Source organism: Chelon labrosus, assembly GCF_963514085.1.
Source record: "Chelon labrosus genome assembly, chromosome: 2".
NCBI classification, from domain to species: domain Eukaryota; kingdom Metazoa; phylum Chordata; class Actinopteri; order Mugiliformes; family Mugilidae; genus Chelon; species Chelon labrosus.
Window position 1 is genome coordinate 9,125,802 of NC_140338.1, and position 123,575 is coordinate 9,249,376.

Genomic DNA, 123,575 nt, shown 5'->3' on the forward strand with positions numbered 1-123,575 from the left:
CTGAAAGAGTCAACGGCAATGGGTTTACACGGCCTTAAAAGAGGAACTACCCCTTGGATGAGTGGACTAGAGCTGACTTCAGGGGAAGAGTCACAAAACAGACTGAAATAGCTCCCCTCAGCATTATAAATATTCCAAAGTACTCTGTTCGTGTTGTTTTAATCTGCTCTTTACGGTTTCTATGGGCTCTTTTAGTCTTTTTGTGTGGCTGCTGCCTGAATTCAGCTTGGGGTGGATAGATGGGTCAAGTATGTGACTTTCATGAAGTCCATCTCACTTCTCTGTTTGTATTTTGGAGGGTTTATCTTGTGGTCGTACCGAAAGGTCAGATCAAAATTCAGAGTTTGGATTCTTTACAGTTTCTGCCTTAAATCCTGTACTTCTCGCCAATGACGGCACTAAAACACCAAAGACCCGGCTTTCCATCTTGCTTCTCTTTCCTCTAACAACCATTGTCTGCACCTCTGTGTTCCATCTCACCCGTCATTCCTCTTCATTATTTTTCTACATAACAGATTGACACTACTCACGGCGGCCGGCGAAACGTATTAATAGCATTTTTCTTGTAGATATGATTCAATCCATCATCACTCCCCTCCCTCTCCATCTCCTCATCCTATCTCCGTTTCTCGTTCAATCTGTCGCTCCCTCTCCTCCCACTCTCTCTTATAAGAGAGAGAGAGAGAGAGAGAGAGAGAGAGAGGTGTCAGTTTCAGTGAAACAACTTAATTCTGATGTCAATGAATTAATTAGATGTGTTAATGAGCTAGCGACAGCTAACCCAAATTAAATTAATACCGTAATGGCCTCAGACAGCGAGAATTAGCTCCCATTTCAGTAAACGCTTTCTGGAGTGTACACAGCCGCCAAGGATAGGCACACACTCATACACACTGACGCACACACACACACACACAGCTCAAACAACATCCATCCCCCCGAGCAGATCACCATCCAGATGTAATTAACTGACTAATTACAGGAGCTCTCACTCGCTCCCTCCCCTCCCTTCACCGTATCTCTCTTCTCTTTCTAACATTTTGACTGCCTGCCTCTCTCCGTCGACTTTCTGTGATTTGACCCTTCCGAGACAGTTTACGTTATTTCCTCGCACTTCGGTTACGTCCTCCCGTGTTTGTTTTTGTCTGCGCGTTCATTACTATTAACGTATAGATCCGAAGAAGCGGGTAAGTGGGTGTTTAACGCCTAGCTGTCCGCGTAGCTGCATTCTTCCTTCCGCTTGCTCCTCTCGTCATCACACTTAAAGACTCATTACACACAACAGGCCCGACTTAGAGGCTGTTTAGTCTGCCATTAGCTCTAATAGTGACTCCTCCACAGTTGCCACGCTCCAGCGGACCTGCTGATGGGAAGTACCGCCACCGGACTGCTAATCTGATCTCGGAGGCACAAAATGGCCGCTGCTGCCTGTGTGCGGTCGGACGGCCAGGGTGGAAAATGGTGTCACAAGTTAGAGGATTTCGGGTTTTGACATCAGCGTATGTTTCTTAATTTCCATCACTGTCACTGACTCGTGACACTCAGATAAATGGTAATTTATTTCAAACAATAAAGGGGTTTCGCTAATGAATTAATCAAAAAAAAGATGCATTTACTGGAGAAGAATACATCCATGAGCCAAATGTATTCTTCAAGCTCCAAAGCAGGTGTTGCTTTTGTGTTCAAGAGTCACCAGCGTCTACTGTTAATACTCCACTCAGGCTGACAAGCTTACATTGTTCATATGCTGATGTGTAGCAGAAAAAAAAGCTAACTGTGGTGTGCGCCTTGGCCAGAATCAATAAAGGTATCGCAATTTATCATCAGGGTGACACGAATGTCAATTCACCCAATAGTTACTGACACATTTTACAAACAAGGAACAGGTCGCCAAAACAGGAGGATGATTTATCCTCTGGGGCCAGGAATGTCTGCAAGTGTTCAGTAATGGAGGTGCAGATATTACTGTGGGGTTGGATGTGTAAACACAATCAGTTGATTCAGTGGAACGGGACGTTTAAGAGATGTTACCCTGAACACTCCTTAGTATAGAGTCTGTGTGAGGGCCATGTATATAGAGGGCTATGTGTGAATAGAGTAGGTCTGTGGAGTGGCTGTGTTTGTGACATGTCAATCATTTTAATCATGTGACTAGAACTAATAGAAACATCCAAGGATGAGGAAGAAGGCTCATTTACACAAAGATGTCCCAGAAAATGCATGACGAGAGAAACGGCAAGATTCTGGAACATCTGTCTGTAAGGACCAAGATCAAAATCATCAGATGATTACAAGGAACTTCAAGACTACAAAATGCCAAATGATTGGGAACAAAATACTGGGATTTGTTTAAGGGGAACTATTGTTTTTTACAACCTGGACCTTATTTCTGACATAAAATACGATCATTTACTCACCCATATAACTTTGGTGTCATTTGGAGTCGTTCGGACGATATTTAGATCTGCGTATTTCCATATAGTGGGAGTGACTGGGGCACCGAGACGCAGCCTCTAAATAATGCATTATCTGCCGCGAAACTCGTTCATTTCACCAATATTTTATTATCGTATGCTATTGCTAGTTTTTTGCAACATGGCTGAATATTTTTCAGATTCTGAGATTGTGGACGGCGCTCAGAGATGACATCATCCAGGTCAGAAGACATCATCCGGGGTCTGTCGGTCAATCTACAGACCCCGGAAGATGATAACAGGTAACTCCGGACTCAACGGGGAATAGCACTAGCGTATCATAACAAAATATTGGTGAAATGAATGAGGTTCGCGGCAGATAATGCGTTATTTAGAGTCTGCGTTTCGGTGCCCCAGTCACTCCCACTATATAGATATACGCAGATCTAAATATCTCCCGAAGGACTACAAATTACACAAAAGTTATATGGGTGAGTAAACAATTGTTTTTTTTATGCCAGAAATAAGGTCCACGTTGTAAAAAAAAAAAAAACAGTAGTTTGTCATTAACAAAGGCAACTGGACTTTATAGAGTTGTTTTGACATTTCACCACTTCTTCAGTTCTAGGGGACTGATGGCAAGTTTGAGGTTTAAATAGGACACTCTGTGGGTAACCCATCTTTTTGGATATACCATGACCTAGAAGACTGAGATCCTTCACAGACATAAAATTATTTAAAATAACAAGACTATAAGTTGCAACGTTTCCTCCACATATAAGACATTAAAGGAGAGTAACCGGATTATTTTATCGCTCCCAAACAGGAACATGTGTCTTCTCCTCTCCTACTTATTTGTGTATTTCCTGTCCTTTGTGGTCGGTCTCACCTGGTGGTGCTGTGAACTGGCTGTGAACAACACAAATTGAACAGGTTATAATCCACCCTGAGACCTCTTGACGGTGTGTTACCGCTCTATGTACAGTATGCGCAGCTACAGTACGCATGTGTGTGTGTGTTTGTGTTCATACGGTGTCTGCGTTAGCATGAGCGTTTTCCTGGGGTGAGACTCTGCAGGGAGCGAGCTTCTCTCACAAACACCATCTGTCAACAACAGGCTCACCTGCTAGCAAACATTTAGCTCAGGAACCATCGCGCCTGCTCGCTTTCTCTCACACACACACTCACACACACACACACACACACACCACAGTAGAATTCGGCAATGTCAAAGCAGAAATAACGTCATTTCCCACCTCATCCACTTGACAGTCTCACCTGCTTTGCAGCCTTCCTGATCTCTGAAGAATACAACGTGGACGTGTGTTTGTGTGTGTTTCATGGAGCGATAGACAGAACGACGGAGACACAACGAAGAACAGAACAGATCATTTGACACCTTATGTGAACATGAAAATTGGTGGGACGCAGAGTTAAAAAAAAAAAAAGCAATATGCAGAGTGGGGAACATCTGAGGGAGAGGGAAGGTGAGAAGGAGGGGGGAGATGAAGACATGACGGGGGAGACTATTACCTGAGGTGTCTGACTAAATTAACTTCTCATCATCACTAATTAGCCCCTTGTTCCCTTGTTCCCTCCAGGTGAGTGCTACCCATATCATTGTGTTTGTGCCCGTGTGATGTGTGTCTGTGTGCGTTTCTCATGCTCGCTGTTTGACTTGGGAATAACGGTCCCTTTTAGGAAAATGCAAACTGTTCAGTCTTTGTCTCTGTACTGACAGAAATGACACAAAATCAGCTTCGGAGCCGGAATTTACGTTTTAACATACAAGTTATTAACTTAAACGTTTATTAATAGATAACAACTCACAGTGCTATCGTCCATACAGCATTTGAATCAGGGTAGAGGTGGTATTAGATGTTGTAAAATATAAAAACACAGCAATCAGGCATAACATTATGACCACCGAAAGTAAATAACGTTGACCATCTTGTGACAATTTAGTGTTCTGCTGGGAAACGTTTGGCATTAATTCATGTGGATGTTACTTAGACATGTAGCACCCACCTAGGGTTGCCAGCTCCCTGAAAAATAAATAGGGGACACCTCATTGACAGGGCCTGCCAACCTGATTGCCTTCACCCTTCCCGAAGTGGTGAATTTCTTTTAACCCTTTTTTTTTTTGTGTGTGTGAATCGATTTTATTTTAACTATTTGACTCAAACCTGAATTGAATTAGATGCATAATTTTGAGTGATATGAACTCATGGAAAACAAATTATTATTCAACAATTTATTTTTAATACAAAATAACAAAAATAACAGAATAAAATAAATATCTTTCTTAAACAGAAGCCTCTCTTGCTTGACTTAAAACTGTATAAATTAATATACAACAACAGAAAGCAGAACATAACTCTTGTAATAGTGCAATTAGAAAAGTGCAAACAGAAAGTGTGAGGAAAAGTTGTTGCTTTGTTGTCTTCCGGTATCTTCTTCGCAAGCGACAGTACCTCGACCAATGAGATGAGCGGGATTCCCTCTGTCAGCTCATTGGTCACGGAACAGGAGACGGCCTGGGTTTAAATGTTCATATAAAGCGCCCTGTTATCCATTAATTCCAGTGATATTTTGATTCTCATGTTAATACGGGACACATACGGCACAAATACGGGACGATTCTGTTTTTCAAGGGAGAGTAGGCAACCCTACACCCACCTAGACCAGACCAGGCACCCCCACCCCATAGTACTGACACTCCTTGATGGCAGCAGCCATCCCCAGCAGGATGCAGCCTGGCCTTCAAATTCACTAGATCTCAAACTGATCAAGTCTGTGGGACGCACTGGCACAAGCCTGATCCAGAGACACTTGTGACCACACTAATAGCTAAGAGCATCTCTCTGCTGTAGCCTTTGTTGTGTCTCTCGCTTCATATTTACACTGCATGCTTTGATTAAGGTGACTGTTTATACTAATTATCTGTTTAACATCCTTTAACAAAGACCATTTCACATTTTTCCCCAAAATTTCTTAACTCAGTCAAGTTATAATTAAAAGAATATGTCTCAATAAAACAGAAAACAAGAGCAATAAAGCCGTTTAATTAGCTTGCTGCATCTCTCTGTTCAAATCAGAGTTTAAACCAGGTTAAATATTTCTCGTATTACCTTTAGTATTTCAGTGAGTGATGATGACAGAATATGTTCCAGCTATATATGCCTGCCTCCTCGCCAGCACGTTTTAAGAACGATCAGATTATTCAAATAGATGTTAATTAGAGCTGTCCCATCAGACGATGGCTTTATTCTGAGGGATGAAAGTGAGTCATCTCTGAAGATTCCTCTAATGCCATAAAAGAAGCTGCGTGGACATAAAAAGAACAGCATTTGTCTTTTTTATTTTTGTTCTTTTTGTTGCATTTTCTCCTTATTTGCAACAATTTTCTTTTGTTTCTCTCTTCAGCGTTCTTGTGCTGGGACATAATTTGAAGAGAGACAATGGCGGCGGATGAATAACCCCCGATATAATGCATATTCATGGCGTTTTGAGAGGCAGTTTAGCTGATCCCACTTGTTTGAGACGCAACAAAGGTAGCTTCCGCTTCCTCTGTTATCCTCTCTGCTCCCAATCCTTCCTCCGTGCCTCCTTCAATAGTCGGCCTGTTCGTTCCTGCTTAATTATCTCTTGAAATCCCCGCTCTGTTTAAACCATTGTCCTTTTCCCCGTGTGGATCCTATAAACAGACAGCAGCAGCTTTTTGAGAGGAAATAAGAGGAAGAAGAAGAAGACAATTCTCAGGTTAATCTTCCTCCTCCTAAATAAGAGAACACAATCTGTAGCTGTGCACCAACACTAGTGATGGTTTTTGTGACGTTCACCTGTGTCATACATCACATTTATAACTAAAGAAAGTGTCCAGTGACTTTTAAAACATGATGCTATGATTACTAGAGCAAACACTCAACCATCAACCACTATATTTGGCGTGCAGTGCGAAATAACAACTGACAAGAATAGCTGTAACAGTCTCATTGCTAGAACAATTGTAATTACAATAACATTGTCTCATAATCCTTCTAAATAGGAGCCAGGAACTAAATCGGTTTGATGACGGTGGTGCCCAGCTTAGTTGCTTTTCACCGGTTTGCACGGTAATCCTCATTAACAAAACACTAATCCCTCCGCCCCTCTCCCTTCATGTTGCCATGTTCTCTCACATCCCCTTCCCTGCCACGTGAAACTTCACCAAACTTCTCGCTGCCACTTCAGCAGCAGCAGCGGCGCTCTAATCAACCCGGAGGAGTCACATCAGCCTCTTCACGGGGGCGTATCCAGCCTCTGTTTTTCGTTTCTTCTCAAGAGGCTCACAGATGTCGGAGTCCTATCAGTTTCTCTCGCAAACTGTTCTCCAAATGTTTGCGCTTTCATGGTAAATTATGAATTATGCCTGTTGTGTTCCTGCTTGCAGTCTATGAAACACGAAAATCGGTGTAGAACAAAGGATTGAGAGAGCTCTGTGCTTGTCACTTGGCGCTGGTGCAGTTTAGAAAGTTGAATTTCAGTGTACTGTACAGTAGCGCTGGGAGGTTTGGAGAATATATTCACAGGTGTATGAAATGTGGATGTTGTAAACCAAATTATCATAGAACTACTCTTGAAATATGGTATTCAAACATCAGACAGTGGAAAGTTTTGTAATATATGAACTGTAGCAACTGCCACAGATCGACAAGCTGAAATACTGCTAAAATATCTTGAAATTCATTTCATTTTTATCATATATTTGCAACTTCTGCGAGGAAAATTGATTTTAAACGCAAATATGAGATGTTATATAGGATCTGAAATAGCTCTAAATTGGAAAAACTCGCTTTTGTCATGGTTTCTATTGAGGTCGGACCCAAACGCAAGACACTAAGGGGATGCAGGAGCAGACAACAAAATTACTTAGATAAAAACTTACAAACCAGAACTTAAGGCCCTCCTTCAAGGATAGCAGGGTTAATCCAAACACACAAATCCAAAGGAAACTGGTGAAGACCAAAAACCAAGGCAAGAACACAGGGGCACAAGGAACTGACCATCGAGACAAACAGAGTAACATCACAGACAAGTTGACAGTGAACAAAGGGGAAAGGCAGCGCTATCGACAGAGGGGTTAACGGGACACAGGTGAAACTAATGATGATGGAGCACGCAAGGAGAAACCAATCAAACAATCAAACATAGGAAGTAAAACAAGACAAGTAACACAAGCAAACAGGGGGTGCATCTGAATACCCATACTAACGTACTGTTCAGTAGGCGAGACGCAGTACGTCACAGTAGTAGTACGTCCGAATTCTTAGTAGACATCGACTAGTAGGCGAAAAATACCCGGATGGCCTACTACCTCCACAGTATACAACGGTAGCTCACTACGCTATCCCACAATTCAGCGGGAGCCCGCTTAGCGTAGAAGAAGACGAGCCGCCGGGAAAATCAAATCAGACAAAATGGCTGAGACCGTTGTGACAACTACAGCTACGACAACCGAAGTTTATAAATGTAAGTATATTAGGATAAATGTTGAGTTTAAAATGTTGGTTGTTTCGAAAATACTTCTCCGAGGTGGCTTTAAAATTTCGCAGCATCCTTCGGTGTGCGTCATATGTGTCGGCGTCACATGTAAACATCCGGGGTCAAAGGACAGGCAAGATGGCTGCCCAGTACATCCGAATTGTATGCCTACTACTCGCTCGCATACATAAATAACGTACTAAATTGACGGTTGAGTAGTACGTTCTAACCGACGTTAGTATGAACTGACTATTCGGATGCACCCAGTGTCACAGAAAACAGTCAAAATTTAAAACCACATGACAGCTTTAGTCAAACGAGACAGATAACAATACAGCCCCGTTTTTAGGATGAATCCAGGCCAACTGGGGGCCTTTCTGTGTGGAGTTTTCATGTTCTCCCTGTGTCTGCGTGGGTTCTCTCCAGGTTCTCCAGCTTCTTCCGACTAAAATATGTTAACGGACATTCTTACGCAAAGACAGAGTAACGCTGTACCAGTTAGCAGAAAACGGGCTAAATCTGTTAGCCTACTGCGTCACGCTAGCACACACGGCTAACAGGAAACTTACTAAAATATAAATGACAACACCACAACAGCTAAACCTAAAGTCTATTTATTTACCTACTAACATATAGCCACGTTAGCCAATTAACAAACGGATATTGAGCATGTTTAGCATGCTAATTTAGCCCTGCAATTAGCTGCGCTCCATATTAACCACCACATCAGTCCCGCTAGTCTCGTTTTATTCTGTCCTCTGTTTAATAAACTGTTGATAACAGCTATTTAATTTCATACAGCATACACAAATAATGTTAGGAAACGACACTGTGGACTGTTAATCTCACAATGTCTTATGTAAAATCATGTTAGCACACAGTGACACTGACTGTAAGCTATTAACTTCATGTATGAATATTATCGCTCGCCGAATGACACATTTTCACTCTCAGACCACTCATAACAAACTGGATTTTTATCAGCTTTTCTGAGCTGGCAGACATGACACAAACCATACTAAATGTAGAAAAAGCTCCAAAAGTAAGATTTTGATCCATTGTCCCCTTTAAGGGAGCTAGATGTGATGCTGCCAATCTGTGCTGCATTCTTCATCTAAGTGAGCTGATACCACCTTTTAGTCAGGTATCCATTTCTCCTTAATCCATCATTCACCACTGTTTAATATAAGAGAATAAAAAAAGCAGTATTCTGGAAACCAAAATCTATCAGTGACTCATAAAGTAGAATAATACAAATATTTTTGACTCTTGAGTACTTGAGTCCCAAAATTGTAGTTCTGTATCTGCACAGTGCCTTGTCTTTAGTCTTTCACATCCAACAAAAACGCCTCCATTTTAGGCAATAATAGTCTCCTCTAATAAATTTCTCCCTCTGACCAATAACCTACCGCTGGAGGCTCCTCACCCACAATCCTTTGCTCTCTAATTATTCAAATAACAGACAGGACCGAGAGCTGTGATTCGCCGGGCCTCTTTCATTAGTGTTGTGTTAATTAAAGAGCATCATCAGGTTCTCGTTAGTGATTAAACACCCGAGTGTGATTACTTAACTCAGCAGGACTCATGAGAATCATCTGCCCCCTGATCCCTCTGACGAGTGCACGTCTGTGTGAGTGTATGTGTTTGCGTATATGAATTTAAAATTCAGCAATGCCAAGGCACAAGCACAGATTCTTCCTCTCACGCTGCATGTCAATGCTGCAATGAACGCTGCATATGCTAAGCTGCTAGGACATGTGTGTGTGTGTTTGTGTGTGTCCGATTAAAGGGGGATTTTTGTTCACTTTCTGATGAGGTGTCTGAAGTAAGTTAATTGCCTATCAAGAGAGCAAGCCAGCTCTGCCTCTTGTGAGTGTGCGTGTGTGTGTGTGTGCATTAGTATTTGTGTATTTGTCGGGGCCTCTGTGTGCATGTCTGTGTCACTTTGCGAGCTAATTGCCTATCAGAGGACTGCTCAGGTCCCTGTCCTTTGCTTGGATCAAGTCTGTGTTTACGTTCATGTATGGGTCCATGTACATACATTTGAATGCATTCTGTCTTTGTATAGTTACAACTTGTGTTCTTTTCTCTTTTTATTTGAAATAAATAAATAAATAAATAAATAAATACCTCAAAATACCAGAAACCAGTGGTGGATTTATCTTGCTACGCCTTTAGAAGACATTGTCTCCTTTTTTATATCCGACATCTGAGGGAACAAACCTCAGCTGTTGTATTGATCACAGTTAAGCAGTATCCTGGAGACTGCCATTGGTCTGCACTTTACTATAAGTAACGTATCTTAAAATTGAACTATCCTTTTGTTCATCTAAATGTCTTCATTGCAGAATATTGAACTTTTTTAACTTCAAGAACTACTTATTTTCATCTGTACTGTCCAGTAATCTTTCCTTCATCCAGCACTAGTGACTCAGTGCCGTTGGAGGGGCTGCCCTAAATGCCTACACTGATGTTTTAGAGATTATAATCTCGTCTCTTGGCTACAAGACGATCTGAGTTTTGTCTGTTCAAAGAATTCTGCTCAGGCTTTTCTAAATATTTTTGTGAATGGTTTGCACCATGTGGTGAATCCTCTATATTTGTTCATGTGAAGTCTTCTCTTAATCTTTTTTTTCCTCCTGTGAACATCCACCACTGTTGTCTTCTGTGGATGTCCAGACCTTCTTTATGTTGCAGAGCTCACCAAGCGTGCTCTCTTTTCTCAGTATGTACCAAACCGATGATGTGTTCATTTCTGCTATTCTTGCTATTTTTTATATGGCTTTATTTTGGTTTTTGCAGCGGTTCTGGCTTCTTCGTCAATTTGATGCCGTAGCGTGACGTGCACCCCCCCAGAAATGCAACTACGTGTCCTGGCAACGCACATCGCAAGAGCTGTGATTGCTTGGTAGTAGTGTGTTTCCACTTTAGTATTTCCATCTGCTTTTCCAAAGATGGAACACATCGAGCAAAGGTTAACTGAGGAGGTTCAGAGACACAAACATTTGTACGACTCGTCTTTGGCAGGAAGTAGAAACAAAAAAAGACACAGCGCCGACTAACGTTTGGGTGGCGTTTTTAGAGCAAGCCAGTCTGATGAGAGCACAAGTATAAATGGCTCACATTGGAGTAGACTACGTGCGTAGGTTATGGCGTCTAGTCCCACAGTACTTTACATGAGCCTTAAGAATGGCATTTTCACTGTCAAATGAGTGCTCATTTGGAGACATGTTGTGGGTTCAGAGCAACAAATTCTAAATGCAATTTGGAAACAACATCTTGAGTCCCTTTTGAACACCCTCGACATAAGAATGTCATAATTCCTACACCTTTCCACCAATTTAGATGTGAATACCCTCAAGTTATAGCTGAGACTTTGTACTTAAGTCCCATATTCATGTTTGGTGAGACATGTATGGACCTAACTGTACATATGTGGCGCTTGGTTGACAATGAGCTGCTGCATAATAGAAGCATCACACTCTCTCTGGCTGTGACAGTTTAGCAGAAGTTGTGTTTGGTTTTCGTTATCTTCCCACCGCCATTATTGTTGTTGATGTTGTTCCCTGCAGAATAGTTTACCTCCAGAGGCAGGAGATGCTAATTAAGATGAATCCACCTCCAGTCTCTCCCATCCACCTACCCCTCTCCCGTGTGCGGCGCACTGTTATGCAAATGAGCGTGTGCAAATTCTCAGGAGGACTCAACAGATCATAGCCGACCCTGTCCGGTCTGAATTGTCGTAACGTATAGCATTTAATAACACCGTGTACACACACACACGCGCGCAGAAAATCAATATCCATGATTTAATAATGCAATGTACTGATCCAACTGGTTTCACAGGCCTTATTCCAGGCCACCGGAGCATCACCACGACAACAGGCACCAGAATAATAGATCTGCTGCAAGTGTGCTAATTGAATGCATGTATGGGTGTGTGTGTGTGTGTGAAAGTGTGTGTGGTGGGGGGCTGGCTTACAATGAGGAAATGGGTTGGACATTTTTCATCTCTGGAATGATGAAGTAGGATTTAATAAACTAGCTAAACACACACATATACACACACACACACACACACAGGCACATACTGTACGCAGATACCCTCAGCAGGTGAGCGAAGCTGAGTTGACACTTTGTCAGCACAGTGTAATTTGACATAATGAATGCAAGCATCGTTACTGCTGTTAATTGGCCAGACTAATTATACTCCGAGGACGTCATTAGAGAGAACCTGCCGCTCCGCTCTGTGTGTGCATTAGCGGGTGAGCGCATGTGTGTGTGCGCACTTGCGTCGACGAGTGTGTTTACGAGTCAGATCGGGGCAGACGGTGGGAAAAGTGCGGGAGACTGGAAGACACTGGAGGTGGCACGGGCTCAGGAAGGGAGCGGGATGAGGAGGAGCGGTGCAGGTGGTCAGGACTGATGAAAGTGTGGGGGAGGGGAGGGGGAGAGCGGGTGGCGGGGTGAGGAAGGGTACAGCGCCATGAGGGGGAGGCGAGTTTAGATCTCAAGCCAGAACAGAGGGCGATGAAGAGAAGCAGGAGGTTCGCCGACTGAGAGCTTGAAGGGTTCAGGCCGTCGGGTCAAAATAGTCGCGTAAAGTTTGTTGGGGCATCAGATGCGCAGGTTTCTTCCTTTTCGCAGCCGATGAGTAAAGGTCGTGTGAGCAGAAGTGCATTTAGTGGTGACTCATTTGTTTTACCAATGATCGTTTCAGTTAATTCTCACCAATAAAAAGGCATTAATTCCACCACTTCATAGTTGTTTATCCTTTATACTGTAATGGCAATGTTTGGTACAAATGCATACTTCTTAATTGCCTCATTAGTGCGTATTTATCACTAAAAACTGTCTGTAGTGTTTTAGAAATGAAGAGGATGTTACATTTATCCACTGATAACTGGTTTGTGATTATCACTATTGAGCCTGCCATTTCTGCTTCGTAATACTGCGCGGCATATTGTGCACGTGAAGTTTTTCCCAGTAACAGAGGGTGTATCAAAAATGTCTTTATGATACTACCACTAAGGGAGGCTAGAGTTTTAATATACCGAATCTTTATCAAGTACACATTTACCACTTGAGTGCTTTTTGCTAATACAGCCGTAATGGGAAGTGCAAAATGGGAGTTAAGGTGAATTTATGGTCCACGTCAGCTGCATGTCAAGGGGTCAGACAGTCAGTACACTTATGTGATGGGAGTCTGTGTTGCCAAGCGTCTGTATAGCTTCACAAAACCAACAAAACGACATAGATGCTGTAATTTCCAGGTTGTGAAGAGGTGAGAGAGGAACTGATTAGTTTCACTCTCCATTTACGAAAACCCCACGCAACACGATCGGTATCTCTGTGTAAGGATTAGTCTACTTCACACAGACATTGTGCTGTATGCTGGCTGACACTGGACCACATAAAGCTGTGTGCATTTGTGCATCTGAATCTGTTTGCTCACAAAAATTAGCCAGCCATCAAGCAAATGATTTATCTTGAAACCTGCATCCGGTCACACTTTACCATTGTTTTTCAGTGGGATGTACGTAAGCATGATACAAAGTGATTACACTTTACAATGAGACTTATTTTAAATAAAGATTAAACTAAAGTTCAGGTATTTAGCAGCGATCATGAACACGTTTTATTTGCAGTGTGTTTGGACCAAATGTGTTTAGAGCTAAGTCTAAGTCCTTACAAAAAATTAAGTAGGTATGTTGTTCAGGATGGTGTCTGTCTCCCATCATCATCTCAATTTACGCTAGTGTCCCCTCCGCAGGATCTTTTTAATATTGCGCTCTATAGTCCACTGAATGTAAACCTGCGTTCTGCACACTACATATTACTCTTGCACTGCTGAATTTGTTCACTGGTTGTATGCTATACCGTACTCTGAACACACCTAAAATAACTGAACAAGGGTTTGTAATCACCATACCCACTTTTATTCTACTGCGGTATATTTTAATACTTTGCTGAGCCAATGCAACGGAAATCCTCTCGACAGCAGTCAATTAACAACTTCACCAAACGTCCTGAGGTAACAGAGAGAAGGAGGCTGCACATCAACCATCTGATGGTGAATTTCATTGTCTAAAGTTATTAGACCTTTAGCTGCAGTACACGGAAAAGACTTTGGAGAAATACCGCTACATTATCCTATCCTACAGCGTGCTGTGAAGTACTATTAAATTCTATTGACAGTGCCGATTTATATAGGCTATGCATATCTGCAGCGCACAGTATTGATAAGCTCATGTGTTTACAGTCAGTTCTGTTGTGTTCTATTATGTGTTGCTATGGTTGTAGAGCGTGTTTTTTGTCCTTGATGTCAGTGAACGCACCATGCGAGAGACGGAAGTTATGGTAGAGTTGAGTTTACAGAGCGAGAGCTGCATATTAGAAGTGTCCGATGGACAGTGTTTATGGTATTAACGTCGGCTACAGCCGACAGTAGTTTGTGTTCAAGCTTCAGTTACCTTGCAGAAAAGCCTCCGTAGCTTCTTTTGTGTGAAACTCTACAATATGTGTTCAGGCCAAGAATATTTCATTTTTGCAAAGCATTACTTCCTACTGTGTTTTTATGGACTTGTGGCATACCTGAATGATAATAAAGTCTTTCTACCTAACCCTTACCCTAAAGCCCTGTCACTCTTCTGGTAAAGTAGGACCCGAATGTGGGACACAAAGTGGGGGGCAGGAGTAGGAGTTTTAATAAAAACTCAAAATCCTCAAAAGAACTTAAGGCGCTGCAGAGATGGCAGGGTTAATCCAAACACACAAATCCAAACGCAGGTAAGGACCAAAACCAAGATGAGAACACAGAAACACCACAAACACGAGGGCAAAAAGAGGTAACATCTCAGACAACTTGACAGAGAACAAAGGCAAAGGCGGCGCTATATATATATATACACACATGTGGGGGGAGGGGTTGACGATGCACAGGTGAAACTAATGAGGGCGGAGCATGCAAGGAGAAACCAATCAAACAATCAAAAGGGAAAACAGGAAGTAAAACAAGACAAGAAATACCAAGGAAGAACTTTACTAAATCAGAACAGGAAACAGGGCCACAGAAAAGATTCAAAAGTGAAAAAAAATAAAAAATAGCAGGAGATAAGGGACGCTAAGAAAACTTGGAAAGTGCAGATCCTGCAACACTGGCAATAGCTCATAAACTGGCATTGGTATTGGCAGGGTACCATCATTACCTTTGAGTCGTTTAGAATATAACACGTGCATGTGAGTATTAGCATATCATGGTAGAGTTTTATATCTGATACTGTGACATTGGTAGAGTATTGCATTGTGCAGTGACTCTGAGGAAAATAAAGTCTTCGCAAACATGAGGAAATAATTAGATATTAGTCTGAGATGGATTTTCTTAACGGTGACCCATTACAGTTCAACTGATCCGAGCGCTATGAACATCATAGCATCCACGCAGATTAAACTGTAGCTGGCAAAAAAAAAAGGTACTATTTATGAATGAAAAAGCCACAGTGACCAAACAAGTCTCTGACAGTGAACCTGCTGATGCCTCTTGGCGGAAACAGCATCAGTGTGGAGTATTTACTTAGCCAGCCATTAGAGCCGGGAAATTTGAGCAAATTCTGAGAAACAATATCGGCTCGCGGTCCGCCAACAGAGAGTGGGGGAGGGGGAGGGGGAGTGCGAGACTGCTACGGGTAAAAACGTGTAATTTCCTAATTCTGATCTTGCGAGACAATCTGTCCTTATCAGTCTCCGGTTCCCACATTGGAGGAAAAGTAGACGGAGAAGCTGGAGGCCATTTCTCTCTCGCTCTCTCACTCACACACACTAAACAGAAGACAGAGGCATGAAATTACATAAAGAAAAGGGATACAGATAGAAAGGCTGAGAGACTAGTGAGAGTACAAACAGGCCTATCAAACGACCACAGACCCAGATAACAAGATAAGGCCTAATCAATCAATCCTTGCACATGGAGAGAGATTGCGCTAAGTGGCTCATGAGTCCTGCTGCAAATTAAATCTGCACACTCCTTCAAGTAAGAGCGAATGGAGGGAGTGAGAGTTGGACAGAAAAGGAGAAAGAGAGAGGGGGGATAATAGAGGCTAATTTCATCAGCGTGGCCCATGATGAAGCTTTTACACGGTGGTTTGAGAGGCCAAACTAAAAGGCTGGAGGTTTGGTGATATTGAATATGAGTGGTGTGTCATGATTAGATTTGTAAGACGATAGCCAGGAATTAGATTACAGGGTCTAATGCGGATATCTGAAAGGGTGTCAGATCTTAAGGATTTGGCGTGTGTGTGTGTGTGTGTGTGTGTTTGAGTGTGTGTGTGTCTTGAAATTCTCTTCCTCCTGCAGGGGAGAAGCCAACAGACAACAGTCTAACGCACTTTAATTCACTCACTCAAGCTTCATCCATCCTCATCACCGCCGTGTGTGTGTGTGTGTGTGCAGACTAACCGTCACCAGGCAGCTAAAACAAAAAAATATTTTTTTTAAAGCAAAGCAATGAAAAGTAAAAAAAAAAAAAGAGAGAGAGAAAGAGAGAGAAAAGACATGAATCCATGGCTGCGTTTAGTCAAACAGAAGAGCCAGTGTTCCCCGGCACGATAAATCATTTCGCTCGCTTTCCCCTCTTAAAGCCACGCTGCCAAAGTGTGTGTTTCATTTGGCGCGCGTTTCATTCTTCAGCCACTGGAAAAAATGGCTTCACGAGGCAATAATTAAGACTTCTCAAATGTTTACTCTAACGTCTGCCGTTTTTGTGCGCGCGCGCGCGCATCAAGCCATCTCCAGCGTCGAGTATTTATCCAGGGAAAACGGCGAGTCAGAGCAGCGTACCACCAAACATTAGTGCAGACTAATCGTCCCGACGATTGATGCATCAAGGCCGTGTGTATCTTAGCCGCCTCCCGCTGTCTCCGGGGCGCTAACGGAGCCAGCGATGGAGCGAATCCGAGAGCGAGAGTGTGTAACTTTTGAAAGGAGAAGTTTTACAAATTAAAAGTGGAACTTAAAAGCAATAAATATTCAAGAACAAAGCTGAAATGAAGGCAGCTGGACTTGAGGGGTTCATCCAAGAAGTTTCTTTAGTCCTAAAAGACTTTTATTTGGAATATCTGTGTGTGGTCTGTAACAACCAGATACTCACCTGCAATTGGAGGAACTTGTTTTGATCCTGTCTTACCCCCTCCAATAAATGGTACTCCAACAACCCATTAATGGCCACCGAGTCCAGACTCAACCTGTGAAACAGTTTGAAGACAGATTAACGACAGATTATGTCTCAGAGACGAGTTTTCCAACTTGACAAAGATGGCCTCCTTTACTCCTCTTTCAAACCATCTGCCTTCTTTGACTAAAATGCTGTTGTCCTCTAACGAGTTTCCCTTGTCCTTTAGGTGTAGGTGGACAGCTAAATCTTGACCTGAAGAGCTGGCTTTGCATTTGTGTGGTTGTTTCCTTGGAGTTTTGTCCTCAGGGTGGACAGGTTTCTTGCGTCACCTGGCTTGAAGTTCACTGGGATGCTTATTAAAGGTATCTTCGATTATCCAGCCACGGGATGCAATCCATCGGCCGACTGGGGCCTTTCTGTGTGGGGTTTGCATGTTCTCCCTGTGTCTGCGTGGGTTCTCTCCTGGTACTCCAGCTTCCTCCCACCGTCCAAAGACATGCTGGTTAGGTTAATTGGTGAATCTAAATTGGCCGTAGGTGTGAGTGGTTGTCTGTCTCTCTGTGTTAGCCCTGCGATAGACAGGCGACCTGTCCAGGGTGTACAGCGCCTCTCACCCAATGACAGCTGGGATAGGCTCCAGCTTCCCCGCGACCCTCCAGAGGACAAGCGGTTGCAGAAGATGAATGAATGAATGACTGAAAGAGAACATTCACAAACAATAAAGATCCTACCACATCTCAGGATCTTCAACTGCGCAACCAGTACAGTATCGCACATGTATATTTTCATGTTACTTGATATAAACTAAGAAGTTAATTTCTCTATTTGTGGTGTTACAACGTAATGAAATTATTTAACAGCTGCCCCTAGCCAAGATATGTAGCCTCACTGTACGGGTTTACTTTGGAAAGGGTTCACTACATAAGCTACATTAAAAACTTAATGTATATTTTGGCCATAGCCACACAGACAGTTTCACATGTACGCTTTAGTCAGATATGTGTATCTATGACAGATGTATGTTTATCTTGCTGTTCTCTCTTTCTTCTGTCTGTACCCGGCTGGCCTTAGGCAGATGGGTCCCTCCATATGAGCTGGGTTCTGCTCAAGGTTTCTTCCTGTTAAAAGGGAGTTTTTCCTTGCCACCGGCGCCTTCAGGCGTGCTCTGGGGGTTTCAGGCCGGGTTTTTGTAAAGCGTCTTGAGACGATTTGTATTGTTATTGACGCTATATAAATAAAATTAAAATTGAAAATTGAAGTTTGAGTGGCCAGGTCATGAAAAATCATTTTGTCTTCAATAATTATGCTAGCTGTTAGCGGTCTTAGCAAACTGCCGTGCTCCACTGCAAGCTGTTCAGGAGGATTTTTCAAAACCATTGGTCGTTGAACCAACGCTAAAACAAGTCTGTCTCATTTTAAATTCAAAATATTGATGCACGCACAACCAGTATCTGCAGCCGTTAGAGAAATATAGGGGAGCGACGTGCACAGTAGTGCTGTGTAGCCGTAGTAGAAAATTTCCCGCAACGACACAATTCCACGAGTGCACGGAAATGAAGGTTAATTCAGTTTCTCACTACATCGATCACAGAGGCTAACGTGACCTCACACACACCCACACAACAAACACAGACGCGACACGAACGCATCCGGCCTGCTGCAAATAAACAGCCAGCAAATCAAGAAGGGAGGATGAGTGAAGCAAAAACCTCATAACCAACAATAAAGGGACACACACACACACACACATGCACCAAAGAAGTTGTTTGAGCGTTGTTTTGGCAGGGAGGGTGGGCGGGAGATTCATGATTTTTAATATGCAGAGCAAGTCCAAAGTGGAAAACCAGATCTGCACACACACATACACACATATATGAAGTATGAAGATGTTTTTCCATTCGTGTGGTGACAGACAGCAGCTAACACACAACAGATCGCTCCCAGCAGAGAACACAGAGCCCTCACATCATTAACACCTCCTGCTGCGTATCGCAGGGCTTCAACTGTCTGGGGACACAAAGCCAAGGGAGGGAAGGAACAAGAGACGAACACTTAGGACACGAATGAAGAGGTGCTATAAATGTGCGTATTTATGTCTGTGTGTGTGCGTGCAGCGTGTGTGTGTGTGTTCTCTACATCCCAAATGCCTCGACTCATCTGCTAATTAGTCAGGAACAATTAAGTGCGCTTAAACTAACCGCACACAGAGGCAGGCCGAACACACATCCAGGTAAACAAATAATCGCAAACAGAGCCGGTGACTCGGTGAGAGCAAAAAGACGTCCTCGCATAGAAACAGAAGAAAGGAATGAAATGAGCGTGCATGGAGATATAGAGACAGAAAGGCAGACAGAGGTGGAAGAGTAATAAGGAGTGAAGGGGAAAAAAAAAAATCAGGAGAAAGAGATAATCATAAGTCCCAATGGGCCGATTGGAGCAGGGCGGATTCTATCACGTGCTATCTCTCATTTATATGCTAATTTACACTATTAACAGAGAGTGGGAGAGAGGACGAGGAGGAAGAGGGTCTAATAAATACCTACTGATTGCTGTTTGTTCATTAGTGGCTTTGTGATTTTAAAGAAATTTGTAGTGAGCAACCGGCCAGCTGTTACCATCCTAACCCAAGACAAACTGTGTCTCATGAGCACAGGTAGCGACAAAAGTGTCTAAAGTGGAGGTTTGAAATGAAAAAGGAAAAAAAATAAAATAAAATAAAAAGCCAGAAAGAGAGATGTTATCAATGTAATTCAATTTGGATTAACGCCGCAAATCATCTCCTTTCATCCTCTCCTCCCTCCCCTCCTTCACTTTTGTTCCTTTATGAAACCGATAGCCACTCGAGCCCTCCTCTCATTTTCTGCTTTAAGCTTTCCGTTGCCGATCTCAAGTCGGCTCAATTAACAACAAATAGGTGCTCGCGCATGCACACGCACAGCGGCTGAGTGCTTCACCGGCCGTCGCACAAGCGGGAGGTGAAGCACTGTGTTACAGAGCCACGACTAGCAGACAAAGTGATGATTTTCCAGACTAATTTGGACACTTAAAAATGTTCCTGTTGAGCTGTATGTCACCTTTGGACCAAACGTGGCCTTATTTCTTTTTGTTTGCGGAGCTGCAAGCCAAAAGTACATTTTACGTCTTTATCATAAACACTGACAGATGAAAAAATACACAAATACACACGTGAATACTGGACATTACACAAGAGGTACAGTTACACAATATACACAGATGTGATTTACAGATATTTCATACGTGAAATGAGACTTTTGTCGATCAAAGCTTCTTCATTACATAAAACCACACATTTATATTTATTGTTTTCATATATATATTTTATAATGTTCATCTGTTTCTCTCAGAATTTCACATGTGGCCTCTCATGAGTTCTTGATGAGCTGTTCCGGTTGTGTTCGCCCAGTCGTTTTGGCTTTAAGGCGTCCACTTTCACCGTTCACTCTCACCTCTCTCATAAAGGCCGTTCGCACAAAGGCAGAACCGAATCGGTGCTGGTTCACCGCGCCTCATTTATTACCGCTCTGAGGATTTCCAGCTAAAATAAAACCAATGGTTCTCGCCGCGAACAAGAATAACACCAGGGAAAAAGGGGAAAAACAATGGAAAAGACCTGCAAATAGTTGATGTCCTTTATGTAAATAATGCCCTGCTGAAAAGAAATCGAGAGAGCTGCAGTTATGGCATTACAGCTGAACTTGTTCCTCTATTTTCTACAGTCGTGGCATTGCAGGTACTTACTTACACCTTACTCTGTTTTATATAAATACCATTAAACTCAAACTTCTTCAAAATTAATTGTTTAACACTCGTCATAATCTCAGCCGTCCTCTCTGTCCTGCTGTTACTACAGACATGTCTAGGCCAACCGTGACCCCTCACTCGATCGTGGACTCATTAATTTTACATTATTTATTTTGATAAGCCTTATGTCCCGTTCCACGTCGCATGGAAGGAAGGCGATAATGCGAGAAATTGTTTATGATTTGCTCAGCTCCAGATGACAGCTCCTGTCCAGTCTGCTGCTTCTCACTCTTTAAAATTCAAGGTGTATTCAGTAACAACAATAAAATAGAGACTCTGAACTTTATCTGCACTTCTTTAAAGAACACCGCCTAGCAAGCAACTCTTCACCTTTAATAATGGACTTTATCTATACTGTATAGTGCCATTCAGTAATATTTACAAGATGGATGTTAGTGCAAAAACTATTTAAAAGAGGAAAACCAACATCCAACATGTTGTAAATGTTTGCAATAGCCGACAAATATTAGAGACTTAGGAGAAATGATGGTCATTAAACACGGCTAAAAACATAAATAATGGCCCTCGTGTACATTTATGAAATGAGCCAAACTCTAGCCAACTGTGAGTGGTTATGTTACAAAATGGATTTATATATAGGCTATTATATATTTTATTTAATGGGATCATTTAAATTACGTTTACTAACTTCAGCTTCTGGTTTTCAGCAACAAATGGCAGCAAACCTGCTCAGTTAGCAGCTAGCTTGAGAACACAGTGTAGCATTAGCAGCTAATCAGCCACAGCCACATATTTGTTGGAGCTGGTAAATATTCAATTTAAATCCAGCAGGCGGACACAAACATGACCGACTTGATGTAATTCAACACCTGCTCAATTTGTAAATAAACCACTGTTAGCTAACAGGTCTCCTTTTTGCATTATTTCGCTAACATTATCACTAACATTTAGCTAGCAGCTCGAGGCTAAAATGTCATACAGTCTACCACATGCATTAAATGCTAAATATGAGACATGTGATTGTGGGCGCTTTTAAAGAATATACCTTTGATAGAGTGAGGAAATCCATGGTAATATAGAATGTAAATTATTATATTTTCCTTTGAGCAATTAAATCAGCACTACTGGAAAGCATCAAATGTATTACACAGGTCCTCAGATTCATTCATGCAGCTATCATTTTAATGATGTCGGTGTGGAGTTAATGGTACAGATTAATACTGTTTGGCAATTTTATCTGTAACATATAACAAATTCATATTTAATTAAGTAGTAATTATAACTGTCGGATAAACGCAGTGGAGTAAAAACTACAGTGATTTAAACTGAAACGTAGAGGAGTAGGAAAAGTACTTCTGATTTGTTCTAAATTGTTCTACTGTACTTGGTACTAGTAAAATTAGATATAGTAAAAGTAAATGCACTGAGTTACCTTTCAGCATTAACTGATTTCAAGATTAGAGATGTTTATTGTCACAGTAAAAGTGGCAGATTAGACCATAGACTTACAACAGTAAATAAAGAAAAGAGAAATCTGTTAAATTAAAAGATTAAAAGAATAATAATAATTTAACCTTTAATTGTCCCGCAATGGGGAAATTGCAGTTCCTGCTGTTTGACCCATCCATTTGTTCACACAGTAAGTTGGAGCAGTGGGCTGCAGCCTCTAAGGACGGCGCCCAGGGAGCAATTTGGGAGTTAGAGGCTTGCTCAGGTCACCTCAGCCATGGACACGGCGGGAGATGAACCTGGGTCCCAAGCTGCACCTCACAGCCCCCCCTGAGCTGAGTTCAGTAAGAGAAATGTCTTTTTAGACTGGCTTTTAAAAATGTAAAAACACGTCGCATGTGACACACACTTAACATTAACTCATGTTTTTAATGTTACATCTTCTACTATTGCCTTTATCTGAAAGTAAACGAATGACTGTGGTCAAGTTTTCACCATTGGACTTGACCATTTGCAGCTTTTCAGGGATTATTCTCTTTTGTATTTTCAGGCCACAAAAAAACATAATGCAACAGACCAATATTTGAGCTTTCACTCAGCTCGAAAATGTGAGTGGAAATATTTACCCTGATAGATGGTGTTTGTGATTCATTGAGCACATATCCTCTCTGTCTTTCACATTACTCACAGAAACATAAGCATCCATCCATGGTGGGGCTTACTGAACACACACACACACACACACACACACACAACCACACACACTCATTACCCTGCTGGCTTGTCACAGACACTTGGAGAAACACAAAGAAGAAGACCTCAACCAAAATTCTCAAATGATTTTCCCGCCTGTCACCACCACCACCACCACCAACAACAAGGTGAGTGTGCGTTTTTACTCTGTGTGTGTGCGTACGGTAGTAGAGACCACATACAAAGGGTTTCCATGGGCGACATCCAGAGGTTCTGAAGAGGGTCCACGTGCTGTGATCGCTTTTCCAGCGGCCTCTGTCACAAAGGCACGCTTACACTACAGCAGCGCTCCTCGTCAAAGCAGGGAAGATGGAAAATATCCCAAAACAAATCAGAAGGCAGCAGTTCAGTTGCATCTATTTTGTTCCGCTGCGTGTTGTTACACTAAAAATCACTTTGCTATGGATTCCATACATCAACCCAACACTCCCCCCTTCATGCAAAAATCTGTCTTCACTCATAAATCTGTCATCACTTTATTCTCAGTATGCTGCAGCCACACAATATGGTGTGCTGCTGTGTGTGTGCGAAAACAAAGAATTGCATCCAAACATGGACTAAATATACGCTGGTGGAAATTCTTTTTTTTTTTTCAATAAAGCCGCCTACATGTTGAGATTACAGCGCTCTCGACGTCTGCTTTAGGACGTCTGACTGGTTTATAAGAACACTCATACATTCATCAAGATACACAGAGGAAGTGATAAGAAGCAAAAGAAACACAGCAAAATGATTTCACATCAGCTCAAAGAAAGAAACAGATCCATAACTGGAGCGCTAAGAGTTCCTGTAAAATATTACCGTACTACCGCGTGTTACCGTATTAAAACAAGACTTTAGGAGCATAATTTACTATATTTGGTGCTATGGTTGATGCCTTTCAAGACTACCATGCTTAATTCCTTTCAGAATATGGGGTGTGTTTCAAACGATGCAACTCAAACAACGGAAAAGTTCTCCAACCAATCAGAAATAAAGATGTGTCGGCTGATTGACAGATGCCTTAACTGCTAATAACTGTTCATCCTTTAAACTTAATCCGCTGTCAAATAAAAGATCCTTTTATTGAAATGAACGTGTTTGCGGCACGCACTTCATATCAGGCAAATTTAAATTAAGTATTGTCTTTCATTTCATCAGCCTCTTAACCTATATGATAGCCGCCATGGGCAATCTCCAAAAAAAGCTAAAGAAAGGCAACTGTACTTATAGAGTTTCTTGAGGACATTTCATCAAGTAGCTTCTTCAATTCCAAATGACTGGTGAGGACTTGGGATTTCAATAGGAACATCTGTGGTTGCTGCCATTAGAAACTCACATGACTAGTGTTTGTTATAGGCATGGGCTCATATCCATTAGCCTGTATAACAATCACATAGATAGCATGTATGTAGTTAACTACGAGGCTACTTATCCAGCCATGCTAGTGCAGTTAGCTGTCGAGACGTAGCCGTTGGTTCGGTTCTCAATAACCCAAGCCTGCTGTATGTTTGTTTTCCGTCCCTGTCGCTAGCTAGCTAACACAAAACTCTTCTGTTAAATCTTTGTAAGCTGAATCTCTGTACAATACCACAGGACACAGTTATAGGCATCTAAATATTTATATGCCCTCAGTTTCTCTTTAGTGTGCACACTTGGTTTCTCCATCAAGTACGTGTAAATGTCTGGCCTTTCCACAACAAGTAATCCTGTCAGATAGTCCGTCCGTTGTGTTATTGCGTACGCTCAGTTCTTGTTAACTTTTCCAAGTAACGCTCGCGGTCCTGGACAATGAGTGACCGTACATATTAAAAAAAAGAAACATTGTCTAAAACAAGCCTACACAAACTGCTAGTTATAGTTAGCTAATGTATTCCTGTGGCTAGCTTGGAGTCCAGGTAAGCCCCGCCCACTAAAAAACATCATGTTTCCTAACAGATTCAGACAGACTCCTGCTACCTCAGCTCTGATAAACTATCATAAAAAAAAGACATCACTACAGGTGCACCAATGTAGGAATGTCACAAAAAGCACCAGATTTAACCTTCTGGTTGTCACATGGAAGTGGCTGAGGAGGACCCAAATGCAGGACACTAAGCGGAGGCAGAGACGGTAACAAAATTACTTCAATAAAAACTTCATAAATTAGGGAACAAAAGGCGCTGCAGGAATGGCAGGTATCCGAATACACAAAAGAACAGGTAAGGACCCAGATGACAACTCTGGAACAAGAGAAACACAAGTATAGAACAAACATCAACATCACAGAAGATTTGACAGAGAAGAAAGTCAAAGGCTGGGCTATATACACACATGGGCTGAGAGGTTAAGGAGACACAGGTGAAACTAATGAGGGCGGAGCACACAAGGAGAAACCAATCCAACAATTAAAGGCGGGAAAACACAGGAAGTAAAACAAGACAAGAAACACCAAGGAAGAACTTTACTAAACCAATCAGAAAATACTCAGATGTCAAAACCATGACACTGGTGACCTATGAAATACATTTGCCTCACACTAATTAGCTTAATCAGCATCCTGTGGCCTCGCATGGCTTTAATATAACGGACATTTGTTTACTGTATTTATTGATGGAGACAACTTGAGTTGACTTGAAGGCAGCATCCGACCCGTGCTGCGCGTCCAAGTTAAGTTTCTGAACAAAAAGAATATGAAAGATTTAGTGTGTCAAATTATGAACACAGCTTTAAAAAGAAAAGTGAAGAAAAGACCATAAAGGCGTGTGAAACAACAATACCAACAGGTCGGATGTTTGCCAACGCTGCATTTACATAACTTTAACGTGGATTAAACAGATATTTGCCGTGAATGGTTCAGTCGCATGTCAGAACAGAGCTGAGCCCTCGCCAAATTTCACTAAACTGTTTAAAACTCTGTGTGAATAATGTCTGGAGGGCTCGCCGCGTTATGTAAATGAACCACCTCAAAGGTATATTTACAGTCAGCGCCGAGTCCCCCAGCCTCACACATTATAACTGCACGTCACTAACTGTACGACGACTCAAAGGCACATTTTTCCCCCCTCCCCTCCCACCATCACCTCCCCCACCTCCCCAAAGATAAACGCTGTTCCAAAGTTAAGCAGAGACGTGATCGATTCAGACACACAGAGCTGCACTGATGGAACGTTTTATCACGGGCTGAGGGAGGACTCGACAAACATTTTCACACATAACAACAGGAACAGATGTTGCCTTTAGAGAGAGACAAAGATTACACCGTTTGGAGATTTTCACACTAAGAGACATAAAAAAACAACAACCAGAAGCTAAAAGTCAATTTCCCTGCTCTTTTCTTCTTCTCTTCTTTGATTGTATTATTTTTCTTTTTGCCTCTTTGCTCCTGTAAATGGATATTTTAACTGTAGCACAGAGATTGTTCCACCGTTTGAAAAGCTTTTGTTTTTTTCTGTAAACATAGCAGTTCCTTCTACTGACGGCTCACTTTTTTTAAAATAAGTTTTTGCAAGTAATATGATTTAATTTTGACCCACTGCTCAGTTTTCAGTCACAAGATTGTATTGTTATAATTACACAAACTTTTTAGATGCTCAGATGCACTGCACATTAAGATTTCGGTCCACTCCTCCAATACTACACTTTTGGGGTCTTGAAAACCTCAAAATGGAAAATATATAAGTTCTCCCATATGCTGCACATGTAATTGCCAATTCTTGCATTAGTACAGTGAAAGCTCTTGATGACTGCAGGCGCTCATAGCTGAAGGGGAGACAGTAGAATAATTGTAATTTAAAAGAGGGGCCTTTAACTTGCAGCTAATGAAATATTCCCCCTAAAACTATTTCTTTATGGGAAAAATAGCCGTTTATTGTTCATTCCAATGCCCATATGTTCTCTCTCTCAACTCAAATTACTGCTTTTAACATCTTGGGACGTTTTTGCACACTTTATCTAATTATAATAATTTTGTTTTACTTTTTTTCCGGACTAATCACAAAGATAAATTAAAGACAATCTGCATATTTTGTATTGTTTTCAGTGGAAAATAGAACACTCATCTGCTGGGGTGTAAAATCATTATTTTTTTGTAACTTTTCTTTTAGTACATAAGTTGAAATACTAGATGAACAAATCTATATCTGTAACTATGTGTTTGGGATGTGCATACAGTCTGTTATTTACACAGACAGATGATTCCAACGTGCCCGGAGCGTCAGTGACATGGAAAGTCACATACTGCCTCCTGGTGGTCGCCCAGAGACACTGCATCTTAGCTGCAGCCACGGCAACAAATCCTTGATTGGTTGAAAATGAGCAAAACAAATTAAGTCAGTTAGTATAAAAAATGTAAGTAATCTGATGCAATTAAAACTAATCTGAGGCTAAATGCAAACACCACAACTGCCCCTGCAAGAGCTACTACCAGCTGCATTACTGTATAAGGTTTAGACAACTGACATTTTATGTACATATTCTTATATGATTAAATAAAGCCATAGAGAAAATATGGACAACTACTGTTGCCCTCTTTTTATTAAAATTTATGCAGCAATTCATTTAAAATCCAGGCTCGTTTCTCCATTTAATAGCCAGACAGTTGCAACCAAGCGCTTGACAACATTAGCATACAGTATATACAATGTCTAATTATGTGCATTACCAACTAGTTCTGTTAAAATTGAACAGTTTGGCTACGAAAAAAAAAAGTTGCTTTAGTGCTTTAGGAACTAATTTACACACAAAATGTCTAATTTGGACACGCGGGACAGTTAATTCAGGTGACAAATATTAAAGAACATGTACAAATCCAGGTCCAATGTGGACCACTTCTTCCATTCGAGACCCAAACAGCCAACCAACCGAATAATTATGTAGATCGTGAGTCGCGTGAAAACAAATTAGATTCACTCTTTTCATGTAGTCAGCCATAAAAACAACCCAAATTCCTCTTCACGTGCATCAGCAGACAGAAAACTAAAACATCGAGGAGACAGAGAGACCAGGACATGACTCTCTTCTGAATATTTACTGATAGGGTAAGATGTAGAGCTCAGAAAAACGTACACGTCATTTATCTGCTTGTCCTCTGGTTGTGAACCAGTAGAAACCCCTATTAATAAAAGCATTCAATTTGAAAATCTCATTAAAAGGACAGTGCTCTGAGGTTTATAGGTATTATAAAGACTGCATGTTTGCCCTGTAAAGAAAAGTACACAAGAACTTGTTAAAAGAGAACTGTACAAATACAACAACAAGGTCAGACAGAGACCCTGGAGTTACTGTCGTCTTTCCCACCTCTTTGATGAGCCTTGTTCTTTAACTCTTATTAGCAACTGTGTTAATGTATACAACCAACATTTCAATAAGTTGGAGCAGCAATGTATGTGTGCAAGCATTAAGTAGACAGATTAAGACTAGAAGGGGATTAAAACTAACAACTGGAGCGCTGAACCCAATCACATCACGGCTAGTGAGTCATTAACCCCTTTAAAATGATCTGAGTTCGTGTGCTACGCCGGCAGGCAGGAGAAACGTCGGATCTTGAGTCACGCACCCGACAGAGGGAAGGGTATTTTTCAAGGAGCCCTGGATGACGGCTGATCACAAACGCTCACAATATTCCCAATGTTATCCCATGAATCACAGGCTGAGCACACAGACGCTAAGCAGCAAAAACGGCAGAGGAAGAAGAAACAGCGGCGTGTTTTGCAGATCGTCATTCTTCCTTCTTGTTTCCCCAGCCGAACAGTTTGGCCATCGGAGACTTTTTCTTTTTCTCCTTCTTAACGCCTGGAATAGAAAGAGAGAAACATACATTTCTTCATGTAGGCCTATGCAGATGTGATCAAGACAAAAAAATAGCTAATGAAAAATAAAAATAGCTTTTTGCCTCCTAAAGCAGTAATTACTGGAAGATTGTAACAACACTTCCTGTATACACAGCCAATATCTCTTGATAATGCAGAAGTTTTCTGAAAACCAGTTTACTCTGTCCTTAACTTTTAACTGGCTAAGAAACTTCTTAAATTTGTTTTAAAAAATGGAAACTAATATAAAAATGAAAGAAAATTTGAAAATAAATTAAGCCTAGCTAAGCGAAATTAAGACAACTTACACTATGCATGCACTACTGTAAAGCTTAGTTAGCCTACAGTATGCTACCAAACTAAGTTAAGATAAGCTAAGAAATATAACTACGCTACTAAAATAAGATAAGCAAAGATAACTCATGCTAAAGCCTACTCTACTAAATTAAGGTAATGTAAGAATCTGAAAAATATCAGATAACCTGTGCTACACTGCTAAACAAAGCTAAAGACAGCTATCACTATGCTACTAAAGAAAGCTAAGATAAAGATAATGTTGTTAAAATAAGCTAAGCTAACTCGTACTATGCAACTAAGCTAAGCTATCACACACTATTCTACTAAATAAACATAAGAAGCTAAAAAATATAACTTATGCTACGCTAGTATGCTAAGCAAAGAAAACTAAACAAAGCTAAGACTGAGATAATGTATGCTACTAAACTAAGCTAACTTACACTATACTACACTAAGCTAAGGTAAGCTAAGTAAAGATAACTTGCACTGCACTATGAAGCTAAGCTAAGCTAAAATATGAGGCTAAACTAAGCAATGATAAGCTAATCTTTACTGATCCAGTATCTGTAGCTCCTGCATTTGAAGCAACATGTGTGTAAACTAACATAAATGGTGAAAATAAATGGTGAAACTTTGGCATTAACTTTATGAATCCATTAAAATTCAAATGACTAGCGTTTAGCCCACGGACGGCATTCACTCGCTGTGACATAATGACCTTTCACTGAAGTTCAGTAAATCTCCTCAATTTCAGCCCTGCTTTCCTGGTCATGAATTGCAAATGAAGCCAGATTTAACTGCGTTTTATCGGAGGGTCAAACTAACAGTCTACATCATCCATTTGTCTAATAGGAACGCTGCCGACAAAAAGAGAGGGGGCATTTTGTTTGATGCTTTTTTTCCATTAGCAGTCATTAGATCAAATGAGAGGAAAACATTGCCCGGCGGCGTCCTCAAAAACGCACCGCAGCTTCACACGTCCACAAACCACACAGAGAGAACTCTATCTGCTTCAATTGGATAATTTATAATCCAACTTAGCTTTAGCGACACTGCGGATGTGGTAACTAACGAACAGAGCGTAGGCAGGTGGCGGTGGTGGAGGTGGTGGACACACTTACTTAAACTCCTCATCATCTTGTTCAGCTCCTCGTCCTCCTCGTCCTCCCTGAGGAAATGAAGGCACAAAAACCCTGCGTGAGTGACCATATTCTGTATATAAATAATATAATAAACTGATTCATTTATTTAACTAACTGGTTTCAATTTAGTTTATAAAATGTTGGAAAAATAATCATTTAAATTACAACATGCAAACAGGTTCGAACCCAGAACCTTCTTGCTGCAAGGCATCACTGCTAACGTCCAAATCACTTGAGAAGTGTAGGAACTACAGTGATATTTGGAAATCTTTGTCTCGCAAATTGTTTATTTGGAGGGGATTTTTACTTTAATTCTGGTCTTCAGCAAGTGAACTCATGTTACTAACTTTGTGAAAACTCGGACCACATATAAAAGCAGCTCTAAAGTTCATACTCTTCACCCAGTATGTATCCAACCACCTAAATATTAAATGAACTCCCCGATCCGTCTAAAAACACACCTGAGTCTGTCCTCGTCCAGACCATCTATAATAGCGTTCCTGTCGTTGACGATCTCCACCAGTTTCTCCATCAGCTCCTTTTCTCTCTTATTGTCCCAGGCTGTTTTCAGATGTTCTGCGGATCCCAAAAAAAAAACATATTTCAGTGTCACGCCACAGCTCTGACTCTGTTGTGAACTGCGTAGTATCTGCTTTCAACTAAAGCCCTCACCAGGTTTTTCCATCAGTCTCCTGAGCTCTTGTTCAACACTCGGTTGCTGTTCCTCCAGGTCCTGGTTTTTTCCTCTAAACACACACAGACGCACACAAAAAAAAATACATGGTTATTGTTTGTCTATTAAGAGTCTTATCACACATGACCTGTCATTTAGAGGTAGCACTACTATATTATAACAGTCAGAGTGACATTTGATGAGCTTGTGTTGTGTTTATGTTCTGTTCTGTTGTTGTGCCACTGGTTGACATTATTGCTAAGTACATTTGGAGAGTGTGTATCCATGTTCCTGATGGCAGTGAATGCACCATGCCAGAGAAGGAGGCATGACGGGAGAGTTTTCCATGGGAGAGTTGCATGTTGTGAGCATAGACTCTATAAAAATATGGATAATGCATCCCCACTTCCTTGCATTGGCCAAACTGATGCTATTTTCCAGGGATACGGGTGCTGCCATCTTGCGAGTTTGGATACAGAGTCTGAGCAATACGGTCTGAGAGTGGAGAAATGTGGAGCCGCATTATCGATGCCCCATCCACACTTACGCCAGCCTCACTCGCGTTTTCATTTATCAATACTGAGCTCACCTCTACCTCCACCAGTTACAAGGAAACTTTGGATTACACACTATAATTCTTTATTTAGTTTTTCCAACTCTCACGGTCCTACGGGACAGCTTCTTGGAGCAGTTGACATGGCAACTTGTAGTCAAAATGATGTCACATCCTGTTTTTATAGCATCAACTAACTAAAACAAAACTTATCAGAAAACTTGACACCTGAGTATGCATCAATATTATACTAACTACCTATTTTTTTTTCATTTGACGTGTATTTTAGTGTTTTAGTTTGGCCCAAGTCCCATCCACTAACATGGAGGAGGTGGAGCTTATGACCTATACTGCAGCCAGACACCAGGGGGAGCTGTACTTGCTTTGGCTTCACCTTTAAGGAGCTGCCCCATCGTCCATCTTTATTTACAGTCTATGGTTGTGAGGGAGAGATTGTGGCTGTTGATTGTGTTGCCGTTGCCTACGGCCGACAGCAGACTGTGCTCAGGTTTGAATAAACTTGCAGCTGCCGTATATATAATAGCCTTATCTTCGTTTGTTTTGTTAACGTAGTTCACAACGTAGGCCTCTACAGTTGTATCTATCGATAACAGTATTTATTTATTGCATATGCAGCTGTACTACATGCATCTGTGGCAATTTAAACTCTTTAGCACCCATTCTAGCAAAAATAATGCTCATTCTGAATATATGTCAATTATCATGTGCACTCTAGTTAAATTCTTGTACCTATAATTAGCTTGTACGGCTGTATTTATCGGTCTTCATTCACTGCATAGGCAGCAGCTATCCTGTGTAGTTTGAACTATACAGTGAATGCACACCGTTATTGATATCTGTAAAGTTCGACTTGTATATTGTGTTTACTTTCTGTTTAGAAAATCTTTTTGTAATTCTGTGATAGATTAGTGCAGCAGTAGTTGCAGTTATAGTAATTATTGTGTGTGTCTTCTGTAGAACAGTGGGACAAGGAGAAAAACTATTTAATAACTCTGTATGTTTTTAAGTTTTTATATTGTGAATCTTGATTCTTGAGTCACAGGCTCAGTTTCCATTGTGATAGAGCCTATGGCCACTAACTCACTGTAATTTTGGGAGATAGTGACATGTATTTCATATTCTTTAAGTCAATATTCAAAAGCAGATGATGGCGTCTAATACCTCTAAGAGTCTTTAGCATTTATTTAGGAGAGAGAAGAGGGAATAATTTAGCAGAACCCTGCTTCACACTTCTGTTCACCGCAGCCAGTGGGAGGGGGAGCGAGCTGCCTCGTTCCAGGACGGCCTGCAGTGGGACGGAGGAGGGCGGACACTGGGAATTCAAACTGTCAGCCTTCTGGCCACAAGTCTGTTTCACTAATCGCTAAATTGTGGCGTGCCCCTTTCCTAAGAGTGTGTGTGTGTGTGTGTGTGTGTGTGTGTGTGTGTGTGTGTGTGTGTGTGTGTGTATACACTCACATGTAGACCAGCTCAGACTCCCGGCGCATGGCCAACTGCTTGTTCCTGATCAAGTTGAACCACTCATCCATGAGTGAGTCGTCCTCACCCTCTGACACACGAACACACACACGCGGTTAATCCCGGATGCACCCCTTCTCCCAAATCTGCCTTTTTTTCTTTTTTCTTTTAACACCGCCATCCCGACTGAAGACTCACCTTCGTCGTTCTTGCGCAGCCTCTTCTCCAGCTCCACTCCTCTCTTCTCCAGCTCGTTGAGCTGATTGTCGATCTCCTGAAGCTCCCTAAAGATCTCATCTCGGGGAATGTAATCGGGCTTCGTCTAAAGATGTGAGGCACAAACACAAATTAAGTGGATGATGGGAAGCAAGGTGCGGAAATGACGACGAAATAACTCAGCTATTAAATGACATTTAGTGTGCAGCCCAAAATAAGACATTAAAGGATTATTGACACAATCTAAGTGCAATTACTTAGCTAGCAACTGGTATAATAAATTACATCTTTTTAAACTTTCATTATCATTTATTTTACAACTTCATTAACTATATCTGTGTTTCAAAGACTGATTATATTCATTAACTTCTTAGTTTTCCCATTTCTTTGCTCTTAATATGCATTTCTGTCATCTGTAAATACCGTTAGCATGCTAACTTAGCAATAGCTTGCTGGCTAAATTGATTTAGCTCCTGCTACAGTGTTGCCATCACAGTACATCTTCAACACGGCCTTCTGAATCCTTGTTATCGTGAACGTCCTAATGTTAGTGGGGAGTTGAAGCAAATGTATTTTCTGACCGAGGTTGAATACCTTGGAGATCTTTGATTCTGACTTTGTACCGTTAGTGATTTGATCTTTTGGGCCATTTGAAATTCCTGAAAAAGGAAACAGAGAAGAAATAAATTTACGAAAAACAGAGGAACTAGGAGGAGACAGCAAAGTGGGTGTCCCTCTGTTAATGCTCCAAATTGTCCATTTAATATTTAAACACGACGCAGGTGACCACGTTCTTACCTTTAGATGCTGGTGGAGTGACAGAAATGCTCGGGCTGGAGGGATGAGTGGACGACGAGGAAGGCCCGACGGAGAGCCCTGAAGTCTTTCCAGCTCCATTAATCAGTGGTTTAGTGGAAGGCTGTGAAGAACCAGCGGGTCTGTGGATGGATGAAGGACGAGCAGATGAACAGAAAGAGAGAAGAATTAATTAATGGCAGTTTATCTACGAGTAGTCCGTTGTCTGTGTTGCTACAGTCCTTCATTTTGATTCATGACAGCGAGAGGAAAGGTCATCTGGGGAGAGGAACTCTGAGCGATGAGCATATGTTGCACCACGGAGGACTCTGCTCAGTCCTGACACCACTTGGAGCTACATGTGGCGGAAGAGGAGAAACCGAAAGCCCCGACTACAAATGATGGCCGGGCCATTTGGAGGAGCAGCAGGTACAGGCTTCCTGTGGGAGGAATGTTTGGAGAGACGGATGGAAGACTGGACCGCAGGATGGATGGACAGGACGCGAGGAGGGAAACTCAGACAGTTAATGCTCCATGATGTCGATATGCTGACAGCCCCCCTCCCCCCCGTACAGATACGTCCTGGTGTTATCGGGAACAGGAGGAATTATTCTGAAACATGAATATGGTGACAGCACCGAACAAATAGAGGAAAATAAAACAAGTCTTACTTTGTTTCTTTGGAGACAGTCTTGAGCATCGACCTCCAGTCAGCAGGAGACTCATTTTCTGACACTGTTGAGAAAGAAAAAAGAAAAAAAAAAAAAAAAAAACTTTTTCACTTCCTGGTTCAGTTCCTTCATTACACTCATGTGCCGTCCGCTATTAACCTCCTATTACAATTATATTGTATATATGAATAGATGGCTTTTTACACCAACAACAAACAGACAAATGGTGAAAACAATATTAAAAAAATAATAAAGACAATGGCCAGTGATATTTAAAAATAGATAAAACTCATAAATCAAAGGAATCCTGGTATAAGGAAAGTGTAAAAGTACCCAAGAGTGTAGGGAAAAGAAATGGGCCGCCTTTAGATCGACATGTACGCGTCAATAATGAATCAGTGAAGCCTCTAAATCGTGAGCACATTACAGCTGGATATATTGCAGTGAATAGTATGAACCAGAATGACCACCCTGTGATTGTACTGTATGCCTTCACCAACCAGTCAGGGAGCAGTCCAGACATGAGACGTGATTTAAACAGTGACTTAAACCCGAGTTTAAAGTTGAATTCAAAGAAATTCCCTCAATGTGTTCCTGAGACGTCACGTTGGCATGAATGGCATAAACATGAGCCTTAACCTTTTGACACCTAATAGATGGTTTAGGCTTCTGCGTCAATTTGATGCCATACACAGACCCTAATGACGTAGCCTGAAACGTGCACCTCCCCAGAAATGCAACTAAGAGTTGCAGCGTCGCAGACTGCAAGAGCTGTGATTGGTCCACTTGGTAGTAGCGTGTTTCTGCTTTAGTATTTCCAGCTGCTTCGCCATCTCCGCAGTTATCGAATGGATTGTTTTGGATCAATAAAGAACACATCGAGGTATGGTTAACTGAGGAGGTTCGGAGTTACAAACGTTTGTACGACTCTTCTTTGGTGAAATTTCAGCAACAGTTTCAGTCGACATTGTTGAAAGTGAAGCAGGAAGAAGAAACAAAAAAAGACACAGCGACGACGAGTGGCATTTTTACAGAGGGAGCCGGATTGACAAGGCACAAGTATAAATGGCTCACCCTGGCGTAGGCTATGTACGTAGGTTACGTACGCTAAAAGAGCTTTAAATAAGCCTCAAAATGTCAGCCTGAGCTGTTTATTTTGACTATAAAATCAGAAAATGTCCTGCGAGTAAAGCTTTTGTCATTTTTTTTTTCTCCTTCAATATCTGGCAGTTATTTACGATTTACTGCATGTTAAAAAGAGTGTAATAACCTTCAGATGCAGGATACTTCCAGTTTCATTAAAGGAAAATCTGTAATTTTTTATGTTTTTATGTTTATCTTTTTTTCTTATTTCTTCGTATTTTACTTATAATCATGTTTATTACGTCTTCTCTTTTTTGTTTTTCGTCGACTATGGAATAAAAGAAATGTTTCAGTTTTTTTATTATTTTTTGAATTTCGAAATGAAATCAAACAACAGCTGTTTTTGCTTCTGGTTTTAAAATCAAATTTGAACAAAACAAAAAAATGCACGGCCCAAAAACAAACCATCTTTGTCTCAGCCCTGGGCAACTTAGCCTGGAATGAATGGGCGCCATGTTAAAGTTTTTTTTTTTCCCCACTGAAGCTTTTATTACCTTAATGTATAATTTTATACATTAAACAGTGCTTTGGGGCCTAGTTATGTTATGCAACTTATAAAAGCGGAGACACTTTAATAAAAGTGTGTGAGTCAAACCTGAGGTGTTGGGTAATGTGCTGCCAGGCTTTGAGGCTCCTCTGTCCGGAGTCTTGGCTGTGAGTCCGCTCTTGCTGGCCGGGCTGGTGGTAGAGCTCGTTGGCTCTGGAGGATGCAGGTCAGCGAGGAGTGCCGGGTTTGCTTTCAGCTTCACCTTCCCCTTGACAACCTCTGTCTCCCTCTTAGGTGTCTCAACCTGAGACTGAGGTCTGGAAAGAGGATATGAACTCATTAAATACCCTTCTACACCAGTAGAGGTCAGACTGAAGCAGGACGTGAACGTGTCTGAGGTTAGATTTCTTACTTGTCTGTTTTCTTCAGAACTACCTTGGACCACGATGGTTTGCTGTTGTTATTGTTGTTCTCCTCGGCAATTTTCTTGGAGAGGAAAGCTGCTGCTTTTGTCTTATTGCTCGTAGTGTCCTCTTGTTTTGAACTCGCCTTCCCACCTGCAGCAGCTGCTTTACCCCCGATATTTACAACTAGGGACACAGTCTGACCAGCTGTGGCCTCTTGTGCCTTACCACCCACACTCTGGCCTTTATTTACGTCCACGCTGATGCTTGTGGTCATTTTCTCTTCATTGTTAGCCTGTAAAAACTTGTACTTGGAGTCTTGCGTCTTGGCGGCGGTGGCTGACACACGAGGAGCGGCAGTGGGATTTGAGGTGGCGGTAGAGGTGGTCGTAGTGAAGGTAGAGCCATGTGAAGAGGCGGGTTTGGAGACAAAAGCTGCTGGACTTTCTTTAGAAGCAGAACTGGGAGCTGATGAGGAGACGCTGGGAGGGGTGCTGGTTTTGTTTGACAGCCATGAAGGTCCCAGTTTGGATGGTGTATGTGTGGAAGTAGCTGTGCTGGTTTTACTGGAGCTGGGCAGGGGACTGAATCTGGAGACACTGGTGTTTGTGGGTAAATCTCGAAGAGGTGCGGATGGTAGCGTCCTGAAAGACAAAAAGGCATAAACACACATAATGGTAAGGAAATTCTTCCAGCGCTCACAATGCTGTTTTACCTCGAATACACATACTTCTTAATTGTGCTAAAATTCTTTAAGCTATTTCAAAATTAACCTGAATATGAGTTAAGTTTTTACCTTACTAGATGAAGATTATGCCACAGAAATGTGTAATTAACAGAATTAAGGGTAGGAATAAAAATAAAAACTACATTTAGCATTAACTGTGTTCTGGATAGCAAAAGCTAGCTGGTTTGTTAGCTGTAGCTAAAGCTAACTCAAACAATTTCTTGAATTTGAAAAACAATGTCACGATATCTTAGTAAATGAGTTTGTTCATTGAAAACAATAAGTTAAAATTACATTTTTTTGTTGTTTCACGTAAAACACCGGATAAACAAATTTAGCTAAAAGCTAACTAGCCTAGCTTAGCATTAACCGCGGCCTCTGTAGCAGTTGACCGGTTTTATTTGATTATGCCGATTTTAAATCATATATTTAAATGTTTAAACATCATAGATTAGACTAGATTATTTCAAATGAGCATACGTGATAGTTTATGCTAACTCATAAAACAGATTTAGGAAATTAATAAAAAGAAATGAAAGGAAATAAAAACTAAACATGAAAGCCGGAAGCAAATTAACTTATACTATGTGAATATGATACAGTGGATGTTGTATTTTGTTACGACAAAAAGTAAAATTTAAGCCTTCTTTAAAATTAGATTAATGAATCCACTTTAAACTTTAATAATCCATTCATCATTTAAAGGGGAACTACTGTTTTTACAACCTGGACCTTATTTCTGGCATAAAATACGATTGTTTACTCACCCATATAACTTTGGTGTCATTTTTAGTCCTTCAGAAGATATTTAGCTCCATATCATAACAAAATATTGGTGAAATGAACGAGTTTTGTGGCAGATAATGTGTTATTTAGAGGCTGCGTTTCGGTGCCCCAGTCACTTCCACTATATGGATATACGCGGCGCTACGCTGGAGCTAAATATCTTCCGAAGGGCTAAAAATGACACCAAAGTTATATGGGTGAGTAAACGGTCGTATTTTATGCCAGAAATAAGGTCCAGGTTGTAAAAAACGGTAGTTCCCCTTTAAAGACACAACTAGAAAATACGACAGGTAACTTCACTTTGAGTTACTTTATAAATAATTCAAATGCAACCTGATATAATTAAGGAAAGGTCTTTAACTGGTCCGGTGGTGATTCACTGAGACTAAACTAAGGTACACAAAGATTATTATGTCTCTTCTCACTGGGTCCTTACTTTGCACAGTTCCTGTGATAGAGCTTCCCGTCCACTAGATGACGCTGCACCAGATGAACATGCCCGTTGCAGACCGCGCATTTATTACTCAGAGTGCCTGTCTGACGGGGTTTCTCAACCGAAACATCCTGGAAGAGACAGAGAGACACAGAGAGAGAGGGGACAAAGGGGACAAGTGACTGATGGGAGCCAGTGTGGGCTTTTGTCTATTACATAACAGAACTTTGTTCATCTGTTGGCACAGACAAAGGCTATTTAGGTCATCTTTGACATGGCTAGAGTGATGAACTTCCACAATATCATTCAGGAAAGTATTTCCAAAATCAAGACTTTTTGAAAAGCTTCTTCCAGCCGTCGAAGTTTACCTGTGGTGAGATTCTGGGTTGTTTCGGAGAATGAGTGGGCCTTGTGATGTTGGAGGACGGGGGAGGGCTGTTCTCTCTGGCGGGCTTTGAAGGGGAAAACACCTTAGCCGACACCGGCTGGTTCTTCTTCCCGGATGGCTCATCCGCGGGGCACTCAGCCGGACGCTTTATACCTGCCATACCACCAACTGTGTGCAAACGGCACATAAAAACGTAGATGAGAAGGGGAGGAGGGTGGACAAATATGAGAGGAGGACGCAGCGAAGGCACCATTGATACTCACTCGGGGAGCGTCCATGGAAGCAGTTGTAGTACTGAGAGACGTACGTCAGGATACTGAGGCGGTCGGGAACCCTGAGAGCCACCATGTCCTCCGCATCCAACAGCGCTGGAATTCCCAGCTGCTCCTCTGCAACCTGGAACGCCTGCAAATAAAATCAACGTTATCCAACGAAATGGAGGAAGCGCTGAGGCCACAGCAACAGTGAATTAATAAAAGCAGAATGTCTGACTTTGTGAGACACTCCTCCAAGAAAGACATCTTTAAAGACTTAAGGCATTCAACTTTAAATATGAAGACAATAACGGCTTTATTTTCTTTTAACACGTAGCCAGTTTTTTGACCTTCTTGAGCAAAATCCTGCAGAGAAATGTTGTTGTAGATACTGTGAATTGTAATCAAGGTTTTTTTTATCTTTGGATAAAAATCTTTGTCCAAAAGTCTATGAAACACTTGACGTAAGGAAGTCAGTGGTAGGCAGGAATTTTCCAAAACTTGAATCACCAATTCCATGGAACCATAATAGAGACAGTAAAAACAAGCAAAGGCATGCCAGCTAGCTCCAGAGGCACAACCTAATCAGTAATCCGAGTATGGAGGCAGCCATAAAATCCATGTTTACTTTCCTGTGCCCTATGGCCCTTGTTTTACTGTCATTTGATCAACCAGATCAAACAACCTGCTTGTTTCAGTTGACAGACAAAGTGGTTTAATGTACCTCAATGTAAATCTTAGCTTTTGCTTCATGTCACCGTTTGTTTTCAGTGATAGAGTTTAAGGGGAGAAAGTGAAAGTAAAGAATCCAACAAGGCAGCCAGAGTGAAAATACCCACATTGAAACACTCTGAAACCTTTGGCAATCACCTGACGATTTTGAAATCCCCCCAACGTTAAACGGTGCTGACGCAACATCCACAGTCAACAGACGTGTGGAGGCAAAACATGCCCGAAAGGTTTTACCGTCGTTACTGGCAGATAAATCATTTATGGATTTAATTATTCAACGTTTACATTATTAACTATTTCTTGTAAGTTGATGTCTTCAGCTTGCCTGTTGTTACTCGAGTGCCACGCGAGACTGTAACTCACCAATACTACGGCTAAGCGCAACAATGCAACAGTGTTTTTGTACCACTTCATATTGTTGTACAGCTGCGCAACGACAACAAAGACATTTGATTTGATTTGATTTCTGACAAACAGCTGACAACCGTAAGTTTTCCAATTTCTTGAACATCTCACATCATTATCCTTTGACATACACCGATCAGGCATAACATTATGACCTTCCTAATATTGTGTAGGTCTACCCTTGTGCCTCCAAAACAGTTGTGACTCATCAGAGAATGGACATGGGTCTTCTGAGGGTGTCCTGTGGTGTCTGGCAACAGAATGTTGTTAGTGAGGACCTTTGGTTCCTATGGGTTGAGGGGTGGGGCCTCTGTGGATCATCCCACAGATACTTGATCAATTTTGGATCTAGTGAATTTGGAGGCCAGGTCACCTTAGGCTGTTTTTCTTTTTTAGTTGTTCCTAAACATTTTGTGTGTCTGCCTGTGTCAGGCTGCATCCTGCTGGGGATACTAAAAAGGTCAGAGCCGTCTCCATTTCCTCAGGAGGCTAAGGTCGTTTAATATCTGCGGGAAGCTGCTGGACATGTTCTACCAGACTATCGCTGACAGTGCCCTCTTCTACGCTGTGGTGTGCTTTGGGGGTGGTGGGGGGCAGCACTAAGGAGAAGGACACCTCACAGCTGGACAAAGTGATACAGAAGGCGAGCTCTGTGGTAGAGGCAGAGCTGGAGTCCCTGGCATCGGTGGCAGATGCAAGGACCTTGAACGAAATCCGGTCCTTCATGAACAATGTCCACCACCCTCTACAGGACGCCACAGTCATGCAGAGAGGCTCATTCGGTGACATGCTGCTATTTTGGTCCTGCTCCACGAACAGGTTGAGGAGGTGGTTTGTCCCTCAGGCCATAGGACTATACAACGCCTCCCTGTGACTGTGGTCACTGCTGAAACTACTATAGTTAAACTAGAATTTAAGATAATTGTCTCCATTCTAACGCTGAAAATAAATGTTCCTCCTTAAACATATTTAATTGATATAACATTAGGGTATCCCTGTTAGCTGCACCAGCCTCACTCTTATACAGCAAATAACAGGAACCTGTCAGGATGATGCATTGTAGCACAGCAAAAACTAGAGCCTTCACAACGACCTGTCATTTGAATAGACACTCAGCAAACAAAAATAGATTCTTCTGTTCATTATGTCTGGAATGCATTAGATCACATCAGGTTAATGTGGGCAGGTTAAATGGTAACAACGAGACGTTTGATATACTTAAACATACTTATAGAACGGGCTAAAATACGTTGAAAGTAAGAGATAACTCTTCCGGTAATGGCACCAGAGCAGAGGTCAGAGTGATTCATTTCCTTATCCATTAAATATCAGGTACATCAGCCAATCAGACAAGCATTAACGCGGATCCAGGTGGAATGATTCACTTAAGCAAACAAGATATGAAGCCTACAGCCCTGTGTAGACTGTGCAGAGGATATAAAGTCTACAGCACTGTGTAGACTTCATATCACAGCTTCAATCAGAGCAGTAAAACTAGTTTAGCCCGTTTTCACGCCAGTTTTTGTCAAAAAAATAATAAAAGTGCAGCCAAGACTGACGGGAATGCCACCGGTTTCGTTGGTACTTGGTAAAAAAGGGAAAGGGAATCATTATTGATATTGCTGTTCAGCGGATATAAAAGTGAAGGGATCCCCGGCTACGTTTACACGGGCAACATTTCCTCAGAGATGCCAATTAATTAAGGTTTTCACGGACACTAAATCAAATTATCTGAAAGGATTCATGTTTGTGTCTTCTTTGGACGTGCTCAGAGCGGTTTGGGTCGCTGTGGAGCGTGGAATCTGCCGGAAATATTACAGAAGAAGAAGAGGTTTACAGCTTTATTGACTCTATTGAATTGATTAAATAGTAAAAGACGGACCAAGATGGAGGCAACTCTTTGTTTAGCTGCCTCCGTGTTTCTGTCCTTCACTGAAACCCGTTGCGCTACCTGATCACGTTACCCATGGGCTATTCATTCCAACAGAAAATATAAAAGAAAGAGATCAAGCATTCACACGGTTATTTGGCGCCGATATTTTCCTATTAAAGGGTAATATAGGAGGTTAACACCACCTCTCTTAATCTGAATATCCCTTCAGATCGCGTCAGTGAGTTCCCATCGAGGTGGTTTTGTTCTGATCATTAGCAGACTACTTGTGTCTGTGTAAACTTAGAATGTGGTTAAGAGTGAAATATTGCAGCAGGCTGTCATTAACAAGGCCAAAAAAAAAGCATGGAGGGCCAGGAATCAGTGAGCTGCTCTACTGGAAGTCTGTGCATATTCAGGAAATGTGAGTGTGTGTCAGAAAAACAAAACAAAATTAAAATTAAAAACATTCAGGCATGTCTTACCAGTTTGTTGTTCTCAAAGACATTATCCTTCCTCAGAGAATCAAAGTTGCTGCAACACAAAGCAGAAAGGAATGAACACGAGGAACAAAGCACATGTGTTCCAACTTCCCTCCTTGTTTTATCTGTTGACAAGGTACATGCTTAGTCACACACACACCGCTTCCTCACATTTATCATGACAGCGACAGCGTTGCGGCTGAGTCACCGACCCCGTGCTCTCAAAACCGAAAGGTACGCGAGGTTCAGCATGCGCTCATGACTGTGTTTAAATTGAGCAAACTGGAGATGAGCCTTTTAACCAGCGCTTAGCTCTTCAGCCCGTGTAAACACACGAAACAGAGCGGCCACGCCGGTCTGGCTCGGGGTAAGAACTGGAACGGAGAGAGGACGGCGACCGGAGCAGCTGTGTCTCTTCTTGAAAAGAAAGAAGTGTCTGTCTAATGACCTCTCTGGAAACAGTAATAATAATAAAAGCCTGTGTGTGAAGCAGCCAAAGTTCAGTTGCAAGATGATGAGAAAAAAAAAAAGAAAAGAAAAAAAAAAAAAGGCTTTGCAATATGAATCAAGAAGTGAATCAAGGGATTAGCATGTTATCTTATTCAGACTAACTTGTGCCAGGGTACTTTGAGGTACAAATATTATTCATTGGTCCCTGGTGGAAACTCTCCTGTTACTTGGAAAAGGAGCCGTTTCCTTTTGTTTCCTGCAGAAGCTCAACAATGATCTTAAATTCCTTCTGGATTGAGAGGGATGTCAGACGTGCAGAGAAACTGGACAAAGCACAACTATCAGTAAAAATACTTTTCAATCGGAATCAGAAATATTTTACTGATCCCCAGACGGGACTTCGGTCAGACGTGAGAATCTGCTGCTACTAGTTGGCTTTATATTATTACTGACTGAATATCTGAGTCCATTAGAGACTTAAGACATTTCATAAATCAATCATACACCGATCAGCCTTAACATTATGACCACATTCCTAATACTGTGTAGGTCTCCCTTGTGTCTCCAAAACAGTTGTGACTCATCAGAGAATGGACATGGGCCTTCTGAGGGTGATCGCTGTTATTGGGGGCCCTTGAGGGGAGGGGCCTCTGTGGATCATCCCACAGATACTTGATCAGTTTGGGATCTAGTGAATTTGGAGGCCAGGTCAACACCTTGCGCTGTTCTTAATATTTTTTGAGTTGTTCCAAAAGTGTTTTTGTGTGTGTCTGTGTCAGGCTGCATCCTGCTGGGGATGGCTGCTGCCATCAAGGAGTGTCATTGCTATGGGGTGGGGGTGCCTGGTCTGGTCCAGGTGGGTGGTACATGTCTAAGTAACGTCCACACGAATGAATGCCAGATCCAAAAGTTTCCCAGCAGAACACTGAATTGTCAAAAGGTGGTCAATGTTGTTTACTCCACCCGTCAATGGTCATAATGTTATGGCTTGTCTGTGTATAATCCAGAGAGTTGTCACTGAAGTTGAAATAACTTTAATTCAAAGCTGTGAAAGGCCTGGCATGTGTCAAATATAGAGTACGAGCAGCTTTTTAAGGGAGCAAATAATGATGGACTACTTTCAAGTAAGATTTCTTAGGATAGGTAGATTCTGGATGACGTGTACTAACCAAGTCCCTAGACCTTATCAGAGGGAACCAGAGGGAAGAACTTAAGGAAAGCTGCTTGAGAAAGCAGAGAGGGAGGCGGCAGTGTCTCTGGGCGAGAAGACAAGAAGTTCCGCAAGGCGCCAAAGTAACTTCCCAAGAGTTCAAAAAGAAGAGGGGTTAATTATTTAAAGGTCACTCCAACATTCCTCTACATCATCCATCTCCTGCCAGTCTGTGTAAGCGCTTACATAATGGATTACCAAACCGAAACACACTGTAAACGTCCACATAAGTTCATACTTCAAATCAGGATCTTTATGACCATTGTTTGCGTCCGTCTTTTCACCTGCTCTTTGACCTGAACGGTTTTGCTTTCAGGTTTCAGTCCGAGACTTAAAAGGTGGACCAGCTTCCAAAGATTTCATTTTAGTCGGCTACAGCTCAATAACATGGATTGCAGATGCATAAGCGTGCAATTTTCAACACCCCCAAAATAGTTAAGTGGCTCTTTGTGCAGACCACGGTGGCCCCTTTGGTCCCTGAGCTCCACGGAGTCCACAGCTGAGCTCATTCTCATGTTTACAGAACCAAGAAGCTGCACTATGATTCCTCTTTTTCAAAACCAAAGAAAAGAAACTGCTGAAACCTCCCACGAAGCTGGGAAGTAAAACAGCTTATGTGGTGAAGAGCCAGGATACCATAAACTGCCTGTGACTCTGAGCCAGGATTCAGAGAGCATAAACAGACTGGGACACTACAAACTTCACCCGGTTCCCGTTTCGCTGCGCCGTGTGTGTCCTTCGGTTTCTACTTACATGAGATCGGGTCTGTGTTTGTGGATGAGCGCGCAGAAAGCCATGCCGTCCCTGAAGGACGTGGTCATGTTGGTGATGGCCACATCCCGGTAGCCTTCGCACTGGACCCGGCACCACAGCTGCAGATTCTTCACGGCCGACATCCCGGAGGTTCAGAGCCGGACTGATCCGTGTGTGAGAGCTCAGCAGAGCCGCTGTAGTCCTCCAGGAGAGCTCCCCTCCCCTCTCTCCACTCTTCTCTTCCTCCCACTGCAGACTTTTAGAAACTTTCCACAGGAGCTCGGACACCACGCCGGTTCCGGAAAGCAGAAGAATGCAGGACGTGTGTTCGTGGGAATCACCTACTTGAGTCTAAGAGATCGGAACGAAACTCGTTGTGACACCTGTGGAACGTGCGCACTGTGACGTAGCGTGGGTGGAGTTCACTTGAGTGTTTTTTTTTTTGTTTTTTTTTAACTCTTTCATTGTGTGTGTCACACTGCCCTACATCATGAAGCCTCAATCCCAGGGCCGTAGAAAAGATTTTTGAGGCACAAAGTCATGAATCCAAACGTGTCCAGATCATTTATTCATTCATTCACCTTCTGTGACTGCTTCACCTGTGAAGGGTGTATCCAGATCATTTTGAGGATTAAATTACAGCCAGTGTTTTGTGCATTTCACCTCTCTGTATAAACTAAAGACAAACCATAATCCGCTGCTTTTAAAAACCCACCATGTAAAGTCCCCCCTCAGGGCATTAAAAACACACAAACAGTGTTGTGGATGTGCAGCGAGAAGCGGCTAAACCACCTCCAGAATAAGAAATCTATCAATACCTGAACAAAGGTGCTTCCACACCCATGTCCCAAAAGTGAAACGTAATTATTTATTTAAGGACTGCGGCTAATGCGCAGCTATTTCCTAAATAAGGAGCGAATGAAGGGCGAAACCAGTTCACCGGGTGCGGTTGTTGCTTGTTTGAATGTCAGCCTGTTCCGTCCTGTCTGCTGGGTGTGTCTGTTCACCGAGTTACCTGACACCTGCCTGCACACCTGAGCTGCTGATAAAAGCAACAGAGAGAGAGAGAGAGAGAGAGAGATAGAGAGAGAGAGAGAGAGAGAGAGAGAGAGAGAGAGAGAGAAGAGCCTGTTTGCAGATTTAAACATGCCTGTGTAGATTTGCGTCAGGTTTGTTTTTGGTTTTGGTGCATATATTTCATAAGATAGAAAAAGTTACTGGTACATATGTAGCACCACCATGTGGCTATTTATAAATCACATAATAACACATAACTGACCATAACGCTAGTATTTTTGTTTTTGTAAAGCAATATTTCCACATATTCCTTCTTCTACTTTTATGTTACTTTGACCAAATTCAGTACGTAATTCAATCACCAGCACTGATGCCTCACAGCAAGAAGGTCCCGGGTTTGAATCCATGGGCCGACTGGGGCCTTTCTGTGTGGAGTTTGCATGTTCTCCCTGTGTCTGTGTGGGTTCTCTCCAGGTACTCCGGCTTCCTCCCACCATCCAAAGACATGCTGGTTAGGTTAACTGGTGATTCTAAATTGGCCGTAGGTGTGAGTGTGAATGGTTGTCTGTCTCTCTGTGCTAGCCCTGTGATAGACTGGAGACCAGGGTGTACCCCGCGTCTCGCCCGATGACACTTGGGTTAGGCTCCAGGAATAAGCGGTTACAGAAGATGAATGAATGAATGAATTCAATCACCTTTTAAAAGTTTTCTTTATTTGCCATTCATTGATCATTTTCTAATTTCTAATTTTCATAACCCGTTGACCGTTCACCATGATTCCTGAAGAAATATGTAAATCAGTCCCATTTCAAGGCATACCACATACAGCTGGGGACGCATGTACACCTTTTAATTATCGTGGCTCAATTAACCAAACCTTTACATGAAGAATGGCCACACAATCCTTTCAGCTAATTGTTTTTACAGTATGATTTTGTATAGTTGGGTTTTATGAGGTGGCGGTACAGTGGAGTAGTGGTGGTTAGCACTGATGCCTCACAGCAAGAAGATTCTGGGTTCGAATCCAGGCCAACAGGTGCGTAGGCATAGGTTCTCTCCAGGTACTCTGGCTCCCAAGACATGCTCGTTAGGTTCATTGGTGATTCTTAATTGACCGTAGGTGTGAGTGTGAAAGGTGTGAATGGTTGTTTGTCTCTCTGTGATAGACTGGCGACCTGTCCAGAGTGTACCCCACCTCTCGCCCGATGACCGCTGGGATAGGCTCCAACCGCGACTCTTCACAGGACAAGCGGTTACAGAAGATGAATAAATGAATGGTTTTATCAGCACTGAAGAAACTCTCATAAATTCACTGTTCACTGCCTGTCCCACATTAAACAGCAGAGGAATTAGGAAACTAGTTGGTGAACATAGCTGAGCATTTAGCAGCTTTAGAGCCAAATATTTCCCTCAGGGGTTGGTGGAGACCAAAAATAGAGCTAAAAGAAATTTGGACCACAGATTTTCCAAGCTTTGAAGTTACTTGACATTTTATACAATTCAGTTTTTTGAAAGGATAAAAGGCTCAAACATTCCCAGTCTTTACATCACTCAATCTTTACTGATTTCTGACTGAAATCTTTGGTTGTAAAAAAAAATAAAATAATAGAAAATCTCAATAGAAACCTTTTATAGACACGTTTTATTAATCTTTAATGGCACCATTTGAATGAAACTGTTCATAAACATGTTGATTACACTTCATTTTACAGGTCCCACATAATGTTCTAGAAAAATAGTGATATATAAGTAGATATAACTAGAAAGGACTGCTCTAACTCTTTTATAGACGTTATATTTAAAATAAACTGTGTTAAACTGTTACACTTCCCAATTATCCTTCTGTATCTTAATCAGCTGTGTGTAAAGATTTGTTTGTCCTCAGGCAAGTATTGGTTTAAGGGACAAAGCTTCTAAAAATAACTGATGAGTTAAGTATTTGGTTGTGTTTAAATGAGGCAGCTGTCTTAAGTAACCTTCTTTCTTGTTTAAATTCTATCACTCTTCCTGGAAAAACCTATTAGGAAATCATTACTCGTTGCTGGGAATTTTTTAGTCAGCCGTTACTCCACATGTGTTGTATTATAGCTTTCGTTTCTATGTCAGGGGTCAAACTTGTTTCTTTCTATGTGTTCTACACTGGTCGAATAAACATTAATTCAATCACAACCAGATGCTTTTGGTCTGAACAGTTAAATGGACGACATGCAAACAAGCAAGGGAGCGTTACAGCTAGAAACCATCAAAGGAACGTGACAGCTGGGAAAATTTTAAACTAAACAATGGAGTCTGAGCAGAATTAAAAGAAAGAGAAACGACGCACACAGAAAGTAAAAGTAAGAAAAATATGACAATGGGGTAAAAATACAAGACGGCTGTTCAGATAAGAACGTCATGAAGCAGCAACATAACATAGACCACTGAAAGCAACACAGAACAGCCTGCACAGTACTCCCACTGTGACATGCTTTGTTCAATTTTTTGCTAATATTTAGGTAGCTAATTTTATTCTCTCGTGCTAATATGAATGGTTTTGTATCAAATATCTATTTATGGGATTCTCTGATGGTGCTACAGGGAGAATGATCTCTTGGCAGACATATTAATAATGGCTGCCTTCCACACATGTAGTCTTCGTGCTGGTTCACTTGCCTTCACATCGAAGTTCCATCGTATCTGTCTGAACTATTACACACACAATCCCGTCTTCTCAGATCCTCCTCGTCCACCCAACTTATTGCACCACCAGCCTGACTGTCCACCACGGGTTTTCTGAGCAATCAGTTGCTCAGCTCCATGCCTCCACGCTCTCCAATCTTGATCTCGTTTCCATTTACGTTTTAAATCTGCTTTTATTTTTATTGCATTGTATGTTTTGTTCTTATGATATTTTATGTAAGGTGACCTTGAGTGCTCTGAAAGGTGCCCACAGATACAAAGTATTATTATTATTTTTATAACTCCACTAGTCTTTCTTTTTTAACAAGTTTTATTTATGGCCAAACACCTGTGGCAGCTCTACAAGGCTAAATGCTAACACCAGCATGTTAGCTAGTTAGTTGTAGGCTAGCATGTGGTTATTTAGTGAAGCTTCTTTTGCATCTTCCCTTTCTTCCGTTTAATCTTTACAGAAATCTAACTGTAATCACAAACCTAAGTCATCACAACTAAGGCTAAATAAAATAAATAACTTCACAAAGCTTAGGGGACCAAGTGCTTTGAAAGGTGGCCACAAATACAAAGTATTATTATTATTTTTATAACTCTACTAGTCTCTCTTTTTTAACATCAAGTTTATGGCCGAACACCTGTGGCAGCTCTACGAGGCTAAATACTAGCACCAGCATGTTAGCTAGTTAGCATGCTACAAGACAAACTGTGTTTTTCCATGCTCAACATCCAGTGCTAACGTTGTGCTAATGAGCACGAAAGATCAAATACAGCTGAAGCTAAATGTCATTTCTGTTTAGCGCCCGTTACCAATTGTTAGCATGCTTAACTATTATAGTAAACACTACTGAAATGTTAGCATTTAGTTCACTGTGCCTGAGTAGAGCCTGACTGAATGGCTAACGTGGTTATTTAGTGAAGCGTCTTTTGTATCTTCCCTTTCTTCCGTTTAATATTTACAGAAATCCAACTGTAATCACAAACCTAAGTCCTCAGAGCGACGGCTAAAAAAACTTCACAAAGCTTAGGTGACCTTGTGTGCTTTGAAAGGCGGCCACAAATACAGAGTATTATTTTTATAACTCCACCAGTCTTTCTTTTTTAACAATAACAAGATTTGTTAATGGCCGACACCTGTGGCAGCTCTATGAGGCTAAATGCTAGCACCAGCATGTTAGCTAGTTAGCATGCTACTAGACAAATTCTGTTTTTCCATGCTCAACATCCAATGCTAACGTTGTGCTAATGAGCACGAAAGATCGAATACAGATGAGGCTGAATGTCATTTCTGTTTAGCGCCTGTTAGCATGCTAAACTATTATAGTAAACACTACTGAAATGTTAGCATTTAATTCAAAGCACCACTGTGCCTGAGTAGAGCCTGACCGAACGGCTAACATGTGGTTATTTAATGAAGCTTTATTTGCATCTTCCCTTTCTCCCTTTAATCTTTACAGAAATCCAACTGTAATCACAAACCTCAGAGTGAAGGCTAAAAAATAAATAAAAAATAAACAACTTCACAAAGCTGGAGGTGTTGATGGATTGAGTAAAAGTCAACAGAAGTAAAGAGCTCCCTTTCTCACACATACACACAATATACAAAAGGGAGCTCTGAAAAAGAGCTTTGTGTTGCTGATGTGGGGCGTCCCATCACAGCACCCACTTTAATCTTGGAAAAGAGAAACTCCTCCAACCAGAAAAAGAAAGGAAATGAACAATGAAGCTGCTTTTTGGCTTTTTAATAACTCCCAGAATTCTCTTACACAATAACCATCTGTCAAAAAGTGATTAAATGCTAGTTTAAAATTAAACTCAACATGTTTGTGTGTGTCCATGTGTATGTGTGTTTGTCTTATGGAGGATATTGTGAAACATTCTGTATGAAATAAGAAAAAAAAAAAAAGAAGTCCAGACTGAAACAGATTCTGGCAACATCCTCAGAAATGTGCAAACCCTGATACCCTGATAAAAAAAAAAATCTGATTTGAGAACGTGTTCAGCGTCCCACGTCCCCCATGAACAAAATGTCTTGTTCTTGTACGTCCACATGCCAACCATGCAAACACCCCCCACGCACAAATACTTAATCCTCCCAAATCCAGACAGGAAATGCCCTCGTCAGTAGAGCTGAATGCTTTTGACAGACCCCCGCCGCTCTCATTCTTCCTCCCTTTCTCTCGGCTCTCTCCTCCCCCTCCTGCTCTGAATGATATACGTGCCCTCCTCGAGCTCCCATCTGGAAACGGTTAGCCTGTGAACGTCTGCACACGGCCAATGAAAACACGTCTATCACAAGTGTGGTCGATCGGCGGCGGAGTGAGATTTAGATATCAGAGGGAGGGGAAATACGAGACAAGTCGTTTGCTTTGACTCCGTGGAGCTGATGTGCGTGTTTGTGTCTGTGTGTGTGTTTTGGGACAGTGGAAATATTTGTTTGGTGTCATGACTCAAGAGATCCAGTGTGGTTCTGTTTCTAAAGTGGCACATACCAAAAGATTTAATTATTTAATTCCTGAGTAATTTAACAAGAGTCCTCAGATGACCCACGGAGCTTAATGACAGACAGCCTGAGACTCTTCTATCCACATATCTGAAGAGTTTCACAAGGGGGGGAGCGGGGAGGGGGCTGAGGACGGTCTATGATAACATAAACACATAGAGAGATAGAGAGGGAGTCTGCACAGGAACAGGGGGCTTTTTTCAAAGGGAAATACTGTGGAACATCAGGGGAGGAGGAAATAATTGCAAGAAAAAAATTTAAACCTTGTTAAAGGCTCCAAAGAGTCACTGAGGGAAAAATAGCTGCGGTAAACATTAACCATGCATTTGGCCATTTCAGTCTTGAGCAATCATTATTCCCTGATAAGGAAAAGATAATTTTTAATTATGAGCTCACACGTTTGGTGCATTTAGAGGCGTGACGGATTAAAAAAAACAAAACTCTGATCAGAGTGACAGGAATGAGCGTTTATTATACACTTTTCTTCCCAAACTAAATTATGGTTTTCAGCAGAAAATAAAAACAAAAATAAACAACATGACAAATATACAAAATATGGCATAAAATCACCACCACGAGGGGAAATGAACACACATCTTATTCTGTAAAATGAAACCATCATCACAGCACAACAAACTCTGCCCTCTAGCGGCAAATGTGTGTACTTCAGCACTTCTGCAGGAAGATAAAAATTAATTTTATTCAAATAAAAGTCACATGTGCACGAAATCTCTGAAATAAAAACATTTTTTAAATCGTTTTATTTGCTTGTTCCTTGGAACTGCAATAGCTATCACAGTTTGTGCAGTTAAATTTAAGCATTGACACAAAAAACAAGGCTTCGTGATAAAATACTGGAAACACAAATGTGCAGTTTTACTTTACAGCCGATATGCATGTGTTGCTTCTGAAACAAATCCTTTTCCAAAGTTGCATAGGGCGCAGACTTTTCATACAAAAGCCCACACATTCAGATTTTCACAGCATCAAGGTTCAATTTCGGCAGAATGACTAGTGAAAACTCGCCGGTCTCAAAAATATTTTCTGGCTTTAGGTTTCAGTTTCATTCTTCTCTGACAGAAACCCCTCGCTGAGACAAGGGTCACGACTGGAAAATGATTGCAGAACACTTGGCTCTAGTATAATTTAGCAGTTTGAGTAGCTGTCGTGCATTAACAGCACTACGGTCGTCAGTGTTTCGATAGAAAGCCGGAAAAACAAAACAAAAAGAGCCTCTGGATGAACCCAAAGTCAATCAAAAACACAACACGAGGAATCATAAGGCACCTCCATCTACCTTCGCCACACTGCAGGACTAATTAGTGCAAAATAGGCCGTAAACAACGTTCAAGCACATGAAGTGTATTACAACGTGAACCATGTACAGACTGTAGTCACACAGCCCCGCGTTCATTTATTGCACATGCTCTTTCTGCCGATGACGCGTCGTTAAAATGCTGTTTTGGTTAAAAAAATAAAAATCTCTGAGGTCAAGCAAAGCGTTATGTCTGAGTCGGATCAGGTGACAGTTCGGCTGTGATTGTTGCATGTCCACACATTAAAGCTGCGGCTAAACTACTGCAGGTCAGTGACGGTGAGTCTCCAAAGCCTTTGAATGCATGTCTGTTGTGTACACAATGACCTTTTTTTCTTTTTCTCTGTTTGAACTGTACAAAGCTGGTTTAGACCTCGCTCGCTCCTGAATACATTCACTTTCACTAAAGACTGATTGACAGTTTCCATTGGCTCTGTACTCCAAAACATTACAGGTGAAATAAAAATTCAGTTTAATCAGCGACTGCAGCATTTTGCAGCGGAGAGTGAAAAAGATAGATGAGCACGACACCAAACACAGTATGTGAAATATTGTCAATTAAGAGAGGCTGAAACGCGCCGTGAAAATCTGAACCTCCAGTGTTCCCCCGGTCGTTCAGAGGTGTCCTCATTGGACACATTCAATCCATAGACTGTATAAATATGGACAGCGGGACAAAAGTGAAGCCAAAGCAAGTAGAGCTCCTCCTGGTGGCTGGCTGTAGTATAGGTCATAAGCTCCACCTCCTTCATGTTAGTGGATGGGACTTGCGCCAAACTAAAACACTAAAATACACGTCAAATAAATATCTTTCAAGGATGGTTTCGGTCGTTTTAGGTAGTTAGTTTTACTTTGACGCTATAGAAACAGGATGTAACATAATCCCAACCGCTCTGTAAAACCGTCCCGTGGGACCGTAAGAGTTGTAAAAACAAATTTTAAAATAAGTACAGTGTATAATCCACATGGTTCCACTCTTGGGCGTTACTGTGCAGATTCTGGCTCCAAACTCGCAACACGGCGCTGCCAGTATCCCTGGAAAAATAGCGTCAGTTTTGCCAATGCAAGGAAGTGGGGATGCGTTGTCCATATTTATATACAGTCTATGGTTCAACCGGACCGCAAAATGAGACACTCACCCTTTAAAAAGGTCAAAATTTACATATTAGACGTTAGCTGCTCTGGAGTAAAGAGCCATAACAATGAGAAACACTGCTGTCCTAACACTTACAGACTGTGTCAGCTTGTGACTTCAACGGCAAACAGTTCAGCTCTTTACATCCAGCTGATGGTGAAGTTCTGACTGAGGTTGAGACCCAGATCTGTGACTGTTAACACCTGCTGAGAGAAAGAGAAAAAGAGATTTATTACAGCATGGAAAATGTTTTCAGTTAAGTAAAATAAAAGCATATTTATTCTGTATTAAAACTCTGGAGCCTGTCTCAGCTGTCACTGGGCGAGAGGTGGGGTACACCCTGGACAGGTTGCCAGTCTATCGCCAATTAACCTAACTAGCATGTCTTTGGACGGTGGGAGGAAGCCGGAGTACTTGGAGAGAACCCAGGCAGACACAGGGAGAACATGCAAACTCCACACAGGAGATGGATTCGAGCCCAGAACCTTCTTGCAGAACCCGAGGAACCGATTCTCATTTTACCCTCACCTGGTTGTCTCTGTAGGTGAATTTTGCTTCCTGGGTGTTCACCAGCACGCTGCTCGGCTTCTCCTTTACGCCGTAGAACGACGCAGACTCCACGGTGATGTACGTGGCCTCCGTGTTGTTATGGAGCACTTGAGAAGTCATCACCTTCTACAAAACAAGAAAAAAAGAACGTAATGTGTGTGTTTAAACAAATGCTACTTCAGAAGTAATGTCCCCTGTGGAGAGTCTGTGCTCATTTTGGCACAGACTGGAGGTTTCCATTTTTAAGTTGCATATTAGACTTGATTAAATCTTAAATCTTACAAACTAGTTCCTAAACAGCTATATTTTAATTTAGTTTTAATGTGAGCACAGGACTTCTGTGAAATTACAGAGAGGAAAGGTCTCACTTTCTGCCCTTAGATTTCTTGTCTTCATCTACACACACAATCAAATGAATCTAACAAGTTCAGACACAGGTTGTGCAGGCTATCAACATGCATTCTGAGAAATGGAGCAAATCGAAATGCAGCAGGAGATACTGACGGTTTTCCCTAGAAGCAAAACTAAGCGAGGGCGAGCACCTGAGCGACGCTGAAAACGATGTAGGCGTACTGGCCGGTCTCGAAGGTGTCGATGCTCTCCCCGTCGTCCCAGAACAGATCTCCGCAGGCCGAGCCGTCGTCGGAGAGAGCGGAGACCAGATGGAGAGGCTGACCGCTGCTCACCCACAGGGTCAGGTTGGGCGCCTGCTCAGACACAAACGGAGTGAAAGTAGCGTGAGTTACTGGTTGGAGGAGGTCCAACAGTCTGGTCTGCAGACTCCACACACGTATGACTGTGGCACAAACAGATCAAGGTTTGCACATGTCGGATACGGATACTCTCATTTTTGTTGACTGTTCTCCAAAACTGTTAAACTGAGAGAATAAATTTGTGATGGAATAGAAATAAATGCTTCTCTACTGGTCTCCTGACTGTGCTTTTATGCATCACTGAAAATTCCTACACACAAAGTCGGCTGTGGTGTTACGTAATTTTTAATTAAACTGGTTTAGATGCAAATATTTAAATTTAACAGTATTATTCATCGCTAACACCAACATCATCGTCTCTAAACTGCACAATAACTACAGTTGTTGCCGTTCACTGCATATCAGAGCCGCCTCAAACACTGTGTGTGGCAACAATACAATGTAAATAAGGGAAACGGTGCCAAATAATGAGCCACTGCTGACGGCGGCTCAGTAGAGGAGGTGGAGGTGGAGACTCTGCAAAGTGATTTGAGGTAAATATATTTGACGGGTTTAAATGATCATGTGTGAAACTTTGGTCCAGTATTGTCAGTCTCATGTCGCCTTCTGTGGCGACTACTTGGCAAGATTTAATTGCGTTTCTTTCACTTTCATGTGGAGGATCCATACATTTAGACTTAATCCAGAAAAACAATAACAAGAGTTTAACTAAGAGTCCCATTTACCTGCGTTGGTATGATATTGCCCTCTCTCAGATGCAGGTTGATCTTATCTAGAGGTGCTTGGAGTTGGAGCTCTTCACCCTTACTGCGCACAGAGTCTCCCTGGGGGAAGTAGAGGGACACAAATGGACACATGTAAGTACCTGTTTATGCTGACACCATTCATTTAATCCAACACTGTTTACTCTGACCTGTGGCCATACTTTAAGAAAAAATTTGATTTTGATTTTACAACTGGAGACATAGACAAGAACATACTGTAGGCTAGACTATTAGACTACTACTGATTGTCTTTATGTGGACAATTAATAGTGATGAATAATTAGTAAAGTTGTCGCTGCCGCAGTAAACGCCCACTACTCTTTTAGTATCAGTGTTTACTGGTGCAGGCAAAGTAACAATTCAAATATATGTATTTGGCTGTAAACAGCACTGGGCTGTTAACATTAAGAGGATGCTTGTACAAGTTGAGTATTTCAAATTGAGCTTTGTTTTATTTAGTGAGTGCATCTACTAACACGGTACAAGCAGCGACTTTTAAACATCTAATTTCTGAACCATGGGTTTTACTCTGCATCTATAACAGCTTTGCTTTCAGATTCCCTAGACCAGCGTTTGAAACCCAGCGCTCCACTTCTGCGACAGTGTCTCCATCAAGTGGTCGACATAGCGTGTTGCAATCGCGTTCAAGGGATGAGTCGTCTTGCAAGGCCACCGCTCAATGCACATCTACAATATGTGTACATATATACTGATTACTGCGAGTCTTACCGTGTAGTAGTCGTACCAAAGACCCTCTGGAAAGTAGCCAACCACAACGTCGACTCCAGGGTCCAACACTGGCGTCACCAATAAACTCCTCCCCCAAAGGAACTGTTTGTCATTCCCGTATGTTTTCACATCCTTCGGGAACCTTTTCGAGCACGGAGAGGAAACAGATTCAGGGAACTATTTACACGTATAAGAAACAAAACACCAGAGTGTACTTTTAGAGTTGCACTCACTCAAACATTAGCGGTCGTGCAACAGTTTGTCCGTGAACGTGTGCGTGGTGGAAGAGGGTGTAGAGGACGGGGAAGAGAGAGTAGCGCAGCAGCAGAGCCTGCTTCATGGCCGTACGAGCCAGCGGGCTGAACGCCGTCGGGTCTTGAGGCTGCAAGAAAAACAATAAATAAATAATTTAAGGCAACACGATATCACTATTCTTTACAGTTTAAGCTAAAATCTAATAATAGCTATTGTTTTATGAAAGGAAATTCATTCATTCAATCAGAAATGTTCCTTCTTATTTCAGAAAGCTCTGTTTAACTGACAGCAGCTAACAGGTTAACAGGCTACATTCCTCAGTGGGCAAATCACAGAGGACTTGTCCTGGTCACTACACACCGACAATGTGGTCAGGAAAGCTCGCCAGAGGCTTTATTCCCTGAGGAGATAGAGGAAGTTCGACATGAACACTGTTGTTTGAGGGATTTAAGAGCAAGGACCACACCAGCATCGACTCTAACCAGAGGGACATCAAGAGGTGTGTTTACCTGCTGTTTAATGAGCTGGAGCTGAGTGAGTTAGCTATTTAAGCTAAGCTACGCACCTTTCCCCTGGTTAATGTTTGTTTCATGGCTTCTTCAGAAATCTCACAGCCCATGATGTGTGTTCATGTTCGTAAGTAAGATAATGAGAGATCTTAGCTAATGCAGAGTCTCCTAATCTTTCTGCTTTTTAGCGACATTGTAATAGCATTTAGTCAAAATTCATCCCAAACTTGCAGACGCCATCATGAAACCAAAAAGAAAAAACACTTTTCATTTTCTCAAGGGAGAAGTGATTTGCAGCCTAGGCCTGTAGGCCGTATTGTATTTCAGCTGGAGGCTCTCACCTTCATGCCAATGGCGTTGTGATTACGTGTGAAAGGATAGAAAGCTCCCAGCTGCGTCCAGCGGACACACAGTTCCTCCTGCGTCTCATCGCTGAACCCACAGATGTCTGCTCCCACCAGCGGGATGCCCAGAAGGTTAAAAGTCAACATACCTGAGGGAAATAAATGGCAAACAATTTCTTGCACAACTTGCAGAAATTCATGCAGCAGCATCGAATCCTCATGGCTGCAAACATTTCTAAATCATAATTTTTATAACGTCATAACTAGGGAACTCTATAAACGTATGTCAACTTGCGGCGTGTCACATCTGATGAAACTCTAACCTGCTACAGAAGTGTAAAGGTCTTTCCACTGGCTCCTGTTGTCTCCCAGCCAGTGACCAGAGTACATCCCCTGACTGGGGAAGGTGGAGCGAGAGATCACAAAAGGTCTCTTGGCTACGATCCGCTTCAGAGCGCTGGACAAGAGGAGAGGAAGAAAAGACGGCAGGAAAAAGATTTGAATGAAAGGACACAGAGTGTTATTATCAAAATGAAAAGGCCTTTCAGCATTTGCAGCCTTTTATCTAAGTGTGTGTGTGTTATAGATATCCACCTTGCAGAGGCTTTAGCTTCCATGAGTCCATAGAGGCTGTGAATATTGTAATGTATGGACTGCTTCTGTTGTGCAGTGGCACACAGAGTTTTCGATCTCAGCAAACCATTAAGGATGGCTGAAAAGAAAAAAAAGACAGTTTTACACTTTGTGACTCATGTCTTTTGTATTTATGTGTTATGTTATATTCGTTGCCTCCCACCTGGGGTATAAGGAGGATTTTCAAGACTGTTTGATGGACAGCCATTGGTCGATCCATCCAGGAAGTTCGACGGCTCATTCATGTCCTAAACCCAAAGGAGACGACGTCAGGGAGGATATACAGTAATTCCTTAAAGTCAGAGACCCTGTTTCACTTTTTTTGTAACAGTGTCTTCTATCCATATACTTACAATCCACAATCCATCAAATGGCACCTTCTCGTGGAACTTCTGCAAGTTGTCGTACCACCATTCATGTGTCACTTCATCAGAGAAATCAGGATATACAGTCAGACCGGGCCACACCTAAAAAAAAAAAGATAAAATAATAATTAAATGTTAATCCATTTAAGAGCCACTGGGGCTGGTGCCGTCGCTTAGCAGCTGATTAACTTATTTACAGATTAGACCTGGTCAGATAAGCTCGACCTCAAAGGAGTTTGAAACACAGCTGTGAGATAAATTAGATCTGACTGCTTGGGTTGTCTGTCTCTCCAAACCCAAGGTGTGTCAGAGAACCTCACCGTGGTGTGGTAGCTGGGGATCAGGCTTGTTCCAGTGCATCCCACAGATACTTGATCAGTTTGGGGCAAAGTTTACAACGTTTGCGAAGTTGTTTCCCAGCAGAATATAGCATTGTCACAAGATGATCAATGCTATTAACCTTTATTTACCATAATGTTATGGCTGAACCAGACTGATCTACTCAACATCATCACACTCCTACTGAATGAATGAGGTGATGAAGCATTAGGTGTGATGTCCACACCTTAGGACAATGGACACAGGTAAGGACGCCTCGAGAGCGTCTCCTCCTACGGGGTCTCCCGGTCGGACGATGCGAGCGGAGGTCTGCCGTCCACCTGTAGAGAGACCCGATGGGTGCAGGCGGAGACTCCACGGCGCCTGCGGAGTCTCCACATCCATCGGGTGTCTCAGTCGGCGGACAGCTGGTCTGTTGTCGCTTTGTCCAGCTCCAGAGAACCGGACCCCTCCATACAGTCGTTGGGGGGTATAGCAAGCCGATAACGTCTTGGTCGCTTCCATAGCAACAGTCAACTGTTTATTTTTGAAAGGTGTTTTATTTTGAAACTCTCCTGAACCTGATTTTAGGGAGACGTTCAGACTGATCCATGTCCTCCACTGGCTCGTGTCCTGTTGACAGTTAAACTTCATATTTAAACTTTGGAGCCCCCTGCTGGACACGATGACATGGTCATAAAGTTGACCGACTGCTTTCTCACTTTGTATCCTGGTTTATTTGCAGCTTGACCTCAGTTGACCTTGTATGTGTATGATTTAAACCCTTCAAACGGCTTGTAAATTTGGGATCCAGTGAATTTGGAGGCCAGGTCAACACCTTGTGCTGCTTTTCATGTTTTTTAAAGTTGTTCCTAAACCGTTTTTGTGTGTGTGTCTGTGTCAGGCTGCATCCTGCTGGAGATATCTGCTGCCATCAAGGAGAGTCATTGCTATGGGGTGGGGGGTGCCTTGTCTGGTCTAGGTGTGTGCTACATGTCTAAGTAACATCCACATGAATGAATGCCAGGTCCAAAGGTTTCCTAACAGAACATTGTATTGTCAAACAGATGGTCGATGTTATTTACTTCTCCTGTCAGTGGTTTTAATGTTGTGCCTGATCGGTGTATTTACACAGTTGATTAATCATTAAATGAATGAAAGATTACACTCCACATGATTACGACAGATAATAAATGTAGTTCCACCGAAGAATGAGTCACATTAAATGAGATATGATCTCTCTTCTGAGTTTTTCCAATACGCGTCCTCGCACTTGAGAACTGACGTAGTAAATAAAGTAACAATGCTCCGAATATTTCAGTCACATCATGTCAGTGCACATTAGACAAATGGCCCAAGAATCCATATTTTGTAGCATATCAAGCAAAACTAATGAAAATGATCTGAACTGTAAAAATGAATCCTTCTGCTAATATGTGTCACCTTAAACCTCAGTCCATCACAAGATTAAATTAAACATGAGAAACAATGACATACACTGATTTTTAAGGACACAACCAGAGAACCTCAATTAAAACCGTCTAATCCTTCAACTGCATCCTTCTAATGCTGCATTGTGACTCATGTCTCACCTTCCCAATAAGTGTTTCTCCTTCAGCGTCTTTAATAAAAACTCCTCTCTTCCGTCCTTCTTCGAACGGCCAGTATGAGCCCTCAGGCTGCGTGTTGCTGATGCCTGGGTCCTGCAGTTCGAGAAAACAACAGTCACACACACACACACACACACACAGGCTCCAAATCAGAAAATAACACACGGCAAGCAAGTGCAAGCGCCTGTGTACCAGCATCATGACGTAGCGTTGGTTGTGAGCGTGGAGGTCCTTGACCATGTCTGGCAGTGTGGCGAAGTTTTCCAAATCGTAGGTGAAGTCCATGGACTTCTGCATGTAGTCAATGTCGTTCCACTGGACGTCCTGCGATCGAACAGAGAGACACGCATCACAACAAAGCGGTGGCTCGTCATTAACTTCTTACGACCTACATTCGAACTGTGTTCCATTCTTAAAAAAAAGTGGCAGAAGAAGCGAACCTGTTGGAAATATAATCATATGAAATAATGTAAACAACATCTAGGTTATCCAGTGATTACCCACATCCATTTAATTACACATTAATTTGAAAGACACTTCCTTTGAAAGACACCTGGCACTACATAACAAGCTTGTATTTGTCATTCTCAGAGTAATCATTACATTGATTAATTCTCTACTGCAGACATAAGCTTATTGTTATAATCATAGCTCTGCTGGTTTTATTCTGACTTTTATTCTTGTCATTCTGGTTTATTCATTTATTGCCTTTATCGCACAAAACAAAATTTACCTGGGGTATACCATTATTCCTCATGCTCTTGACAACCTCCCAGGTAGAATTACTCGTGTTGTAGCCCCAGCGGCAGAGATGGTATCCCAGAGCCCAGTAGATCGGCATAGCTGGATATCCTGTGATGAAGAAAGAAGAAGTGTGAGAGAAAGCAGCAGGAGGAGGAGGAGGAGGAGGAGGAGGAGGAGGAGGAGGAGGAGGAGGCATCACGCAGAACTGAAGCCCAAATTATGCTTCCGCGTTGACACAGCGCGAGGGGGCGTACGGACCTATTGCGGACCTATTACGTCCTTGCGGACCCCCGTGCGTCCTACGCAAGGGCCTGACGTGCACCTCCCAAAAATCCTCGACGCGCGTCGAGGTGACGCAGCAGCAACGCAGCAGCAACGCAGCAGCAACGCAGCAGCATTGGCTGTGATTGGTCCGCTAACTACATCCGCTGGTGACCGCTTTTCCGGTTTCCACTCATAAACATCATTGTCTCCTTTGTCGTGCCCTAATTTGCAATAGAAGTATTTCTTCCTCTGCTTGAATAATTTGGAGCTCCAACGCCAGTCTCTCTGTCTTGGTGTCCATCGTACACTGTGACTACGACAAAAGCCGGAAGGTAAATAACTATACGAGGCGAGATACGTCACAAGAGTCTCGGTCGGTCGGTCACAAAAAATCATAGCGCCCTCTACCGGTGTGGCATGCATTTCGACACGTAAACCCCACGCAGAACCATCACGGTCTCACAACTGCGTCCAAGCAACTGCGTGGCCATTGCGTGATCACTACGCAGAAGCATAATCCTCGCTTGAGGGTGATTAAGGTCTCCTTTCTCCAACATACCTGATTATAAAAGCGAGCTGTACAGAGATTCCTAATCAGAGCTGAAGAAACTCAAACCTTCTGGAAAGTGTCTTTAACTGGTTGATGTAAAGTCAGAATGTCATGTTGGTACTATTCAACTGTGTCTGAACTCACTCCCACTGACCTATAACTTCCATGTACTGTTCAATCACCGAACCAGGGTCGGGACCGAGGAAGACATAAAAGTCAAGGATTCCACCGATGGTACGCCAGGTGAGGGCCGGGGCCGGCTGGAGGGCCACGTCTGATGAAAGAGAAGAAAAGTGACGAAACGTTATTTATAAGAAACTCCTAGTGGTCGAGCAAAAAACAGGGTCAATCAGATACAAGACTGAGTTGAGAGAGAGAGAGAGAGTTGTGTAGTTCTCCCTTGTGCCTCCAAAACAGTTGTGACTCATCAGAGAATGGACATGGGCCTTCTGAGGGTGTCCTGTGGTGTCTGGCAACAGGATGTTGTTAGTGGGGGGGTCTTTGGGTTGAGGGGAGGGGCCTCTGTGGATCATCCCACAGATACTTGATCAGTTTGGGATCTAGTGAGTTTTTTTGAGTTGTTCCTAAAGCATTTTTGTGTGTGTGCCTGTGTCAGGCTGCATCCTGCTGGGGATGGCTGCTGTCATCAAGGAGTGTCATTGCTATGGGGTGGGGGTGCCTGGTCTGGTCTAGGTGGGTGCTACATGTCTAAGTAACATCCTAATGAATGAATGCCAGGTCCAAAAGTTCCCCAGAAGAAGATTGCATTGTCACAAGACGGTCAAATTAATCACTGGAAAGTCCATCTGGGACTTCTGCTTTTATACAATTGCTTAATTTTGTCAGCTGCTGTCATCTGATTTTAAACGTTGCAAAACTGTAGCATCAGCTATTTATTCTGCAGCTGATGACCATTAATTGCAGCACTAAAGTTGAAGCAAAAGTGGAAGTGAAGTGGATCACGGCGACAGGCAGACTGACCCATGGCATTGGCGTTCAGCAGGAAGAAGCCGTGTGAGTTTCCTCCGTCTTCCATCGCCAGGTAAAACGGATGGACCCCATACAGGTTGGTCTTTTCCTACATTGCAGAAAGAAATGCAAGGTTGTTTTAGTCAACTTTCATCAAACAATCAAGCCATAATCCGAAGAAGCCAAATTCTGAATCTTCTGTAAATCTGCCTTTTCTCACTCACGACTTGAGTCATAACTGTTAAAAATGAGTCTTCATTTCATAACTGTAAACAGTGTTATTCATATATAATTGACGACTGCTGAATTAAGTGGAGTGCAGCCATAATTGTCATAATGACAAGTCAATTGTGTCTAATGTGGAAAAAATTTGGCTTCATGTCAAATACTGATATGAAAATGAATCATCCACTACCACTCCTGTTTATGTGCAGCAACATTTCTCCACCATTTTCCATTGGTGACGTTATTTTTAGATCTCTCACAGCCTCCCTCTTATTTTCTTTCAACAACCTTCCCATAACAACTTCGCAAGAAATGTGGGCGATTTCCTTTTGGCCGTGCAACTTCTACCCCGACCTTGCAAACCGCTGGTTTATTGGTTTGTGCACAACGCACACAGAAGATCATGTGTGTCGCAAACTGCGGTAAAAATCCAAAATGAGATGCATATTCCGAATGCATCGTATAAAAAACCCAAAGGAACGCTCTGAAAACACAAATAGCGACAGCATATCTCACGTCTTAACCGTAGGTGCTCCATTAGGAGGCAAGAGATTCTGTGTCAATCAAGTAACATTTATTTCGCGACGTCTGAGGATCTTTAAATATCGTTTTTTTGCTGGAAGGCCGATTAAAATTTATAAAATCTGACACCAAAAGCAACCAAAACTTGAGGCTGAAATGCTGTAAATACTGTAAAGGCAGAGCAATGACAGGTGTTATTACCGTAGGAGGCACATCTCTGGCCCACATGGTGAGTGTGTTCCAGTGGACGTCATGCAGAAAGTTGGAGCGGTGCTCCCCGAGGCCGTAAATGAACTGACTGGCCAGGGAGGTGGAGAACTGGAGGAACTGATCCGCGTAGAAGAGCGGAGCCACGGTGGTGTTCAGACTGACGGGAAACGGAAAACAATTAATCACACAGAAAACAACGTCGGACACAACATATGACCAGCTGGGTTCCACGGCCCTTTCTTCACATTCAACCCAGTTCAGACGACAAGATTTTTCCTCTCCAGGTTTAAATCTCACCGTTATTAACACTAGTTCATATTAGATTAGGCACAGTTTCACAGTAATTTTGGCAAATAAACATATTTTTAATTTAACTTCTGCCTCTACGTTCAGCCATAACTGACAGTTGCAAACATACAGTCTGCTAAATGTCCACTGAGGATTTCCGAAATCTGATCTTGACATTATCTAATCAAATGTTTTCTACTCAAATCAGACTTACAGCACCACTCCTGTAGAGCGCCTCTTCACAATGAGACCAAACGGCTGCTCTGAAACCTCCACTATGTACTCGGGGCTTTCTGCCTTCTCTGTGACGTTGGGGACGGAGATGGGGACCTCAAAGCGTGAAGCTGAAGGGTCCGTTATCTAGATGGAGAGAAAAGTCTGCGGTTAAATTACACGATGAAAAGAATTTAAAGCAGTATGCTATAAAAAATAAATATCTTTTAGTAACTTTACACCCACGTGGTTCAGTCAAAAAACAGGCACAGAGTTCATTGACCTATGAAATCTTGTTTGTTTCTTTGTTTCTTTGTTTAATGGGTTGATGTGATCAGTAATCGGTGCGTAAACAGGAACAAAGATTATGTTGTTGTTGTTTTTTTATGACACTCATAACTCATTTACTATTCTACCTATCTTATCAAATATACCAGCCCACTGGTGTTGACCTTTGCCCCATTCAATGTTATAGCCTTTTTAACAAGGCACTATTAATATTTTTACCAAAACACGCTAACTTATCTTGGCTGTTGCCATTTTGGAGCCTTTTTTATTTTTTTTTTAGAATAAATTAATATAGCACTCACAGATTCACAGATTAATTTTCTCCAACACAGAATATTTATTCTTTATCTGGGGTTTTGGTGGTCTGATACGAGTAACTGGTAAAATAATCATGAAGGGTCTTCACAGTCGATTAAAAAGTTAAATTATTTACAGCGTGAAAATGATTTAATTCCCAAAGCACACGGCTCTGCACTGAAAAATATGACGCTGCATTGTAATCTTGCTTGCTTAAAAATACATGCAAGATTACATACGGTTGGTTTAAGGCCTCTGCATGGAAATGTTAATTTGAAAAAGAAAACTGAGTAGACTCTACTTCCTGAGGAAGCTTAGGTCTTTTAAAGTATGCAGCAAGTTGCTGGAGATTTTCTACCAGTCTGTTGTTGCGAGCGCCCTGTACTTTGCTGTGGTTTGTTGGGGGAGCAGCACCGGCAAAAAGGACATAAGTAGGATCGACAAATTGATCCGAAAGGCTGGTCATGTGATTGGCAGTGAGTTGGAGACGTTTGTCTCAGTGAGGGACAGGAGGACACTAGGCAAACTGCTCTCCATCATGGACAAGTCGTCACATCCACTACACCAGACAATAGAGGGACAGTGGAGCTCATTCTCCAACAGACTGATCCAGCTCCGCTCCCACACTGAACGCTACAGGATGTCATTCATACCATTCTCTGTCCAGCTGGACAACAACTCACCTTTCTGTAACAGATAACTCTGTGTTATTCATGTTAATGGACACTACTGCACCTTACACCTTACCCTGTGTATATAATATATATTCTTCCGTCTCTATTTCTTGTACATTTATATATACTAATATGCTAATTTGTACATTTTGCTTATACTATTTTATTTTATTTTATTTAATCTTTCTTTTATCCGTGGTTCTTAAGAGTGCTACTGCTACTGTGACCAAGCAATTTCCCTTGTGGATGAATAAAGTTTGTCTAAGTCTAAGTCTAAGTCTAAAATGCATGCAGCCAAGTAGTAGAGCAGAGGTCTGGGCAAGCCCCGGGCAAATTACACGTTCTGTTGACGTTTGGGAAAAGACGAAAACACAGCCCGTGCATAAACAACAGCAAATAAAAACAGCAACTGCACCGGTCTCTGAGGAAGGTTAAAAAAAAATTGTCACAGTGAATCATGAGGTGATAGATCTCCTGACTCATCAACTCTTGTCACAACACTCAACAACCACAGGATTCACTAAGCCGCCGACTGAGGATCTGAAAACCAGACTTCCAGCTTTCCGTTTCCTCTATTTCAAATGTCATTTAAAAAGACAATTAAAATATATTGTGCGAATCAAGATAAAATCAGGAAGAGTAAGAAACCTCTGAGACAAAACTGTGCATCTACTGGGCACCTTTCCACTGTGCAGCAGCTCAACGGGGTCTAATTTCTTTCTAAAAATATCTCAAAGTGGAAGATTTATCTGGTTACAAAATGTATTTGCCAAAGGGGAGACTGCAGCTGCATGTGTTTGTATTTACTGAATATCTATATATATCTATATATATATGTAATTTAACCAGTCATTTGCATAAAATCATTTTTATGAATCATTTCATGCGACTCTACTCTACTCACCCTGACACGAAGTCGTTTGTCTGTCTCGTGGCGTATGTCCACCTCAACAGTAAGGATGTCTCCAGGGTAGTAGGTCTTCACCTCCTTAACAAGCGTACCTTTCTGTCCCAGTTGCGTGTCGTTTAGTGACACAAGTGAGTAGGAAGGGAAGCCCGGAGGGTAGAAACACCAAGGGATTCCGTTTTTCCTTGACGGCCGGGCGGTCGAAGACGAAGCCGTGGACGCGGGGATAAAGCAGCAGTTCCTCGCCTCGCACAGCTCCTGGGTCACGACCGCACTCCTCTCAGGGTAGCAGTCGAACCTCCACGCCTCTGGGATTAGACTGCAGGCCTCGCGGCGGGCAGCGGCAGCGGTGTCGTTCACTTCTGCGTCAGAGTCCGGTTTTGGTCCTGTGGCCGGCGGCGGCGGCCCTTGAGGCTGGTTGGGGGTCCCGTGGAGCCAGAACATGGTGCCCAGGAGCCAGCCGCCGAAGAGGATCAGCAGCAGGCAGCCGATCACCAGGAGACCTTTGGTGACGGAGCATGACGCCAAACGTGGAAGCAAGGAGGTCTCCTCTGGATCCAGCACCTTGAGACACAGCAAGGGAAGCGGATCGTCAAGTTTCAACACATTTTTAAAAACTCATCACGCTGTTTCAAGTTTCAGTGAAAATCAAACCGACAGTTAGGATTTTTAACCAACTACTTGGTAACTATTTAACTTAAAAGCAAAGTAAGCCATTCTTAATTCAGGAACATGAACAAGGAACTTTGCTTTGAGCCACACAGATATACACCAATCAGCCACAACATTAAAACCACTGACAGGTGTAGTGAATAACACTGAGCATCTAGTGAATACAGTGTTCTGCTGGGAAACTTTTGGACCTGGCATTCATGTGGATGTTACTTAGACATGTAGCACCCACCTAGACCAGACCAGACCAGGCACCCCCCACCCCATAGCAATGACACTCCTTGATGACAGCAGACATCCCCAGCAGGATGCAGCTTTAGGAACAACACGAAAAACATGAAGAGCAGCACAAGGTGTTGACCTGGCCTACAAATTCATTAGATCCCAAACTGATCAAGTATCTGTGGGATGATCCAGAGGCCCCTCCCCTCAACCCATAGGACCCAAAGGTCCCCAGACACCACAGGACACCCTCAGAAGGCCCATGTCCATTCTCTGATGAGTGCTGTGCCTGACCATGTGTATAGTGGACCGTTAAAATGTGTACTGGTTAGAATGACTCACTTCCTCTTTATCTTTACCAATATCGGTGACATTAACTATCTTCAATGTAAGCATGGTTGTTTTATAGTACATCGCCCTGATTCTTCTGCAGAAATGATTAAGAGAAAGACAGGCTACCATCTACAGTTTTAAATCTCAACGGAGGAAGATGACAAACAAACAAACAAACAAACAAACAAATAATCGACTCACTGTAGACCGTCCCCCCCGGACAAGATGAGGCTCCTCCAACAAAGCTTCGCTGGAAAACTGGACGTCCTCCGGGTTCAGCCGCTTGTAGGAGACCATCGTGGCAATGTGCGTCCTTCAGCGCGAGACACCGAGTGACAGACTGTGACAAAGGGACAGGAGAGCAAAGTCCAGCACGAGTGTCTGTCAACACTTCCTGCTCGGTGGAAGAGGAGTGCATGAGAGGGAAGAGTGAAGTGAAAGTCATTTCTCAGTTTCTGTTGAATGAGCATGTGACAGAAAATGCAGACTGTTGTCTTTAAAGTCATTGTGCATTGAAGGAGGAAGACATTTCTCAACCTTTAGCATCATTAGCATTCAACATAATAAGCTGTCAACTATATGATTCATGACAATAACAGGACATTTAAGTTTAGCCTTTGTGTTGAGGTCATGCACCTTAGCAAATGCAGTTATAACAGTCTGACTTAATCATACTTTTGACTCAGGGCTTGTTATATATTTAATATTACCACTGGGCTGAGGCACTTTGAATATCTGATACTAGCAAAACTTCAGTGCAGCATGCTGCAGCTAAAGCTAGCCCTGCGTAGAAAACTATGTGAATGTCAGAGTGCAACAGGGAGACATTTTGAATTAATTCCAGTTATTTTGAGGTCTGACTGGTTTCACTCGGGTAATTATTATAGACACGACACAAACAACAACTACTCCTCCTCGCCTTGCAGGATTAACGTAGCAAAGATAACGGTTATCTTTGCTACATTAAGCTAGCAGTAGTGTAACTTAAGCTATGCTAACGTTAGCCGACAGCAGCGTTAACGTCAGAAACTTACATATAAATCCTCGGAGGTGGGCACCGACGCAAAAAAAAAAATTACAGCACACGGGACAAGTTCACTTTAAATAAATGTTAATGTTTGCGAGGACTTTCGTAACGCAGATAACCTCCACCGCCGCCTGCATCATGCACCTCTGTTTATCTCTACGGCGCCTTCAGGTCACCTCGTATTTTCCGGAACTTCCGTTTAAAAAAGCAAGCGTCACCTCATCGCGCACGCCGGATTCACGCCCCTGTAAATTGTCTCGTTAGGATAATTCGTGTGAAATAAATAACTAATTTGGGTATTTATTTAAAAAAAAACTGGAAAGGGCCGGGAATGTGTACGTGCTTTCAGTGCTGCCTTCAAGAGCATGTGGGAGTTTCAAACAGTGGAGAGTTGGCTGCTCGGAAACAATAACAAACTATGTATGCAATAAAAAAAAAAAGAAGTATAACATGACAAAAGTAGTTAATAATCCAGTCAATACTTTGTCTTCGCGGGTTATTTTGAATTTAGTCTCTGACAGAGCTTCACTTTTATTATTGTCTCCTTTGTTTTTGTTTTTTGTTTTGTTATTTTTTTATTGTTTCTCTTTGTGCATGTGTGTGTGTATATTGTATTAAGTGTATGTAGATTATGTTTTTTTTTTTTTTTGGTTTGTTTGTTTTGGTTTTTTGTTGTAATTCAAGTCAGGAATATATTTTATTTATCAGGCATATCTAAACTAGTTGCAATGAAGCTGGTGTTGTTATTCATTATTTAAAGAGAAGGGGTGGGAGTTTATAAGTTATTCTTCTTCTCACTCCTTTTCGAATATGTATTTCTATGTTTAAATGTTTGCCTTGCTTTTCTTTTTTCTTTTTGGTTTGCATATTCGAAATAAACACTTCAATCACTTACTGCAGCAGCTCAGGGTTGTTGTTTCTTTAATTACAGATTTTAGGCACACAGGATTGATGCAAGGTTCTTGCAAATGTGAGTCTAATTTTATTGTGTAATTTGCAAGTGAAAACACAACAAGAAAGCATGTGCCTTTGTCTGAAACTACAGTGTGTTGGTATTCTTTATCTACATTGCAAAAAAAAAAAAACAATCAGGTAATTCTCAGTCAGGACTGATTTTAACTGATCGAGTTATGGGAGAGTGTTTGCTCCTGAAACCCCAACCAAGAGACCAAGTTTGTAGTCATTTTGCTTTTTTATTGTTCATTATAACATGTCCCATACAATTAGACAGAAGGAGTACTGGTCTAAATTTTCCATCTACATGGCTTCAAAATAATGCCTTTTGTATCATCACCTTACATGGTTAAAATGGCCTTTAACCGAGAGCCGTGAAAACCAGGTGAACCTGACTCATGATTTGGTTCTTAAGTAACTGCAGCACAAAACGGAGATATGATTCACCACAAAGGCGGAGGTTTTGGTTTTGGCAAAGATCTTGTGCATATTACGATTCCATGTCTCATTACAGGCCGACTTTTCTGAGTATGAATTCCAGTTTCACCTGATTTTTTTTTTTTTAAACTGCTCAACGGCCTCCTTAGCGGCTGATACAAAAACACAATTATTCTTCGATAAAAATGTCAACATACGTGTTTAGTTTGATGACAAATACTTCATGGAAAAAAAGTGGAGTCACAGACCGTTTTAAATGAATCATTTGTCCTAGCATAATACTCTAAATGTGAGCGTGAGAAATCACAGTAAATTTAACATTTAAATAGTTTCTAAGACTTTGCAAAAAGTTTTAGTAGGAACATTTGTTTGGTCGTTTTGTCTGAAACTGCTGAACACATCATTTGACAAGTGCTTCTTAATTTGTCTTTACTGCTTTTGGAGTAACATATTTTAGCTTCAATACTTTTTGTGTAAAGTATTCAAGGAGGTAGTCCCTTACTTTCCCCTCATTCAGTTTAACCGTCTAAAGTCTTGTAATAATACTACTGGTTCATATCTGGTTATATAAATACATCATTCGTTTTTGTCTGTTATGCACATATTAACTGGAGAATTATCGTCACTCTGCGAGAAGTCATCATTCTTTACGCTGAATGCCGACTCCTCCTCATTCTGAATCAGCTCGTGTTTTCGTTTGTGCAGCCTCAGACTTTGTGAGCGGCTAAAGCCTCTCCCGCAGATGTCGCAACCGTATGGCCTCTCTCCCGTGTGAAGCCTGAAATGGTTCTTGAGGCTTGAAGCTCGAGTGAAACTCTTTTCACACTCGGAACAGTCAAACTTCTCCCCAAAGTGGATTTTCTCGTGCTCTCTCAAGCGGCCGGACTGGTTGAAGCTCCGGTCGCACACAGAGCAGTGGTAGGGCCTCTCTCCTGTGTGCGTGAGCCGATGTCTGTTCATGGCGCCCGAGTGGGCAAAGCTCTTGCCGCAGTCAGGACAGGAGAACGGTTTCTCTCCTGTGTGAACTTTATAGTGACCTTTAAGCTGACCCTTTTGGGTGAACTGTTTTCCACACAGCGTGCACTGGTATGGTTTCTCTCCAGAGTGGATTCGCATGTGGATCTGAAGGGCAGACATCTTGTGACAGTCTCTTCCACAGAGCCCACAGCAGTAAGAGCTCTTTGCCAGCGTACTACTGAACTGTTCTTGCCCTGGTGATGCTGGAGGGCTGTCTTTCCCACTGTCAGCAGTGTGGTCAAGATCTTCTCCAGCGACTGTAGAAAATAAGAGTTAAAACACAAGATTTAGTAACACTGAAACGGAAAACAACAAATACAAATCTTTTCATTTGCTCACTGTGTAAAAACAGATAGAGAAAAAAAATACTATATACTTGAGTGTCAACTTAAAAGACTTTCAGCTAAATAAATACCTGTTAAGTCACGATCTATAACAGAATTAGATAATACAATGGTTATGGCCCATTGATGTAAATACTATTAGTGCTAGTGCTAACTTGCGAATGCCAAATGCTCAGTGTAATTGGTCAAGAGGACAGATTTCTGACGACCTGCGTTTTAATAATATCAATAACAGAAAGTATTCAGTGAACTTGACCCTTAATTTTGTATAGGATTGCAGGTTACAGGAGGATAAAGGAGAATAAATAGCAGTACAGTTAGCTCTGGATACTTTAATGCAATTTAATGAGACCCTACACCCCGGTTAATGACTAGGTTCCAAAGAGAGGGGCAGCAGATTAATCAATACCTTCAATGTAGTAATAAGTACTAGGATCTGACATCAGGTATTTTAATCACCGTTCACAGGTTCCTCTTCTTCCTCCTTTACTGTAATACTAATGTCTGTGTTGCTTTCCTGTTGATGCTCTTTGGGCTCCTCTGGGCTGGTACAAGCCTCCCCACCAGACACCGGATCTGAAGTTTCTTCTACAGGGAAGAATCAACAACAACAACAACAACCCATAAGTGACCAAAAGTGGCAGCAGCAATTTTAAAACTTTACAAAGAAATTTGGAATATCATGTTATGTACCACACAAAGGTTCCTCTTCTTCCTCTTCTTTTACTATTACATTCATATGTGGACTGGCACTCGTGTCCTCTGACTGATCTACTCGTTCCTTCTGTTTGTTTTCACACTGAGCGGCTTTGTCACAGTTAAGACCGTCTGAGGAAACGGGCTCAGCTCCGCTCAACAAACTCTGGGTGCCAGACACCTATAAATACAGTTACATAATAAGACATTTAGGTAATGATGCAGATAAAAAACCTATTTTTACTTTACTTCGATGCAACGTTTTGGCTCTACCTCTGAGCTGGTGTTGTCGGCGAGGTCTCGCTGGGATGACTCGCCAACTGCGTCTTGACCTATGCCTGAGTCAGTACCTGTAACTGATTCATTCTTGTTCTGTGTGCATGATCGCCTGTGGTTTCTGAGCGTTCCCGCCAACGAGAAGTGTCTCCCACAGTCCGCGCAGGTGTACGGCTTCTCTCCAGTGTGAATCCTGGTGTGCCTTCGAAGCTCTCCGGGAGCAACAAAAGACTTATCACACTGTGTGCAGCTATATGGTTTTTCTCCTGTGTGAGTCCGCATGTGAGTAGTCAGGGTCCACTGCTGTGCAAACGTCTTGCCACAGTCAGAGCAGTGATACGGTGTAATGCCAGTATGGAGACGCTCATGTCTCACAAGCGTACCTGACAGGGCAAACCGTTTGTCACAAAAGGAGCACTGGAAGGGTCTCTCTCCAGTGTGAGTCCTCTGATGATCTCTCAGCTCAGCTGCCGAGTTACAGCTCTTGTCACAATCTGAACAAGGAAACTTCTTCCTTGTGAAGCCTGCGACAACCTCAGAGTGCATCGCCTCCAAGTGTGTTTTCAGGTGCCAGTGACGAGAAAAGCTCTTCAGACAGATGGAGCAGTGGTACGGCCTCTCGCCAGTGTGCGTTCGCCGGTGTAGCCGGAGCTCCCCCTGACTGGCAAATCTTTTCTCGCAGAAAGTGCATGGGAACGGCTTCTCCCCAGTGTGGACCCTTTCGTGGATCATAAGAAGCCCCTTCTCCGGAAATCTCTTCTCGCACATGGAGCAAGGGAAAGGTCTCTCTCCTGAGTGAGTACGTAGGTGGCGCTGTAGTTTAGAGGCATAAGGAAAGTCTTTCCCGCATACTGAGCAGCTGTGAAGAGACGGTGGCTTTTCATTCTCACTTTGATCAAATCTGTTTGAAGGAGCCTGCGCAGGTACAACGCCCGGAACGGTACGCAATCCTGTGCAATCACAAAGACAAGAACTGCATTTCATTTTATGACAGTAAAGAGTTGAGAAGATATGTTCAAGTTAATCTACAATTGTGTTTCCTCAAAATAACAAAGCAACTAAACATTATACAAAGACAACACATCAAATGTTGAAACTGAGAAAGATTGGAAAAGTTGTAACGCTTAGTAAAATCTGATGGAAGCTGTCAGAGCTAATTTGGTTAAATGTCAACAAGTCAGTGATGTGACTGGGTATCGAGAAAACATCTTGGTGAGGCAGTCAGAAGACGGGGAAGGGTTCGCCATTCTGGGAAAGACTGCTTGGGCAAAAAGTTGATAGAATAACAGTTGACAGAATAAAATAGCAAAGAGTTTGTGGATTTTATTTTCTACACTATGCAGTATCATTTAAAGATTCAGAGAGCCCAGATAAATATCTGAACTTAATGGGCTCTGAGAAGCCACTGTCAATGGAAACAGTTCATTGCTGTGTCCACAAAAGTTAAACTTCTACCATAAAAAAAACTACACATAAATTAGATGCAGTCTTCTCTGACCAGAGTTCATTTAAGATGGAGTAGAAAACTGTCCTGTGGTCGGATGGTCTTTGTTTTTGGCAAAGATCAGGGCACAGTTCAAAAGTCAACGTCTGTGATGGGTGCATGGGTAGACCAGCACATCTGTGAAGGAAACATTAATAAATAATGATATATACTGTATACAGGTTTGGGAGCAACATATGCTGCCAACTTATAGAAGACTTTGTTTATTTCAGCAAGACAACACCAAACCACATTCTGCACATATTACAATATTATGTCTCCATAGACAATACCCAAAGAGTAACTTAGAGTTAGTTGCAGTTCGAACCAGTCAAGTTTCAACATTTGTCATGTTGTCTTTGTGCTATTTTTTTCAAAGTAATTGCTTATTATACTCCACAGATAAATGTCTCCTACAGAATGTCAATTCCTTACCATGTACTGTATGGCTGTAACTACAGATATCTGAGCTCATATTAAAATTCACAGTCACTACTTATTCTTGTGATATTGCATCACTTTGCAATACACAATGCTCCATTTTTTTTTTTTTTGGCTACAATAAATTTACTCACTAAGATCTGAGAAATCAACTTCTTCACCATCAGAGTTGATCAGGCCTCCTATTTCTTGCTGATCTTCTTCGGGGACGTTCACAGCTGGTCCAAAGTCCTCTGGGTTTTCAGAGCCCATCTCTCAAACGTACGACCTTGTAGAAGTGAATAATCGAGCGTCACTACATTAAGAACAGCAATTCAAATAACAATTTAGCGCAAGTGACTAGACTATGCTACGCTGTGGCAGACAACTCAGTAACAGGGGTTGTACAGACTAGTCGACTAGTCAGTTTGTCGACTTTACTGCTGTTCCATGACGGTTTCAGCATCATGCCGACTAGTCACAGATCACGCGACAATAACAACATAGACGCCTCCTAGAAGACAGGTGAGGAGCCCAGTGGGTCATTGCAGCAAACTACCAGCAGTTCATCAAGTGTGTGGAAATACTTCACTGAAGATGAAGCCCGTTCTACTGTGACTTGTAAAACTCTCTTGCAACTATTAGTGCATTAGTCTACTAATATCTAGCATTACATTACATGGGACAACCTCAGTCTACAGTCTTCTAGAGCATTTTTATTTTTTTTGCAAAGACTGCGATTCCAACAACATCAGTTCAGCATGTAGATAGTGAGTTTAATCTTAATGTCTCACATGTTCATTACCTTCCTGTTTATTTATGTCTTCATGTTCTAGACTTTGATTTGTACTTGATCTTGAAGCAAAACTGAAAACAACCAACAACAAATATGTCTGTGAAGGTTCTCAGTCATCCAGGTCATGATATATCCAAAAAGGGTTCGGAAAAGGCAACTGGTAGACTTGTAGACGTTTCACCACTTATCCGAGGAGCTTCTTCAGTTCTAGGGGACTGGTGGGAAGTCTGAGGTTTAAATAGGAACTCCTACTGAAATTTAACGTAGGTGGTTCCTGTAGTTTCCTGCAAGTTACCTCGAGGTCCTCTCATACTCCCGCACTAGTCGAATGGTGCTGTTCCCAAAGTGCATCGCAACTGGAAATTAGCTGCACCAGTTTCTGGTTGTTAACACAACAAGCATGTTTCAGTAGGAGCTCCTATTTAAACCTCAGACTTTCCACCAGTCCCCTAGAACTGAAGAAGCTACTCATATGAGTGGTGAAACGTCTTCTCAAAAAACCTCTACAAGTCCAGTTGCCTTTTTTGAACCCTTTTTGGATAAACCAACAAAAAAAATTATTTAAAAAAACAAAAAAAACTCTGAGTACAAGAAACTGGACTGGAAAGATCACACAGATGCATGTTATTAGAAACGCCCCGGGGCAGACTCTACCTGCTAAGAAGACTCAGGTCCTTTGGAGTGCAGGGATCACTCCTGAGGACCGTCTTTGTGGTCTGCTGGAGCACCAGCATATTAGCAGCACACAAGAAGAGACTGAACAGAGCGGTTAAGAAGGCCAGCTCTGTTCTGGGTCGCCTCCTTGAGCCAGCGGAGGCGGCTCAACCTGATGGAAAACAAGTTCCACCCCGTTAACGGCACTATGACGGCACTGTGCGCCGCCTTCAGCAGCGTTACCGCAGGTCCCTCCTGCTGCCGAGAGGCTGCACAATCAAGCCAGATCCCAGAAGACCACACACTAATACACAACACAAACCTCCAAACACCATGTGCAATCACATATTATACGTTTATATATCCTCTAGCCAAGTCTACTCATTGCTACTGTCTTTAAACTGTCTGCTGCTGCAAATCTCCCAACTGTGGGATTAATAATAAATCTCACCACTTGAAATAATTCACATCCTATTATGTTAAATAATGATGTACAAGCCTTTCACAGACAAATTACAGAAGGGGCGTGTTGTACTGTGATTACAGATGTTACAAACATAAATCAAGCCAAATGCATATGCAGTTTCTTTTCAGACATCGCATCAAGGTTCATAAATCAGGATTAAAGGCTTGCCAGAATCATCCAGTGATATATTGATGGTGCTGAAACGGCTGATATTTTTTTATAATCCATAAAAATCCACAGGTGTGACCCGGCAATCACCTCAGGGATTTAACAAAGTAAAGGTCTCTCTTTTATTTATTTTTGTATTCTGTTCAAATTCAACCTAAAAGACTGGATTTAAGTAAGGGGAGCATACATGTCACCTGTCCCAACTAGTTACACTACTGTGCCTCCATGATGCAGGATGTCCATCCTCCTGCTCAAGGACACTTCAGCAGGGCGGATGCTCCTCTCTGTCACGAGGGGAGGTGGACCTGTGTGGGCCATTAAACATGAATGATGACAGTGTTCCTAAAAGCTCTTGCTTATAATGAACTAATGCACACGTGTTGCAGTGCACCCTGTGTCAAAACAGCTACAAGCCTTCAGGTGGTTTAAAAGTGAAGCATGCATCTGCACCTGCACTCAGTAGCCCTGCTAGCTTAGTAGCATTAGCTTGAGGGGGGGAGCTTTAAGTCTCACGTTAATTGTTATTTACATTAGGCAGCAACCTGACTGCGACTAACCTGTTGGTGTGTGTGTTGTAGCAGAATAAAGAGCCCAAAAAGCACCAGGAGCACAGTCACCCCGCGGCACAGACAAGTGTCTCTGTCCTCCTTGGTGAGACGTCTCAGTCCTGACGGGGCGTCGTTGACCGGCGCTTTGGTCAGCGACCACCTCTACCTTGGAGACGACTGTTATTAGCCAGCTAGCCACTGACATGGCGTTTACTAGCTATGCTGCTTTTAGCGATTAGCTAAACGAGCAGCTCCAGCAGTTTGACACCCAACAAGCACCACTCGCACACAGTCGGTGTGAAAATGAACCACTCTGCGGCTAAATCTCCTCTCGGCTCGGAGCAACAGTCGCTAACTCGGCTAGCTAACGCTTCACAACAGACAATAGACATTTTTTTTGACCAACCTCAGCATAGGTTTCCTCCTCAGGTGAGAAGAAGAAGAAGAAGAAGAAGAAGAAGTAGCAGCAGCCGCTCGACTGAAGTTTATTGGAGCGACTTGGCAGTATTTCTACCTCTCTCTCATGTTCGTGCTCGGTATGTGCAAACAACGTGTCATTTTGTTCTTGTGCAGTAACTGGTGAGTTGAGTTAAATCGGCGTTTGCATCTAGTGACAACCTTTGTAGCTTTAGCTGCTAGCCTACAGTTAGCGGAGGAACTTCCGGTTGGCGTCCTAACCACAATAAAAGCATCGCTAATACAACTTTGTGTAGTGTCTTGATTAAAGAGATATTTTGATCAATAAATCGCTTAAAATGTGTCCAAACAAGCCTTGGTTGTATGCTCAGCTTTGGATGTTTTGATTGCTGACCAGACCTCTGTATACCTTTATTTTTCTAACCTAGGGTTATTATTATATTATATTATGTAGGCATGCTGTAGTCAATCTGGTTTTATTGTGTTTTATATGTTTCATATTTTTTGTAAAACTCAGATTTTGATTATAAATAAAGTTTCTGGGGAAAAATACTACAGCCGTTTTCTTTTTATTCTTTTTATAAATCTGTACACTGGTAGTGCACATTAGCCTCACAGCAGCAGCTATACACATAGTATGGGGGGGGAAAAAAACATAGTAAAGAAAAAATAATACAATAAAATAATTATGTATATGGGTGGCACGGTGGCGAGGTGGTTAGCACTGATGCCTCACAGCGAGAAGGTCCCAGGTTCAAATCCATGGCCTTTCTGTGTGGAGTTTACATGTTCTCCCTGTGTCTGCGTTGGTTCTCTCCGGGTACTCCAGATTCCTCCAAAGCTGGAGTCCAAAGACATGCTTGTTAGGTTAATTGGTGATTCTAAATTGGCCGTAGGTGTGCATGTGAGTGTGAATGGTTGTCTGTCTCTCTGTGTTAGCCCTGCGATAGACTGGTGACCTGCCCAGGGTGTACCCCACCTCTCGCCCGATGACAGCTGGGATAGGCTCCAGCAGACCCTGCGACCCTTCACAGGAATAAGCGGAAGATGAATGAATGAATTATGTATATATGTTGGCATAGGTTCCACTACACCCCTGAAAGTGTCCTGCGGTATCTGTCACCAAGACTGGTTTGTCCGGCACGTCTCTCAGATGAGATCTGGGGGATCTGAAGTCAACAACTTGAAGTAGTTGTGTTCCTCAAACCATTTTTGCTTCGTGGAAGGGATCATTATCCTGCGGACAGAGGCCACGGCCACCGGGGAATATTGTTTCCATTAAAATTGTGTATGTGTTCTACAACAACGCTATAATGCAATACGTGTCAAAGTAACATCCACATGAATGGCTGGAGTCAACGTCTCCCAGCAGAACATTGCCTAAAGCATCACACTGCCTCCTGCTGGCTTGCCCGCTTCCCTTAGTGCATGCACCAAGCCATCCTCGTGATATAAAAATCACAAAACGTGATTCATCTAGGCCACCTCCGTCCATTGCACCATGATCCAGTTTTTTTTTTAGCTGTGGACAGGGATCAGCATGGACACCCTGACTGGGCTGCAGCTGCACAGACACCAGTATTAACATTTTCAGCAATCTGGGCTACAGTAGCTCGTCTGTTGCACTGGACAACTCAGGCCAGCCTTTACTTCCTTGAACCATTTTTGATAGATACTGACTAATGCAGACCAGGAACACCCCACAAGAACTGTCATCATAATTTGGACTTTGTCAAACTTGTTCAAATCTTTACGCTTGCCAGTTTTTCTTCTTTCTAACATGTCAACTTGCTGCCTAATATATCCCACCCACTGGTGCCACAATTAGGAGATAATCAGTGTTATTCACTTCACTTTTCAGTGGTCCTAATGTTATGGCTGATACACCAATCTGCTAATTTTCTAGATATTATCGATGGTTAACCTCTAATGTTTGCACTCCCTAGAGGTTTTCGTTGACAGCTTTGTCTACTTGTCATGAATCTTGTGAATATTTCCAACGTGAACTCACAGATGAACTTTAAGGACGTTTGCTCCGGAGTAACTTTTACCACAGACGGAGCACAGGTGAGGAGGCCGCTCCCCGGTGTGGGTCTGGAGGTGCACATTAAGGCTGAAGGACTGTGAACATGCTTTCCCACACTGACCACAGTAGACACTGTTTTCTCTGGCGTGGGTCAACTCTTTCCACACTCTGAGCAGAAGAAAAAGGGACTCTCCTGAGTAGATGTGCTTATGGATTTTAAAATATTGTTAATTTTTAAATATCTTGCCACAGTCAGGACAGGACAGGCTTCTTGTGAATTTTGTGGTGTTCCTCTAGCTGATGTTTGTCGGGGAACTCTGTTCCACATTCTCCACACGTGAGCTGTCTCATGGGAGTCTTTAAGTGGTCGCTTCTCTTCAACTAATGCCCACTTTGGTAAATCTTCTGTGAGAAAAATAAAAGACATGCTTGAGTACAAGCTGTTCCACAAAAGGGACAGTTTTCAGTTTTTATGTTGTAATTAATTTTCTCTTTTCCAGTCTTTTTTTTTAATCCTGAGAACAAAATTCCAGGTGGGAAATAACTTTAAAGGGGAACTACTGTTTTTTACAACCTGGACTTTATTTCTGGCATAAAACATGATTGTTTACTCACATATAACTTTAGCGTCATTTGTAGTCATTCGGGAGATATTTAGATCTGCGTATATCTATATAGTGAGAGCGACTGGGGCACCGGAACGCAGTCTCTAAATAATGCATTATCTGCCGTGAAAATCGTTCATTTCACCAATATTTTGTTATCGTATGCTAGTGCTATTCCCCGTTGAGTCCGGAGTTACCTGTTATCATCAGATGTCCACAACCTCAGAACCGGAAAAATATTCAGCCATGTTGCAAAAAATTAGCAGTAGCAAATTCTCAGAGATGACATCATCTAGGTCAGAAGACATCATCCGGGGTCTGTAGGTCAATCTACAGACCCCGGATGATGATAACAGGTAACTCCGGACTCAACGGGGAATAGCACTAGCGTATCATAACCAAATATTGGTGAAATGAACGAGTTTCGCGGCAGATTATGCGTTATTTAGAGGCTGCGTTTCGGTGCCCCAGTCACTCCCACTATATGGATATACGCTGATCTAAATATCTCCCGAACGGCTTCAAATAACACAAAAGTTATATGGGTGAGTAAACGATCGTATTTTATGCCAGAAATAAAGTCCAGGTTGTAAAAAAACAGTAGTTCCCCTTTAAGCCAAGTCTTATTATTAATATTTTGTCTCTTTGAGCACTGATTACTATTAAAGTTCATGTATATCTTTGCAAAACTGTCTATTTTGGATTCAACAACTGAAAGTCAGGACTAACTATTCTGTCTTTTATGGGATGAACAAATTCTACTTACCAAAGCCTGTCAGAACTATCACACACACACATAACAACCAATAGCCACTCAGGTTAGCAGGCAAGCTCACCAAAGACCCCACACCTCCTCCACTCAGCATTTGAGTACATATATATATATACATACTGTGTATTATTCAATTTGTTTCTTTAAAATTGCCTTGTTTACCAAATGAAGTTTTCTGAATCTGAATAACCTAGTCAGAATATATGTTGACTAAATCCGATGGGAAAGTCATTACCCTCACAGGTAATGACTTTCCCATCGGCAGCACTTACACGCTACATTACGTTAGCTCCTCAAGGGATCCTCAGACCTTCCAGGCCAGATGAAATATATAATCTCCGGCAGCTCATGTGTCTGCTCCATCTTAACGCCAGTTGTCCGGTACAATGCTTGCAGCACTGTTGATGCTGCACCAACCCACCTGTCAATCTCTTGCTCCATTTTACTGTCACCTCACAACACCTTTGAGATATTTAATCTCCTCTCTTTACGGCAGCATTTCACCCCCAAATAAAACAAGAGTAATCCACCGTATTCCAGCAGAGCATCATGGCCTCAGACTTTCCTCACTTCACTTCATACTCTGCTGTAAACCGGTAAAGGTCACAGTCTAATAAAACGAAGCTGGGCAGTATTATTTCAAATGGATAAAAACCCTGGGACATCTTTTTGAAAAATGTCTGTATTCCATCAACATGGATTTTATAACAAGGATATAGTGCATATTTTTTTTTACATTAAGTATTAGTATTTGGCATGCAGGATACAAAGGCACTCAAATTGTACAGATGTGCTTCTAGGGAAGAGAAGACATAAAAACATGAGTGCAAAACATGATTACAAGAGAGACAACACGATAAGTACTTCTTGGCAACCCACTCTAAATCTGCAGCACACATTTTCTGACGCAGTAATTGTCTTTGCTGTTGGTGGGAGGAGTGGAAGGAAGAAGGACATGGAGAAAGCGCAATTTACTGCAGTATTTTCAAACACAGTTGACAACAAAACGCACCAGTGGGTTAAACTGTTAGATGTCCAGCCTGGCCTGCTGTTTCGGCCGACCAAGCTGTCTGGTCGGCCCGATGCGTCTTCCAGCGTGTGTGCGCTGATGCTGCCGCAGACCCTGACGATATATGAAGCTCTTCCCACACTCTCCACATTCATACGGTCTCTCTCCAGTGTGAAGCCTGTGGTGCACCTTCAGTTCCTCCGCTCTGGAGTAGCCTTTCCCACAGACACTACAAATGAACGGCCTGTCTTTAATGTGGGTCTGGTAATGTGCTGTTAGGTAGGAGTTAATCCGAAATGTCTTCCCGCAGATGGAACACGCGAACGGTCTCTCTCCGGAGTGCTGCATCTCGTGCAGCTTCAGCGAGGAAGCCGTGTGGAAACCTCTGCCGCACTGGGAGCAGAGGAACGGTTTCTCCCCGGTATGGATGCGCTGGTGGATTTGTATGTAGCTCTCATTGATGAACTTCTTGCCACAGTCCGGACATGAGTAGGGCTTCTCCTTGACGTGGGTTTTCATGTGCTCGTCCAGCTTTTCTTTCTCACCGAACTGGATACCACAGCGGCGGCAGAAGAGAAGCTTGGACTCGCTGTGATCACCTGGGTCCGATTCAGCAGCCGCCTGACTGTGTGCAGTAATGTGGTGTGCTTGTAGAGCTGACTGACTCTCACAGTCTTTTCCACATTCCAGGCAACGGAGGGTTGAACGAATCCTGGACTCCCCAGGCAGAGACTTCAAGTATTCAGAGAGTTCTGACGCAATTGGACTCACCTCATCGTCAAAATCCACAGCACCTTTACGACCTAGACAGAAAGAAAGGAAAGACAACTCAGTTTGGGATCTAGGGAGTTTGGAGGCCAGGTCAACACCTTGTGCTGTTCTTCGTGTTTTTTTTTTGGGTTGTTCCTAAAGCGTTTTTGTGTGTGTTCCTGTGTCAGGCTGCATCCTACTGGGGTGGCTGCTGCCATCAAGGAGTGTCATTGCTATGGGGTGGGGGTGCCTGGTCTGGTCTAGGTGGGTGGCACATGTCTAAACCACACGAATGCCAGGTCCAAAAGTTTCCCAAAAGAACACTGTATTGTCACAAGATGGTCAACGTTATTTACTTCTCCTGTCAGTGGTTTTAATGGTGTGGTTGACTGGTGTTTAACTATCTGTACCGTGTTTATGAGTACAGTTTTGCCCCACTTATGTTTTACGCTGGGCTACTGGTCTTTCTATTTTTAAATCACAATTCTTCTGACTTGATATAACATCATCCAGCTGTACTGTTAAGAGATCTCACCTAAGTGGACTTTGTAGTGCGTTTTGAGATTTCCCTTCTGGTTAAAACCCCGGCCACAGATGGAGCAGTTGTACGGTTTCTCTCCTGTGTGAATCAGCGCGTGCCTCTCTAATTTGTAGGCATGAGGGAATTCTTTGCCACACACAGAGCAGTGGTACTCTATCTTCTCTTTGGGCTTCTTCAGGAGCTCAGGAGGTATTTCTATCGGCACTTGAACCATTTTTCTGCCAGGGCGCCTCCTGCCTATGTGGAGAGAAAAAAAAAAAAAAGAGTGAAATTAGAAGGTTAGGCTGCTGATTCAAATCTTATAAAAGGATGACATCAAAGCAAATACCAACCGGTTTCTGTGTTTATACTGTTAATTTGTTTGCTGCAACATCTCAAACCACTTCACGAAATTAGCTTGTAACTCACTCATAATTAAAGAAGCAGATCTGAAGGTACTGCTGCGCCGAATTTGGATCACCACCAAAGACACTCCCTGTTCTTGTTCTGTGATGTGTCTTCCTTGTGTGAGTGCTTCAGATAACACTGGAGAATGTCCAACACCCATTCTTATACTCTGATCTGACTTGTAAGTGTGATACCTAGTTCCTACATAGCTAAATTAACACTAAGTTGCCAGAGCAGCATTGGTTTTAATAGGCCCTATATTTCCAGTTAACACAGTGGTGAAACTGAGCTACCATGGGATCAAAAAAATAAATATTGCAGCAGCTGCTGGACACTGAGCTGGGCGTCAGGCTGGTTATCCGTTCTTGTTGAGTCATTTTCTTTGCTCTTACCACCTGAAACAGCTGTGTTGCCTCCTTCTTCTTCTTCAGCAGATGGTTTGGTATCTTTCCTTCTTCTATAAGGTCGTTTTGCTGTCAAAGGAAAAGTGTTGCTTTAGTATAAAACATAAAAACTGATTGACTAGTACAACTGTCAAATAAGAGGCGATGAGCCAGAATGAATGAGCAGAATCGTATTCAGAATCAGCTAAATCAAATGATATCCCACTTAATTTTTCTTACCGGCAACACGGCGGACATTTTTTGTGTGTAATTCTTCCGGTTCCACTATTGTACGAAAATGTCTCTTTCTTTGGCTCCGCCTTGATACTAAAAGATTTTAAAAAAAGACAAATTAGAGCAAATTATACTCTATAATTATCATTTCAGGTGCATAAAAAAGAATAAATTGCCAATAAACTCAAAAGAAATACTCACCTCCTGGACCTGCTTCTAAATCTTCACCAGTCAACACTGGAGCTTCAGAAATCTTTCTTCTTACTCGTCTCTTTGCTTTTGGGGAAAGCAAAATTACATTAACTACAACTTTGCAGAAACAAACACATATTATATCAACGGATTACAATAAAACACCGACCAGCATTTGCAGGAACGTCTTTGTCCGTGTCTGAGTTGTCCAGAGGTATCACTGGATTCCCTTTCTTCCTTCTCTGCCTCTTTCCTGCCAATATATGAAAAGAGGTCACAAACCTCACAGTCAACTCAAATGTATTATGTTTTAGCAGTTTTCATTTCTCTTTTCACTTGCTTACCACAATATAACGGCGAGGCAGATGTCACCTTAGCTACTCTCGGTTTTTCCTCTTCTTCCTCCCTTTCTTCATCTTCCCCCACAGACACAACTTCCATGATGAGTGTTGGACTACTGCCGTCCCTCTGGCTTTGACCTTGCAGTTGAGACCCAGACAGGACGATGCCCTGTGATCATAATCATTAAACACCATCAGAAACACAGGCCCAAAACTGCCCATGGGGGACCGTACTTAAGCTGCCAACAGAGCAGAATGGATGTAATCCACTATTATTCAGAGACAGGACTGTATGGTGCTGCTGTTGAAACTACATGTCATTTGTAACGTCTCTTATAATGACTAAAGCTGTATTGCTACGTTTATGCTAAACGTTTACACCTAGCATCCACGCTACTCAGACATTTTAGGTCTTAAACGTCCGACTACATTTTTGGAAACGCTGGTGAACCTGTTTTAGTTTGAAAACTTTAAGTCTGAACAACTAGAAACTCAGACTTTTGGAAGTACAGACGTCCACGTTTACTTTGTGGCTATGCTTGTATTCCACTAATAAGAGAGATTTCTATTGAATGAATTCAATGTTGTCAATAAAGTTGGAAGAAAATTAGCTTTTCTGTTATATTTCCCGTAGATTCAATGCTCCACAGATGGCAGGACCACATGTTCACGATTAATATACACCAATCAGTCACAACATTATGACCACTGACAGGAGAAGTAAATAACATTGACCACCTTGTGACAATTCAGTGTTCTGCTGGGAAATGTTTGGACCTGGCATTCATTCATGTGGATGTTACTTAGGGTGTATTCACACCTGCCTTGTTTAGTTCGATTAAAACGAACTCAAGTTCGTTTCCTTGCTTGGTTCGGACCTTTTTGACTGGTGTGAATACAATCACTCGAACTCTGGTGCGGACCAAACAAGCGGACCGAGACCCAGCTGAGGAGGTGGTCTCGGAGCGGTTCCTACCGAACCCTGGTGCGGTTCCTTTATGGTGTGAAAGCAGCCCGACCTCGATCCGACCCAAGTTGCAAAAATCTACCTTTTTGGATTTGACGAGCTCCCGTAGTTTCCCGTAGTTTTCGCGCATTATGGGAAATGTAGGATAGCCCAGTGACACACACAACAGAGAGAGACACGTGAAGCAAACAAACGCAGGTAGGTTAGGTAGAGATGAGCCGTTGCAAAATAACGAGCATGATATGGTTAAACTCATGTTGCATCAAACGGTCTTGACGCTCGAGCACAAGCTGTAAGTTTATAAACCATATTGCTAGCATAATAACAAGTAGACCTACAGTACGCAAAGTCTCCATTGTAGCCTATTTACGTGGGACATTTGGCTTCCTTCTTTACCCCGCCTATACGTTTACCAGCCAATGGCTGAACGACCTTAGCACATGTGTTTTTGTTTATAAATTCTGGTCCGGTTGCAATTAATCACAGTGTGAAAGCGAACCGCACTAAAAAAAAAAAAAGAAAAAAAAAATTGGTCCGGACCAAAGCAAGTGAACTAACGGACCTTCCTGGTGTGAATACGCCCTTAGACATGTAGCACCCACCTAGACCAGACCAGGTACCCCCACCCCATAGCAATGACAATCGTTGATGGCAGCAGACATCCCCAGCAGGATGCAGCCTGACACAGACACACACAAAAACGGTTTAGGAACAACTCACAGCACAGCACAAGGTGTTGAACCTGGCCTCCAAATTCACTAGATCCCAAACTGATCAAGTATCTGTGGGACGATACACAGATACTTGATCAGTCCCCTCAACCCATAGGACCCATAGGACCACAGGACACCCTCAGAAGGCCCATGTCCATTCTCTGATGAGTCCCAACTGTTTTGGAGGCACAAAGAAGACCTACACAATGTTAGGAAGGTGGTCATAATGTTATGTCTGATCGGTGTATTGTGCAATGTTTTGGGGCATGTTAAAGCAGTTTAAATCTCTCAACGAATAATTCCAGTTGGGTTGAAGAAGTATTGTCCATCTAAACGTACTACCCCGATGACATGAACCTTTTATCGGAATAAAACAGACACATCAGTCTTGACAGCTATCTGTTAATTCAATACTGAGTTGTGCAGTCAGTTCTGCATTTCATCATGCAGCTAACTGCCTACATGAACAAGAGCCAAGCTATAATTCAAGCTCTACATGGAATTCAGGAGTGTTGATCCTAAAATGCTTGTTGGATGGAGAGCATTTTCAGAGCATTTTTTAAAAATAAATCATAGTATGATTTTGGTTCACCGCTATATACTGTGAAGGGTGGGCGTGGGTTACCTTGCCAGGCTGAGGACCATCCGTGCAATCAGAGGCTCGGTCGGGACTATCGCCTGTAAAAATAAAGATAGTCGGCTTAGGTTCAAACATACCTGACGGTGCATTTTAGCTGAAAAATATCATCAGTGCATTAAAAAACTAAACGCTCCCCAAAGGTTGAGCTTTCACAAAATGAAAATGCTCTTGTTATGGAAAGACTTACATGCATTTGGTCACAAATTCCTGACAATTATTCTACTGCTACTTAAAATGTTCTCCATCAAATAAACTCAAAAGTTCACAAAAACAAGAATGGACCTTTGGGTAAATAAAAGCTCGGGGAAATCGTGGGTACGCAGTAAAAGTGCCGTTCTCAATAACTTACTGGCATCCCATTCAACCACTTCCCCATCGGAGTTGATTAATCCTCCAATTTCTTCATCTTGTCCCTCCTCCTCCTCCTCTTCCTCTTCCCCTGCCTGCAGTCTGACAGTCAAATGGAGCGTTTGGTCGTTTAAGTTTGCGGATGCCACCTTGAGTCCGTGTGACATCAGGCGCTTACACTCAGAAGAACCCTAAATACAGAACACAATGCTGAAGGGCATTCATATTCAGCCTCTTTGCCGTGTCTTAACCCACAAAGCAAATCTGACAGGAAGATGTGACGAGGGTACTCAATGGAAAAAGTTTCACACTTTGATCTTTGGAGCTAAAACATGGGATTCATTTATTTATTTATTTATTTTTTTCCTCATCAGAATGAGTCTGGTAGTGCACCAGTTGGATTTCATTATGGCGGCGCGTTTCATCCAATACAAAGAAAATAAACAACTATGCACACAACTGTGCAGTCATAGGCATTTTATTGTCAACCACGTCGCTGTTACTCTTCTGTCATCGATGCCTAAAGCCTGGCAAAACAATTTCACTGGCCTGGCAGATCTTAGCCAGAGGATAATCAGCTCCCGATGGGAGAAATTCCAGACCAACTTTCCCTAACAAAAGTCTAGTGGGCAGGGAAAAATCAGGCTCAAACTTTTATGCCTTTAATAGACTGATTTTAGTGGAGAGCAGGGGTTGTACTTCACTGCTGTGCCATGACGCTTAAAGCATCAAGTCGACTAGTCACTGATCACGTGACAATAACAACATAGACGCCTCCGAGAAGACAGGTGAGGAGCCCAGTGGATCGTTGCAGCAAACTAGCAGCGGAAATACTCCACTAAAGATGAAGATCATTCTACTGCGACGTGTCAGTCCTAAAACACAACAAAAGTACTGCCGCAACGCACACTCATCTGAAAAGACATCTGCAAACGCTAGCAGAGGAACGGTCTAAATCCTTTGGGCTGCAGTCAATTAACAACTTCACCAAACAGTCCTGGGGTAACAGAGAGAAGGAGGCTACACATCAACAATTTGTCAAAGTTATTAGACCTTTAGCTGCAGTACACGGAGAAGGCTTCAGAGAAATAACTTCATTTCACTCTATCCCATCTAACAACTCGCTGTAGAGAACTATTAAATGCTACTGATGGTGCTGAGTTGCTGCCTGTTTTTATACAGGCTATACATATCTGCAGCGCGCAGTATGTAGCACATTAGCTGTCTGTTCTCAGCGTATGCATTCAAGTCAAGAATCTAGATTTCATTGCTTCAAAGCGTTACTTTCTACTGTGTTTTTATTGGTGACGTCAGCAGATACTAGTTGGTGTAATTTGCAAAAATGTTGACGAGAGTAAAAACAGAGGAACTCTGTCATAATATAAATCAATAACGGCAAAGAGAGGACAACTTTGCTATTAAAGCAGGGTTTATATGGAGTAAGTTGCTATGACAACTATGGTTTCAGTCAGATATTGCAGCCTAAAGTCCTTGCAACAGAGGGGAAGCTATCTGAGTCAAAGAATTTTCCAGCAACTACTACGGAAAATTCAGTTTGTAACTAAAGGAAAACAGCACCCATGTGAAAATCAAAACAGGCTTCGCTTGCTGTAACAATGCCTCCTGTGTACACTGGACATTAAAAGAACTTCAAGCGCCTCCAATGTAACTGAAAAACATCCACAGATGTCCTTCTGGTGCAGAAATGTTAGAAAAGTTAATGAGCGGTTTCAGTCAGTCTCGTTTCAAACCTGCCTCTTTTTGCAACTAGTCCTCCACTACAGAACAGAACACTGCACACAGAAATAAAAACTTTTTCTTTCTTTTTTTTGTTGTTTTTTTACATTAGCAGGAGAGTAACTTTGTGAGACACCATATTGTCTTGTCTTGTTCATTCTGTTGGCGTCTTAAAGTACATTCAGATCAACTTTACAACACATTTTTGGACAAAATGAGGTCTGACAACTTGATAGGATCGTTTAATGGCCAGTATGAAGGGAGGAAACAGCAAGAAAAAAACTTGTTTAAAGGAGAAATTTTTACACCTATCCTTTAAGAAATAATCTGCACACAGATTCTCATTGTGACACTGATAAAATATGTTTACAAGTGACAAATTATTAAAGAGAAATGAGATTTCTCTTTATGCATGGGCTGACGTGTTCATAATTTTACAAAATTAAGATCTACAAAAGCTGTATCAACATACGGTCTGGCACGGCGCTGATCTCTTGGTGCGATGTTGCTCTGCTTCCGCTTGCAAAGACGTGCTCTGGTCCCCTGCATGTGCTCTCTGATGGGACTTCATGCTCCTTTTCAGACTGGAGGTGGTGTCGCGTACTGGGGAGGAGAAAGGCGTCTCTCCAGTGTTGTTGCCCTGATGCACAGTCCCATTTCCTGGCGCTTTTCCCCACACACAGGAAATCTTAGGTTTCTCATCAGAGCCTGCGAGCATGTGTCTCTGCTGAACCTCTGCGGCAGGGGAGCTCTGCCCATGGGGATCCAAGCCACCAGACTCCTCAGGGCATTTATCCGCCGAACAAAATCCCTGCCGTCTCGTCACGCCGCGTGAAACCGAGCTCTCGTTCCCGCATGCTTTGCGGTGAGGAAGGCGAGGATCTGCAGACGTACCCTCTTTTCCTCCCTCCGAGCCGAAGCTCTCATCTGCGTTTAACATTAAAAAGGCAAAAGTGAAAAGTCACGCATGAGTAGCTGTGTGGATGCCATCTGGTAGAGTGATGCAGATATTTAAGAGGTACCACTCACGGTTTTCACTCACAGTCCAGCCTTCCTCTTCTTCTTTAATGATCACCTGGATGTCTGGGGTCTCACAGGTGTAGTCGGGGCTCCCTGGGGATTTTTTGGGCTCCTGATGTGGCGAAGACTGGTCGCTATAGTTTTCATTCAAACTCAGTGACAAAGGATCTTGGAGTTCAGGATCCTGTTAGGACAAAGACAGATGATCAGTGCTAAATGTCAGTAAAAGTGCAAGATGCGTGGCTCTAAACTTTCCAGATGCAAACAACAATACCCAGTGACCACCATTACTGGTGGCTTGAGGACTCAGAACAGATGAGAACATTCACGGCAGCAGGATTTATATAACTGGAGCGCACCCATATATGATATTCCAAGAATTTGACACCTACTTGCAATCTCACAGTAAAGGTCTACTTCAATATGGTTTCATTTATTGTGTGGTAACGATGCTGTAAACACGGAATAATCTGAAAATCCGCACCGTACTGAAACATAACAATAATGTGGTGCTATTATGTTAATAACTGATTAAGTAATATAGTCTTTTAAATCAGCCTAAAGTTACCCAAGCTTCTCAAATATGAGAATATGTCTAAACTGACAAGACATATGATCAATAGATCAACTGCGGCAACACTGACACCACTGCTGGTTTGACTAATGCTCTGGGGGTCTTTGATTTAGGGAACAGTGAAGCATCTTGTGGTCTGTCATTACTGGATATTAAACTCAACTGTCATAATCTGGACTAGCGCCCAGTTTAATAACATTGCTGGGTATTGCTGCTGATTTCCTGAATATTTGATTCAATTCAAGACAAATTAAGTTACTGCGCAGCTTTTTGCCGTCATCATACTTTTTTAAAAAATCTGATCAGCCATCAGTGGCTCTCCTGTCATGTTTTGGATCTCCCGCATATGTGGACTAATCTCACCGAGCGATCTGGAGATTTGGCGCGCAAAAACGCAGCAAGATTTCCGAGAATGGAGGAAACAATGATCTTATGAACAGATATCAAATCTTTCAAATCAAGATTGATTTCTATTTATTTATTTTTTTTAACCCAGCCTTATAGTTAATAACCGACTCTTCTGCATGTTTACTGTAATGCGTTGCATTATAATGCCACAAGGTTATGTCATTGTTACACTATTTGTATGTCCTTTGTATGTTTGTTTGTTTTCTGTTTAATCATTTATGTGCCATCAGCCAGCCAGAGATCACACATGAAAATTAGCCCTTATTCATTCACGTTGCCCCTTCCAAAATACACATTTGTTACCTTTAATGAGAAATGCATGGAGATATTTAGTCTATTCCTTGTTTTAATCAATGCAAACATCAATATTTCCCTTTGTACTGTGGCACATCTCATTTTATTACAGTTAATATACAGTCACCTCAATTGGTCTTACAGTGAATCTAAATGTATTCATTTATTAGTGTACTATTTAAGGTTTAATTTGTTTCTACTGTATATGTCGTATATGTATATGTATCTTTATTTATAAAGGAAAGTTTCTGTGCATCATAAATACATAAAACACTGAATACTTTACAGCCAATCTCAAATGCATGTGGACAAAAACGACATATTTAAATAAACTATTGCGTTTCCCTGCCTTAGCTAGCATTATCCTTTAGTAAAATATTATCTGTCTGTCATTTTCCTGACAGGTCCACTCAGAACAACTTTCACTAATTGCACGTTTGTCAAGAGCAAAGAAAAAAAACAAACCCGAAACAATACGTTAATAAAAATGCATATTAATTAGTGCAACGCAATTTAGTTTAATAATAGCCGCCCCTTGCTAACTAGCTAGCTTTAAAGCTATTCTGACAAGCTGTGCAAGCGTAAAAGATAATATTTAAAAAATAAATGCCAACAGCAGCCGACCCACACACCTAACGATGTATTTCCAATTCGTGTGCATACCAGGTTAACGACCTGCACCAGTCTGGAGCTGGTTAACTTAACAGCTGGACTAAAAAACGACAGTCAGTCGGACAATAACATTATCTATAACAGCAGCTACGTTGCCAACGTTACCTCAAACATAGTGCGAGGTCTGAGCCGGGTTCGTGGGATGTCATATGAAAACCAGGATGAGCTGTAAGTGGAGCTAAGTCGTTGCGTTGCAGCGGATGAAAGCAGCTGTCATGGACTGACTAACCCTACAGTCTATGCTAACTGTGTTGCGCCATCACTTCTTCTTCTTCGGTTAATTTTAAACAGCGCCTCTTCTTCTTCTTCTTCTACGACTTCATCCACTTCTTCTACTCCGACTTCTTCTTCTTCGGGGAGACAGTTTTGAATCGTTGCCGCTGCCTCCCCCTGGTTTATGGTCTCTCTCGGTTACAATATGTTTTAAATTAAAACTTAGACTTAAATAAAATAAACCAACAAACGAAGTAATAACGGTTTCTAACCACACCTTCCCTCCTTTTGTGTTACGTGGCTAATTAGAGCAGGGCTGCTCCAGATGAGTGTGTTAACAGGTGTTCATTTGTTTACTCAGACTAATAACTCTTAAATAAGCACTTACTAGTGGAAAAATACATTACGTTTTATATTTATTGCATTCATTGTTATAGCAAAATATGCCAATAGGTAGCCAACTGTCATTTTTATCACTGATCCCTACACAGTTCCTTAGTTTTCTTGTCCTGACAGAGTTCCCTTACAACTTTGTGATCAGCACCATCATTTAACTAAATACGGTTGCCACTCTTGATTTATTTATTCTTCACATTATGCATTTCCCTTTTTGATTTTGAAAGTCTGTTAGTTTGAATAATTTCTGTTTTGCTTTAAAAGACAAAAAGAAGACACCTGGTTGTGCTTAGACCCACATGCATGTGTCAGTTTCCCCCTTATTATGTCTGACTTGGTGGTCAACAGTTCATTAAACGGTCCCTGATGGTTACTGGGTGTACCTGTCTTACTATCTGGTAAGTGTTTACACTCAAATGTAGTGACAGCAGAATCAGATCTGCGCCATCTGCATTGTAAACATAATCAAAAAAATCTTTTTCATTCATTTTGTTTTATTTCATTTTTACTATAACTGCAGATATTCTGGTTTGATAGTGATCACTATAAGCAGTCTTTCCAGCTGTAGCCTTTAATTATGGCATATCACAAGCTGGATGCCTCATACCGCCATCTGCTGGGCAGTATAGGATGAATAATTTAAGTTTTATCACATGACAAAACATAAAGCCACAAGTATTAATGTCTTTATTTATTAAATGTTACAACATTATACTATAGAAATGACTATACTTGCGAAAGTCTTGCTGTTAAAATGTTATTTTAGTCAGTGATGCAGACTGATAGATGTCAGTCTTATATTATTCTATTACCGGATCCGGTTATTGTTCACACACTGAAATATAAGCCGTGCTTTAAAGTCACTTGTTGGAATTTATAACTTCAAATTTTGAAGATGAACAGTTTCAAAAACTTTGTAGAGTTCATAAATGAAGACAGGATGTGTAGGTACCTAATAGTGACAGTGTACAGTATAGTCATATTGCTCAACTTTAAGACTCAGATCTCTAAATTCAAGAGAAGTAAAAAACAAAAACAAAAAATCCACTTTAATTCAAATTAAAGATGTTAAATGATATGATATGGAGCCTAAAAACTGATTGATTTTCGAAGATAAAATTAAAATCTCAATGGCCTGTATTTGCTCCCAAACAAGAACATAGAATAGAAATACTGTCACAAGGTGAAAAAACAAATGCTGAATGCTGTAAAGTAAATCAAAAAAAAATAAGCTGAGAGGCATCTGTTCTTGTAGCGTTTCTTGAAGACATTGCATCCAAGTCGCAACTTCAGGTCCAAAACACTTAGTGTTTGTTGACAACCAGATGCTCATCTGTAGTTGGAGGAAACTGTTGTGATCCTGTTTTAGTACTCCACTACCCTAACAGAGCTGACTATAACTGCTTCATGCTGTTTATACACATACACTATGATTCACCAAGTCTGCCAACAGACTGAACGACCTCATTCATAAGGTTGGTGATGTTGTGGGGGTGGAGCTGGACTCTCTGACTGTTGCATCAGAACGGAGGATGTCATCTAAGCTTGGATGTCTCCCACTTACTCCATGGTGCCTTGGACAGACTCAGGAATATTTACTTAACCAACTAAGGTGTGCCACAGAACGCCACAGGAAATCTTTCCTACCTGTGGCCGTCAGACTTTACAATTCATCCCTCAATGTAAAATAAATACTTTCCAATAATATATTTTTTCTGTCCAATGCAGTGTAAAATCTTATAGCGATTTGTATCCTAAGTTTTACTTATATTTTATTGTATATATTGTCTTATAGCTCTCATTCCTCCTTCTTTTTATATATAATTCTGTTTTGTTTTTTTATACTGTGGTTTATGGGACTAGCTGTGACAATATCCCATTAGTAAACATTATGACCACCTTCCTAATATTGTGTAGGTCTCCTTTGTTGCCTCCAAAACAGTTGTGACTCATCAGAAAATGGACATGGGCCTTCTGAGGGTGTCCTATGGTGTCTGGGAACAGGATGTTGTTAGTGGGGGGGGGCCTTTGGGTCCTATGAGTTGAGTGGAGGGGCCTCTGTGGATCATCCCACAGATACTTGATCAGTTTGGGATCTAGTGAACTTGGAGGCCAGGTCAACACCTTGTGCTGTTTTTGTGTCAGGCTGCATCCTGCTGTGTCATTGCTATGGGGTGGGTGCTACTTGCTAAGTAACAGCCACACAAATGCCAGGTAAAAAAAAAGGTTTCCCAGCAGAACATTATATTGTCACAAGATTGGCCAGTGTCATTCACTCCTCCTGTCAGGGGTCATAATGTTGTGGCTGATCGGTGTGTCTCTCTCTCTCTCTCTCACACAGCAGGGTCTCTTCTCTCCTGCGCGGGTCGAGCCAACGTGTCAGTTAATAGGTTACTGTTTTATTACCGTCGTGGCGTAAGGAGCCGTACCTCGGGCCACAAAGCTTCACTCAAGGGATCAGATGTGAACTTTGAACAGGGGCAGCTTTTAAAACGCCACACGGCTGAAATCAGCTGTTCGTCGGGCTTCACACATCATCACCGCCGACGGGGACACGGACACGCACCGACTCTTCCCCGTGTTCAGTCTGTACAGGTGAGAAGGTGGTCCCACCGGTGACGACAGGTACCCGCATGATGATGATGATGATGATGGTGGTGGTGGTGACACGCTGACGTGCGCGTGGGTGTGTGCGTACTAGAGAAGAAGGGGTTTTCCTTTCCACACAGCACAGCAGGAGCCATGGCCACGGCTACTCAGGCATAAATACCTCTGTGTGTGTGCACTACCTGGACGATTTAATATCAGGTTAACGGGGCGACGGGACAGCTAGCCGGATAGATATGCCACCCCCGAGCTGGTCATCTGCCAGAGACCTGTCCTGAGGAGAGGAACAGCTCGGGTTAGTTCACGGCGCGACGCTGAGTAGCAAGTTACTAAGTTAGCTAAGGTAACTGAGCAGTGTTAGCTAACGTTAGCCGCGTTATTAGCAGGCTAACTAGCACGCTAGCCGCAAAGCTAACCTCGGTAAACGTTCATATGTGTGAACACGAGTCAAACGGTTTCTGCTGCTTCGCTATGGAATGCGGGGGTGGTTTTGTTTTAATCTTGTTTTGGCGAATTAGCTCGTTGCTAACCACTAGCTAGCTGGTTAGAGAGTAGAGCTAACGTCCACATCAGGATGTGATAAGTGTGTCAAAGTGAAACTAATTGCAGCTTTAATTGCATCACCAGCAGCTCAGTGTTTGTTTGTTTGTTTGTTTGTTTGTTTGTTTAGCTGCTTATTTTACCAAATTATGTCACGACACAGAACGGAATTTGATGCTAAATGTATTAATTTATCCTTAAATATAATGTAGATGTTCATACTTTACGTTACTATATTCTGTGGCAGAAGACTTGACACAGTGTAAAATGGTTTTAGCTCTAGTTCAATGAATGTACAGTATCCTATAAATGTCCTCTGTGCATTTAACCGTGCTTGGATTGTACTTTTAGATTTTATTTGTTATTTTCCATTCGTTTCACCAAAGGCTTGAAGATCATGCAGCACACTGGAGCTGTCAAGATTCATTAAGTCTGCAGATTATTCAAACTGACAGCCGTTTTTTGGTGTTGTTCTTGGGCGCCGGGGACATTTTTTTTGCTGTATTTTGACAGTTTTCACATATTCAGTACATAACTGATAAGTTAATTGCTAACAAAAGCAATCGGCAGTTGCACAATGCCTAACTGAGATCACGAACCTCGAGAAAATTTAGAGGATTTGCCGATATGATCGAAAGATACTATCTGGTTTGCAAAAGGATAGTTTGAAATTTTAAATATGTTTCAGTTTAAGTAAATATAAATAATCTGGTATGCTCCTTCAAACCCATATTTAGATAGATAGATAGATAGATAGATAGATAGATAGATAGATAGACAACTTTATTGTTCCCTTTGGGAGGTTCCCGCAGGGAAATTGACAATATATTTATCTCTGTGAAGGTTTTAGAGACTGTACCCATATTATTACTTAATCTTTAAAATTATATCACTTAATGCAATTTAGTCATTCCTCAATAACCCTGTTTCTTCTTCTTCTCAGATTTGGATATGTCGCACCAGACGGAGTGGGACACGGCAGATGAAGGCCTGGGAGCGCTAACGGACAAGCCCCCTTCCTTTTCCGAATCCCCTCAGTCGAAGCCGAGCGCGGGCCACATCTCGGAGCACGAGTTCTCGTGCCACTGCTGCTACGACATCTTGGTCAACCCCACCACTCTGACCTGCGGCCACAACTTCTGCCGCCACTGCCTGGCTCTGTGGTGGGAATCCTCGCACAAGAACGAGTGCCCCGAGTGCCGGGAGAAGTGGGAAGGCTTTCCTAAAATCAACATACTGCTGAGGTATGCCTCTCGCGGTCGCGCCATATCAGCGGTGGAATGTTTGATTGTCTGGCAGCTGTGTTCATTTTTCTCTCGGCTACAGAGGCCCGCTGATAACCTCCAAGGTCAAATAGACCTCCACATGGCTAGTGCTGGGTATCTTTTGAAACTTTGTGATACTAGTGCCATTTATTTGTTTTGCAGTACCTGTGTGTTGTGAAACGTCGAATTACTTTGAGGAATCTCTTGAACTTTGCCAAAGTAAAACACAACACACAGTCCTAAAATGGCAAAATTGTCATTAAATCTGTAGACGGCTAAATAAAATAGAAGAGCAAATAAATTACTAATCTGGCCGCACGCTGTGTGCCATTTTTTCCATACTTTACAATGTTAAGATACAGATGCTGCTGTAAAAACAACATTTAGGTTCATTACTTAGCCAAAGATATATGCGGTTATTGCTCACAAAATAATATTATCGTGCACGTTCTTCAGAAAGAAGCAGAGTCACGTGCTGGCTTTTGTGTCCTCCTCAGACAGAGTTGAGCCGCATTCACACTGCAGTGAGAGAGAGCAACAAGCTACGACACATTTTCAATGAAAGCTGGCAGTACGAAGCAACAAGTGAGAGAGCGACAAGCTACGACACATTTTTAATTGAAGCTGGCAATACGAAGCAACAAGTTGACCTTCCAACGCTTGGCGCTGGAAGTTGAACTGACTTCAGCTTTTTTTGTCGCTCCTCTGACGTGTCAACCGGCCCGTTGCCGTGTTACATGTTCAGTTAATTCCCATTCCAGAGTGCAGAAGCCCCACTGGCGTATCAGTGGACTACATGTCGTGATTAAATGGCTTCGTAGTTGTTTTTGAAAAGTTTTTCCCGCTCCAATAAATCAGTGGTATCTGGCACAATTGTCATGGTGACAGACACCACACACCCCCTCCATTCCCCGATGAATCTGAACTGTTTAAGAGGCATTAGGGGAGACCTACACATAACATTATGCAGGGGGTTTTAATGTTGTGGCTGTGTCTGTGTAAACACTATGAAACCATAGACTAAGGCAAGCATAATGTGGTGAAGATAATTACATGCACACACTAGTCTCCTGCTTAATCCTCCCTAATGAGTTTGACCAGATTCATTGTTTGATGTTTTGGTGTTGATTTTTATTCCTGGTTTATAAATGCTTTAACCTGTCCTCCACATCCAGTAGATCTTTTATTACCCGGGGAACAGAGTTGCTGAAAAAGAGTGTAAACAAAGGGTTAAGGAGAAATTGTCCTCAGATGTTGGGCAACTCAGCATCTTTTCAGACTGTGTTTTCCCCTCAGTTACTTTGGTGTTTTTAATATCAACATAGAAGAGGTGGACATGGAGACATGGAGCCTGGCAGTTCAGTAACAGTAACCAGTGTTCCTGGTCTGTAGTGGTCGGTATTTACAGGTTCTGGTCTAATGAATGACCTTTTCTTTTACACTACGAGGACGGCCAGGTGCTTGTGCGTCACTCAGCTGAGGAACACAATGCACAGGATGCGAGTAACGCCCTATCGCCGCTGCCATGGAGGTGGTTGTAATGTTTTTGCCTTTAGGAACTAGTTTGTCGAGCGTTTTAGTGAAAATGAAAGTAAAACATGCATGCCGAGGGATGAATTTTCCCAGATGTTTTAGATTTTCTTTATAACAGCACATCAGTGGCCTAAATATGACCACAGTGAAAAGATTGCTCCATTCTGTGTCATTATTATAAAGAACAAACCAATTAAATGGCACCAGTTCTGCAGAAACTAAATGTCCGGACCATAAGAGTGAAAGAAACCAGTTCTTTCCAAACTATTAGTCTGTTTTCAGAAATACACAGGTGGATGTTGAGGGGTTGCACTCCACAGCACAAGGCATACTCTTCAGTTGTAGCACTTTGAGGGCATTACCGTTTACCTGAATGGTCACACGTTCGTCCACTTTCATCTGCTAATGTCGTTTTGTTCACGTGATCCTCTTCTCGTTAGGGATGCGACTGACAAGCTTTTCAGTGATGTCGTTCAGCGGAGAAGAGCGGAAATCCAGGAAAACCCCAAGATCTCCCGGAGCTTGCTGGCCTTCCAGAGGTACTTTGTTCTATATTACAAGCTGTAATATTGTTTACTGAAAAACAAAAAAGCACTCAGATTGGGTATGTTACGTTAGCAACGTATAATACAGCCTCAAGCTGAGTTGAGGAAAGCGCTGTTGAGTTCTCCTAGGCTCCACATCCACAGACTTGTTGTCAACATCAATTGACGCAATTTGTCTGACAGTTTTCTGGAGTTGTCGGTGTCTTCATACAAGACTTTTAAACAGATGTTTGATATTTAAACTAGGGGTGCACGATAATTATCGGTCTGATATCTGGAAATTATGACGTCATTCCGATAAGTCCGATATCATAACGAACGGCCCCGATAATATATAATATATATTTTTGTCAGTACTGCGGTGTGAGTGGTTGTTTTAATCAATCGCTCCAACTCCCACATGAGACCCGAACGGCCTGAAGTGAATGCTGCGTTCAAGTGGCATCGGTATAATCGGAAAAACAACATTCCGGCTGGAAAAAAACATTAAAATACTCCCTCATGTCGGAAAACAACTCGTCAACTCGGTCATGATTTTGGTAGTAGCTGCCATTACCCAGGATGTTACACATAAACCACAGAAACATAAAGGGTCGGAAAAACGACTCTCAAACCGGGAACAGGGAACTTCCGTCACCACTTGAATGCAGCACAACGTGCATACGTTTGTAAACAAACAACATGGCGGCGGCGGTGGTGTGGGACTTTTTCAAAGTTTCCGAGGATGACATTTCTCTGGCTGTTTGTAATAAATGTTTAAAGAAAGTGCCACGAGGTGGAAAAATCAGCACCAGATTTAATACCTCGAACATGAAAAGTCATTTGAAACATAGCCATCGATTTGATGGGGTTTTGAAGGCGTATGAGGACGCCAGCGCGGCTAAAGAAGGTAGCAAGCTAGCCGGAAAGAAGACACCTGGACTTGTACCCATTGGTGCATATGTTATCGGTTATCGTATCGGTATCGGCCTTTGGAAGCGGAAAGTTATCGGTTATCAGTATCGTTTTTTAAAAAAAAGTTATCGTGCATCCCTAATTTAAACCAGCTATATGTTCTTGTATGGATTTTCTTTTTAATTCACAGTTTTACTATTGTTTTATTTGATGTTTTATTGCCTATTTTAGCTCATACTCATTTGTTTCTATATTAACTGGGATTGTTGATTTATTTATATTTAGTCTGCTTGTGCAGCACTTTCATTCAACTGAGTTTTTTTTATTTATTTTTTAAATGTGCTTTAGAAATAAACTTTAATTGACTTGAAGGGTTAAGGCACCGGCTTTCACACGTCTCTCCTTTATCTCCCTCGGCTCAGATACGGCGACAACTTGGGTAGAACCAGGACGAACCAGCACAAAGGAGCAGGTTTCTTCTTCTCTGGTGTCCTAACTGCACTCTCATGTGTGACTGTAAGTACACAAAACACCTGTAAAACAATTAACTATAATTATAGTAATATATAATCAGCTGGTTGTAAAGACCAAGCTTGGTCATTTTTGCTGACCTTGTTATTAGCTGTTGTGTTTACACGTCTGTTTGTCCACATCAATACGCCACCAACATTTTGCCAAAATCAACATCAACCGCAGTGTTTGCATTTCCATTTTGAGACAAGGGCACGGTGTTTGCTTGTTTGTTTGTTGGTTTTGTTTGTTTTGTTACGGTGCCTGAGACAAATGAACAGAGAAGAGTTTTGCTGCAGAAACATTTTGGTTAAAGCCAAATGAGAAGGTTATTGCACCATGTTTAGTAAATGAAAGCTTTGATCAGTTTCATAGTCCCACATCAGCGCGATGTTGAGCCCAGCGTTGTGATCTTACATTTACTGTACATTTGCAGTAACTGTGTAAATATTTAAATAATGTGATGTAAGGAATAGATTGCCGGTGTTATTTTAACTGAAGCAGCTGCGGCATGCAGTGTTTAGAGGTTACCACGGCAGTGACTGTCGGGGTCAGTTGCTCGTATATTGTGAGCAGATCATGTTTATTTTGTCCATGTGGCACTTGAGAGCAACGTCGCTGCCTATCTTGCAACGTGGCAGCAAATATATTATATATATGTGTGTGTGTGCTGCTGGGAACATGTAAATAGATTGCAGAATGGTTCTGTTTATGACCCCAGTCCAAGGACCGATATCACAGGTTATTTTAAGAGAACTCAGCCTTGTGTGCAAAGCGCCTGTTTGTTTTGGATCCTCTTGACTTTGTGTTTTCATCTGCTCATATGCTTTTGCACAGAAAGAAAACATTACCTGCAAACTGGGATGCGTGTGTGTTTTTGTTATCGGTCAGTCACCCTGGTCATGCTTTATGTAAAATAAAGGCAAACGGACTTCTGGCTTCTTTACTTCTAAATGACTTCTAAGTGAGGAGGACAGGTTTTGTTTGGATCATCTGTTTCAGACAGGTTTGTTGTCCTTGTTTTGAAGGTGACCTTCTAGATGAACTTCTAGATAAACCCCAGAATAAAAAATCTAGCGGGCACTGAAATTCAATTTAATCACAATTTACATGAAGAAAACTTGATGTGACTTGTGTCCAGGCTCAACTGCACCTCTTGCCTTTTGACTTCCATAACTCTTAAGATATGTCCTTCAGAAACCTTCCATACCCGTTAACCTGCAGTGAAATAGGGAGAATGGTGATGCAGGTGGAGGTTTAAGTCGAGCACACAGTATACAGTGACATCTAGTGATTTATTGCAAAACACAGCAACTAAAAATAGTTCAAAACTGTTCCAACTGAGTCATGGGCCACAACATAAAGTGAAGACCAGACACCAGAGTTATCAAAAATTAATGTGTCATTAATTCATTCACTCATCTTCAGTTACTGCTTGTCATGTGAAGGGTCGCGTCAGGGCTGGAGACCTATCCCAGCTGTCATTAGGCGGGGTACACAGACAAACATTCACACCTACGGCCAATTTAGAATCACCAATGAACCTAACGAGCATGTCTTTGGACGGTGGGAGGAAACTGGAGTACCTGGAGAGAACCCACGCAGACACAGGGAGAACATGCAAACTCTACAATGATGTTTTATTCCTGTAAATAAAGAAAATGCGAAACAAAACAAGACCGTAGTGAGCTCCAGCAGCGATGGTGTGATGGCTCTAGAGGCCCATTCATTCACGCCTTCAATTAATGAAGCCTATGCACCATCCAAAAAAAATGGTTGGGGTGAATTAGGGTGCACAGGTGTGTGATAAAACCTCAGGTAATAACTACCAGTGTGGGACCACTCTGAAACCAGACTAATGCAAACTTGTCGGCCCCCTCCTCCTAACCAATCACAGCTTTGCATGTATTTGTATGACACCCTGTGTGTTTCCAGGTGATGGTGCTGGTGTATCACTGGAGCGGCGGTGTGGTGGAACAACACGACCTGCTGATCAGCAAACCCGTGTCTCACTGGACCCCGGAGGAGGTCGTGTCGTGGCTGGAGCACCTGGGGCCCTGGGCCCAGCTGTACAGAGAGCCGTTCCTCCAGGAAAATGTCAATGGAAGGTAGATGAAGTACATTTGTGTCCTGATATTGAAATTCAGATACGTTTCACTCTGAAGAAGTGACAGTTGATCTCGGTAGTTGGTTGACTGTGTCGAGTACTTGGCACATGCAGCTCATATTGTGGCTCATCTGTTCATTGTCAGTCATCTAATACGGTGTTGATTACTTGGCTTCAGGCTCCTGTTGATGCTGGGCGACGAGGAGCTGTTGAAACCTCCGTACAGCATCGAAAATCAGGCTCACAGACGAGCTGTTCTGGCTGAACTGGACAGAGTCAAAGCCCTGGGGGTCAAACCTCCACAGAACCTCTGGGAATACAAGGTTAGGGTCTCTTCTTTTCCTATTACACTCTGTTATTTAAGTAATCTTTGCTTTTAGTATTGAACCACAGTTCCTTCATTTAAAAAAAATACAATTAAATGTCCTCTTTCTGTTTCTGTCTGTCTCCTCCAGGCGGCTAACGCAGGGAAGTCTCTGTTCCTGCTGTACGCCCTGAAGCGCTCCCCTCGTCTCACAATCTTTTATTTGTATTTATTTGACTACTCTGAGACCTTCCTGCCCTTCCTTCACACCTGTTGTCCGGCCATCACGCACATCGGCCAGTCGGTGGAGAGCACATTCCTCGACACACAGGTGACACTCTGCAGACAGACTAATAAATCCAACATAAATCCAGTGTTACGTTAAGTTGCTGGAGCCACACAGCCACAAAGACGTAATTCCGGTTTGTATGAAGGAACTCATCGTTTTGTTTTTCTGCGTTTGCCAGTTGGAACCCAGTTGGAGACAGTGGGGAGAGTTCCTCGTTAAATTCTGCCTGCTCCCATACCAGCTGATTGCGGAGTTTGCCTGGGACTGGTTGGCCGTCCACTACTGGACGTCCCGCTTCATTATTGTCAACGCCATGCTGCTGTCTGTGCTGGAAGGTTGCGCCCTGTGGAGGCTTTGGACGGGAGCCGGGATCAGGTAAACGCAGTCGGAGGGATGGGCTCTTTCGTCCTCCGCTTTTTGTTTCACATACACCGATCAGCCACAACATTAAAACCACTGACAGGTGTAGTAAACAACATTGAGCATCTTGTGATAATTCAGTGTTCTGCTGGGAAACTTTCGGACCTGGCATTCATTCATGTGGATGTTACTCAGACACGTAGCACCCACCAAGACCAGACCAGACACCCCTACCCCATAGCAATGACACTCCTTGATGGCAGCAGCCATCCCCAGCAGGATGCAGCCTGACACAGGCACACACATAAAAACGGTTTAGGAACAACTCAAAAAAAACATGAAGAACAGCTCAAGGTGTTGACCTGGCCTCCAAATTCACTAGATCCCAAACTGATCAAGCATCTGTGGGATGATCCACAGAGGCCTCTCCCCTCAAAGACATCCCACTAACAACATTCTGTCTCCAGACACCACAGGACACCCTCAGAAGGCCCGTGTCCATTCTCTGATGAGTCACAACTGTTTTGGAGGCACAAGGGAGACCTACACAATATTAGGAAGGTGGTCATAATGTTATGCCTGATCGGTGTACAGGACTTCTGTCATTACAGGATGTAAACAGTTTGATATGTAGCTTAATACTCACTATGTGATTGGCCATAATCTTTACTGTAACTGTTAAGACAAATGGTGGATTTCTGTCAATACAAAAACTAAAACATCTATAACAACTCAGACATGTTTTAGTGTTGAACAAATCTGCAAACACAAAACACGACAAGGCAAGATTCAACAAAACACCTGTACACTAATCTGTATCTTTCTCTAGGACCATGCCGCGTAAGATGTGGAACCACTTATGGAAGATGCTATCTCAGGGATTTGCATTCGCCCTCCTGTGGCCTTTTATCCCGCAGTTTGTGTGCAACTGCCTCTTCTACTGGGCCCTCTATTTCAGCCCCATCATTAACATAGACCTGGTGGTGCAGCAGCTGATGCACCCGGAAACACAGGCGCTGTGACAGGCCGCATGTAACCCAGTGCCTGATTGACGCCGTACAGTTTCGCAGCAAATAAAATACTCGGCGGTGCGGTTTGCTGAAGGTTATGGGTTCGTTTTCGGCGGTAAACCCACGTGAGACTGGCTTTCGTTTGCTGTTGGAAAGGAAGCTTTCTGGCTTCCTGTCTTGTCTTTTCCGCTTGAAGGCTGCCGCGTGGAACAAGGGAGGCATGAAGGTGTCGCTGGAGGAGCAGAACTATTGGGATGTGAGAGATACGTCTGCAGTGCATTCTCTAACCACGATGCCTAAATGGTCCATGGGGGAGTTATGCAAATGATAAATGTTTTAAACACGGGTGGCAGTAAAGATCAGGCTGGTAAGGAGATACTGGTAGCTTTGTAGCACTGACATAGGTTTAGTCCAGTGACAGGTGAGTCGATTATGCACTAAAGGTGGAACAAGACAAGTAAGGACACATTCATTCTTGTTTGACTAATGTCATCAGATGTCTTCTTGGCATGTAATCCAGCCGCTGCTTCTGAGGTATCTTTAAATGAAGCAGTATTAAAACTGTACATAAATCCTCATCATACGTTTTCTGTGTGGCTCTGGCTGTGATCTCAGTGCTGTATAAGAGCTGTCCACGCGTTCACTTTGTGAGTTCTGGCAACATGATCGGATCGCGTCAGATGTTGGGGTTTGTAGTTCTGCAGTCTGTTTGGACCGTCAATCTTTAACGCAAGCTCAAGGAAACAAAACAGAGACTCAGTCTTGTTGAACAAATGTTTAACACTGGAGTTTGTTCCAAGGCGGGCTCTTACATTTGAAATAAAACTCATGTTCTTAAAGATTTGTTGAGATGCAGACCAACTCGAAGTTTTATGTTTTTAAAGCGAAACAGGTTTGTTTGTTTTTTTTTTATTTGCTTGTGCTGTTGCCAGATCTTGTGTTGCACATTTTATATTGTTCAGATACATTTTGTTTCGCAGTACTTTTCCATTTCACGGATGGACCGAGCTAGTCAGAGATTAGGTTGTTTTTTACGTTGTTCATTTGCACTTAAAAAATGATACACTGTGATTTTGTTCTTCTGTGTTCTCTAATAAAAAAAATATGTATAAATAATAAAGATTTTTAAATAATATTCACTTGTGTGGGTTTGTTTTTTTTCTCATGATGCAGTAATAATTGGATTACATTGGGTATAATTTACAGGCAACAACTGGATAAGAAACAAATACCTCTTTTCTATCAGCTGTGAATAGAAATTAAACTATAATGCCGAATGATTTCACATGGTTTAACTTTTTTCTGTCAAAAAACATAACTACTGGATTGGAGCTGTCCAAATTAAGCCATAAATACATTTGATTTTATTTGTCTTATTGGCTGCTGTGTTTCACAGGATCAAGGATCTAAACCATACACTCTATTATCTTACCTTTGGATTTGTCCATAGTTTCAAATGTTATAAAGCTGTTGAAAAGGAATTAAGGTCCAGATAACCTCCTGCAGATGTTTTCTTAAAGATAAAATGTCAAAACAATCTACTATTTTAAAATGAAGAGCATGAAATGCAGCACTGATAAAATATAGCACTGATACAGGACATTGTTTGAATGCTAAATGGTTATTTTGGCACAGACGTAAAGTTGTCCCAAAGATGCATATAACAGTAGATGCTGTAAACTTAAAGATTACAACATGTTCAAATAACACCATATTTTAGCTTAGGTAATAAACTCAAGATTAATGTAAACTACAACTGCAATGTTATGCTGCATTACTGAATCATGTAGATGGATAGATACTTTATCCTGTGGGAAATTCGGTGTCCTGTAGTGTATATATATATATGTATATAGGACAGAGACAGCAGCCTGTCACTAAACGAGCTTCTCTGCCTGACTATGGTGTCGTGTAGAGGGTGGTGGACATTGTTCACAGTGGCTCAGATTTTGTTCAAGGTCCTTGCATCTGCCACCGATGTCAGGGACTCCAGCTCTGCTCCTACCACAGAGCCCCCCTTCTGTACCAGCTTGTCCAGCTGTGAGGTGTCCTTCTCCTTAGTGCTGCCTCCCCATCACACCACAGTGTAGAAGAAGACACTGGCAACGATAGTCTGGTAGAACATGTCCAGCAGCTTCCGGCAGATGTTAAAAGACCTTAGCCTCTATGTTAGCCGACCAGTCCGGTTTGTGATCCAGATGTAGACCCAGGTACTTATATGTCTGAACCACCTCTACACACTCCTGGACCTCCAGAAATCCACTACCATCTCCTTGGTTTTAGCTGAATTGATCAGAAGGTGGTTTGCTTCTCACCATGAGACCAGATTCATGTACTCCTGCTCCTGTCCATCCCTGAGACGTCCCTCCACAATTGCAGTGCTGCCTGAGAAGAACCTCTGCACATGACATGACTGTCTTGTAACTGAAGTATGAGTTGTAAATGGTGAATAGGATCCATGTGACCCAGTGAATGTGCAATGATTAAATAGGACTTTACATCTCATAAAGGCCTCAACAGTTGCTCTTTTTGACGATTATAACTGATCTATAAAGCATTAGTACATTTCTGCCTTAATAAAGTAATTAAATACATGTCGTCTTGTCAGACAAGAATTAACAAAGACCATATATACACCAAAATATGAAACTTATTGTAACGTGTCTCATATTAATGTGCTGTTTAAATGTTTTATAAATAAAGTTTTATCGCTTGATTTCGAAGACTTTTAAAACGACCGCCCCCTAGTGTTCTACTGTCACCATGGCAGCAACTGCTGTCGCCATAACAACGTAGGGACTGTCATTCAAGAACCCACACTGTTGTAAACGTAAAAACAAACAAACACGCTTGCCGAGGACAAATTAAAAAGCGGCTGTTATTTTAATTTGCTTCAATGACATGTATAGTTTGTATAGTTAACTATTAATCATATTTAAAAGCCTTGCTCTCAATAAAAGTGTTAAACGAACAGAGCGCTTTTAACCGCACGCCGAAATTCACGGACTCTCCCCGGAGTCATTGTTGCGGAAGTGAAAAGTCTACGTGTGTAAGAAAGGTTGGTCCGACCGTGTGTGCACACCTTACACACTAGCAGCGCTCATGTCCAATCCAGGTTAGCTCTGTTCCCAGGCAAATCGCTCTTCCTCCTCCCTTGTTAGGCAAATGGCTGCGCTGGGCGGCAGCCGGAGCGTATAAATGGAACTGGGAGCCGACCAGAGGCTGTAATGCTGCGCCGGGTGCGGCAGTCTCTCCGGCAGGTGCTGTTCCTGATGGCCCGCAGACCGGATCTACTGTGCGGGGCTATCGTTCTCGGCGTCCTGCTCATACTGGCTGTTAAGTTCACATGCAGGTAAACGACACCGGCTTCTGTGTGTCTTCTAATTTTTGTGAGCTAGTCTTTTTATTTTATAAATTTGGCCAGGGGGGAGGTTAGGAGTGTGAGTGAACTCCAGAACTGAGAGGAATGCTTCTGCTATTGTGGCGTTAAGTCGTAAATTAGCTTCTGCTTATTAACCACAGCATGGACTGTACATCATAACACACCAGCTAATCTGAAAACTGACGTGTGGTGGAGGACGAGAGGATTAACTGATGCTTTAAACCACTTACACAGAGAGGGACACGACTCCTTCTCTGCATTATTCCTCCAGTTCAGGCTTATTTGTTGGGAAATGACTGAGAGGACACATGTGTAACAGTCACTGCTGCATAAACTAACATCAAACCACCACTACTTTAATAATCAGTTAATTTTCTCATTGTGATCTGAACTGAATGTCTTTGCATCTCACTCCTTAGTAAACATATTGACTTCTATAATGATTAACCAAACTGCTTGAGATGAAGAGGTCGATCAACAACCTAATTGTCCATGAAAGTAGTCTTCAGGTGTAGCCCTGGTAAAATCACACTGCTGTCCCCGTCTTCCAGCTGCGATCTCAGGTGTCGACAGCCTCAGGTGAACAAGTTAACCCTGGGCACATGTTGCTTCTTACTGGGGGGGAAAAAAAAACCAATCTGGAACTATTTCAACTGAGAGCTGCAAGATCAGAGCTGCAGTTGTAGTCGACGAAATGTTAAATCAAAATTGTTCTGATAGTCAGTTGGTTATAACAAAAGTAGCATCCTTATCAGGTTCTCCTGTAGGTTCACTTGCGCTTCATTTGTTTACTGAGCGACGCTCGTCTTTCAGAGAGATCCAGCTCGAAGCAAATGACAGACAAATGATCTCAGGCGCGTCCTGCTTCTTATCCTGTTCAGCGTCTGTTTTCCTAGTCAGGTGTGGACTCGGGCTGCAGGTCTCCTTTTGGAGCACTCCCTCTCTTTCAAAGAAGGGCGGGAAAATGTTGTGCTGCTTACTCAGAGGATGTTAGCTAAGAAGGCAGTATGTCAGTGTGGCCTTAAAACTTACTACCTTACTTGTGATCGGATCACCCAAGACGCATGCCGACGCCAGGTCTGAACAGGACCTGTGGTGGTTTTGCTCTGGCTGTAGCGTAGGCATAGCTTGGGCAAATCACCACATAGCTACTGCAACTCTGCTCCCAGGTATCTGTTGGCGTCATGATTAGTGCCTTTTTTTGTTTCTCCAGCAGTAGAACAGATTAACTACCTTGTCGTCTCATAATTTATACAGACACCTCTCACACCTCTCGCCGTTAACTGTCATTATTTCTTCCTGTAGCCGGGCTAAGAACGTGGTAGCGGCAGCCCGACCTCCGGTGCGATTCTTCTCTGCCGAGGCCCCGGTGGTGGATCTCTACTTCGGTCAGCTAGATCAGGTGAGATTTAAGTACACACAAAAAAACAAAAAAAGCACTGCGTGGTGTGATATGAGTATGGTTTTCATTTGGAAGTTTGCATGGCTAAAGGGTTTGATACTATGACAAAGGATACACAGACACACGGTTTTGCATTGTCCTGAATAATCAAATTTTGGAAGCTGTGGAATTAATAGCTGGTTTTTCGCAGTCGAAGACGCCGCTTGAGTTGGTCAGATCTGTAACATTTAACTTTCTCCCACCAGGTGGAGCGTCTGAGGAGTGTGGCCGAGGTGTCTCTTATTTTCTTCTATGCGCCGTGGTGTGCTCACTCTATGGCTGCCCGGCAGGAGGTGCACCAGGTAGCCAAGAAGTTGGCCAAACAGGTATTTAGGCCTCGTTCTTCCACGGACACTCCATAAATAGATGCTTATTGTTTAAAGTGCTGAAAAAGGCAGTTAATAGAAGTTTCTAAAAGTCTGTTACGGTTTACAAAAATCACACAAAACCTTAAATACGGAGTAAAAAAAAACTATTAAAGATCTCAATTTGTTAAGCAAACGAGACGGATTACACTCTGATGCACATGACTGATGAAGTTAACGCCACGTAGCCTCCCTGTGGTCGAGAAATAGCTTTGTTTGCTCAGCTCCGTTTCGCTCTCTTCTCTCCTAAACACACAAACACAGGTGCAGTTCGTGGCTGTTAACTGCTGGTGGAGTCAGGGGAAATGCAGGAGGCAAAACCGCTTCTATCAGTACCCCATCATCCATCTGTTTTATCGGAGGTAAGGTGCTTCGTTGTGCTCCTTTTGGGACTAATTTGTCTTTAACGGGAGTAGTAGGTGGTGTTGGGGGGGGGAGTTATGTGTCAGAACTGCTGGAGTGTGTTTTATACAAGCGCCACAGTGGTTTTGGCTGCTGCGTTTTTAACATGCTGCTGAAAATACACCTTCAGATATTCCTCACACATTTGGATCTGCTGCTCCTTATTAAAAAAAAAACAGCTATTTGTTTGTATCCTTGTCATACAGCATTTCCTTCCTTGTAAATCATTTGCACACCTTGGCACAATATGCTTATTTGTTCAGGTTCTAGGCTGCTGCCATCTTTATTTTTATTCTGAAACTGTGGAGCAATTTGAGGAACAGGAAGGATCGTTTCCTTCAAGTCAACACATTTTTTTTTTTCATGCAGAGCGTTAAGACACTTTGGAGCTTTTAATGTTTTGTTTCCCGTTTCTAATTTATTCATTGTTTATTTATTTAGTCTTTGTTAAATGTGCATCGTAACTGGCAGAGGTGAATGCGTCCTAATTGGTCCGTTATGTTTCTTGTCTGTGTTTCTGCAGGTTTGGGCCAATAGAGTACAAAGGTCCATTTGTGGCCGCGTATGTGGAAAGTTTTATCCTCCGAGTCATCACACCACTAACGTATCTCCCGTCTAGAGAGCAGCTTGAAGAGTTCCTCTCCTATCACGAGGTAGCGCTGAGCTTCAGCTTTGAGACCTTGAATTTCTTTAATTCTCGGTTTAACTGTGGCGCATTGTCTCTGTCTGTATCACTGTACCCACACACAGCCGGGATCTCTTTTTATATATTGTAACGGCCTCTCTCTTGTGTGTTTCTAGCCTCGAGTGGTGGGTTTCTTCCAGTTTAACTCCTCTCCTCAGCCGCCTGGATACGTCACATATCTGTCCTCGGCCCTGCAGGCCCTAAGAAGGGGTACGAAGTAGTTATATAGGTTTGAGGCTAGTCCTTTTGACTGTTTAAACATAGTTGATCACATTAAAACAGGACTAGAATTAACTGCAAAGAGAAGCTGATATTCACTGTACATACGAAACAAGTACTGTCAATGCAATGTTTCTCATTTGAGCGTAGAAAGCACAGGAAGCTTAGTTCGGTCTATAGTTCTGAGTTTCTGTTTTCATGGTGCAGATTTCCGTGGTGTTGTGCGTTTCGGGGTTGTGACCAACAAACAGGTGGCAGAGGCCATTTCAGTGAGAGAAGATGAGACTGTTTACCTCCACAGAAGACTTAACTCCTCTTTGGTAAGCTGTGTCGCCGTGCCTTAATTACATAATAAGAAAATTTTATTATAATTATGATTTTACACCGGCATCCTCCTGTATGTTTTTCCCCCCCATTTTCTTTCTGTCAGATTTTCCCTAGAAGGGAACGTAACTTCACGTCAGAGGCCATCTGTAGTTGGGTGTTTGAACACCGTGAAGCTGTCCTCCACTGGCTACAGCCCCCGGGAATAAAGTCCCGTCTGCTGGAACATGAGCTCACTAAAGGCCCTGCTCTGCTGATGTTCCTGCCTCACAATCCACTGGGGCCCCAGCCCAGCCTTTTACTACAGCAGGTGAGGAATTAATAAAAAGCATTAATGAAATTTCCTCTGTGTTTGTTTCATTGGTGTACCACAGGGCTCAATTGTCGGTCCTTTTCTGTTTTTTGTTTGCATGCTTTTTGCTTGGGACATTACTTGAATATATACCATTTTTTACCCTGAATGACCCAGTTGATGTATTAATAATACATAATATACATTTACAGTATATATTCATGCTTTTATTTAACCCCTTTTGCCATATTGTAGCATCTTTTCTGTTGTTATGCTAGTGTTTTCTTTTGTATCCTTCCTTTGCTGGCTTTAAGTTAATTTCAAAATTGAATTAAGGAGTTTAATATTTGTGCTCAAGGCTAATTTGGATCAAGCCAAAAAATACATCTTTGAATCATTGTCTACTAACCTGTTTCGGCTGCTTTGAGCTTTTGTGTTGAAGGAATCTCCTGTCTTTAGACCGATTGTATTTCCTCAGACAAGTATTTTCATACTTGGTTTCCCACGTACTCTAGGAACTGAATCGTCTCGTGTGATATTATACTTTAGTTCTTCCTCTTTTCTGTACATTGCTGTGTTTTATCTTGACCTTTGTTGTGTACATGGCCTTGTATTATTTGTGAAGCACTGTGTAACTGTATCATAATTTTTAAATCAATTTTTTTAATCTTTCTTTTAGGTGGCGGACATCGCTGTGCGTTATCATTCCTGTGACAATAGCAACCACACCGGCTTGGACAACACTTTCACCTCCCACTCACTGTGCTGCCAGTCAGTTGTTCTCCCACAGTCGAACACCAGTGTCTGTGAGGTTTGCCTAAGCTCATCACGGCCGAGCCTCACCACCTCCTCTGTTCTCTGCTCGTTCGCCTCCATGTCTCGGGGAGAAGACATGTCTTTCAGAGACTGCTGCCTCCACCAGCTACCTTCCCCTGTCTCTGTAAAAACTGCAACCTCAATGGACTGTAGCAGTTTTCTGAACAGCTACAGCCCGTTTACTCAATACAGTGCCTGCTGCAGAAAAGTAGAACCTCAACTCAATGAGTCACAAGCCAAAGAGGAGCCAGACATGCAAAGAGTTCCCCTGACGCCTCCTCCTCCTCCTCCTCCTTCTTCTTCTTCTTCTTCTTCCATAAACCCTCCATCACCTGCCCCCCAGCAGGAGGGAGATGGTATCACAGGGCTGCGCTGTCAGACCAACAGGACGCTCAGGTTTTATGTGCTGGATGTGGATCTGAACTGGCCTCTGGCGGTGAGGCTCGGAGCATCGAGCAATACAAGTGCTTCTCTTCACCTCAAGGCCGGCAGTGTGCAAGGTGACGGGAGCGGTGATAAGTCGTTCGCAGCTATCGTGAACCTGAAGGACGAGGTTCATTATGTTCTCCACCGCAACCCAGCAGCCACGCTGACGGAGTCTCTGGGTAAGACAAGCACAGAACCCCGTTAAGATCACACAGCTTGGTTTAGTTAATGTTAGGGCTCTACATGACAACGCTTTAAGGCGGAATGAAAGTATTTTACAACTATCTTAAATCTCCACACATCTGTTCAGTCGCTGCGTGAACACCTGTTCAAGAAAACCTGTTTGGCGGCTGAACTCAGGTGGCTTGTGACGTTGCTTCATGGTCTGACAAGCAATTTGTTTGAAGCATATTGACCATATAACTACTCGGTATTGGAACATTTCTGATTTAGGGATATATAGAGAAACCATTAGAGTGGTTTTATCTACCTTAAAGAGCCATTAGCAGCCAAAGACATTCAGTCCTTTTGATGAATTCGGCTATTCTTTGGTTGTCATTATTATTACTGCGTGTCATGTTTGCAAAGGTACATCCAGTGTGTTTTACGGCTTCTGTAAAAAGAGCCTTCGGGCAAACAACAGTTTTGCATAGTTTGCTTATCTGAAGATTGGCTGATAGGGTCGGTCATTCTCCTTTGCATATTGTACGCGTACAGGTGCAGGGAGTATCAATGCAATGGTATTTGTACTGAACTGATCAATGGAGTTGGGACCTTTTTAGAGGCCAGTGTGATTGTAGTCAACATAATAACTTCCTGTTTGTAATTAACAGAAAAGAAAAAAACCTTCACATCTACTATGATCTGCAGTCAAACCTGTTTATTGACTGATATTGAATGACAGTAGACTGCAGTTGTATTAAGAGAGAATCTACACAGCAGAGCATAGAGAGACGGGGCACGACAGGAATAGTTCAAACTAGAGGAAATTCTTGTTTTAATCTTTTATCGGCGCCTATAAGAATGTCTTTCGTCAAAATGCAGTAATTTGCAAATCGTTTAAACTCCATATTTAGTTGAAAATAGCAAAAAGACATTGTTGATCAAATGTTGAAACTAAACATTTTTAAAGAATATAACTTCATTTAGACTTTGATGCCAGAAACATGTCTGGAAAAGGTCCAACATAGCACAGTTAATCGGTCAGTAAGACGTTCAAGATAGTTCAAGAATTTATAAAATCACAAAGAATCATCTACATCAGGGGTCTTCAACATTTTCCAAGCCAAGGTCCCCCAAACCGATGGAGAGATGGAGCGGGGACCCCCTACTTATGTATATGTGTATTTAAAGACATTTAAATTTATGGAAAAAGAAATTCACGACCCCCTGCAGTACCTCCGTGGACCCTCTAGGGGTCACAGACCCCCTGTTGAAGACCTCTGATCTACATCAAATAACTGAAAGATTCAATATTGAACTCCAGTGATGTTCAGGGCCTGAAGCAGCACTGCTTTCAGAACAGACACGACTCTCATGTTGAAATCACTTCATGGACTCGGGAACACCTCTGAAAACCACTGACACCGTCCATGCGTCCCCTAATGCAAATTAAACTACCGTGCAAATGAAAAACAAAAACAAGTCCTGCAAACACCACAGCCTTCTCTGACCTCGGGTGAAAATTCAAATGCATCCTTATCTGTACTCGTGTTACTGTGAACATCATCAAAGCACGCATCTGATCAAGTACGATCCAAGTATCCATTGTGTTCTTGCTATGTGCGTTTTGTCGAGGACGCATCGGGAGATAACTTGTGTGGACTTGAGACAGCCAGGTGTCCCAGAATGCATTTCTCAAGCATCATCAAGTACGCTGCTGTTCCAAATTATTGAATGACCGTACCACATGTTCCAGAGTTTGTAATTCAGAGGTGAACTTGTAAAGATCGAACCACCGAGTATGTCCTCTAATAAAGACGTATGTCCTTGGTTTGCGTTCTTAGTAGAGATAAACGCCCCCTTTGACAGTTTATCCCTAAATTAGCCAGACCACATTCTGCACGTGTTACAACAGCATGGTTACATCGTAAAATGGGTCCAGATGTTAAAATAATATTAATTAATCAAAACCACTGGTGCATTATGAAACAGAAAATGCATTAAAAAAAGGGAAACAAAGTCTTTTACAGCTTAAATCTTGTATTAAAATAGCTGGTCTCCTCATTTTGTTAATAGAAAAACTGGTGCAACAGCGTCGTAAACATGCTCCGATATAAACTGTGTTGACACATGTTGCTAATATCTCATTTAAAATAAGCATATATTTAAAAAAAAATGTGGGTTTCTCTATATAGCAAGTACTACTACAGTACTGCGAGTATTACAGGAGGTTTTATCCCAGGAATCTATCTCCCTTCTCTGTGCAAAAGTCTCATAATTGTCATCAGCTGGTTGAACATTGTGCGACGTTTGAATGTGACCCACGTATTAATTCTCTGTTCGTGTCGTGTCTGCTGCTGCTGCTGCTGCTCCTGCTACCAAAGAGGCCTTCATCAGGAACTTCAGCGCTCCGTACAGCCTCTTGCAGAGACACTTGGTCGGACAGGAGGACGGGAAGGGAGGTGAAGACGGAACCAAGCGTCCAGATGAACACCAGCAGTCGCCTTCACGCCTCCTCATCACAGAACTGACCACGTCCTCCTTCCTGCCGACGGTCATGGACGTTCAAAAGGTGATCAATTAATCTTCTTCAGCCTCTTTCTCTGGCCACCGCATCAAATAAGGTTTTGACGCTAAAATGAAAATCAAATATACCTATCGGCATTTCTCAACATTATTGCTTAAACATGCTTTGCATTAACTGTGCATGTAAAACAGCAGGACGTCTGTTTGCACTGGGACTCGTTTTTCCTGCTGATGTTAGATACACGTCAAGACATTTTTTTTATTTTTTTTTTTTGCTGAACTGAATTATAAATAAAACGGTATTGTTGTGTGTCTCAGGATGTGGTGCTGTTCTACTACACTCAGTGGTGCGGCTTCTGCTCCGTCCTCAACCACATCATCATCCAGCTGGCCAGATTATTGCAGGGAAACAGCACCGTCACCGTGGCCAGGTACAGCTTGTCTGCGTCTTTAGTCTCCGATCCGTATTTCCTCAGAGAAACGAGAAGCAGTCATCGTTATCTTCCTCTGTTTAGGGTGAACGTCGCACGGAACGACCTTCCCTGGGAGTTCATGGTGGATCACGTTCCCTCTGTCCTCCTCTTTCCCAAATACAGGTGAGAATATTTGCATGTGTTCTGGTAACATCCAGTCACTGGCCAATAAAATTCCACAAAGTAAAAAACATTCAGAGTGGTACACATGCTGAAGAAAAGATGCGGATATGTTGCACTAGGTCTGCAGTGACTAAAGGCCTCTACAATGCAGTTTTAAGAATTATAATAATAATAATGATAATAATAAAAGATCTAACCTTAACCATATTAATATTATGCATTGCCTTCACATAGCTATACACTTCTTGTTTTTGCGCATACTGACCTAAAGAAGTAAATGACGTAGATTTTCATTAATCCTATGTTCTAGTTCAGTGGAAGCTCAGTTTTGCAGATAAATAATAAAGCTGCATTACAGTTACAGTTGTCGACACAAACGATTTCATGTAAATCATACTTAATACCATCTAATTAACAGAAGAAAATAGTAAAAATCTGAGCCAAAGATTCAAATAATCACTAAATTAACTGATAAAATAAACGGATCACGTGTTGCAGGCCTGGGATCTTATCTTTAGCTGTTTACATCTTTTATAATGTTTGACAGTCGTATCTGCCAGTTTATTAGGTACGCTAGAGAAAACAAATCCGTTCTGATGCGACGGTCCTGCTTTAAATCTTAGCTCCACGAAGGTTATGGTATTCAGTTTTAGTTTAAAATTATAGAGAGCTCTTGATTCAACTGTGTTCTCATTTCAGAGGCTGTGGTTTGTAGCGCTGCTGGATGGTACTGTGTTGTGATGACGTTTCTATTATTATTATTTAACCCCCTTTTAGTAAAACACTTCAACTCAGTACTGTTTAAAACCACATCCTGCATGGTTTATCAACATGCACTAAACATTATAACCTTCATGAAGCTAGGATTGTTATATAAGAATGCATTTGTTTCCACTAGTGTACCTGATGAACTGGCATGTGAGTGTATTGTTGTCACAACACATTATGCTGCCATCTATCAGGAGACTTTCACCTGGTTAAGTAGAGAAAAATAAAACAAAAACGTCTTCTCTGCTTCTCCTTTTTAAGAAAACACCTCAGTGTGAAGTTTCCCGACGACCTCCCCATCACGTTACCCAACCTCCTTCACTTCATCCTGCAGCACTCAGGCTCCATACACCACGCGGACAAGCCATCTGTTGGGGCAGAGGTCCCGGGATCCAGTGCCATCCTCCATGCAGAGTTTCGGGCCCTCCAGCGCGAAGTTCAAGCCCTGCACCACGCCCGTGAGCGCCTTTCCCAACAGCTGGCGCAGCTCTGGCGGGACAACCGCCGACTGACATTTGACACCCGCAGCCTGGAAGCCGAGAACGCCGAGCTGCAGCGGGAGAGGAAGAGCCTGGAGGAGCAGCACAGGGAGAAAAGCCGGCAGCTCGGCGAGGCCGTGAGGCGGCTGCAGGAGCTGGCGGACACTTCTGAGAGCCTGCTGAACGAGAACACGCTGCTCAGGGTCCTGCTGAGGGCGCTGAAGGACAGGACAGAGGCTAGAGAGCAGGAACTGGAGAGGCAAGAGGAAGAGCAGAAAAGGAGCCACATGGCTTCATGAGCACAAGACCGCAGGGAATCCTGTGAATGACAAAAAAAAATAAAAAGACAGGAAGAGAAAGGAAACTGGGCGAGGAAATGAAGGAAGTGGAAGAGAAAGACAAAATCTGTGATTAGATCTGAGAATAAAACGAGGCTGAAAGGAGGAGGTAATGTAAAACCTGAAAAGGCAACAACCAAGTAAATTCTCCTCATGAGAGAGAAAACAGGGAATTCAGAGACAGTGTTGTGTTTTAAAAGCTGCTGCTCAGTCTGGACTTTATGTACGGAGGAAACACAAAGGAGAAGCTGGACAGTCAGGGACGGACAGAACACTCAGTGCTGTGATGATATGAGCTTATCCACTCGTAGAAACGCACAAGTTTATGAAGACGCTACCGGCTGTCCAGACTTCACCGTTCTGACGCTAGCAGAGATTTAACATGTTAAAGGGCGAAGAAATAACCTGAGTGAACGTGCCACACAAACCCTGCAGCCAAATTCAACCTCCATTAATTACTGTAGACTCATAAAAGCGTGTTTTTATTTTTTTTTCTTCAATAAATACTAATCTCAACGTCACAAATCAATGAAGCCTGGATTAAAACTAGGGATGCACGAAAAAAAACAGCGGCCGAAAAACCGAAAATGCACTTTTGGGCCATTTTTCGGCTGAAAATTGCTGCGGTTGTTGCTTCCATCACCACAACATCCTGTTTCGGCTGTGTTGTTTCGGCCGTGTTGTTTCGGCCGTGTTGTTTCGGCGATAAATTTTTGTCCGAAAATGGCCCGAAATTGCATTTTCGGTTTTTCGGCCGAAGGTTTAATCGCAGAAACAACACGTGCAAGCAACAACCGGAGCAATTTTCGCCCAAAAATGGTCCGAAATTGCATTTTCGTTTTTTCAGCCAAAAAATTTCGGACTTTTATCGCCGCAACAACCGGAGCAATTTTCGCCCGAAAATGGTCCGAAATTGTATTTTCGTTTTTTCGGCCAAAAAGTTTTGGACTTTTATCGCCGAAACAACACGTGCAAGCAACAACCGGAGCAATTTTCGCCCGAAAATGGTCCGAAATTGCATTTTCGTTTTTTCAGCCAAAAAATTTGGGACTTTTATCGCCGCAACAACACGTGCAAGCAACAACCGGAGCAATTTTCGCCCAAAAATGGTCCGAAATTGCATTTTCGTTTTTTCAGCCAAAAAATTTCGGACTTTTATCGCCGCAACAACCGGAGCAATTTTCGCCCGAAAATGGTCCGAAATTGTATTTTCGTTTTTTCGGCCAAAAAGTTTTGGACTTTTATCGCCGAAACAACACGTGCAAGCAACAACCGGAGCAATTTTCGCCCGAAAATGGTCCGAAATTGCATTTTCGTTTTTTCAGCCAAAAAATTTGGGACTTTTATCGCCGCAACAACACGTGCAAGCAACAACCGGAGCAATTTTCGCCCGAAAATGGTCCGAAATTGTATTTTCGTTTTTTCGGCCAAAAAGTTTTGGACTTTTATCGCCGAAACAACACGTGCAAGCAACAACCGGAGCAATTTTCGCCCGAAAATGGTCCGAAATTGTATTTTCGTTTTTTCGGCCAAAAAGTTTTGGACTTTTATCGCCGAAACAACACGTGCAAGCAACAACCGGAGCAATTTTCGGCCGGAAATGGCCCGAAAGTGCATTTTTGGTTTTCAGCCGAGAATTGTGGGTGCATACCTAATTAAAACCTCACAGTGATGGATTGAAATCACCTGTAGCCTTTAAAAATGGCTCACGTGGTAAATTTAGCTTAACAGGGGACATGAGTCGGGAACAACGGTCATTTCTTTTTTCTTTTTTTTTTTTGCCAGTTCCTGCTTCGTTTCACATTAAAAACCCTGCTTGGAAAAAATACCCTACCATATATAAGACATATTTTCACAGTTACCCATTATTTACAGCTAACATCCTGGAAACCTTGCGCACAATTTGCTTAAAATCACCTCATATTCTGCAAATTTTAAGCCGCTACGATCACATGGTAATGAGCAGCTTTTATTCTGCACAGCGGTCGGATACTTGTAGTTTTCAGTTGCACTATTTTTGTGTGTTTTGAGTTTCCTTGATAAGGGTGCTTGTTATTTACACAAATATGCGCAAGTCTTTTTGGGAAATCTTTCTTTTCAACGATGCGCAGTAAGCCGCGGCGTGTGAATTGGCTGCAGGGAGAGAACGCCACTAATAAAGACGTTATTTTTCTGAAGATCTACTGAAGAGATGCTCAGTTGATGTTCAGGTGAGCTTAAGAACACTTGAAATGATCAAGATTATTATTATTTTTTCTTCTTTCTTTCTTTCGAAGGGGATAAAGTTGTTTTGTTTAAACCGATCTATTTTTACAGGAATCCTTGTGTCACTAAAAAAATATTTCTATGTAACTATTCAGGTTTTGCAAATGAGATGCTGCAATTGTTTACATGTGAAATATTGCACCGATTTTTACTGATTAAAAACATTTTCATCTTACAAGCCGCTGTGTTTGGCGTGAGGTCACACCACTCAAACGACTTCTCTTGCTTTCTCTGTTATTCAACAAAGAAAACGGTTTCACCTTCAAGTTGCATCTCATCTGTTCCATCACCAAACACTCACTTCACTTTTAGTTAAACTCTCATGAAGTTTCCACACATTATCACATGCATGAGGACGAATATTTGACTCCGAATGTGGACATGTAGAACAGATTGACTCTGTATGACCGTGAAATAATTCCCGCCGTGTTCAGCAAACGGTTAAATGCCAGCTCTAATTTGGAGCATCACGAACATGTGCTGCTCATTTCACTCTGAATTGAGCGCTGTGTGCTCAGTCATGTCTTGCCATGCATCTGAGTCTCTCAGAAACACATCTTTTTTTTTTTTTTTATCTTTTTCCACCTCAAAAAGCATCATACTAGCATTTTAGAAGTCTGAAAGTCTGCTCTCATAACGAAGCATGTTGATCTGGGCCGAGAGGGCGGCGGCTTTCATTGGCTAACGAGGCATTCTGGTGGTAATGACTAATTAATGAACAATAAGTTCTTTTTCCCCTCACCGGAAACCGTCTGTTACTCAGATATAATATACTAATGCAAGCCTATAAATGAATGATGAGTCCAAATTGCTGATCATTTGTCAATAACTGCAGAACTATAAAATATTCAGTGGGGTTTGGGTTGGGTCGGTGAGGTTTGCACGGACTATTTGAGCGATCCCATGACTTGAGAGGGAGTGAACCAGGCTGACCGGGAAGGTGCAGCCCTTCAGGAAGTCCTCCGCTGTGGGAAAACCGTCCTCTCTGCAGCCGCACCACACGCTCTCCCAGGCAAAGCTGTAAGTACTAATTTAAATAACTAATTTGATTATGTTGGTGTTAACAGGGCTTTAGTTTAATGGGTTTGTATTTTGTTCTTGTTATGCTGGGAATTCCTTTCTTTTCAGCAATGATGCATAAAGGTAATGAAAAACTATAAATGTTCCTGGCCCCACCACTACCTAAAACATACTTTTATACTATTATAACTGAGTTTTAATTGAGATTTTAATTCAATTTCAACTGCATTTAGTGTGTTTTATTGTTTTATTTTATTATCTTTGTCTCATGCGGCTGTTTTAAAATGCACTCCTCCTGTTGTCCTGTTGATTTTAAAAGTGCTATAGAAATAAAGCTGAGCCGTCAAACTATTTACAACAAATCTAACCTCTGATAAGCTGTAAATGTTCTTCAAATATGTCAGATCATGTTTGCATGTTTTACCTCGTTGCACATTTCCAACTCTCGTTCTCATTTGTTTGGTCATTTGTCTGTTTATTTCCAGAAACCATGGCCAATGAACAAATGACCGTCGGTGAGTCTACACTGTAAAAAAACATTTAAAGATATCTCAAGGCAACACACAGTAGCTCTGATTTCCTGTTGTTGTGTTAACGACTTAATTTTATTCGCCCATGACAGCGGTGGTCGGCCCCTTAGGAGACAGTCCCGTTCAGATTGCCTGTCCTAAGTGCCACCAGACTGTCCTCTCCAAGGTGGAATACGCCTCCGGTGTGCTCACCTACCTTTTCTGCGGAGGACTCTTCTTCTGTGGGTAAGAAAGCGCTTAATATTAATCATGCGAATGGAAGATGCATAGTCGTGAGTGGGGCTCTTATAAAAGTCCAGTCATTTAGAGCATTAATGATGCAACAAGTGAAAAGGCGGGCAAATGTGTGCTTAGCATAGCATAAAAGCTACAAGCAGGAAGGCAGTCAACCAGGGCCTGCCTAGAAGAGTAAAAAGATTATCTCATTTGATTGATCTGTACACAAACGCAATGATTTAAGAGCTACAGTTTGTGCATTAGAGGGAGTTATATGACTGTTGCAACAAAAAGTCAATAACAGCAACGTAACTCATGCTAATACCCAGTGAAATGTTATATATCACTAATATTAATTAGCCACATTTAGAGGTTTATGAAGATTCATTTTGTGACATTTGCAGTTTTAAGCTAAGCTAAGCTAAGCTAAGCTAAGGTCCCTCCTGCCTTCCAGAGACATGTGAGTGCTATCTCTCAGAAAAAAAAAACGCATTACATATTTTTCTTTGTAAGTCAAACCATTCCATGTAGCCTACAATAGTATTAAATATGTACCGACATGCACATTAAAGGTTGTACGCTGTATTATGGAGGCAGCCTAGTGGGAGGAAAACGTTCACTTCCACCTCTAAATAAAAGGTGGAAGCCAATAAATGGCTAAACTTAATGGATCATTCTGCAAAATGTCTACAACAGTCTGATAAAAGCTAAGAGGTAAAATGCGTTTAAGAAGTTGCAAAGTTTGCAAAACTTTTCTGTTGTGTAAAGGTGAAGACAATGAACATCTTGAAATCTGTATCGTGAAATTAAACAGACTCAGATCGGGACAGCAGATGGTTTCTCAAACAATGTTCTCAATCCACAGCTGGGTATCCATAAACTAAAACTCAGGTTTTGACTTGTTGATTGCATTCATTGAAAGCATAAATGAGGGATCACCAAAGTCAAAATGATTAGTCCTCTGGGGACCATGATTGTTTCTCTGTACCTAATACTTGGAAATCCATGTGACATTTGTCAAGTATTTTCACTGTGGTCCAAAGAGAAGAAGCAACCCTCACCAACTTTCCTTTAATCTAGCTGCTGCTGATGTTAAAAATACACGCAAAATTTACTTGTGACGTATTTGTGAATTAAAAAACAGATAATCCTGACATTAGCTGCTCTCCTCTCCAGCTTTATTTTAGGTTGTTGCCTCATCCCATTCTGCGTGAACCGTCTGAAAGATGCCAGGCACACCTGTCCCACCTGCAAGACTGTACTCGGCGTGTATAAACGGCTGTAACTGATATCAAAGCTGCTACGATTATTCGACTGTAAGGATAATTAGCATCTATTTGGTAACTGACTGAATGTTTTAGCCATTTTTAAATCCCAAAAGCCAATCATTTGCTGTTTCTGTGATTCTTAAAATCCT

The 123,575-nt window shown here is 42.2% G+C and overlaps 6 protein-coding genes across 16 annotated transcripts; 2 read left to right on the forward strand and 4 right to left on the reverse strand.

Moving 5' to 3' along the window:
• Positions 1–27,219: 27,219 nt before the first annotated feature.
• On the reverse strand, positions 27,220–47,098 carry LOC311502817 (MICAL-like protein 2). The gene is made up of 16 exons (XM_084565211.1): positions 45,210–47,098; positions 42,800–42,848; positions 39,317–39,458; positions 39,034–39,221; positions 38,669–38,796; positions 36,728–37,363; positions 36,424–36,632; positions 34,686–34,749; positions 34,018–34,157; positions 33,814–33,878; positions 33,202–33,325; positions 33,004–33,094; positions 30,971–31,044; positions 30,760–30,874; positions 30,278–30,324; positions 27,220–28,842 (listed from the first exon to the last, which is right to left on the reverse strand). Exons 1-16 carry the CDS (start codon positions 45,350–45,352, stop codon positions 28,769–28,771), a joined length of 2,289 nt encoding a protein of 762 aa, XP_084421337.1. The 5' UTR covers positions 45,353–47,098; the 3' UTR covers positions 27,220–28,768.
• A 4,747-nt stretch (positions 47,099–51,845) lies between these two features.
• Positions 51,846–69,295, reverse strand: gaa2 (alpha glucosidase 2). Of its 2 annotated transcripts, none has more exons than XM_084565078.1 (21): positions 69,051–69,295; positions 68,218–68,410; positions 66,787–67,353; positions 64,625–64,770; positions 64,114–64,279; positions 63,178–63,274; positions 62,351–62,470; positions 61,372–61,490; positions 60,831–60,962; positions 60,621–60,731; positions 58,699–58,812; positions 58,509–58,593; positions 58,307–58,424; positions 58,036–58,169; positions 57,710–57,861; positions 56,838–56,986; positions 56,605–56,746; positions 55,837–55,935; positions 54,941–55,105; positions 54,378–54,524; positions 51,846–54,052 (listed from the first exon to the last, which is right to left on the reverse strand). In XM_084565078.1, exons 2-21 carry the CDS (start codon positions 68,311–68,313, stop codon positions 53,990–53,992), a joined length of 2,922 nt encoding a protein of 973 aa, XP_084421204.1. In that variant the 5' UTR covers positions 68,314–68,410; positions 69,051–69,295; the 3' UTR covers positions 51,846–53,989. The 2 variants fall into 2 exon arrangements, with proteins under 2 accessions (XP_084421204.1, XP_084421203.1); XM_084565077.1 differs by having other exon boundaries at positions 51,846–54,055.
• A 921-nt stretch (positions 69,296–70,216) lies between these two features.
• LOC311502826 (uncharacterized protein) lies at positions 70,217–78,121 on the reverse strand. 6 transcript variants are annotated; one of them, XM_084565224.1, is made up of 7 exons: positions 76,122–78,121; positions 75,477–75,538; positions 74,827–74,960; positions 72,766–73,718; positions 72,490–72,673; positions 72,256–72,384; positions 70,217–71,709 (listed from the first exon to the last, which is right to left on the reverse strand). In XM_084565224.1, the coding sequence occupies exons 3-7, from the start codon at positions 74,942–74,944 to the stop codon at positions 71,012–71,014; spliced, it is 2,082 nt and encodes a 693-aa protein (XP_084421350.1). In that variant the 5' UTR covers positions 74,945–74,960; positions 75,477–75,538; positions 76,122–78,121; the 3' UTR covers positions 70,217–71,011. The 6 variants fall into 6 exon arrangements, with proteins under 6 accessions (XP_084421350.1, XP_084421352.1, XP_084421353.1 ...); XM_084565226.1 differs by lacking the exon at positions 75,477–75,538 and having other exon boundaries at positions 77,710–78,121; XM_084565227.1 differs by lacking the exon at positions 75,477–75,538 and having other exon boundaries at positions 77,313–78,121.
• Positions 78,122–81,811: 3,690 nt separating this feature from the next.
• Positions 81,812–92,698, reverse strand: LOC311502794 (uncharacterized protein). 2 transcript variants are annotated; one of them, XM_084565179.1, is made up of 12 exons: positions 92,439–92,698; positions 90,395–90,569; positions 89,838–90,292; positions 87,630–87,819; positions 87,266–87,318; positions 84,964–85,129; positions 84,789–84,872; positions 84,629–84,703; positions 84,434–84,520; positions 84,203–84,283; positions 83,418–83,660; positions 81,812–82,935 (listed from the first exon to the last, which is right to left on the reverse strand). In XM_084565179.1, exons 1-12 carry the CDS (start codon positions 92,445–92,447, stop codon positions 82,151–82,153), a joined length of 2,403 nt encoding a protein of 800 aa, XP_084421305.1. In that variant the 5' UTR covers positions 92,448–92,698; the 3' UTR covers positions 81,812–82,150. The 2 variants fall into 2 exon arrangements, with proteins under 2 accessions (XP_084421305.1, XP_084421306.1); XM_084565180.1 differs by lacking the exon at positions 92,439–92,698 and having other exon boundaries at positions 90,408–90,533.
• A 2,611-nt stretch (positions 92,699–95,309) lies between these two features.
• Positions 95,310–106,041, forward strand: LOC311502905 (bifunctional apoptosis regulator-like). Of its 3 annotated transcripts, none has more exons than XM_084565348.1 (9): positions 95,310–95,537; positions 97,033–97,333; positions 99,328–99,426; positions 100,749–100,842; positions 102,772–102,944; positions 103,122–103,266; positions 103,399–103,578; positions 103,715–103,911; positions 104,726–106,041. In XM_084565348.1, the coding sequence occupies exons 2-9, from the start codon at positions 97,041–97,043 to the stop codon at positions 104,916–104,918; spliced, it is 1,374 nt and encodes a 457-aa protein (XP_084421474.1). In that variant the 5' UTR covers positions 95,310–95,537; positions 97,033–97,040; the 3' UTR covers positions 104,919–106,041. The 3 variants fall into 3 exon arrangements, with proteins under 3 accessions (XP_084421474.1, XP_084421473.1, XP_084421472.1); XM_084565347.1 differs by lacking the exon at positions 95,310–95,537 and adding an exon at positions 95,674–95,892; XM_084565346.1 differs by lacking the exon at positions 95,310–95,537 and adding an exon at positions 95,674–95,844.
• A 1,805-nt stretch (positions 106,042–107,846) lies between these two features.
• Positions 107,847–120,558, forward strand: txndc11 (thioredoxin domain containing 11). 2 transcript variants are annotated; one of them, XM_084565098.1, is made up of 13 exons: positions 107,847–108,258; positions 109,594–109,690; positions 109,936–110,055; positions 110,359–110,456; positions 111,020–111,149; positions 111,298–111,391; positions 111,608–111,720; positions 111,831–112,034; positions 112,696–113,437; positions 115,805–115,992; positions 116,265–116,377; positions 116,462–116,542; positions 117,572–120,558. In XM_084565098.1, the coding sequence occupies exons 1-13, from the start codon at positions 108,134–108,136 to the stop codon at positions 118,086–118,088; spliced, it is 2,622 nt and encodes an 873-aa protein (XP_084421224.1). In that variant the 5' UTR covers positions 107,847–108,133; the 3' UTR covers positions 118,089–120,558. The 2 variants fall into 2 exon arrangements, with proteins under 2 accessions (XP_084421224.1, XP_084421223.1); XM_084565097.1 differs by having other exon boundaries at positions 116,265–116,542.
• Positions 120,559–123,575: the final 3,017 nt, after the last annotated feature.

Coding starts and splice junctions, on each gene's coding strand:
- LOC311502817 (XM_084565211.1), bottom strand. CDS start 45,352: ATGTCGGCCGTGAAGAATCTGCAGCTGTGGTGCCGGGTCCAGTGCGAA. Junction 34,750..36,423: donor CACATTACCCAACACCTCAG/GTTTGACTCACA, acceptor CTTTCTCAACAG/TGTCAGAAAATGAGTCTCCT. Junction 34,158..34,685: donor ACTGTCTCCAAAGAAACAAA/GTAAGACTTGTT, acceptor ATCCATCCACAG/ACCCGCTGGTTCTTCACAGC.
- gaa2 (XM_084565077.1), bottom strand. CDS start 68,313: ATGGTCTCCTACAAGCGGCTGAACCCGGAGGACGTCCAGTTTTCCAGC. Junction 67,354..68,217: donor TCCGGGGGGGACGGTCTACA/GTGAGTCGATTA, acceptor CTGTGTCTCAAG/GTGCTGGATCCAGAGGAGAC. Junction 58,594..58,698: donor CATTTGATGGATTGTGGATT/GTAAGTATATGG, acceptor CTTTGGGTTTAG/GACATGAATGAGCCGTCGAA.
- LOC311502826 (XM_084565226.1), bottom strand. CDS start 74,944: ATGGGCTCTGAAAACCCAGAGGACTTTGGACCAGCTGTGAACGTCCCC. Junction 72,385..72,489: donor AGAAGAGGAACCTTTGTGTG/GTACATAACATG, acceptor TCTTCCCTGTAG/AAGAAACTTCAGATCCGGTG. Junction 71,710..72,255: donor AGAAGAGGAACCTGTGAACG/GTGATTAAAATA, acceptor TATTTTCTACAG/TCGCTGGAGAAGATCTTGAC.
- LOC311502794 (XM_084565179.1), bottom strand. Junction 84,704..84,788: donor AGACGTTCCTGCAAATGCTG/GTCGGTGTTTTA, acceptor TTTCCCCAAAAG/CAAAGAGACGAGTAAGAAGA. Junction 82,936..83,417: donor GCACTACAAAGTCCACTTAG/GTGAGATCTCTT, acceptor CTTTCTGTCTAG/GTCGTAAAGGTGCTGTGGAT.
- LOC311502905 (XM_084565348.1), top strand. CDS start 97,041: ATGTCGCACCAGACGGAGTGGGACACGGCAGATGAAGGCCTGGGAGCG. Junction 102,945..103,121: donor CAGGAAAATGTCAATGGAAG/GTAGATGAAGTA, acceptor ACTTGGCTTCAG/GCTCCTGTTGATGCTGGGCG. Junction 103,267..103,398: donor AGAACCTCTGGGAATACAAG/GTTAGGGTCTCT, acceptor TGTCTCCTCCAG/GCGGCTAACGCAGGGAAGTC.
- txndc11 (XM_084565097.1), top strand. CDS start 108,134: ATGCTGCGCCGGGTGCGGCAGTCTCTCCGGCAGGTGCTGTTCCTGATG. Junction 108,259..109,593: donor GCTGTTAAGTTCACATGCAG/GTAAACGACACC, acceptor TTCTTCCTGTAG/CCGGGCTAAGAACGTGGTAG. Junction 111,721..111,830: donor GAAGACTTAACTCCTCTTTG/GTAAGCTGTGTC, acceptor TCTTTCTGTCAG/ATTTTCCCTAGAAGGGAACG.